Source organism: Bufo gargarizans, chromosome 6, assembly GCF_014858855.1.
Source record: "Bufo gargarizans isolate SCDJY-AF-19 chromosome 6, ASM1485885v1, whole genome shotgun sequence".
Lineage (NCBI taxonomy): Eukaryota > Metazoa > Chordata > Amphibia > Anura > Bufonidae > Bufo > Bufo gargarizans.
In genome coordinates this window covers 236,129,966-236,274,144 of record NC_058085.1, presented here as the reverse complement: position 1 = coordinate 236,274,144, position 144,179 = coordinate 236,129,966, and the positions used below count along the sequence as shown (strand labels likewise).

At 44.0% G+C, this 144,179-nt stretch overlaps 1 protein-coding gene across 1 annotated transcript; it reads right to left on the bottom strand.

Annotated features, from left to right (window-relative positions):
- Positions 1–34,217: 34,217 nt before the first annotated feature.
- Positions 34,218–115,633, bottom strand: LOC122942099 (zinc finger protein 420-like). Its single transcript, XM_044299594.1, has 18 exons — positions 115,355–115,633; positions 115,111–115,257; positions 114,904–114,967; positions 111,884–111,981; positions 111,683–111,785; positions 111,265–111,291; positions 99,718–100,516; positions 56,069–56,096; positions 54,843–54,888; positions 48,021–48,085; positions 47,851–47,920; positions 47,676–47,752; positions 43,436–43,550; positions 38,532–38,614; positions 38,003–38,072; positions 37,496–37,566; positions 37,296–37,419; positions 34,218–36,102 (listed from the first exon to the last, which is right to left on the bottom strand). Exons 2-18 carry the CDS (start codon positions 115,141–115,143, stop codon positions 35,291–35,293), a joined length of 2,685 nt encoding a protein of 894 aa, XP_044155529.1. The 5' UTR covers positions 115,144–115,257; positions 115,355–115,633; the 3' UTR covers positions 34,218–35,290.
- Between the last annotated feature and the right edge of the window lie 28,546 nt (positions 115,634–144,179).

Here is a 144,179-nt window from a genome sequence, read left to right as displayed (position 1 = left end):
TCCACGGACTCTTTAAGTTTCCCAAATTCCTCAGAGGTTAGAGAATCTCTCAGCTGCTGTTCGGTTGCCAAGATCTGTGTCTGGAGTTCCGTCACCGCCGTTTGTATGCGATTGATCGTCAGTAAGATCAGGTCATAAGAGCATTTGTTTATAATCTTCTCAAAGTCTCTGCTATAATCAGGATCATTGGGAAAAAAGGTCGGGCGTAAATTTTTTACGGAGAGGCAGGCGCCCACGCGGCGGCGGAGGAGGCGTGCAGGACGCAAGCACCACAAACCTTACAGCAAGGCCCGGATCGAGCCAAACAATTCAGACCCGTTCGCAGGTAAGAACACATCGTTGGTGATTAACTTGTCTTCTAAAATTCTGAGCCCCACACAAATGTCTGCCCTCCAGAAAGGACTTTCATTCAGTCCATCTACAAATTTTGACTCATTTCAATATGACATTGATATAAATCAATTTTTTCGCAAGTTGCGACTTAACCCCTTAAGGACCAGGCTCATTTTCACCTTAAGGACCAGGCCATTTTTTGCAAATCTGACCAGTGTCACTTTAAGTGCTCATAACTTTAAAACGCTTCGACTTACCCAGGCCGTTCTGAGATTGTTTTTTCGTCACATATTGTACTTCATGACACTGCTAAAATTGGGTCAAAAAAGTTAATTTTTTTGCATAAAAAAATACATTTTTTACCAAAAATTTTGAAAAATTAGCAAATTTCAAAGTTTCAGTTTCTCTACTTCTGTAATACATAGTAATACCCCCAAAAATTGTGATGACTTTACATTCCCCATATGTCTACTTCATGTTTGAATTGTTTTGGGAATGATATTTTATTTTTTGGGGATGTTACAATGCTTAGAAGTTTAGAAGCAAAATTTGAAATTTTTGAGAAATCTTCAAAATCCCACTTTTTATGGACCAGTTCAGGTTTGCAGTCATATTGTGAGGCTTAGATAATAGAAACCTCCCAAAAATGACCCCATTCTAGAAACTACACCCCTCAAGGTATTCAAAACTGTTTTTTCAAACTTTATTAACCCTTTAGGTCTTCCACAAGAGTTGATGGCAGATGGAGAAACAATTTTGAAATTTCTATTTTTTGGAAAATTTTCCAATATAATCAATTTTTTCCAGGAGTAAAACAAGGGTTAACTGCCAAACAACACTCAAAATGGGTTGCCCTGATTCTGTAGTTTGCAGAAACACCCCATATGTGGTCGTAAACTACTGTTTGGCCGAACGGTAGCACATAGAAGGAGGGGAACACCATATGGGTTTTGGAAGGCAGATTTTGCAGGACTGGTTTTGTTTATACCATGTCCCATTTGAAGCCCCCTGTTGCACCCCTAGAATAGAAATTTCAAAAAAGTGACTCCATCTAAGAAAGTACACCCCTCAAGGTATTCAAAACTGGGTTTACAAACTTTGTTAACCCTTTAGGTGTTCCACAAGAGTTAATGGCAGATGGAGAAACAATTTTGAAATTTCTATTTTTTGGAAAATTTTCCAATATAATCAATTTTTTCCAGGAGTAAAACAAGGGTTAACTGCCAAACAACACTCAAAATGGGTTGCCCTGATTCTGTAGTTTGCAGAAACACCCCATATGTGGTCGTAAACTACTGTTTGGCCGAACGGTAGCACATAGAAGGAGGGGAACACCATATGGGTTTTGGAAGGCAGATTTTGCAGGACTGGTTTTGTTTATACCATGTCCCATTTGAAGCCCCCTGTTGCACCCCTAGAATAGAAATTTCAAAAAAGTGACTCCATCTAAGAAAGTACACCCCTCAAGGTATTCAAAACTGGGTTTACAAACTTTGTTAACCCTTTAGGTGTTCCACAAGAGTTAATGGCAGATGGAGAAACAATTTTGAAATTTCTATTTTTTGGAAAATTTTCCAATATAATCAATTTTTTCCAGGAGTAAAACAAGGGTTAACTGCCAAACAACACTCAAAATGGGTTGCCCTGAATCTGTAGTTTGCAGAAACACCCCATATGTGGTCGTAAACTACTGTTTGGCCGAACGGTAGCACATAGAAGGAGGGGAACACCATATGGGTTTTGGAAGGCAGATTTTGCAGGACTGGTTTTGTTTATACCATGTCCCATTTGAAGCCCCCTGTTGCACCCCTAGAATAGAAATTTCAAAAAAGTGACTCCATCTAAGAAAGTACACCCCTCAAGGTATTCAAAACTGGGTTTACAAACTTTGTTAACCCTTTAGGTGTTCCACAAGAGTTAATGGCAGATGGAGAAACAATTTTGAAATTTCTATTTTTTGGAAAATTTTCCAATATAATCAATTTTTTCCAGGAGTAAAACAAGGGTTAACTGCCAAACAACACTCAAAATGGGTTGCCCTGATTCTGTAGTTTGCAAAAACACCCCATATGTGGTCGTAAACTACTGTTTGGCCGAACGGTAGCACATAGAAGGAGGGGAACACCATATGGGTTTTGGAAGGCAGATTTTGCAGGACTGGTTTTGTTTATACCATGTCCCATTTGAAGCCCCCTGTTGCACCCCTAGAATAGAAATTTCAAAAAAGTGACTCCATCTAAGAAAGTACACCCCTCAAGGTATTCAAAACTGGGTTTACAAACTTTGTTAACCCTTTAGGTGTTCCACAAGAGTTAATGGCAGATGGAGAAACAATTTAGAAATTTCTATTTTTTGGAAAATTTTCCAATATAATCAATTTTTTCCAGGAGTAAAACAAGGGTTAACTGCCAAACAACACTCAAAATGGGTTGCCCTGATTCTGTAGTTTGCAAAAACACCCCATATGTGGTCGTAAACTACTGTTTGGCTAAACGGCAGGACATAGAAGAAGGGGAACGCCATACGGTTTTTGGAAGGCAGATTTTGCTGGACTGGTTTATTTACACCATGTACCCTTTCAAGCCCCCTGATGCACCCCTAGAGTAGAAACTCCATAAAAGTGACCCCATCTAGGAAACTACGGGATAAGGTGGTTGTTGTTTTGGGACAATTTTTGGGGTAAATTAGATTTTTGGTTGCTCTATATTACTCTTTTTTGAGGCAATGTAACAAAAAAATGTAATACTAAAATTGTTTCTACATTCGCTATTTAGTTTTGTGGAACACCTAAAGGGTTAACATAGTTTGTAAAGTAATTTTTGAATACCTTGAGGGGTGTAGTTTCTTAGATGGGGTCACTTTTTTGGAGTTTCTAGTCTAGGCTACATCAGGGGGGGCTTCTAATGGGACATGGTGTAAAAAAAAAAAAACTGTCCATCAAAATCTGCCTTCCAGAAACCGTATGGAGTTCCCTTCGTTCTATGCCCTGCCGTGCGGCTATATAGCCATTTACGACCACATATGGGGTGTTTCTGCAAACTACAGAATTGGGGCAATAAATGTTTAGTTTTGTTTGGCTGTTAACCCTTGCTTTATTACCGGCAAAATGGATTTAAATTTAAATTTTGCCCAAAAATAGGTGTTTTGGCACCGTTTTTATTTTATATTTTTAACACCGTTCATCCGAGGCGTTTGGTAAAAAGTTATTTTTATAGCGACGACTTTTACGCACGCGACGATGCCCAATATGTATGGCTCTCAGACTTTGGAGACACTAAGCAGGCATCCTAAAACTGCGGCCCTCCAGATGTTGTAAAACTACAATTCCCACCATGCCCTGATGATGGCTGTAGGTTGTCTGGGCATGCTGGGAGTTATAGTTTTACAACATCTGGAGGGCCGCAGTTTGAGGATGCCTGCACTAAAACTAATATTTTTTGGGGAAAGAAAAATTGTTTTCGTGTCTCCAAAGTCTGAGAGCCATAGTGTTTTATGTTCTCTAGTGAACTGTTGGGGATTATAAAAATTTAGTACTCCATGGAAGTGTGATACTCCCTGAAGCAATCGATAATGCAGAGGCCCGGATGATCGGGGCACGTGTCACATTGAGTTGTGGTGTCCTTCCGTATCCCCCTCTTGTGACACACTCTGCACTTTTTTTGGGTTCGTCCCTTCTTTCCAGTATGGGGGACCACACCTGGAAAGTGTTGGCCAGGGACGATCCGGGCGCCTCCAGTTCCCGAGGTACTCCGGCCTGCTCTTTCCCGGTCCGAAAAGATCAGGTCTTTGAGGACTGCCTCATAGAATTGGAGGAATGTCCCTGTGCTGCCAGCGCTTCGGGATAGTACAAAAGAGTTGTACATGGCAACCTGCACCATGTAGACCGCAACTTTTTTGTACCATGCCCGGGTTTTGCGCATGGCGTTATATGGCGTGAGGACTTGATCAGAGAGATCAACTCCTCCCATATACCGATTGTAGTCGACGATACAATCGGGCTTGAGGACCGTTGCCGCGGTACCTCGCACAGGGACTGGGGTGGTGCTGTTACCGTGGATTGTGGACAGCATAAGGACATCCCTCTTGTCCTTATACCTGACCAGCAACAGGTTTCCACTGGTAAGTGCACGGGTCTCACCCCTGGGGATAGGTACCTGGAGGGGGTAGGCAGGGAGGCCGCGTTGATTTTTCCGCACGGTCCCACAAGCGAACGTGGATCTGGCGGCAAGGGACCTGAACAAGGGAATGCTGGTATAAAAGTTGTCCACGTACAAGTGGTAACCCTTATCCAGCAGTGGGTACATAAGGTCCCACACGAGTTTCCCGGTAACACCCAGAGTGGGGGGACATTCTGGTTGTTGAATCCGGGAATCTCGCCCCTCGTACACACGAAATTTGTAAGTGTACCCTGAGGTACTCTCACAAATTTTGTATAGCTTCACGCCATACCTCGCCCGCTTTGTGGGAATGTATTGGCGGAAACTGAGTCTCCCCTTGAACGCAACGAGAGACTCATCAACCGCGACCTCCCTTCCAGGTACGTAGGCCTGCTGAAATGTGGCCCCAAAGTGATCGATGACCGGCCGTATCTTGTACAGCCGGTCATAGGCAGGATCACCTCGGGGGGGACATGCTGCATTATCGGAATAATGCAGACATTTCCGGATGGCCTCAAACCGGTGACGTGTCATGACCATACTGTACAGTGGGGTCTGGTATAGGACGTCCCCACTCCAGTATTGCCTGACACTGGGTTTTTGGACTAGACCCATATGCAGCACGAGGCCCCAAAATGTCCTCATCTCGGCTGCACTGACCGGCGTCCAGCCACCGGGTCTAGCCAAAACTGAGCCTGGGTTTTGAGCGACGAACTGTTGGGCGTACAGATTCGTCTGCTCCACCATCAAATTCACCAGTGGGTTACTGAAAAAAAAACTAAAAAAGTCTATTTCAGTAAACCCCACTGTGGGAATCTGGATTCCAGGATTGCCAGCGAAATCCGGAATCTCAGGCTCAAAGTCCACTGGGGGACACCAGCTAAGTTCATCGGCAGGGGGCTCCGGTGAACTTATTTGGTGGGCCGGGAAACCAGTACGAACCCCAGGGCGGCTCGTACTAGGGTGGGCCACAGGATCCCTAGCATGTGTAGGCCCCTGGCTCCGCCTGGCGGCGTCTCCGCTGCCTTGGTGGCTCATCGTCATCCGATGATGATGAGGAGGATGCGGATGACAAAAGGAACGTGGGGTCATCCTCATCCTCACTGGGGCTCTCAGAGTCGGAGGCAATCTGGGCATATGCCTCCTCGGCTGAGAACACCCGGCGGGCCATGGGTGTGTGTGTGTGCGTGTGTATGTGCGTGCGTGTAAACCTTTATTCTATGTGCGTGTGTGTGGGGGCACGGGTGTTCACGTACTAAAAAGTCCAGGCAAAAAAAATGTGTTAGGAAAAAAAAAAAAAAAAAAAAGTTCAAACTTGCTGATCTGCGGTTCAACGCTGATCAGCGGTCGGTGGGGTGGTGGGGCGGGCGATGCGCTAACAGTGGACGGACGCTAAAAAGTGCCGGCCAGTCAGCGCACGCAGAAAAAAAAAAATGTGGTGGTGGGGGAAGGGTCTGGTGGTGGGGGGAGGGGGTTGGTGGGTGAGGGGGGGGGCTGGTGGTGGGGGGGGGGGCTGGTGGTGGGGGGGATGCGGGGGGGCAAGTGGCGTGGGGTCTGGGGTCTGAAAGTTGTAAAAAAAAAAAGTTTGGAATAAATGTTTTTTTTTTTTTTTTTTTTTTTTCTAACTTTTCCCTTCTTTCCCTGCCTAACGGTGCCTCTCCCTCACTGACCCTAACCTACCTGGGTGGCGATGGGTGCAGGAGGGTGATGGATGCCGATTTAGGGGGACACAGGAGCTGGTGCTGGACGATGCTGCACGGTCAGGGTGCTGGACAGGAAGAGGAGGGGAGAGAGGAGCGCAGGAAGTTTGAATCTCGCGCCTCTCTCCCCTGCACCAATCAGCACCCTGGACAGCGGCGTTCAGCACCAGGGCCAGCTCCGCCTCTGCAAATCCTCGGACTGCGATTGGTGGTGTAAAATTACGCCACCGATCGCAGTCTTTTTCCGGTTCATCGGGTCACAGGACACCCGAATGGACCGGAAACGCAGAAAACCGCAGGTCTGAATTGACCTGCGGTTTTCTGCGATCGCCGATACGGGGGGGTCCAATGACCCCCCCCTGCGTTGTTACGGGATGCCGGCTGAATGATTTCAGCCGGCGTCCCGTTCCGATTAACCCCTGCGGCGCCGGAATGCAGATTTTAAGTCAGGACGTACCGGTACGTCCTCGGTCCTTAAGGACTCGGGAAATAGGGCGTACCGGTACGTCCTCGGTCCTTAAGGGGTTAAAGCCCATTTTGGTGATCCCGGAAATAGGACTGTAGGTTCGGATGATGGGGAGGGATCATGCGGCTTACGCTTGGCAGATTTAGGTTTGAAGAACGTTAGTAAATATATGCCTCCTAAACTTTACCACCCTATTGAAACCTATGTCCAATTAGTGACTAGAGACATTAATAAATATATGGACGAGATGAAGAGGGGCAATTTACATTTCACACAGAATGTGACATCTGAAGAAAGGGCAGCCATTAACTCTTTGGTGGATGATAAGAACTTAATTTTGAAACCAGCGGACAAAGGGGGCGCTATTGTCCTCATGGATAAAACAAGATATGTTGCAGAGATTAAGCGGCAGCTTGCGGACTCTAACACATATGAACCCTTGAATGGGGATCCGGTTCTCCATATCAAAGAGAAAATCATGAGGACTGTTGACCATTTTGCCAAATTGGGCATTTTTGATAAAAATATGTACACCTTTTTGATCAACCATACACCAATAACACCGGTTTTCTATGTGCTCCCAAAGGTCCACAAAACTTTAATTGACCCCCCTGGACGCCCCATTGTGGCCTCGGTGGGATCTGTCTTATCACCATTGGCTATAGTGCTGGAGAAGATTCTTACACCTTTAATAAAGGATATTCCATCCTTTTTGGCAGATACACAACATTTTCTCAGCACTATAGCACAATTAGGACCTATTCCACCCGAGAGTTTGTTGGTGACCATTGACGTGGTCAGCCTGTATACCTCTATTGAACACAGTGGGGGTATACAGGCTGTACAGTCGTTCTTAGAAAAGAGTAATTACTCTCCTATCGAATGTGATTTTTTTGTACAACTCCTTCATCTCGTCCTGTATGAAAATTATTTTTTGTTTGAAGATACCTATTATCTGCAGAGGCGGGGGACCGCGATGGGGTCGAACGTGGCTCCGCCCTATGCAAATGCATATATGTCAAAATTCGAAGATACATTTGTATACAACACTGAGTGGTATCATAACCACATTTTATTATGGAAAAGATTTATTGACGATGTTTTTTGCATATGGGCGGGGCCACGTGAGACCCTTGACCTCTTCCTTTCACATCTGAACCATGCATGTGCTGGTTTACAATTCACACTTACGTGTGATAGCCAAACTGTGAGTTTCCTAGACACAAGGGTAATTAAGGATCCTAATGGTAATCTCTCTACAGACATATTTAGAAAAGAGACAGACAGGAACAGTATCCTCCACTTTTCCAGTGCTCATCCTCACTCCCTGAAAAGGGCAATCCCTAAGTCCCAGTACCAGAGAGTGGGACGTATTGTCTCAGACCCCTCTATACGGGGTCTCAGGTTTGAGGAAATGACTAGGAGGTTTGAGGAGAGAGGTTATCCCCCATTAACCTTGAAAAAAACTATGAGTGATTTAGACAAACCTAGACCTGACAAAACAGATACCCCGCGAGTGGCCCTGGTCCATAAATACCACCCTTTTAATTATAAATTGGACAATGTTGTGAGGAAGCACTGGTCTCTGTTGGGGAGAGCATACCCCCAGATTGAAGAATTTAAAAATCCCCCGCTTATTTGCAATAAGAAAAACCCGAGCTATAAAGATAAGTTAGTGCGCGCTGATGTGGGGAGCCCCAGAGGCATACTCAAGCAGAGCGTACTAGCTACACAGCGGAAGGGCACGTTCCCCTGTCTGCACTGTTTTCAGTGCTCAAATATAATCAAGGGATCCAATATCTACCACCCACATACTGGACGTATATACCCAGTGAATGGATTTTTCACTTGTGAGTCTACTAATGTAGTGTACTTAATTAAATGTCCCTGTGGGCTTTTATATATTGGTGAGACCATGCAAACTATTAGAGACCGCATTGGGAAGCACAAGTCCACTATTAGGACCAAGAACCTATTGCTTCCGATTCCCTCCCACTTTGAAAAATGTAAACACACTGTTGCTCAATTAAAATTTCAGGTGATAGAACGGGTAGTGAGACCACGAAGGGGAGGTGATGTGAAGAAGCTATTGTTACGCCGAGAGGCCTATTGGATCCATACCCTTGACACCCTATATCCTAGAGGTTTAAATAGGGATTATGAAATTACACATATTTAGGATCCCATGCTAATCAATACACTTTTACTGTCTAATCCGGTGATCTAATATATATTATTATTATTATTTTTAGACATCATCTACTCATTGAAGAATCTCTCAGCTAAGATGGTATCTATATTGTTTTGTATGTAAAAATAACACGTAGTGTTGCCGTTATACATGGTTTTCTTTTGTTGAATACAAAATGTATATTTTTTTGTTACTCTTTGGTTACCTCCTATGTACCACCCCCTTTTGGGGCTGATGTCACGGGGCGGTACCCTATCCCTGGCATTTTGGGTGTATATAAACCTGTGCTGCATGATGGATATTCTGTTGGAAAAAGGCTGCAATATAGCCGAAACGCGTCCTTTGACAAATGTTATTTTGACAAATAAACCTGCATAAGCTCAAGACACGTCTGCTGGGATCCTTTACCTTATCTCATGGGGGGGGAGGCCATAGCCCAACTATGGTTTCCAGGACCAGAGGAGAGGATCCCCCTGAGAATGAGGCCAAACAGCAATAAACACCCAGAATATGGTGCTAGTGCCATCCTCCACTAGAGAAGCAAGGAAACTGACAAGCAGTGCATCTGTTCCACCTACTGACAGAGAAGGGATGTCGATCGTGTTGAGTCCACAGCTTGTCAGCTACCATCCCACCTAAGAAAGACGGAAAATGCATCACTCCGCTGACCGAAGAAGGAAACCAGACACAATGTACCGGGTCCACGGGTAGTATAAGCACTACTGGTTGTGCAACTACTTCACCAATAGAAGGAGGGTCATGCTACCGGATCTACAGTGTGCAATTGTGGTGCAACTAATCCACTTATAGAAGGGGGAAAACCGAAAGGACAGAGGACAACCAGTATTAGTGCAAATACTCCTATTACGGAAGGAGAGGAATGCTAGCGAAAGCATAGGATCCAGTGATAGTGCAACTACTCAGCCATGGAAGGAGGGTAGTGCTACAGGACCTCTGGTATGCCGTGGTGGTGTAAATAGTCCGCCTATGGAAGGAGAACAATGCTACCTGATGTACAGGAGACCATGGAAGGTGCCAATACTCTGCCTAAGAAATGTGCAAACACTCCGTCCTTTAAAAAAAAGGAGGGTAATGCTGCCAGCCGAACGGCACCCACTGGAATTGCAATTACTCCGCCCAAGTGAGGAGGGTAAAGCTACCGGCTGTACCGTGTCAAGAGTTAGTGGCACTATTCCACCTATGGAAAGAGAATAATGGAATGGACTGTACGGTACCCCACGGAAGTGCTATTACCCTGTCTATGGAAGAAAAATGGTACCGGCTATACAATACCCAATGGAAGTGCAAGTACTCCGCCTAAGAAGGAAGTGTAAAACTACCGACTGTACAGTATCAAATGCAAATGCAAATTACTCCGCCTATGAAAGGAGTGTAATGCAACAGGCAGTACAGCATCCAATTTAAGTGCAATTACTCCACCTATAGAAGGAGGGTGACGCTATAAGCTGCACGGTATCCAGTGCAAAAGCAATTACTCTGCCTTATGGCAGGAGGTAATACTAAAGGCAGTACAGCATCCAGTGTAAGTGCAATTACTCCGCATTTTTTATGGAAGGAGGGTAATGCTACAGAATGTACGGTATTCATTGGAAGTGCAGTTACTCCGCCTTTTGTGGAAGGAGGGTAATGCTACAGGCTGGCCGGTATCCAGTGCAAGTGCAATTTTAATTCAAGACAGGAGACTCCATTATGCTAATATCTTTCTCTTTTTACTCCCAGCAAAATAGTTAACAACTTAAACAGAGAAACTTTTTTTTATAAAATATGTAAATGAGCCTCTAGGAGTATCCAATGAATGGACAGCAAAGGTGATATAAGGTTTAGCCCCACATAAAAACATCATTCTTTCTTGCTGCTCCCAGAAAGATATGTATTAAAGTTCTTTTGTCATATAAATATAATTATATTATTTGATATATACTTATTATAAATATTTCTTATATTGATTATTTATTCTTCTATATGGTTGTGGACAATTTATGTTGCCACTTGTTTGGTCATTTTACCAAAACACTATGCTGCATGCAATTATTTTTCATAAAAATTCGGGTACACTTACATATTAACCACTTCAGCCCCGCTAGGTGAAACCCCCTTCATGACCAGAGCACTTTTTACACTTCGGCACTACACTCCTTTCACCGTTTATCGCTCGGTCATGCAACTTACCACCCAAATGAATTTTACCTCCTTTTCTTCTCACTAATGGAGCTTTCATTTGGTGGTATTATATTGCTGCTGACATTTTTACTTTTTTTGTTATTAATCAAAATGTAACGATTTTTTTGCAAAAAAATGACATTTTTCACTTTCAGCTGTAAAATTTTGCAAAAAAAACGACATCCATATATACATTTTTCGCCAAATTTATTGTTCTACATGTCTTTGATAAAAAAAAATGTTTGGGCAAAAAAAAAAATGGTTTGGGTAAAAGTTATAGCATTTACAAACTATGGTACAAAAATGTGAATTTCCGCTTTTTGAAACAGCTCTGACTTTCTGAGCACCTGTCATGATTCCTGAGGTTCTACAATGCCCAAACAGTAGAAAACCCCCACAAATGACCCCATTTCGGAAAGTAGACACCCTAAGGTATTCGCTGATGGGCATAGTGAGTTCATAGAACTTTTTATTTTTTGTCACAAGTTAGCGGAAAATGATGATGATTTTTTATTTTTATTTTTTTCTTACAAAGTCTCATATTCCACTAACTTGCGACAAAAAATAAAAAATTCTAAAAACTTGCCATGCCCCTCACGGAATACCTTGGGGTGTCTTCTTTCCAAAATGGGGTCACTTGTGGGGTAGTTATACTGCCCTGGCAATTTAGGGGCCCAAATGTGTGAGAAGAACTTTGCAATCAAAATGTGTAAAAAATGACCGGTGAAATCCAAAAGGTGCACTTTGGAATATGTGCCCCTTTGCCCACCTTGGCAGCAAAAAAGTGTGACACATCTGGTATCGCCGTACTCAGGAGAAGTTGGGGAATGTGTTTTGGGGTGTCATTTTACATATACCCATGCTCGGTGAGAAAAATATCTTGGTCAAATGCCAACTTTGTATAAAAAAATGGGAAAAGTTGTCTTTTGCCAAGATATTTCTCTCACCCAGCATGGGTATATGTAAAATGACACCCCAAAACACATTCCCCAACTTCTCCTGAGTACGGCGATACCAGATGTGTCACACTTTTTTGCTGCCAAGGTGGGCAAAGGGGCACATATTCCAAAGTGCACCTTTCAGATTTTGCAGGCCATTTTTTACACATTTTGATTGCAAGGTACTTCTCACACATTTGGGCCCCTAAATTGCCAGGGCAGTATAACTACGCCACAAGTGACCCCATTTTGGAAAGAAGACACCCCAAGGTATTCCGTGAGGGGCATGGCGAGTTCCTAGAATTTTTTATTTTTTGTCGCAAGTTAGCGGAAAATGATGAAATTTTTTTATCTCTTTTTTCCTTACAAAGTCTCATATTCCACTAACTTGCGACAAAAAATAAAAAATTCTAGGAACTCGCCGTGCCCCTCACGGAATACCTTGGGGTGTCTTCTTTCCAAAATGGGGTCACTTGTGGCGTAGTTATACTGCCCTGGCAATTTAGGGGCCCAAATGTGTAAGAAGTACCTTGCAATCAAAATCTGTAAAAAATGGCCGGTGAAATCCGAAAGGTGCACTTTGGAATGTGTGCCTCTTTGCCCACCTTGGCTGCAAAAAAGTGTCACACATCTGGTATCGCCGTACTCAGGAGAAGTTGGGCAATGTGTTTTGGGGTGTCATTTTACATATACCCATGCTGGGTGAGAGAAATATCTTGGCAAAAGACAACTTTTCCCATTTTTTTATACAAAGTTGGCATTTGACCAAGATATTTTTCTCACCCAGCATGGGTATATGTAAAATGACACCCCAAAACACATTCCCCAACTTCTCCTGAGTACGGCGATACCACATGTGTGACACTTTTTTGCAGCCTAGATGCGCAAAGGGGCCCAAATTCCTTTTAGGAGGGCATTTTTAGACATTTGGATCCCAGACTTCTTCTCACACTTTCGGGCCCCTAAAAAGCCAGGGCAGTATAAATACCCCACATGTGACCCCACTTTGGAAAGAAGACACCCCAAGGTATTCAATGAAAGGCATGGCGAGTTCCTAGAATTTTTATTTTTTTTGCATAAGTTAGCGGATATTGATTTTTTTTTGTTTTTTTCTCACAAAGTCTCACTTTCCGCTAACTTAGGACAAAAATTTCAATCTTTCATGGACTCAATATGCCCCTCACGGAATACCTTGGGGTGTCTTCTTTCCGAAATGGGGTCACATGTGGGGTATTTATACTGCCCTGGCTTTTTAGGGGCCCTAAAGCGTGAGAAGAAGTCTGGAATATAAATGTCTAAAAATGTTTACGCATTTGGATTCCGTGAGGGGTATGGTGCGTCCATGTGAGATTTTTTTTTTTTTTACACAAGTTAGTGGAATATGAGACTTAGTAAGAAAAAACAAAAACAAACAAAAAATTTCCGCTAACTTGTGCCAAAAAAAATGTCTGAATGGAGCCTTACCATGGGGGGGGGGGGGTGATCAATGACAGGGGGGTGATCAATGACAGGGGGGTGATCACCCATATAGACTCCCTGATCACCCCCCTGTCATTGATCACCCCCCCTGTAAGGCTCCATTCAGACATCCGCATGATTTTTTACGGATCCATGGATACATGGATCGGATCCACAAAACACATGCGGACGTCTGAATGGAGCCTTACAGGGGGGTTATCAATGACAGGGGGTGATCAGGGTAATCAGGGTGATCACCCCCCTGTCACTGATCACCCCCCCTGTAAGGCTCCATTCAGACATCCGCATGATTTTTTACGGATCCATGGATACATGTATCGGATCCACAGAACGCATGCGGACGTCTGAATGGAGCCTTACAGGGGGGTTATCAATGACAGGGGGTGATCAGGGTAATCAGGGTGATCACCCCCCTGTCACTGATCACACCCCCTGTAAGGCTCCATTCAGACATCCGCATGATTTTTTACGGATCCATGGATACATGTATCGGATCCACAAAACGCATGCGGACGTCTGAATGGAGCCTTACAGGGGGGTTATCAATGACAGGGGGTGATCAGGGTAATCAGGGTGATCACCCCCCTGTCACTGATCACCCCCCCTGTAAGGCTCCATTCAGACATCCGCATGATTTTTTACGGATCCATGGATACATGTATCGGATCCACAGAACGCATGCGGACGTCTGAATGGAGCCTTACAGGGGGGTTATCAATGACAGGGGGTGATCAGGGTAATCAGGGTGATCACCCCCCTGTCACTGATCACCCCCCCTGTAAGGCTCCATTCAGACATCCGCATGATTTTTTACGGATCCATGGATACATGTATCGGATCCACAAAACGCATGCGGACGTCTGAATGGAGCCTTACAGGGGGGTTATCAATGACAGGGGGTGATCAGGGTAATCAGGGTGATCACCCCCCTGTCACTGATCACCCCCCCTGTAAGGCTCCATTCAGACATCCGCATGATTTTTTACGGATCCATGGATACATGGATCGGATCCACAAAACGCATGCGGACGTCTGAATGGAGCCTTACAGGGGGGTTATCAATGACAGGGGGGTGATCAGGGAGTGTATATGGGTGATCACCCGCCTGTCATTGATCACCTCCTGTAAGGCTCCATTCAGACGTCCGCATGTGTTTTGCGGATCCGATCCATGTATCCATGGATCCGTAAAAATCATGCGGACGTCTGAATGGAGCCTTACAGGGGAGTGATCAATGACAGGGGGGTGATCAATGACAGGGGGTGATCAGGGAGTGTATATGGGTGATCACCCGCCTGTCATTGATCACCCCCCTGTAAGGCTCCATTCAGACGTCCGTATGCTTTTTGCGGATCCGATCCATGTATCCGTGGATCCGTAAAAATCATACGGACGTCTGAACGGAGCCTGACAGGGGGGTGATCAATGACAGGGGGGTGATCAGGGAGTTTATATGGGGTGATCATGGGTGATCAGGGGTTTATAAGGGGTTAATAAGTGACCGGGGGGGGGGTGTAGTGTAGTGTAGTGTGGTGTTTGGTGCGACTGTACTGACCTACCTGAGTCCTCTGGTGGTCGATCCTAACAAAAGGGACCACCAGAGGACCAGGTAGGAGGTATATTAGACGCTGTTATGAAAACAGCGTCTAATATACCTGTTAGGGGTTAAAAAATTCGGATCTCCAGCCTGCCAGCGAACGATCGCCGCTGGCATGCTGGAGATCCACTCGCTTACCTTCCGTTCCTGTGAGCGCGCGCGCCTGTGTGCGCGCGTTCACAGGAAATCTCGCGTCTCGCGAGATGACGCATATATGCGTGACTGTGTGCCAGCCTGCCACCTCCGGAACGCACATGTGCGTTAGGCGGTCCGGAGGTGGTTAATGTGTTTCTCCTGCTTTCAGTTCCCCCTAATTAGATTTATTGCCTACTTTGCATTTGCACCGCTTTTTTCCTCTATGCTGACTTACCTGTAGTAACACTGTCACGGCTTACTCTCATTTTACCTCAGCACCCGACCCCCAGTGCGCACGTGCGGCTGGTCATCAGCCTGCACGCCCTTTTCTCCTCATTCAAAGATATCTTCTGTTGCTCCGTTCGTCTCAGAAGAAAACTGCCAGCTAATTTAATTCCTTATCCTCTGCTGCCACCTAGTGATAGTTTTCATAATATTCTTTACATATACTGTTCTTCATTACAATTTCTTTATACTGGTGTATATTGTAAAATTTTACTGAAAATCATAAAAATATTCCTGGAACCTCAGGTTCACTTATTGTGGAGGAAGACCTCCTCCAATCCATGGTCAATGAAACAGTATCTAGATCTGTACAATGTGCAGTCGACACAGCCATGTCATCATTGCAAAATATCATTACACATTCTGTGACCATGACTATGACTAATGCGTTACCCCGTCCAACCAATTTTGGTCTACGGAGGAAACCTCTTCCCGCCTTGCGGATGGTTTTAAGAGGGGTAAAACAGCCTTTAAAAGGTGATTTTCTACTTATCCCACTCCTAAAATGCTACAAAAAATACATGATAATTGGGATCAGGAAAAATCTAGAGCTTTTTCAAATAGCACTATAACCACTGCTAAAGCAGTTAATGTTGCGCCCTCTGCCCCTGAGGTTGAGGTCACGAAGCGGACATCTAAGGCTTTAAGAGTTAAGCCGGACTCATTTAACTCTTCCCTTCCTGAATCCTCTAGTAAAGAAGATAATTCTTCTAAGAGTGATATAATATCTCCTTATGTAGACATTTCTGATGAAGAGAAGACAAACCTGGAAGAAGGAAATCTTTCTTCATCTGTTATTTTGGATGGATCAGGGGTACCTTTCTTTGACCCTGGAATCATTAAGCATCCCAGGTCAGGAGAATGGGTACCATTACCCCAGGTGTCTAAATTTGTTTATTCTTGGCTCAAAAAGCCACTTGAAAGATTTGCAAGAAACAAACTACGAGCCGAATGCCCTAGACCCACTCTGCCACATAAAATTTCAGATACGCCTGAAATTAATCCAACCTTGGTTAAATATTTATCAAAATCGGGAAAAAGAATCCCCAAAAAGGAGTAGATTGTTCTTTTAGGACAATCCAAGATAGATTACTAGACATGGTCGGTCCTTTGACAAAACTATTAGGCTCCATTCACACGTCCGCATTTTTTTTCTGCATCCTTTCCGCAAAAATGCGGAAAAGATGCGGACCCATTCATTTCAATGGGGCCGCAAAAGATGCGGACAGCATTCAGTATGCTGTCCGCATCCGCAATTCCGTACCGTTCCGCAATGCGGATCCGTCAAATAAGTACCGCGTGTCCTACTTTTGTCCGCATATTGCGGATGACATGCGGAAAGATGTCAAATGTCATCCGCATGTCATCCGCAATTGTGGATCTGCAGGAAATAGAAAAAGAATCCTGCCCCATGTGACCTTTTCCGCCTTCTTTTTCTGATTTTTGCGGAAACACGGAAGCACGGAAAAGATGCGGATGCACTTTTGAAGAAAAAAAAACGGAACACGGATCCGCAAAAAAAAGGAACGTAAATCTGGAAAGAAAATATACTGACGTGTGAATGTAGCCTTCGATTTGACGGAACAGGCTTCCACTTCAGACAAACCTCTGGATTTATCAGTCCTAAAAGGATGGTCACAAAGGGCAATAAGTCTATTAGGTAATACAAATGAGACCATATGCACTGAAAGAAAGATCTATTCTTATGAGGTTAGACCCACAATTTAATTAAGTTTTACACAATTTTTTTTCTTTCAAAAATGCTATTATTATGTTTTAATGTGTCCATGTTCTGAGAGCTATAGTTTTTAATTTTTTTTCAGCGATTTTCTTATGTAGGGGTTCATTTTTTCCGATATGAGGTGACGGTTTTATTGGTACGATTTTGTGGAACATACGCCTTTTTGATCACTTGGTGTTGCACTTTTCGTGATGTAAGGTGACAAAAATGCTTTTTTTTTTACACTGTTTATTTTTTTACGGTGTTCACCCGAGGGGTTAGGTCATGTGATATTTTTTATAGAGCTGGTTGTTATGGATGCGGCGATACCTAATATGTATACTTTTTTAGTTATTTATAACACAATAATAGTATTTTTTAAACCCCAAACATTTTTTTGTGTCTCCATGTTCTGAGAGCAATATTTTTTATATTTTTATAATTTCTTATATAGGGGCTAATTTTTTGCAGGGTGAGGTGATGGTTTTATTGGTACCATTTTGTGGGACATACGCCTTTTTGATCACTTGGTGTTACACTTTTTGTGATGTAAGGTGACAAAAATGGCTTTTTTTTAAATGGTGTTTATCGGACTGGGTCGATCATATGATATATTTATAGAGCCGACTGTCACAGATGCGGCAATACCAAATATGTCTATTTTATTTTATTTTTTCTATTTCTAACTTTTTATTTATTCCTTGCATGGAATATTATTTATTTTTTTAACACTTTGTATTTTTATTTTACACTTTTCGTCCCCCATAAGGTCATAAAAGACCTCTGGGGGACATTTGCTTCACTTTTTTTTTTTTTCCACTGTTGATTTCTCCTGTAACTGGGGCTGTACAGCCTCAGTGCAGGGCTGATCAAGGTCTCTGAAAGACCTCACAGCTCCTGCACTCTCCCGACCCCGGCAATCACATGAGTGCTCGGTGAGTGCTGTGTATACAGCGATCTAGAAGGCAGGGACACCTGGGCACTGTCACTGCCTTCTATGAGGGTTGCCTTGCTGTCACTGACAGCGGGCAACCCGATCAGCAGCTGCACGATTAGCGTGCAAGCTGCGATGTCTGAATGGACGTTTTAAAACGTGCATTCAGACATAGAGATCCACCTCAAGGACGTTTATATTCAATGGGCGGACAGGAGGTGGTTAACAAGTATGTGGGGCTATTTTTATCACTTGATAAGGCCCAGACTTCTTTAAAATGAGTCTTCCAAGGGCGTGTTTTTGGAAGGGCTGGGAGATGAAAGGGCCGGTTTCCCAGCCGAGGATCCCATGACAGACAATTCTTTAAAGGCCCTTCCCCACAACAACAAGAATATACTACTTACCCATCCACGTCCTACACTACCACTCCGTTCTTCCCTACAAGAGGAAGACCATGGCGTGCGAGAGGAAATAGAGGATTCCCGAGATCAACACCCTCTGTAGGTAAGAAATCTCTTTCCATTTTCTTCCCACATTCCCTTAGGACAGTGATAGGCAAACTGCGGCTCTCCAGCTGTTGCAAAACTACAACTCCCACTATGCCCTGCTGTAGGCAGTCTTTGCATGCTGGGAGTTGTAGTTCTGCAACAGCTGGAGAGTTTGCCCATCACTGCCTTAGGAGGTCAGATAAAACATTTTATCCACGTCTGGGCTATGATTTCAACAGATGCATGGATATCAAACACCGTAAGAGGCTACCAAATAGACTTTGGCTACAACAGATACCGAAGAATAGAGTGTCCTACCAGGATATTTAACTGCGGGGGCAGATCTCCTGGGTACCGCTCAGAAAAATAATAGAGTATGAAAACGAAGGGGAGCAGTAACAATTTAAAACTTAACTTTTACTAGATCAATTCCCCCAAGGTGGGGAGTAAGAGACCCCTTACAAACAAAAATCACAAATAAGACAGACAAGACCCCTACAGAGGGGGTTTATTGGACGGTTTCATGCAACATAGGTGGTGCTGCACACCAAAATAGGTCTCGTCCCCTCCCAAAAAAAAAGCCTATGGAGAGTATCACACAGACCTATAGTGGAGGGACCGAGTGATCCCTATTGTCTGACTCCCTTGAAGTGGTCAAGGGGACAGACGTAATAAAATGGAAAAATCTTACCAATTTATATATGGGCCTCGCTTAGCAACCACGTGTTCGTGGGTCAAGGCAGGAGGAGGTCACATGTGGCAGGTAGGTACTTCATCCGATATTCAAGAAGACGGAGAAGGACGTCAGGGGTGTCCAACTGGTCCGGTATTAGAGTGGTATCAGGAAAGAGACTCACCCTAGTACCTCCCTGCTTGGCCTGACCTGGCCCTAGTGACCTAACACGGGGTCCGTGCCCCGCAAGGGGTGGCCCCGTCCGGAACCTTGCCCTGATGCAAACGCCCTAGGTGACCCTAACGGAGGGTGACTAGGGGCATTGTTCTTTGACTCAAGGCAAGTAGAGATTTAAATATAATTGAGTTGTATATATCTCTTAAGTAATTAAGGATAGTGGAGACTAAGACGCACATATGACTGCACGTGTCCAATGATATGTCCACGTGTCCCGACGCGTTTCCTTAGTGTAACATATCTAAATAACATATCTAAATGTCATGAACTAAGACCCCAAAAATCATCAGGGGACACGGGGCTTAGTGTTATGGCTCCTGTCAGTCAGATAATTGCCACTGTAATGGATATCCCAGTGTAGCAAGGATGTGGGGGGTAAGAGATTAAAGAGTACCCTCCAAAGAAGAGACTGAGGACAAAGTGAGGCATATGGAAAACCTATAGGGACATACAGAGAGAGGCAGAGTAAATACAGTACTCAGACAAAGTGTCCCTGCTGCCCACCTCCTATTGACTTAGAGCATGTACTCACATTGCTGCTGGAGCGGTCTCACAAGTATCCAGGAGCTGCGGCCCACAGGTTCAGTGTGCCGCCCGTCAAATGAGGTGTATGCCTGGCTAGTGCGCTTTGGCGCGCTGTATTTGAGTACGGAAGGGGGAGGGCGCCGGTCCGTGCGCATGTCCCGCATGACGCCAAACCCCCGTGACATAGCCCGATCACGTGACAAGGTCGGACGGGGGTGTGGCGCCACTACACGGCGCATGCGCTAACGGGCAACGCACTATCGGAGCGGACTAAGTGCAGAGGCAGAAGCTGTGACGTGGATGCGTCGCAGTGCCTGCAGGTCCGTCCGATGGGCGCAACTCAGTGGAGGGGGGGGGAGTGGAAAGTTAACAAACCGCCCCATTGAGGTGCGTCCCAGCAGTATGATCTGCCGATGAAGGGGGGTGGAGCTACACTAGGGGAGTACATATTCCAACCCTCGTAGCTGCAACACTTTAATTCCTAAGGTGGGGAAAGATTAACCCCTTATTAAATGGACTAAGTGGGACATTTTGGCGGGTCAAGAAACTGGCCGGCCTAGAAGGGGGAGATAGAGAGAGGGCAAACAGCCTGTAGGTAGGATATTGAGAGGAGTGATGTAGGGCTAATGGGATTAGAGAAGGACTTAATTGGTGACAGTAAGGGTACTATACCAGTGGTTGTATAGACTACATAGGGGATGCTACCGATGGGAGGAGAGTTCAAATATAGCAGCCAAAATGTAGTTGTTCGTTTAGGCCGTGAGGGTGGGACGTATTGAGTTTAAAGATCCACCAGCATTCTCGCTGGAGGATCCGCCTATCCCAATCACCCCCTCTGACTGATTTGTTGACTCTTTCAATTCCCATAAATTTGATGGCTGATGTGCGGCCACCATGTGACGAGAGTACGTGCCTGGCTATCGGTGTGTCCCTTCCATTACGGATGTCCCCCAGATGTTCGCTCATCCGTTTGCGGAGTTCCCTCCGGGTTTTGCCCACATAACGTAAACCGCATTCGCAGCTAAGAAGGTATATCACCCCTACGCTGCGACAGTTGATGAATTGCTTGATCGTGTGGGTTTTATCCGGTGGGTTCCCCGCAAAGGATTTGCCCTTTATCAACCAATTGCAAAATCTACAATGGCCACACTTGTAACAGCCTACAGTGTCACTGTCCAGCCACGTCCTTTGGTTTACCGTGGGACTGAAATGGCTGTGTACTAATCTATCCCTCAGATTAGTGCCTCTCCTAAAGGTAACCGAGGGATGTGGGCTCAGAACTTCAGCTAAATCAGGGTCCATCAAAAGGGTCTCCCAGTTGCGGCCAAGGATCCCTTTTACTTGGGTCGCGGCAGAGTCGAAAGTACCTATTATCCTAATGGTTTTCTTCTTGTCAGAGTTAGACTGTGTGGTGGGGCATAAAAGGGTGGTCCTACTGCGTCCCAATGCCTTCTGATATGCTTGTCTCAAAATCCTATCTGGGTAACCACGTTCGCGGAACCTGGTTCTCATGATGGACGCCTGTTTGAACTCGCTTAGTTCAGAACAGTTGCGTCTGAGGCGAATATACTGTCCGAAGGGAATTCCCCGTTTAAGTGGGACAGGATGGCAACTGTCCCATCTCAAAAGTGAGTTGGTGGCTGTGGGTTTACGGTAAATGGTTGTCCTCATACCGCCCACATCGTTCCTTGAGATTATAATGTCTAGGAAGGGAAGGTCGTCCCTCATGATAGACAAAGTAAATTTCAGTCCGATGGGGTTGGTATTCAGCTCTTGGACAAATTCGTTGAACTGCCCTCTGGTCCCACTCCACAAGATGAATATGTCATCTATGTAGCGAGACCAAAGGGCAACATGTTCTGTGAATTCACTCGGTGTGTCCCCAAAGACCAGTGTCTCCTCCCACCAGCCCAGGAGCAAATTAGCGTACGATGGCGCGCAAGAACTGCCCATCGCCGTGCCCCTGAGCTGGTGGTACATCCGTCCATCAAAAAGAAAGAAGTTCCTAGTGAGGATGAATTGCAGAAGCTCCAGGACGAAATCACTGTGTGCCATATGTTGGCAACCTCTTGCTCTTAAAAAATGCGCGACTGCCCCCAAACCCTTGTCGTGGGGGATTGAGGAATATAGTGCCTCAACGTCAATTGACGCCAAGAGCCACTCAGGTTCAATGCAGATGTGTTCGAGTTTGGTTAACAAGTCCCCAGTGTCCCTTATGTAGGAGAGCAGTGCTTGCACAAAAGGGCTAAGGAGACGGTCGATGTAGATGCCCGCATTTTGTGACAGTCTGCCCACCCCTGACACGATGGGGCGTCCCCTCATAGGTATTGTGTCCTTATGGACTTTTGGAAGACAGTAAAATGTTGCTGTCACTGGATGAGGGGGGTACAAAAATTCAAACTCATCTCCACTAATAAGTCGGGTACTCTTGGCACTGGCGAGTATTGCACATAGTTCTCCCTGGTAGTTCAACGTGGGATTATTCTGCAGGGTTTCGTAGCCTTCTATATCACTCAGAATGGCCAGACACATAGATTTATATAATGTCGTGTCCAAAAGGACAATATTGCCTCCCTTGTCAGATGGCTTTATAACTATGTTCTTGTCACCCTCGAGTGATTTGATGATGTCAATTTCTTCTTTACTACAGTTAAACCGAGTAGCAGTTGATTCCAGAGAGCAGAGTTCGGCTACGGTTTGTTTAATGAAAACATCGATACAGGAGACTTCACCTAGCGGGGGCATTCTTGTGCTCTTCCTCTTGAGGTTTGTGAAGGGACCTCTCCCCTCCACATTGGCGGGCACGGTGTCCAAATTGTATAACAAATGGACATCTTCAAGGATCTCCACCGGGATGCCCAGATCTCGACTCTCCTTGTGGTCCTTGAGTCTGAAGTGCTTATGCCACTTGAGTTTCCGGGCGAACAGGTGGAGATCCTTGACCCACCGAAAGACGTCATACCTGTGTGTGGGAACAAAGGAGAGCCCCTTTCTTAAGAGGCTACTCTCTCTACTAGTCAAGGGGCGGGAGGACAGGTTGATAACCAATTTGTCATCCACTGGTTCTACGAATATTGTAGTGTGGGGTTCTGGTTGCGCAGCGGGTAACGAGTACCTTGTTCTAAAAAAGAGGAGGAGGAGGAAGAGGGTTGTGTGGAAGAGGGTGGTTGAGTAGAGGGGGGACATTGTGGCTGATTGGCAAATTGACCTGTATTATATCTACCACCTCCCCGTTTCCTACCTCTATAACCCCCTCTGCCGCGGCCTCTGTTTCTAGGGTACCTATCCCTGTCGGAATCCGAAACTTCTGTGTCCGTGGACGATAGATCGGTTTTTTGGGATGTGTAAGGGTTCGTGAGAAACAGGTAAACCTTGTTATCCCTAAAGTCCTGGAGGTCCCTAGTAAACTGCTTGTGTTTTCGCTGCTTTAGGTGGTACTGGTAGCGCTCAATGGTGTTTTGCAATTGGCTCTCCTTGATGCTGAAGTCTGTGTCTGAGTGAAATTTCTTAACTATTTCGATACCACATCCGATCACATTTTCCCAGACAGATCAAAATCTGATACAATTAGAAATCAAGGAACTATGTTCCAAAGACGCTTTAATAGAAATACCCGTACAATCTCCGTTTTTTTTTTAGCAATCTCTTCTTAGTGAAAAAGAAGGATGGAGGTCACAGACCTGTAATGAATCTGAAAACCTTAACAATTATGTTGTCTACAGACATTTGAAAATGGAGTTTATCCATTTACTCAGAGACCTACTCTTACAAGAAGATTGGCTCGCAAAAATAGATCTGAAAGGCACCTATCTCACGGTGCCTATGCACCTGATGTCTCAACCTTACCTCTAGTTTCTATGGAAGGGTCACAAATATCAATTCACCAGCCTACCATTCGGACTGTCTTCCGCTCCTTGGTGTTTCACAAAACTCTTAAAACCAGTGGTAGCAATCCTTCAGACAAGAAGTGTACGCCTCATCATTTATTTAGATAATATTCTTATCATGGCTCAATCTCTTTCACTAATTTACCTTCATATCCAGTGGACACTAACTCTTCTGACCAATTTGGGATTTCTAAAAAATCAAAATTAATTCCATCACAATAGGTGGAATTTTTGGGCTTCATGGTAGATACTCAATCTGCTACTCTGAGTCTTCCATCCAGGAAATTGAAGACCATCAGGAAAGAAATCAGATCCGTCCTCAACAAGAATTTAGTATCTCTGAGGACCATAGCACGGATTGTAGGCCCACTCTCAGCCTCAATCCAAGCAATTTTTCCTGCTCCCTTACATTACAGGGCCCTCGAACGTTTAAAAGCACAACATTTAAGGGAAGGATTATGTTACTCGGACGAAGTAATCCTAACCCCAGACACAAGGGAGGAGTTAATTTGGTGGCTACAACATATCAACATATCCAAGACTGGAATGTTCGTGGGCCCCGTCCCCTGTGGGGGCGGCGGCGGCAGGGCACAGGAAGATGAGCGCTTCCATTGTGGAAGCGCTCATCTCCATAGTCATCTGTATCGCCGTCCTCAGGACAGCAATACAGATGGCTGTGCAGCAGGGCAGGGGAGGGAGAGGTGTGTCCCTCCCCTGTTCCTCTGATAGACTGCCGGCAGCCTATCAGAGGCCGGCGCAGGCGGCGTGATGACGTCATCGCGCCGCCTGAGCCGTACAACGCGGGACAGGCCTTCATCGCATCGCTGGCCTTCATCACATCGCTGACATGGAGGTAAGTATAAGTGTTTTTTGTTTTTTTTGTGTTATACTGGTGGCTACTGATATGGGGCCTCTGGCTACTGGCACATTATAGGGGGGGCTCTGGCTACTGGCACATTATAGGGGCGCTCTGACTACTGGCACATTATAGGGGGGGGCTCTGGCTACTGGCATATTATGGGGGGCTCTGGCTACTGGCACATTATAGGGGGGGCTCTGGCTACTGGCACATTATAGGGAGGAGCTCTGGCTACTGGCACATGATATGGGGGGCTCTGGCTACTGGCACATGATATGGGGGGAATCTGGCTCTACTGGCATATGATATGGGGGGGCTCTGGCTACTGGCACATGATATGGGGGGGCTCTGGCTACTGGCACATGATATGGGGGGCCTTTGGCTACTGGCACATGATATGGATGATATGGGGGGCTCTGGCTACTGGCACATAATTGGGGGGCATCTATGGGGGCACTTCTTACTGGCACATTATTGGCGGGCACTATAGGGGCATCTACTGAGGCCACAAAGGGGTATTTTATATGGGGGGCTCTGTAAAGTAGCATTTTATACGGTTACACATTATGGTGGGTACTATGGGGAAGGGGGAGAGGAGTACTATGGGGTCATCTACGGGGGCACTAAGAAGGGGTATTTTATACTTGCAAATTATGGGGGACACTAAGGGCATCTACTGGGGCACTATATATGGGGCATTTTATACTGGTACATTATGGGGGGCACTACCAGGGAGGGGGGGAGAGAAGCACTATGGGGCATTTACTGGGGGCTCTATGTAGGGGTATTTTATACTGGCACATTATCGGGGCACTATTTGGAACATTAGCTCAATGGGGGCATTACAAGGGGGTATTTTTTTGCACTGTCACATTATAAGGAGAATTATTTCTACTGGGGGAGGGGCGCATTATGGTGGGCTTTATTACTCCCCCATGGTATGACCCCCTAGTAGCAGCACAGCCTCGCCCTGCTCTGCTATCCCTCTGCCCCTTATACAAATCCTTATTATGAAATATTTCTCATTAGGATAAAATATAACATCAGTTCCGCCGAGCCTCCGGCCAAGGTGTTGAAGTTGTGTCAGAGATCCCCAAGGGCCAAGCAGTTGTAAGTTTTCATGTGAAATATGTTTGTTATACACCTATAGCATACATTGTGCCACACAATATACAGTTTCTTCTGTATGAACGTCCACAAATTAAATCTCCAGAGTCAATACGGGATGTTAAAGTCAGCAAGTGTCGGGGGGAGGGGGCTTATTGTTTTTCGCCCCAGGGCCCTATTTCACCTAGAACCGGCCCTGCATATCACTCTGAAGGCAGAATACCTTCCGGGCTTATCCAATACCATTGCAGATTGGAATTCCCGATTTCTCACAGATTCCAGCGATTGGAGATTAGATCCCAATATCTTACATCAGATCAATTCACTTTGGGGTCCAATGCACCTGGATCTTTTTGCCTCTCGACTTAATCGTCAACTTCCTTGTTTTTTTCAGTTGGCGTCCCGATCCGGAATCGTTAGGTACCAGCGCTTTATCTCAGATATGGCCCGAGAAGAGGTTATAATCTTTCCCTCCTTTCAATCTCATCCCGAGAACTCTTCTTCTAACCATGTCACAACAATCAACTCTGGTTCTGATAACCCCACTCTGGACAACTCAAACATGGTTTCCCCAGATAGTGGCAATGACTATAGATTACCCACGTATCCTTCCCATTCATTCCTCAATCCTTCTAAATCCAGCAGGACAACAGCCTCAGTTAATTCTATCGAACGATCTATCCCTAATAGCCTTGGTTAATTTCTGGTTGTCAGGAATTGATTTCGAAATTTCACAAATCAGCTAACGACATCCTTTCTGACGCCTGGACTCCAGGCACTGGATCTTCTTAGAGATCAGCCTGGAAGATTTGGTCTAATTGGTGCAGTCAACGGTCATTGGATCCCATGTGTGCACCTTTAAATCAGATTATAAATTTCCTGTCGGATTCTTTCGACGCAGGAAAAGCATATAGAACTATTAACGTTTACCGATCGGCCATTTTCTTTTATCATTCCCCTATCCAAACTCTACCAGTAGGCAAAACACCCTTTAGTTTGCAAACTCATGAAGGGTATTAGATTTCGAAGACCCCCTATGCCCAAATATAATTCTACTTGGGACGTAAATTTGGTTTTGAATTTGTTCCTAAATTGGGAGGATAACGATCTTCTTCCGTTTAAATTGTTGTTATTTAAACTAACCATGTTATTATGCCTTATTTCATTTAAACGAGTATCCGATGTCAGATCTTTGGATAGTTCCTACCACAAGTCTTCCAATTCTCTATGGTATGTCGTACAAAAACTAATATCTCATCAGTTTTCTACCCTGCATTCCCTTTACAAGCAAAACTTTGTGTAGTTAGGTGTTTACAATCTTATGAACTAAAAACTTTACCACTCAGGAATCCATCGTTATCTCAAGTCCTTATTTCTATCAGCAACCCTGGCTAGATGGGTATCTCAAACTAAGTCTATAGCTGGAGTTGATTCCTCAATCTTTGGAGCACACTCCTCTAGAGGAGCTATGTCTACTAAAGTTAGACAAGCTGGAAGATCTCTATCAGGCATCTTAAAAGCAGCTAATTGGTCTTCCGAATCAACTTTTAAAAACTTATTTTAGACCTGAAGCTCATGTTTCCATGGTATTATTTAATAACCAGTAACAGTGTCGTGATATTTAGTTTTACATTCATATCTAGAATTTAGCTTTGAACTTGCATAATGGAGTCTCCTGTCTTGAATTAAAATTTAAGATTTTCCTAGTTTCAACAAAGGAAAATATAGCTTTTATTAAAGACAGGAGACGAACATTATCTCACCCTATTGACCCAACCCGTATTACCAAATTTTTTTTTTCCTTTCAGTTTAATACACCGATTATATTCAAGATGGTGCGATTCTCGGTGGATCATCAAATCCAGATTTAATTTCCAATGACTGTATTTACAATGGACGTTTATCATACCAAATTCCAGTTATCCTTCATCGCATCATCAAGAAAGGACGTTTTTATGTGGGGCTAAACCTTATATAACCTTTGCTGTCTATTCATTGCATAGTCCTAGAGGCTCATTTACATATTTTATAAAAAATGTTTCTCTGTTTAAGTTGTTAACTATTTTGCTGCTGGGAGTAAAAAGAGAAAGATATTAGCATAATGTTAGTCTCCTGTCTTTCATAAAAAGCCAGAATTAGACTTACCGGTAATTCAGTTTCCACGAAATCACCACGACGGCCACTAGGAGATTGACCCCTGACCTCTGTAGGGGCAGGAACAGAGAGAGGGTTTAAATCCCCCCCCCCTCCCACCACCAGCACCAGTGTGTCCAAAATTACAGAGACAGAAAAAAGGTGGTGAGAAAAAATTAATAAATCAAGAGGGTATTACTTCATAACCTCCCAACTAAGGACTAAATTAAGGGTAGGGAAATACACGCAGTCATGGTGATTTTGTGGAAGCTGAATTACTGGTAAGTCTAATTCCGGCTTTCCACCTCAAGACCACGACGGCCACTAGGAGATATAAAAAAAATTATAAACTGGGGGGGGGGGCGACCGCCTGAAGGACTTTATGTCCAAAAGACAAGTCTTAACTAGATAAGTCTAGTCTATAATGTTTAGTAAAGGTGGGGGGGAGGACATAGCTCGGGTAGAGTGGGCTCTTAGATTTGAGGGGCAAGGAAGGCCCTGGATTTCATAACAGAGAGAAATAGAATCTCTAATCCATCATGCTAGAGAAGACCTAGAGGCTTTTAGACCCTTATTCTTACCTGAGAATAAGACAAATAGATTATTGGTTCTACAGAATCCTTTTGTAACCTCAAGATACCGTAGAACCGAGCGTCTTACATCTAGTGAATGGAAACTGAATTCTCTACTGTTAGAGGGATTACTACAAAAGGAAGGCAAAACTATCTCCTGGTTTCGGTGGAAATCGGATACTAATTTTAGGAAGAAACCCAGGATCTAGCCCAAGAATAAGTCTATCATCGGTGATACGGAGATAGGGTTCTTGTATTGATATAGCTTGAATTTCGCCAAGCCTTCTTGCGGACGTGATGGCAACAAGAAAAGCGGTCTTTAGGGATAGGCGTTTGGTGGAACAATATGACAGGGGCTCGAAAGGGGCGAGTGTCAGGCCTGTGAGCACTGTATTGAGGTCCCAGTTGGGGATCCGGGATTTCAGAGAAGGGCGTAGCCGAGAGGCTGCTTTCATAAATCTTCTGATCCAGCGATGGTGGGCTAGGTCTTGATCGAAGAAACAAGCTAGGGCCGAGACTTGTACCTTCAAGGTGGAGAGTCTAAGACCTAGTTCGAGACCTTGCTGGAGGAAGTCTAGGATTTTCTGAAAATTAGGCGGCTCTAAGTTCGGGGCAGGGTTACCGATCCAGGAGCAAAACCTCTTCCAAATCTTCAGCTAGATCGAGAAGGTAACCTTCTTTCTACTTGCTTTCAGGGTAGATATTACCCGATCAGAAAGACCCTGTGATTTCAACCTCTGGACCTCAGAATCCAAGCTGATAATTTGAGGAAACCCGGGTTTGGGTGTAAGATTGGCCCTTGATGAAGCAGGCCCCTCCTGGAAGGGAGAGGCCACGGGTTCTCTACTGATAGGTTCTTTAGGGAAGGATACCAGCTCCTCTTCGGCCAATAAGGGGCTATTAATATTAGAGTTGTATCCTCTTAGTTGAGCTTCTGGATTATCCTGGGAAGTAGAGGCAGGGGTGGAAATGCATAACAGAAGTTCCAGTCCCATTGTATCGTGAGTGCGTCCAGCGCCCAAGGATTGTCCCATGGATTCAAGGAACAGAACGTTGGTACCTTTGTGTTGCTATTAGAGGCGAACAGGTCTACTTGAGGGGTGCCCCATCTTTCTATCAGTATCTGGAACATGTCCTGGTTTAGCGACCCTTCTGTGTGGTCTATTAGCTGCCGACTGAGATAGTCTGCTTCCACGTTTAGTGCTCCTTTCAAGTGAATCGCGGAGATGGATCTTACGTGGGACTCTGCCCAATTGAATATCTTCCCTGCCACGGACATCAGCTTCTCTGATCTCGTCCCTTCTTGGTGAGAGAGGTACGCTACTGTTGTAGTATTGTCGGAAAGGCTCTTTACATGCAGGCCCTCGAGTAGGTCCTCTGCTGCTTTCAGAGCTTTCCAAACTGCTTTCAGCTCTCTGAAGTTGGAAGATTGAGAGCGAGTTGTTGACCGCCAGGAACCCTGAAAGAAAGGACCTCACACTTTCGCTCCCCATCCTTTTTTGCTTGCGTCTGTGAGGACTTGTATGTAAGGAGTCTTCTCCCAGGGAACTCCTAAGGACAGGTTCGTGGCGCTCTTCCACCAGTCTAGGGAGACCTTTACCGCTGGAGGGATCAGCACCTTGTGATCTAAAGAAGTCTGCTGCCTGTTCCAGATTCTGAGAATCCACAACTGGAGAGATCGGAAGTGGGATTGACTCCATGGGACAGACGGAATGCAGGACGAGAGAAGACCCAGAAGGGTCATGGCTTCCCTTATGGGACAAGACCTCCTGTTCTGAAACCGTCTGATTTTTAACTGAAGGTTTCCGACCTTGTCTGGTGGGAGAAAAGTATGTTGAACCCAGGATGACCCCTAGAAACTGGATTGTGCTGGAAGGTAGTAGATTTGATTTCTTCTGGTTCACTAACCCTAGATCCTGAATGAGACCAGAAGGTTAGTAAGTCTGTTTTAAGTTGGTTCTCTGAATTTCCAATCAGGAGGAAATCGTCCAGGTATGGTACGATCACCAGTCCCTTGCGTCTCAGGAAGGCCACCATTTCAACCACCAGTTTCATGAAGACTCTGGGAGCAGATGATATCCCAAAGGAAAGGGACGTAAACTGGAAGTGAAGGGTTACTCCCCTGTGGTCTTGGATGGCGAATCTTAAAAACTTCTGAGAATTTGGATGGATTGGGACGTGGTAGTAAGCATCCCCGTAGATCTACTGTACACATCAGAGCGTCTGTCCCTATTAAGGGTATCAGGGATTTTAGGGATTCCATCCTGAATTTCGGATATACTATGAACTTGTTCAGGGCCTTTAGATTTATAATGGTGCGAAATGAACCTTCTTTCTTTTCTACCAGGAAGAGATTCGAGTAGAACCCCTGTCCTAGCTGTGTTGATGGAACCTGGATTATCACATCCATTTCCAGAAGGCTCTGAATTACCTGCAGAATCTTCTTGCGTACGTTGGAAGAGCTCGGGTTGGTAACAATTAAGCAGTCTGGGGGGGAATGAAGAAAATTCGATCTGGTATCCGAATTTTATGATGTCCCGGACCCAAGGGTTCGAGGTAATGGACTCCCAAGGAGCCAGAAAATTCTTCAATCTCCCCCCGACTTTGGCATCATTGTTTGTCTGAAGATTTGTTTTGAGAGGAGGAAGGGGTACTTCTCCCCCTGCCGCCCTTCGGATAGCTCCATCGTCCCAACTTCCCTTTATCCCTATAGGTCTTATTCTGGCTGCTGGGGGCACGAAAGGGATATTTTCTTTTATAGGGTCTTTCCTCTTATCCGCAGCTTTCTCTAAGATACGGTCCAAAACAGGGCCAAATATATACTCCCCTGAAAACAGGATGGAGCATAACTTCATCTTTGAAGTGTTGTCTCCTGACCAGCATTTCATCCACAGAGGCCGGCGGGCCGCGTTGGAGAGGCCGGCGGGCCGCGTTGGAGAGGCCGGCGTCTTTAGCAGCAAAGGCCGAGGCATCTGCCATGAATGCCGTGGTGGACTTTAGTAAGGGGAGGGACCTTAAAATTTCTTCTCTTGGGGTGTGGTCCCTAATGTGAGACTCCAAATCGTTTAACCACAACCCCATGGACCTTGCCACCGAGGTGGCAGCAATATTAGCTTTTAGGTTAAACATAGCAGCTTCCCAAGATTTTTTTAACAGACTATCCGCCTTCCTATCCATGGGGTCATGTAAGTGGGAGGCGTCCTCAAAGGGCAAGGCAGTCTTTTTATTGACTTTTGCCACTTAAACATACATTTTTGGTGTTTCATTGAAAATTTTGCATTCGTTAGGGTCAAACAATAAACGATTCTTGAAGGACCTGGACAACCCCACGCGTTTCTCTGGATTGGACCACTCATCAAGCACCATATCACGTATGTTTTCGTTGATCGGGAAAACACGTTTTTTTTTAACCCGGAGTCTCCCGAACATCTCGTCCTGCACGGAATGAGCTTTTGGGGCTTCTTCTACCCCCATAGTGGCTCGGACTGCCCTTAGTAGGTCTGGCATTTCGTCCGAGGAAAAACAAAAGCTCCTGTCTGATTCGGGAATCTCTATATCAGAGGAGGCCTCCTCGTCCTCCCAGGGTCTGGAGGATGAAGCATTTTCTGCTATCTCCTCCAAATCTGAGGAAGAAAAAGACGGTTCCCTCTGTCTTTTAGATGGAGGCAGGTCCCTGGGTAAGGAGGAGAACTGGTATAGGGAGGATTTTACTTCCTCGTGTATCATGGATCTTAGCTCCTCAACAAAAGAACCTTGTTCTTCACGAATAACACTAGAGATACAATCTTTGCATAATCTCTTGCGGTAATCATCCGGAAGTCGCTTAAGACAGGACACACACTTAGCCAGCTTCCTGACTTTCTTCTGAGCCTCCTTAGGGACCTGGGGGAAAATAGCCCCAGTCAGCTAGCTAACATACATGAAGATATAGAACATGTAAGCCCCAAGCCAGAGAGGTGGAGGAGAAGGAAAAGGCAGGTAACCTGTTACAGTGCAAAAAGCAGTAACAGGGCAGATAAGTGCTTCCCCACAGGGGAACTTACTGCAGGCGGCACGGAAGGGTCTCCAGGGGAGCGGGGTTTGGTCGACATGTCGGCACACACAACGCTATGTTGTTCGGCACTTCCATGTGCTGTGCCGATATTTTAAAAGGAGACGCGTCCTAAAAGACGTCACTTGCTCCGTCCACCGGAAGTGACGTCTGCCTCATTACCTGAAGCGCTTGGCGCGCACACGGCTATAGCCCGAGGCCCGGCAGAAGATCACGACCGGGGAGCAGGCTCACATATAGTAATGGAGCGAGGCCTCCCTCCATCAACCCTGCCCAGCATTAGTACGAGGACCGCAGGAGGGCAGGGGAAACACCAGGTAAGGTGTTACGGAACGTCCATCATCTTCATCTCCCTGGGCAGGGAGACTTTCTTTGCCCCTGTCCTCTGTAGGGACAGGAAACACCGGGGGTCAGGGGTCAATCTCCTAGTGGCCGTCGTGGTGATAAGGTGGAATCTATATTTTCCTTTGTTGAAACTAGGAAAATCTTCAATTACTCAGCTTTTTGTGGAAGGAGGGTTTGCTACAGGCAGTACAGCATCAAGAGCACGTGCAATTACTCTGCCTTTTGTGTAAGGAGGGCATGCAGCCATGTAACTAATCCGCCTATAGAAAGAGGGCAAGCTACAAGGAAGTGTGGTATCCGGCGGTAGTGCAAAAGGGCAGATCGCATCAAAATCCAATTGTCTGATCCTTACCTCCTCTGACATCTACCATCAGAAATCCAACTGTAGTTGTCAAGAAGAGTCTGGAGGTTCACATACACAATATAAGATCCACTAGTTCTGAAGGTTCGGATGACATTAATGGCCAGCTTAGAAATCACACAATAAAAGAAGCAAGGTCCTTCATCAGCAGTGTTTGGGCAGAGTTATCCTTTGATGAACATGTGCCATTATCCAACCCCTTTATAATGCCATGGATCCAACCATCCAATTTAACTGTCCAAAGACAACATTAGCATACCCATGATACGTGTTGTCCATAATTTATTCACAAACACGCAATGCATGATAGAAATTTAATTTAAAAAAAGCTGAAATAAAGGAATATCCTTAATATAAGACAGCGTCTTGAAGCCTGGGTAGGACTAGGAATTTTTTTTCATTATATTTTTTTTATTACATTTAATCTCAACATAAATGTATGAGTTATTTAGGTATGATAACCTGCTACAAGACACTACCCTACCAGTTTCTCTCATGTATACACACATCCATGTGTACATAAAATAAAAAGATAACCTAGGGTGACTACATCTCAACCACTGGAAGACCAAGTTGTTTTCCTTTTTTTTTTTTTTTTTCTTTATAGTGTTTGCAATGTAAAAATGTAGTGTTCATGATTACCAGGCACATGAAAATTTAACTGTGAAGCCAATATTTTCAGGGTCTGGAGTTGTGGCAGATTGCCACTTTAAGGTACTTTCACACTAGCAGCAGGACGGATCCGACAGGCTGTTCACCCTGTCGGATCCGTCCTGCTGCTATTTCACCGTGCCGCCAGACTGCCGCTCCATCCCCATTGACTATAATAGGGACAGGGACGGAGCTCCGGCGCAGCACGGTAGTACGCGGCGAGAGGCCGCCGGACTAAAAAGTTGGACATGCAGTACTTTTAGTCCAGCGGCCTTTAGCCGTGCACCGCCGGAGCTCCGCCTCCATTATAGTCAATGGGGACGGAGCAGCAGTCCGGTGAAATAGCAGCAGGGGACGGAGCGTCAGTCCGGCGAAAAAGTCGGACATGCAGTACTTTTAGTCCGGCGGCCTTTAGCCGTGCACCACCGGATCTAGTCAATGGGAACGGAGCGGCAGTCCGGCGAAATAGCGTCAGAACGGATGCGACAGGGTGAACAGCCTATCGGACCCGTCCTGCCGCTAGTGTGAAAGTACCCTTAGTTTCTCTCCCAGAAAGGGCCTGTTGCCATTTATATGCCCTGTGGCAAATTAAATTTAATAACAAAAAATTCTAACTTCAGAATATCTCTGATGTAGTTTTCTTTTTACCAATTATTACTCAAAAAAGTCACTATTTGTGTTCTTAAAAAGTAACCCATTGATAGGAATGGAAACTAGTAGAGTTTGGGACACGTGAAGGAAGATATCCTTTCATCAAGCCTGCATTATTCATCAGTCTATTACTAATTGGTAATAAGGTGGGCTTCTGACTTCCTCTCAGTCTTTTTTCTTGAACAAGTGGGGTTGTCACCCTTTAGATATAATTCCAGCCACAACTGATATGCTCAGTGAAGCAAAACCCATAGTCAAAATACACTGTGCCCATGTTCTTGCACAGTACTACCATGAAATCTCATGATAAAGCACCAGAGTTTAGCCTTCTTTACACCAGTAGGAGTTTTCTCTTCTGCTCTTTGTTGCTCTGGAAGAGTAATTCATTTAATGTACTTAATGGCAGTTGCTCTAAACATATTTTTAATTTGCAAAATAGTTATTTGCTAAGGCCCTTCAGTGGTTGTTCTGGCATACTATCCCCTATTGATAAGAATAAGGGGTGAATATTTTCATAACTGTCCATCATACTTGGTTTGTTTGATTGTGGTGGAACTCCTGAAAAGCTAGACAAAACACAAGTGGGGGTTTTGTGTTCCTGGTGGAACTAAATTTTAGTCAGTTAGAATTTGAATTATACTAATTTCATCTTTTCATGGATCCTCATTCGATGTTTATCAAGACTCCCCTTCCGGGTAAAAAACTTTCCGCACTCCATACACAGAAATGGTTTTTCCTCGGTGTGAATCACTTTGTGTTTCGCAAGGTTGGACTGGTTGGCAAAACCTTTGCCACACTCGGGGCATACATATGGCTTCTCTCCTGTGTGGATTATCCGATGTGAAATAAGATTGGAATGGTTGGCAAAGGATTTTCCACATTCTGAACACATGTATGGTTTCTCACCTGTGTGGATTATGAGGTGGGCATTAAGACCAGACTTGCTCGAGAAAAACTTGCCACACTCTGGACAGGAGAATGGTTTTTCCCCCGTATGAATTCTCAAATGCTTCACAAGAGCTGGATTATTGCTAAAACACTTCCCGCAGGCTGGGCAGACAACTGGCTTATCTCCTGTGTGGATTTTCTCATGCATTTTCAAATTAAATTTACTGGAAAACAGTTTCCCACATTCAGTGCAAGAGAATGGTTTTTCCCCAGTATGAACCCTTTGATGACTGATGAGGCTTGGCTTATAGGTAAAACATTTGCCACATTCATTGCAGGAAAATGGCTTCTCCCCTGAATGAGACCTCTGATGCTTGGTGAGGTAAGAATAAAGGCTAAAACTTTTCCCACACTCTGTACATATAAATTGTTTCTCCTCCACAACAGTCGGATCGTAAGCCCCAGGGATCTTGTCACAATCTGGTTTGAGGTTTGCAGCGCTGGACGTTGTGGCCGAGAGATACAGATTTTCACTGTAGTCATAACTGATTTCATAACCTGATGAAAGACAAAATTATCTGGTTTTAATTATGATGGAAAATAAACCTTTAACCATTTTTTGTTTAAAGCATACCCATGGTTTCAGCTGCTGAGCAGCTACATGAGGAACACCACTATGCGAGTTCTCCGTAAGCTAGTGGTTGGAAACAGGCTGCTATGATGTCTCCCATACATCTCTCTGTAGAATCTATTTATTTTGGGGTACATATTTATTCAAGTTTTTTTTTTTTTTTTCAGGGGTCTTGCTTTAAATTTTTGGGTAAAAATGACTTTTTTTGTGGATTAGCCTGATTACAGGAATATCCAATTTATGTACTTTGATTATACAGTACAGACCAAAAATTTGGACTCCTTCTCATTCAAAGAGTTTTCTTTATTTTCATGACTATGAAAATTGTAGATTCACACTGAAGGCATCAAAACTATGAATTAACACATGTGGAATTATATACATAACAAAAAAGTGTGAAACAACTGAAAATATGTCATATTCTAGGTTCTTCAAAGTAGCCACCTTTTGCTTTGATTACTGCTTTGCACACTCTTGGCATTCTCTTGATGAGCTTCAAGAGTATACATTGTATAGCGGCTGTGCTTGGTATCGCGCTCAGCCCCATTCACTTCTATGGGGCTGTGCTACGCCTAGGACATGTGACAGCTGGCCTACGACAGGCTGACAGAAAGCAGCTGATCTGCGGGGGTCTGACCCCCACCGTTCAGATACTTATGACCTATCCAGAATGGACGGATCTGTGTACTTCTGGTGTCACAGATAGAAGAAAACAACCGATTGACCGAAGTGTGGGGTGTTGGACCAGGTTGATCTGATACTGATGACCTATCCTGAAGATAATCCATGAATATAAAAATCCTGGACAGTCCCTTTAAGGGTGGTGTCACAGCTTTTTGTGGCAGTTTTTGATGCAGCTTTGAGTGAAAGTGAGAAGTAGAGCCAGCAGTCCTTCCTTTAGATTTTTTATTCCCTCCCAACCCACTTCTGACTTTAGCTAAAAAAAACTGCACCAAAAAGCTGTGTGTGACACCACACTTAGGGTTATTTAAACCCAGAGTTTTTTGAAAAATGCAACAGAAGTTTTTGATGCAGTCAAAGTCAGAAGTGGAACAAGCAGGAAGGAGAATTATGTGTCCTTCCTTCATATCTCCCATTCCTTTAGAAACCAAAAACAGACCTGTGTTGTAGTCGCCTTCGTTGGCATCTTCCTCTTTAACCCTCTGGTCAGCTGTCAGGTACATCTCTTCCTCGCTGTCGCTTTGGGATGTAGCATCATCTGTCCCAACATCTAAGCAATCTGCCTAGAATTAACAGCCATCATTAAGACGTTTTGTTTGAAGCACTGATATGATGGCCGAAGCATGCATCTACAGCTACCTGGTAGTCTTGCGTGGTACTGTAATCTTCTGAATCATCAGAATCAGGTCTACTTCTGCTACTGGCTCCATCTATATGAAACACAGTACTGAGTACGCAGAATGTAAAGATATTTGCTTATACACATAAAATAACCTCTCACTTCTCAGCACTCCACAAATGCAGCCAATAAAACTAAGAAACTAACCACCAATTGGAAAAAAGTATAGCAAATCTGTGATTTCTCAGATGATCCACCTTGGGCACGATTGTCTTCTTGGCTAAACATCCTCCCATTTATAAATATGTCATTCTAAAGTTATTCTTGTGGAATGATATCACTTAATAACATTTCTGGACTACGACAGGTTTGAGACATTGAGGAATGAGGAAAGACAGCAGCCACATCTTCCCCATGCATGGGCCAATTCTTCATCAAGCCAACATTATTCGGTGCAGCCGAAACAGAGCTAGGGCACAAGGAGGAAACTAAAGAAATGCTTTATGCACGTAGCGGTTATTACTCACCTGGATGGAAAGCGCTGTTTTTCAACTTTGATTGCAGAATATTCTTTTTATAAGAAGCCAGGTTTAGAGCCTTAAAAAGTTGATAAAGTGGGAAAGAAGAAAAAGGACAGACGCAAGGTGAGGGAATTTGCAATTAATTTGTGTAATTTTTCCCATTTTAAGTGTCCATTCACACGTCCATAATGTGGGTCCGCATTAGTTATGCAATTTGCGGACCCATTCACTTTCAATGGGACTGAAACGGATGTGAATCTGCATTTTTGGGATCCGTATCCGCATTTTCGAGATCTGTTTTTTCGGGATCCACAATTCCGTTCCTGAAAAAAATAGAACATGCCCTATTCTTGTCCGCAATTGCGAACCAGAAAAGGCATTTTCTATTCTAGGGTCTGTGATGTGCAGTCCGCAAATCACTTACAGACGTGTGAATGGACCCTAATGGTGACAATTACTATTGAGTAGGCATTTGCCCCAGAACTAGGACAAGTGGAAATGTATGAAAAAAAATCCTATGAAAAGTTTCATCTACCTCATCATCCTGTGGGATACTGCGATTGACCTCTCCAGGATCCTGTGGACATCTCTCTGATGCATTCTTTTTACTGTATCCATCTGTAGGATACACAAAGTGAATGAAAAGACTGAAGGTAAAAGATTGTAAGGCAGAAAAAAAAGACATAAGCCAATTTTCCGTAGTTTAGGGAAAAAATTCCTTGAGAATTAGTCCCTGGATCAACGACCCGTCTCCAGAATTCTAGTAACTATAAGGGTCCATTCAGACGGATCCGCAATACACACGGCCGGCACCCCCATATAACTGCCTATTCTTGTCCACAATTGCGGACAAGAATAAGACATGTTCTATTTTTTTCCGGAAGATCGGGTGCGCTCTCCGGAAATGAGGATGCGGACAACACATAGTGTGCTCTCCGCATCCATTCCGTCCCCATAGAGAATGAATGGGTCTGCACAAATTGCTGAACGGATGCGGACCCATTATACGGACGTGTGAATGGAGCCTAACCTGTAATATTATTACATCCAGGCCCCTCAAACTCTTTTAGTGAATTCACCATCACCACCTCCTCAGGCAGAGAGTTCCATAGTCTCACTGCTCTTACCGTAAAGAATCCTCTTCTATGTTTGTGTACAAACCTTCTTTCCTCTAGATGTAGAGGATGTCCCCGTATTACAGCCATAGTCCTGGGCCTAAATTAGAGTTGTCACAATACCAGGATTTTGAGTTTGATTTTGATACCAATTCTATACGACACCAAAAAAAATACCCAGACATTAACACCATGTTTCCAGGCAACATGGGTTTAATGCGAGTATTTTTTGTTTCATTTTTGGCAAAGTATCGATTAACTATTATTTGAGGAGGTACTTTAGGGGTTACTTACTAATAATGTGAGGCACAGGGAAGTTTAAATTGATAAAACCATATGTCTCATATTAATAGTAACTCCATCAAGTACCTCCTCACATACTGGACAACATGGGGTTAAAATGGGTTATCCGACATCTTTATATTGATAGCCTATCCTCAGGATAAGTTATGTCATCAATATCTGAATGGTGGGGGTCTGACTCCTGGCACCCCTGCTGATCAGTTGTATGAAAAGGCCCTTGCTCTCTGGTGAGCACTGCAGCATCCTCACAGCTCACCAAACACAGCACCTCAATGGGGCAGAGTTGCGCCTAAGCCATGTGACCGTGATGTCACATGGCCTAGGAAGAGGCTGCAGCACTCACCAGAGTATGGCATCTTCAAACAGCCGAGCGACAGGGGTGCCAGAAGTCGTATCCTCTCTGATATGATACTGATGACCTATCCTGAAGGTACAGTAGGTCTTCAATAAAAGAATCTTGGACAACCCCTTTAACATGAGGTACATGATGGAGTTACTATTAATGTGAGGCACACGATTTTACCAATTTGGACCTCCTTGTGCCTGATATTCAAAGTAAATAACCCAATCATGTACCGCACATTAATCCCATGTTACCATTAGGTGAGGAGGTACTTGATTGGGTTATTTACTAAATATGTGAGGCACATGGAGATACTAAAGTAATAACACCATGTGCCTCACATTAATAATAAGTGATACCATCATTTATCTCTTATAATGGCAACATTAGTCACATGTTCCTTTATACTGCTGGTTGGCTGTGGTGCTGATCATTGGAAGGAAGCAAAATCCTCTGTTCCTATGTGCACACTGTTCCCCCACCCTAACGCTGTCCCTGCACCCTAACACTCACCCATCAGCCTACTCTCATTTTCACTAGTGGCTTCATAGTCCCTCCCTGACTTCCCCTTTAGCTTTTCATTGGTGGAAGCCGCCAGCCCCTTCACAGTGCGTAGGGAGGGATGCCCTCCCTTCTTCTCCACTATGTGGCTGCTGATGAGAACATGGCATGAGGCGCGCACGCGCCATGTTCTCTTACAGGAACTGATACTTAGGGCTCTTTCACACTTGCGTTCTTTTCTTCCGGCATAGAGTTCCGTCGTCTAGAGTTCCGGGTTCTATGCCGGAAGAATCCTGATCAGGATTATCCCCATGCATTCTGAATGGAGAGAAATACGTTCAGGATGCATCAGGATGTCTTCAGTTCAGGACCGGAACGTTTTTTGGCCGGATAAAAAACCGCAGCATGCTGCGCTTTTTGCTCCGGCCAAAAATCCTGAACACTTGCCGCAAGGCCGGATCCGGAATTAATGCCCATTGAAAGGTATTGATCCGGATCCAGCCTTAAGCTAAACGTTGCTTTGGCGCATTGCCGGATCCGACGTTTAGCTTTTTCTGAATGGTTACCATGGCTGCCGGGACGCTAAAGTCCTGGCAGCCATGGTAAAGTGTAGTGGGGAGCGGGGGAGCAGTATACTTACCGTCCGTGCTGCTCCCGGGGCGCTTCAGAGTGACGTCAGGGCGCCCCATGCGCATGGATGACGTGATTGCATGGCACGTCATCCATGCGCATGGGGCGCTCTGACGTCATTCTGGAGCGCCCCAGGAGCCGCACAGGCTGTAAGTATACTGCTCCCCCGCTCCCCACTACTACTATGGCAACCAGGACTTTAATAGCGTCCTGGCTGCCATAGTAACACTGAACGCATTTTGAAGACGGATCCGTCTTCAAATGCTTTCAGTTCACTTGCGTTTTTCCGGATCCGGCGTGTAATTCCGGACAACGCAAGTGTGAAAGAGCCCTAAGCTGTGCAATTGTGCAGCTTAGTGTTGAAAAGTGGGTAATATGGCATCGAACCAAACCTGGTATCAAAGTATCAAAAAAGTATGAAGACTTCAATACCCAAGGCAACCCTTGTATAAATAGATGATGAGAGAGATCTCTGTACTGACCCCTGATATATTTATACATGGTTATTAGATCTCCTCTAATTTTGACAATCTTTCAGAGTACTGTAGTCCAGCTAGACCTTGGGTCTACTAAACTGTACTGATGGACTGAATACACTTGTGTCAAATTGGCCTTATGGCTCTTGGAATAGGAAGGGAAAAAGAAAAATTAAAAATCTGGCCTGAACCTCAAGGGGTTAAGGCACATGGGGCCACAAACCTATTCATCAACAGAGTTTTACTGGAAATCTGGAACGCAATAATTGGAGCAAAGAGACAGTCTATTAACTCCTCAAAAGGGGTATTCCAGTTGGTTAACGTTATCCCCTATCCACATAACTATTAAATTGGTGGCGGTCCTACCACTGGGACCCCCACCGATCACAAAAATGGGATCAGCCCTCTGAAAAGAACTGAGCAGAATTCCAGATATAGCGAACAAGATTTTTGGGGTTTTGATATTACGACTAGAGATGAGCGAGTTTCATATATTGAAATTCGTTCACGCTTCGTTTACTGATATAAGCTGAATTGCGTTATGGATTCCGTTACCACGGACCATAACGCAATTCTATGACGGAATGCCTCTAAAGGCATTCCGTTATTCATTTAGTCATAATAGAAGTCTATGGCCTGCATAACGGATCCGTCCTGTTTCCGTTTTGCAGGAGAGGACTCTAAAAGGCATTCCATTATGCATTCCATCATAGAATTGCGTTATAGTCCGTGGTAACGGAATCCATAACGCTATTAACCTTTCACCAGTAAACAAAGCGTGAACGAATTTCATAAGCGGAAATTCGCTCATCTCTAAAAAAAACAAAAAACAATGTGCTTAGTATTTACTGGTACAATTTTTGTGTATGTACGACTTTTTAAACACGGTTATTCCAATTTTTGTGGGGGACAAAATGAAAAAAAAAAAAAAAATGAAAAAAAAATGGTGACTTGTGTTTTTATTTCTTTTTCCGTTAAGACATTGACCACGCATGAAAAATATTTATATAATAAAATATCAATTATTATGTTACGTCTATTTTTATATGTAAAATTCGGAAAGGGGTGATTAGAATTTTTCAGTTTCTTTGTTGTTTGGATTATTTTTTTTTTTTTTACTTTTTACATAATAACTTTTAGCCTGCTTAAGGGGCTAGAACCTGGGATCTTTTGATTGCTTGTCCCATATACCATAATAGAGAACTATTATAGTGTATGGAATTCTGATGCTCTGCCTACTGAGCTGTGTTTTGTGCATGGCTTTGCGGGCAGTCTACCACGACAAGCCTGTGAACATTCAGCAGGCCCCAGACCATCATGGTAACCAATGGGAGCCTCGCTATTTCACTGCAGGGGCTCCAATCAGAAGGCAGAGGGAGCCCCTCCCTCTGCCTGACTCCACAGATCCCGCGATCTCTACCGACTGCGGCATATGAGGGGCTAAATGACTGGGTTGAGCATCATTGCCGATCCAGATGATTGCGCCTGGGTGCATGCTGTATTATACAGCCAGCACCTGCCATGTATGGAACAGGCTTAGTGCAGCAGCCCGCTCCATACATTCCCTCAGCCATTATGATGAACAGGTCTGTCGTTGAGGCTGAAGGGGTTAAATTATAGGTGGAGCCAACTTTGATCCCTCTCCCCAAGGTATACTTATTTGTTACATATATCCAACTTAGGTTGGTCTGACATATATCACTTTTGTCCAGTCAGTTGTTCTATGCTGAAGTCATACAACTGACATATGTGTACATGCACTTTAGTGCACAGTCCGGCATTCATAGCCTGAAAGCGCTGGACAGAAAGATGCTACATAATGTTTTTCTGCCTGGTACTAAAAGACATCTGGCATCAGAACGGATGTGCCAGACACCATGAACAATCTCATACAAAACCATGGGATCAGTCCTGGTCTCAGTTTCTCCTCCAGCATTTCTGAACCACGCCAGAGGGAAAATTAAACAGATTGTCAGATATATGTGAACCCCTCCTTAGTCTGGTGGTGCCAGGATAATTGTGACCTTGAGAACCATGATGGCATCAAGTCTGACAATTCATAGAAACTCACCTGTGCTAATATGCGATGGCCTCTTCTCCTTGCAGAAACGTTCATCACCCATACAATTGCCCTCTTGTTTGACTTCCAGTCTCCTCTCCACTTTCCCAAACCTCAGAATTTCAGACTAAAAGTTGCACAATAAAAAAACTGGTTTATAACACTTCATTTATACTGAGTGAAAAAAACACTAAACACAAACCTAACTAAACATAAGCCTTAACCTTTTATTAATCCCCATCAACATAGCGGTATAATTTGAATTTGCAAGACATGTTTACTGGTGCCATTTTGTCTTACCACAACCACTTGCTGTGGTTAGTATTGACTGCAGTATCTAATGGACCAAATAACCTTGATCAGCGTTATCCCTGATCCCAGAAATCGTAGCAGTGTGTGAATATATGGCGGACACCCACTGATATTGCCGAAAGGCTCAGCCTCGGAACCCACCCCATCACAGTGCCATACGTGTAGAGTTAACTTGCAGCGCTGGAGTCCTAGGTTCAAATCTGGCCAAGGACATCATCTGTATGGAGTGTGCATGTTCTCCCCGTGCTTGTATGGGTCCCCCCCTCACGCCAAAGATAACCCCCCACACACACACACACAATGGTGACAGCGCGTGATAATGTCTGTAAAGCGCTGCGGAATATGTCAGCGCTATATAAGAGAGTAAAATATAATCGAGACTTCCTAAGCAAGTATTTTCTTTCCTTTTAAAGGGACTATCATCATAACATGGTAAGGCGGTCATCTGGCCATGCATTGAAAAGTGCACTTGGCTGGGGGAAGGGTGAGGAACAAAATGTTAAATGGGTTGTCCAAAATTAAGACTTAGTGTGGCACAAGCAGGGGATGATGTAAAATAACAAAATAAGCATTATGTACCTATTGATTCACCCACCACCTCCATTCCAATCCGCCCACTGGTCTAACATCATAATGCCGTGTGACTGCTGCAGCTAATTACTGGCCTCAACAGTGTACCTTGGATTTATTATGTAGAGGAAGTTAACACATTAAACACTGCTCGTTTCCATTGTTATGACCACCCTGCAATCCATAAGTGGTGGTCGTACTTGCACACTATAGGAAAAAGCTCTGGCCTCTCTGGTGGCCAGAATAGTGGGAGTGCACATAGGTTGGTGCTTTTTCCTATAGTGTGCAAGCACGGCCACCGCTGCTGGATTGCAGGGTAGTCGTAACCAAGAAAACGGGCAATGTATAATGTAATGGAAAAATTAAAATCGAGCAAAGGAAGCAATATGGACAATAATACATTAGTAAATGGCTGGTATTAACTTCCTCTACATAATAAATACTATTTGCTGAAGTGAGACAATCCCTTTAAGCCAGAGAGAGGCTGTAGCAGTCACATGTTGTTGCCATGACAATGGGGGCCTACAATGGTGGAGTTGGATCAACAAGTAAAACTTATTTCATTTGCACCATCCCCTGCCTGTGTCCCTAATTTGTTATGATCATAAATAACCTCCCAACAGCTATCACGGCAGATTTTCTGAAAACACTGTCTAAGGCCTCTTTCACACTTGCGTTGTCCGGATCCGGCGTGTACTCCACTTGCCGGAATTACACGCCGGATCCGGAAAAACGCAAGTGTACTGAAAGCATTTGAAGACGGATCCGTCTTCAAAATGCTTTCAGTGTTACTATGGCACCCAGGACGCTATTAAAGTCCTGGTTGCCATAGTAGTAGTGGGGAGCGGGGGAGCGGCATACTTACAGTCCGTGCGGCTCCCGGAGCGCTCCAGAGTGACGTCAGGGCGCCCCATGCGCATGGATGACGTGTCCATGCGATCACGTGATCCATGCGCTTGGGGCGCCCTGACGTCACTCTGGAGCGCCCCGGGAGCCGCACGGATGGTAAGTATGCTGCTCCCCGCTCCCCACTACACTTTACCATGGCTGCCAGGACTTTAGCGTCCCGGCAGCCATGGTAACCATTGAGAAAAAGCTAAACGTCGCATCCGGCAATGCGCCGAAACGACGTTTAGCTTAAGGCCGGATCCGGATCAATGCCTTTCAATGGGCATTCATTCCGGATCCGGCCTTGCGGCAAGTGTTCCGGATTTTTGGCCGGAGCAAAAAGCGCAGCATGCTGCGCTATTTGCTGCGGCCAAAAAACGTTCCGTTCCGGAACGGAAGACATCCTGAAGGACGGACTGTCCATTCAGAATGCATTAGGAAAATCCTGATCAGTATTCTTCCGGCATAGAGCCCTGACGACGGAACTCTATGCCGGAAGACTATAACGCAGGTGTGAAAGAGCCCTTAGGCTCCTTTCACATGAGTGATACAGATTGTGTCATGATCTATTCAGTGTGTGCGTTATTTCCATCTGGATTTTTACCGGATTGCACGCGCGTGAAGAAAAAACCTGAAGAATAATCTACATCTCCTGGCAACCATCAGTGAAAATACCTTCCGTTTTTCACACAAGTCCCAATCTCTTCTATATAGTCAGAGCTGCGCAAAAAAACATACAATATAGAACATGCCATTTTCCTGAACTCAAAGATTATGCGTTCATGTATGTTGAGGAGGTAAGTTCTAGACTTGACAGCGGCGAATCAATGGATGTCGTGTATCTGGACTTCTCCAAAGCATTTGACACTGTACCACATAAAAGGTTAGTATATAAAATGAGAATGCTCGGACTGGAAGAAAACGTCTGTAAGTGGGTAAGTAACTGGCTCAGTGATAGAAAACATAGGGTGGTTATTAACGGTACACACTCAGATTGGGTCACCTTCACTAGTGGGGTACCTCAGGGGTCAGTATTGGGCCCTATTCTCTTCAATATATTTATTAATGATCTTGTAGAAGGCTTGCACCGAAAAATATCAATTTTTGCAGATGACGCTTAACTGTGTAAAGTAATTAACATTGATGAGGACAGTATACTACTACAGAGCGATCTGGATAGATTGGAGGCTTGGGCAGATAAGTGGCAGATAAGGTTTAACACTGATAAATGTAAAGTTATGCACATGGGAAGGAATAATGCAAGTCACCCATACATACTAAATGTAAAACACTGGGTAACACTGACATGGAAAAGGATCTAGGAATGTTAGTGAACAGCAAACTAAGCTGTAGAATCCAGTGTCAGAGGCAGCTGCTGCCAAGGCCAATAAGATAATGGGTGGCATCAAAAGGGGCATAGATGCCCGTGATGAGAACAAAGTCCTACCACTACAAATCGCTGGTCAGACCACACATGGAGTACTGTGTACAGTTCTGGGCTCCTGGGAACAAGGCAGACATAGCAGAGCTGGAGAGGGTTCAGAGGAAGGCAACTAAAGTAATAACTGGAATGGGGCAACTACAGTACCCTGAAAGATCATCAAAATTAGGGTTATTCACTTTAGAAAAAAGACGACTGAGGGGAGATCTAATTAATATGTGCAAATACATCAGGGGTCAGTACAGAGATCTATCCCATCATCTATTTATCCCCAGGACTTTGACTGTGACAAGGGGACATCCTCTGCGTCTGGAGGAAAGAAGGTTTGTACACAAACATAGAAGAGGATTCTTTACAGTAACAGCAGTGAGACTATGGAACTCTTTGCCTGAGGAGGTGGTGATAGTAAGTTCACTAAAAGAGTTCAAGAGGGGCCTGGATGTATTTCTGGAGTGTAATAATATTACAGGCTATAGCTACTAGAGAGGGGTCGTTGATCCAGTGAGTTATTCTGATTAGAGTCGGGAAGGAATTTTTTTATTCCCCTTAAGTGGGGGAAATTGGCCTCTACCTCGCATTTTTTTTTTTTTGCCTTCCTCTGGATCAACTTGCAGGATAACAGGCCGAACTGGATGGACAGATGTCTTTTTTTGGCCTTATATACTATGTTACTCATTGAAATGAAGGGGTTGGGATTCAGTCCGGATGCACTCGCTACAAGCATCGCATCCAGATAGAAAACTCGCTTGTGTAAAAGTCCTTAGGAATCAAAAGAGCTTGTTGAGATGAAATGTCTCTTCCATCTATGCTTTGCATAAACAAATTAAAGGGGCATTCCAGCCCAATGAAAGAAAGTTCCATAGGAAGCAGATGAAAACTAAAAGCACTTCTACTCACCTCACTGATTTGCTTCTCTGGGGAACTCTTTTTTGATTGGGCTGGAATATCCCTTTACTATATGAAATTACAGGACAACATGTCCCAAAGAAGCACACAAACCTGATTTTCCTTTTTAAGTAGAATAAATAGCTAAAACTATACCTTGATAGGTTTTCTCATCCTTGGTGTCTTTTTAGGACAGGGTGGCCTCTCTGGTGTTCTTATCGTACCAGATGCATCTGGAGAAAACACACACAATGACTGAATATACAGAGTTTGTGAGGAGACCGCGAGACAACGATCTTCTTCTGGATCATGTGTACAGCTTATTACTTACTTGGCTTGATCTGCATAGGCTCCTTACACTTCTGAAGACCAATCTCATCCTCATCTGCCATATTTCTACACTACAATGTACAAAAACATAATTTATGTAATGGCAGGTATTAAATATACATAGTGTACACAAATCAGAAAACTGGGTTATAAGTTCTTACTTCCACTTACCTCCTCTGGCGCGTGATTGTTTTTCTGTGGACCTTCAGACACAAGACACTTTTTTCGGGACACATCTGTAGGGAACAGTCGGTGACGTATGAGGATATGTAGATTATAACAGAGCAAATACCAAGTACCTCCCTATTGAGTCTGATCCCTTCAGAAGGTGACCACAGGGACAGATGTCACCAGAAGATAAATATTCAGTGAAAGAGGACCTCTCCTGTCACCAAATACTGCCAGTATAACTAAAAGGGGTTGTCCAGGCTCTGGATATTGATGACCCGTCAGACTGGCAGGGGTCTAACTCCCGGTACTCCGCCAATCAGCTGTTTGAAGGTGCAGCAGTGTTGTATGCCATCTCCCTTGTAGCGGCACTGCAGTGTAATCACAGCTTCCTCTCTGGTACCCCTGAATGGGGCAAACAAGTGTAATTACACTGCACCGCCACTACAAAGTAGGCAGCGTGCAGGTAAACACAAGCACTACGACCCGATCTGATCTTCATGACCTAACTTGAGGACAGGTGATCAATATTTGTAGCCTAGACAAGCCCTTTAATGCCTTTCTGATCCGATACCAGATCATTTTTTCTTTTTTTGGAAAGCGCCACCATTCCTCTGCTCTTCTGCTGCTCTGTCGGTGTTGAATGGCGGGGAAAGGAACTGTTGGCTCCTGTGCCCTGTCATTTACCCTCATAGGCTGAAGGCCGCAAGGCAGTGCTAAGGTGCAGGAAGGTTGCAATAATGACATCACCGCGACCTACTGTGCCGGGTCAGAGGCGGCGCGATGACGTCATCATGCCGCAATAGATGATGTTTCCGACCACCTGTACTGCAGGGAGCCGGGGCAGCAGGCTGGAAGAGGCCTGCATCACAGACAGCCGGATAGAGGTGAGCATTTTGCTTTATATTTATAAAGAGGCACTACTGGGGGCCACTATATATTTAAAAAGAGGCACTACTGGGGGCCACTATATACTAACCGGATTCCCAAAAAGTTGGGACACTATACAAATTGTGAATAAAAACTGAATGCAATGATGTGGAGGTGCCAACTTCTAATATTTTATTCAGAATAGAACATAAATCAAGGAACAAAAGTTTAAACTGAGAAAATGTACCATTTTAAGGGAAAAATATGTTGAATCAGAATTTCATGGTGTCAACAAATCCCCAAAAGTTGGGACAAGGCCATTTTCACCACTGTGTGGCATCTCCCCTTCTTCTTACAACACTCAACAGACGTCTGGGGACCGAGGAGACCAGTTTCTCAAGTTTAGAAATAGGAATGCTCTCCCATTCTTGTCTAATACAGGCCTCTAACTGTTCAATCGTCTTGGGCCTTCTTTGTTGCACCTTCCTCTTTATGATGCGCCAAATGTGCTCTATAGGTGAAAGATCTGGACTGCAGACTGGCCATTTCAGTACCCAGATCCTTCTCCTACGCAGCCATGATGTTGTGATTGATGCAGAATGTGGTCTGGCATTATCTTGTTGAAAAATGCAGGGTCTTCCCTAAGAGATGATGTCTGGATGGGAGCATATGTTGTTCTAGAACCTGAATATATTTTTCTGCATTGATGGTGACTTTCCAGACATGCAAGCTGCCCATGCCACACGCACTCATGCAACCCCATACCATCAGAGATGCAGGCTTCTGAACTGAGCGTTGATAACAACTTGGGTTGTCCTTGTCCTCTTTGGTCCGGATGACATGGCGTCCCAGATTTCCAAAAAGAACTTCGAATCGTGACTCGTCTGACCACAGAACAGTCTTCCATTTTGCCACACTCCATTTTAAATGATCCCTGGCCCAGTGAAAACGCCTGAGCTTGTGGATCTTGCTTAGAAATGGCTTCTTCTTTGCACTGTAGAGTTTCAGCTGGCAACGGCGGATGGCACGGTGGATTGTGTTCACTGACAATGGTTTCTGGAAGTATTCCTGAGCCCATTCTGTGATTTCCTTTACAGTAGCATTCCTGTTTGTGGTGCAGTGTCGTTTAAGGGCCCGGAGATCACGGGCATCCAGTATGGTTTTACGGCCTTGACCCTTACGCACAGAGTCTGTTCCAGATTCTCTGAATCTTCGGATGATGTTATGCACAGTTGATGATAGATGCAAAGTCTTTGCAATTTTTCGCTGGGTAACACCTTTCTGATATTGCTCCACTATCTTTCTGCGCAACATTGTGGGAATTGGTGATCCTCTACCCATCTTGGCTTCTGAGAGACACTGCCACTCTGAGAAGCTCTTTTTATACCCAATCATGTTGCCAATTGACCTAATTAGTGTTAATTGGTCTTCCAGCTCTTCGTTATGCTCAGATTTACTTTTTCCAGCCTCTTATTGCTACTTGTCCCAACTTTTTTGGGATTTGTTGACACCGTGAAAATTTTAATGAACGTATTTTTCCTTTAAAATGATACATTTACTCGGATGAAATGTTTGATCTGTCATCTACGTTCTATTACAAATAAAATATTGACATTTGCCATCTCCACATCATTGCATTCAGTTTTTATTCGCAATTTGTTTAGTGTCCCAACTTTTTTGGAATCCGGTTTGTATTTAAAAAGAGGCACTACTGGGGGCCCACTATATATTTAAAAAGAGGCACTACTGGGGGCCCACTATATATTTAAAAAGAGGCACTACTGGGGGCACATTGTATATTTAAAGAGGCACTACTGGGGGCCACTACTGTGTGTGTGTGTGTATATATATATATATATATATATATATATATATATATATATGTTATAGGACGCCGGTCCGCAAGAAAATAGTTGAGGTTAGTGCTCATTTGGGCCAATGCCTGAAAGTGTTAATTCTTCCTTATGATTTTTGTAATAGGAATAAACATCTCTACCCAGATTAGGGTTGTGCAATTAATTGAATTAATTTTATTAATTATCCTTTTAGTGTCCAGCATTCTTGACTTTTTTTAAATGGACCTTTTTTAGTCCAGAGCAGGCATTGTAGAGTCTGTCCAGCGCCATTAAAGGGGTTTTCCAAGACTTCTATTAATGACCTATCCACTATAAGATAAGTCAGCAGTATCTGATCGCAGTTGCGCCCCGGCCCTCTCGCAGCTTAGGCTACTTTCACACTAGAGTTAATAATTTCCGGTAATGAGATCCGTCATAGGGGGCTCAATACCAGAGAAAAACACTTCCATTTTGTCCCCATTCATTGTCAAAGGGGACAAAACGTAACTGAACGGAACGCTCCAAAATGCATTCTGTTCCGTTCGATTGCGTTCTCGTACCAGAGAGCAAACCGGGGACGGATACGTTTTCTCTGACACAATAGAAAACTGATCCGTCCCCCATTGACTTTCAATGTAGTTCCTGACGGATCCTTCTTGGCTATGTTACAGATAATACAACCGGATCCGTTCATAACGGCTGCAGATGGTTGTGTTATCAGTAACGGAAGCGTTTTTGCTGAACCCTGATGGATCAGGCAAAAACACAAGTGTGAAAGTAGCCTTAGCTTAGGCCACATGACGCCGTGTTCATTGGTCCCACTGAAGTGACTGTAAGGAGCTGAGAGAAGGCTGCAGTGATACTGGTGCCTTCTCAAGCAGCTGATCAGCGGGGTCCCAGACTCTCACTGATCAGATGCTGATGACCTAACCAGGGGACACTCCAAGCCTGACTGGATGCCTATTAGGCCCCCTTTTTTTTTTTATACGACCGTTTGTTTGTTTTTTGTCGTTTACGGGCCGTTTTTCACTAAAAACACAAGCTGTCTGGAAAAAAAAGAAGCCCTCATATAACGCACTTAGAGACGGCCGCCTGCGCCAAATGAGCCGCTGCCGCACCTTATTAACCATTTACAACTTAGTTGCTTCTTCTGTCTTTCTTTGTGGCACTGGTCTAGTCCTCCTCCCACTGCAGCAAAGATGTGCCTGCAATTGGCATGTGGCAGCTGCAGTCAATCACTGACCTCAGCAGTGTAAGGGCTCATTCAAACGACCGTGCCGTGTTTTGTGGTCCGCAAATTGCAAATATGCAAAACATGGATGCCGCCCATGTGCCTTCCGCAATTTGCAGAACAGAACGGACGGCTCAATATAGAAATGCCTATTCTTGTCCGAAACATGGAGAAGAATAGGACATGATCTAAAAAAAAAATCCGGGCAACGGAACGGAGTGCTGTCCGCATCTTTTGCGGCCCCATTGAAATTAATAGGTCCACACCCAAACTGTGGAACCAAACCACAGTCATGTGAATGAGCCCTAACACTGAGGACAGTGATTGGCTGCAGAGGTGTTATTCCATGCACATGCACATTCCCGCTGCATGTTTGCACACCGGAGGACTGGACCAGCACTACAGAGAAAAGAATTGGAGAAAGGTGTGAGCATAACATGTTTTATTGGATGTCACTGCTGCAGCCAATCACTGTCCTCAGTGTTCAACAAGTCTGTACAACCGGGGAAACACAGTCCGTGTGTTGGATGCATGTCCCAGATCTGCAGTGATTTATGATGCAGTCAGTTACTATCTGGCCTCGGTCTCTGGATCAACCTCAGATCACAGCACAGTCTGTCTCACCCACGTGTACAAATATATTTTCTAGATTTCACAAAACTGCCAAGATAAAATTTGGCTAAAAAACCAACAAAAAATAGCTTTTCTAGTTACATACAGTCGGGTCCATAAATATTGGGACATGGACACAATTCTTGGCTCTATACACCACCACAATGGATTTGAAATGAAACAAACAAGATGTGCTTTAACTGTAGACTGTAAGCTTTAGTTTGAGGGAATTTACATCCAAACAGGTGAACGGTGTAGGAAATACAACAGTTTGCATATGTGCCTCCCACTTGTTAAAGGACCAAAAAGGTCAATTACAGCCTTAAGTCTGGAACGCATAGACATCACCAGACGCTGGGTTTCATCCCTGTTGATGCTCTGCCAGGCCTCTACTGCTACTGTCTTCAGTTCTTGCTTGTCCTTGGGGCATTTTCCCTTCACTTTTGTCTTCAGCAAGTGAAATGCATGCTCAATCGGATTCAGGTCAGGTCATTGACTTGGCCATTGCATAACATTCCACTTCTTTCCCTTAAAAAACTCTTTGGTTGCTATTGCAGAATGCTTTGGGTCATTGTCCATCTGCACTGTGAAGCACCGTCCAATGAGTTAGGAAGCATTTGGCTGAATATGAGCAGATAATATTGCCCGAAACACTTCAGAATTCATCCTGCTGCTTTTGTCAGCAGTCACATCATCAATAAATACAAGAGAACCAGTTCAATTGGTAGCCATACATGCCCACGCCATGACACTACCACCACCATGCTTCACTGATGAGGTGGTATGCTTAGGATCATGAGCAGTTCCTTTCCTTCTCCATACTCTTCTTTTCCCATCACTCTGGTACAAGTTGATCTTGGTCACTTGGTCTCATCTGTCCATAGGATGTTGTTCCAGAACTGTGAAGGCTTTTTTAGATGTCGTTTGGCAAACTGTAATCTGGCCTTCCTGTTTTTGAGGCTCACCAATGGTTTACATCTTGTCTTGAACCCTCTGCATTCACTATGGTGAAGTCTTGATTGTTGACTTTGACACACATACACCTACCTCCTGGAGAGTGTTCTTGATCTGGCCAACTGTTGTGAAGGGTGTTTTCTTCACCAGGGAAAGAGTTCTTCGGTCATCAAGAGTTGTTTTCCATGGTTTTCCGAGTCTTTTGGTGTTGCTGAGGTCACCGATGTTTTCCTTCTTTTTAAGAATGTTCCAAACGGTTGTTTTGACCACGCCTAATGTTTTTGCTATCTCTCTGATGGGTATGTTTTGTTTTTTCAGCCTAATGATGGCTTGCGTCACTTGATAGTGACAGCTCTTTGGATCTCATCTTGAGAGTTGACCGCAACAGATTCCAAATGCAAATAGCACACTTGAAATGAACTCTGGACCTTTTATCTGCTCATTGTAATTGGGATAATGAGGGAATAACACACACACCTGGCCATGGAACAGCTGAGAAGCCAATTGTCCCATTACTTTTGGTCCCTCAACAAGTGGGAGGCACATATGCAAACTGTTTTTATTCCTACACCGTTCACCTGATTTGGATGTAAATACCCTCAAATTAAGGCCGAATGCACACGGCCGTGAGCGGTCTGTGGTATGCCGGGCTGGATTCCTGTTCAGAGCAGGAGCGCAAGGCGTCATTGGTTGCTATGATGCCGTGCGCTTCATGCCGCTGCTGTACAGTAATACACCCGTATAGATCATACGAGTGTATTACTGTAGTGCCGCGGCGGCATGAAGCGCACGGTGTCATAGCAACCAATGACGCGGTGCGCTCCTGCTCTGAACAGGAATCCAGCCCGGCATACCAAGGACCGCTCTCGGACGCGTAACACGGCCGTGTGCATTCGGCCTAAAGGTGACAGTCTGCAGTTAAAGCACATCTTGTTTGTTTCATTTCAAATCCATTGTGGTGGTGTATAGAGCCAGAAATGTTAGAATTGTGTCGATGTCCCAATATTTATAGACCTGACTGTAGTTAATACGGTTGAAAAAAGACATAATTCCATCAAGTTCAACCAAGGGATAGGTGGGGATGCGAATCCCAGAAGGAAATGAGACTCAGATTTCTACACATTTTCATAAGCATTAATGTTGTTTACTTTTAAGAACTTATCTAAACCCTTTTTGAAACTGTCCACTGTTCCTGCTGTGACCACGTCCTGAGGAAGTCTATTACACAGCTTCACCGTTCTTACAGTAAAGACGTTTTGATGCTTCTGGAGACTAGCGTGCAGCATTACTGATCTATTACTATGACTAGAAATGTCCTCTTACCCACTGACTCCTGAAGTTCCTCCATCACCATCAGGTCCTGTGATCTCTGTACAAAGCACAAACATAATATGGAGTCACAGTGTTGGAATCATGAGGTTGTACCCACTGTTGCCTCCCTGTACAGCCAGTAGCCGTCACGCAGATTCATAGCAGTGTGTTTGCCACTATCTGCCCTGGCACCCAGTAGTCTGTTTATTACTCTACCTATAACCAGCTACCCCTTCCCTACAGAACTACTTCAATATTCAACCATCCCTGTGCCCACCACTCTCTTCCCCCGTACGCCCAGCACAGTGCCCACCACTTTCTTCCCCTGTACGTCCAGCACAGTGCCCACCACTCTCTTCCCCTGTACGCCCAGCACAGTGCCCACCACTTTCTTCCCCCGTATGCCCAGCACAGTGCCCACCACTCCCTTCCTCGTACACAAAGCACTGTGCCTACCACTCTATATCCCGCACACCCAGCACAGTGCCCACCACTCCCTTCCTCGTACACACAGCAGTGCCCACCACTCTCTACCCCGTACACCCAGCACAATGCCCACTACTCCCTTTCCCGTACGCTCAGCACAGTGGCCACCACTCCCTTCCCCGTACACTCAGCACAGTGCCCACCACTCTCTTCCTATACACGCAGCGCCCACCACTCTCTTGCCATACACGCAGCGCCCACCACTCTCTTGCCATACACACAGCGCCCACCACTCTCTTGCCATACACGCAGCGCCCACCACTCTCTTGCCATACACGCAGCGCCCACCACTCTCTTGCCATACACGCAGCGCCCACCACTCTCTTCCCCGTAAACACAGCACCCACCACTCTCTTCCCCGTACATCCAGCACCCACCACTCTCTTCCCCGTACATCCAGCACCCACCACTCTCTTCCCCGTACATCCAGCACCCACCACTCTCTTCCCCATACATCCAGCACCCACCACTCTCTACCCTGTACACCCAGCACAGTGCCCACTACTCCCTTGCCCGTACACCCAGCACAGTGCCCACTACTCCCTTGCCCGTACACCCAGCACAGTGCCCACAACTCCCTTGCCCGTACACCCAGCACAGTGCCCACTACTCCCTTGCCCGTACACCCAGAACTGTGCCCACTCTCCCACTCCTATACATCCAGCCCTGCGCCTTCTTCTCCGTTGTTCGCCATGCACTGCGCACACTGCTGCTGCCCCCTACTGCTCGGGCAGCACAAGTCTTTTTCTCACCCGTATGCTAACGTCTCCGTTCCCTCGGCTGAGAGGAGTGTCGCCGCCGTTTAGACGTCATCAGTAGCGTTCTGCGAGCGGTGAATCATGGGAGCAGTAGTCCTTCGCTTAGTGCAGGGTTCAGTCCCCGCCCCTAGCCGCTCCGTATCTGACAGCACCAGGTCCTCGCTGAGGGAAGAATAAAGGACGCTAATGAGGCACTGTAGACATAGGGGACACGCAGGCGCAGACTGCCTCCACACTCCTCTACTATATGCGATGTATATTGTCTTTTATTCATTTTTTTACCATTTTCTTCATAATATGAACGCAGTTTTGTTTGGGACATAAACTACAAACACTGGGGGAGATTTATCAAACTGGTGTAAAGTAAGGCTGGCTTAGTTACCCATAGCAACCAATCAGATTTCTCCTTTCATTTTTTGGAGAATGAAAGGTGGAATCTGATTGGTTGCTATGGGCATCTGAGCCAGTTCTACTTTATGCCAGTTTGATAAATCTCGCCCAGTGTTTTTCTTTGCAGTGGAACCGTTTTTTTTTTCTAATTAAATCACATCATGCTTTGGGCATGTAACTAATAAACAACACCCCAAAAACCGCATGTACAGAGCCAGAATTATATGCCTTTTTTTTTTTTTTTTACCATAAAAGCCTACAAAAAGACATAGCGTGGCAACAAACCAGGATAACTTTGGGTGGATACAGTGTTTTCAGTGGCATTCTGTTTTTATTGTTCAAAAACATTATGGCCACAAGATTTGGTCATTAACCCCTTAAGGCAGCCGTACATATTTAATAGATGTTGGGACTTCTCCATATACACGTTCGGCTTGCCTAAACCTGCCAGACACGTCTAGTGGCGGCTTATCTCCTGGGAGAACAAAAGGATAAGGCGAAGAATTCATCTCACCCAATCCTCGTCTTGGTGGGTATTGCCGACAAAAATGTGTATGGTCAGCTTTAAAGGGTGATATGCCCCCAATGTCTGTTAGGTGCAGGTCCCACCTCTTGAACCTGCTCCTATACTTAAAATGGAGCCTGCAAAGTGCTGGAGGGCGCACAACGCATGCGCAGCTGCCCTCCATTAAAGGGGTTGCCTGGGTTCATAGAGGAACCTGGACATATCCCCATCTTCCACCACTCAGCCCCTCTGAAATGAGCATTGGAGCATTTTATGCTCCGATGCACTCCCTTGCCCTGCACTGAATTGCGCAGGTCAAGGGCTTTTTCTGGAGATCCGGTGACTCCATGGGGAAAGCTAGGTGGAGGCTTCTGCCTAGCAGTGAGCTCGGTGACCTCACTGGCATTAATGGCCGGGCTTGAGCACTGCCCTAGTTGTAAAACGGCTAGAGCAGCACTTTTCATTAATTTCAGTGGGACTTCTGAAAATAGCTCAGCGGGCTGCTTGGCTATTTTCAGCAGTCCCATAGAAATGAATGAAGGGCGGCCGCGCATGCGTGGTGCGCCATCCGGTACTTTGTGGGCTCCCTTCTAAGTATCATACATTGGGGTAATATCCTAGCAATATGCCCCTAATGTCCAAGATGGGAATACCGCTTTAAGGACAGAGACAATTTTTGTTTTTGTGTTTCTGTTTTTTCCGTCCCCACTTTCCAAGACCCATAACTTTACTTTTCTGTTCACTCAGCCTTATGAGGTCCAGGAACAAATTTTATAAGTTAATATTATATTTTATAACTTTAGACTTTAATACTGATAACCTATTCCTTGGAGAGGTCATTAGTATCTGTTCGGTGGGGGTCCGACACCCAAGACCCCTCTGATCAGCTGTTTAAGAAGGCAGTGGGGCTTGCAGAAGCGCCACAGTCTTCTCCAGCTTTCCCTAGGTCCAGTGATAATGCGTTCATTGGTCACATGGTCTAGGCGCAGCTCAGCCCCATAGTATAGAATGGGGCTGAACGCGATACCAAGCACAACCGCTATACAATGAACTGCATTGTGCTTAGTGAGCAGGGAGAAGGCCGCAGGGCTCACAGGAGCGCCCGTGCCTTCTCAAACAGCTGATTGGCGGGGGGCTCGGGTGTCGGAGCCCCACTAATCAGATACTGTGATAACTGAGGAGAGGTCATAAGTATTAAAGTCTCAGAAAATCACTCTAATGGCATCATTTAATTCACTGTATCTTGTATTTAAAAATAGGGGGGAAAAATTGTCAGGTCAGGTAAATAAAACCAAAAACACTTTTCCACCATGGCTTTTTGGGTTTTGTTTTTATAGCTTTCACTATGCGCAAAAAGGATGATGAGTTTATTCTGCAGGGCAGTATGATTACAGAGATGCCAATTTTATATACCGTAGTTTTTTCTTTTTACTACTTCAAACAAAAGTAAACTTTGAAAAAAATAAAAATAAAATTGCATTGCCATATTCTGACACCCATAATTTTGAATGTTTTTGTCTACAGAGCTGTGTGTACATTTTTTTGCGGGTGAGCTCTAGTTTTTGTTGGTATTATTTTGGGGTACATACAGCTTTTGATCACTTTTTTGTGATGGCAAAAGGCATATCATTTATTTATTAATATAATATAATTAACTTTTTGAGGAGTTCAAAATAAGGCTACTTTCACATCAGTGTTTTTGCTGGATCCTTCATGGATCAGCAAAAACACTTCCATCAGGATATCCGATTGTATTCAGGCTCGGACTGGCCCACAGGGGTACAGGGGAATCCCCCGGTGGGCCCCTAGTCTCCCACTCCCTATACAAGTGGCACATAACACAGTAGACTTACTGTACTACATACATATATTCAACGTACAGCTCCTCAACCAGCCTATGTTCATATAAGAAACTTAAAAACCTTGTTAGATTATTTATTATATTTGAATGTATCTGTATTGTGGGCCCCCAAAATAAATTTTTACTGGTGGGCCCCAAGTACCCCAGTCCAACGCTGATTGTATTATCTCTAAAATAGCCATGACGGATCCGTCATGAACACCATTGTAGGTCAATGGGGGACGGATCCATTTTCTTTTGTACCTGAGAAAACGGATCCATCACCATTGACTTACATTGTGATCGATCTTGCTCCGCATCTCAGGACGCACTCATAGCGCTGCTTGCAGCACTTTTGTGTGCGTTATGGAAATTCAATGAAACGGAACGTTGACAATGAATGAAGGGAAAACGCTGGTGTGAAAGTAGCCTACATTGCTATTTCGCCATATTTTTGCTGTTTGCAGTTCAGGAAAAAAAGCAAGTTGATCTTATTGTATGGGTATATAATTGAGTTCAATTTAAAGCCTCATTTACACGTTAGTGTTTAGTCAGTGATTTCAGCTGGTTATTACGGACGTCGCAATATCTAATATGTCTACTTTTATTTATTTAACTTTAACACAATAAAAGCATTTTTTAAACAAAAAAATATCATGTCTTAGTGTCTCCATAGTCTGAGAGACATATTTATTTATTTTTTTGGCTATTGTCTTATGTAGGGGCTCATTATTTTTTTTTCACGAGATGAGATGACGGTTTGATTGGTACTGCCGGTCTGAGGAAGCGCAATCTCTGCGCGAAACGGCCGTCACCGCTGGTGCACATCGTGGCCATCCCGCTCCCCCGCCTGCACAGCATGCAAGTTGAACTGCAATAAAGCTACTCAGAGCAGACCTGTGGTGAGTGCTGCGTCTTTATCTATATTCCTCGATTTGATCCTCCTGACATACGCTGAGCACCGCTGTTCCCGGTCACTGCAAGCAACCGCAGCACCTTTGGATTCCTGACGTAAGATAAGGGGCGCCCAGGTGAGAAGCGTAGTGCCGCTGATACTCCTCTTCCCCTCTCACTTACCATTTGGTTTGATTGGTACTATTTGGAGGTACTATTTGATCACTTGGTATTTAATTTTTTGTGATGTAAGTTGATAAAAATTATTGTTTTAGCACAGTTTTTATAATTTTTATTTTTGTACAGCATTCAGGTGACTGGATCATGTGATATTTTTATTGAGCCGGTAGTTATAGACGCGGCAATATCCAATACATCTGTTTTATTTATGGGAAAGGGGGCTTTTTTTTATTTACTTGAAACTTAATTTTATTTATTATGAAAAACATTTTTTTGTAACTTTTTTATTTTTTTTGTCCCACTCTGGGACTTCAACTTCTGGGGGTCTGATCCCTTCTGCAATGCATTACATGTCAGCTTTTATGCTGACAACCTGCCTGTGAGACCCAGTCTAAGGGGCTGGATCTCACAGGCTTCTGTAGAAGGCAAGCCCCGATGCCTATGGAAGACATCCTTATTTCACCTGTCATCACAGTTTCACCTTTTTAACCCTTCCCATAGCTTTCTAGCAGCATTACAGTTGATAAACACGTTACCTTTATAAGCAATCGTGGACAAAAATCATCGTAGTAGGATATGCAAATGAGGGCTCGCAAGTGCCCAGGGGCGGCGTCAACCTCGTAGGTGCCCAGGCAGCACTGCCTTATCGTCGCTTCCCCCGCCCAGTCTTTCCCTCTGCCCGCCCATCTTCTTCTTCTCTCGCCAAGATCCCGTGCCTGCGCGCTGAGTCCGTCGGCCGGCTAATGGACAAAGTCTTTAGAAGCAAATTTTTCGAAAGTTTTCAAAAACACAATTTTTAGGGACCAGTTCAGGTCTGAAGTCACTTTGTGAGGCTTACATAATAGAAACCACCCAAAAATGACCCCATTCTAGAAACTACACCCCTCAAGGTATTCAAAACTGATTTTACAAACCTCATTAACCCTTTAGGTGTTCCACAAGAGTTAATGGCAATGGAGATAAAATGTCAGAATTTAGATTTTTGGGCAAATTTTCCATTTTAACCAATTTTTTCCAGTAACAAAGCAAGGATTAACAGCCAAACAAAATGCTATATTTATTGCCCCAATTCTCTAGTTTGCATAAAGACCCCATATGTGGCCGTAAACTACTGTTTATTTACTGGTTTATTTACACCATGTCCCATTTGAAGCTCCCCTGATGCACCCCTAGAGTAGAAACTCCATAAAAGTGACCCCATCTAAGAACCTACACCCCTCAAGGTATTCAAAACTGATTTTACAAACTGTGTTAACCCTTTAGGTGTTGCACAAGAGTTATTGGCAAATGGGGATAAAATTAGAGAATTTCAATTTTTGGGTAAATTTTCCATTTTAATCCATTTTCTTCCAGTAACAAAGCAAGGGATAACAGCCAAACAAAATACTATATTTATTGCCCCGATTCTGTAGTTTGCATAAACACCCCATATGTGGCTGTAAACTACTGTCCGGGCACACAGTAGGGCGTAGAGGGAAAGGTGCGCTGTGTGGTTTTTGGAAGGCAGATTTTGCTGGACTGGTTTATTTACACCATGTCCCATTTGAAGCACCCCTGATGCACCCCTAGAGTAGAAACTCCATAAAAGTGACCCCATCTAAGAATTACACCCCTCAAGGTATTCAAAACTGATTTTACAAACTTTGTTAACCCTTTAGGTGTTGCCCAAGAGTTATTGGCAAATGGAGATGGAAAATGTGCCCAAAAATTAAAATTCTCAAATTTAATTTTAATCATTTTTTTCCAGGCACAAAGCAAGTGTTAACAGCCAAACAAAATGCTATATTTATTGCCCTGAATCTGTAGTTTGCAGAAACACCCCATATGTGACGGTAAACTACTGTACAGGCACACAGTAGGGCATAGAGGGAAAGGTGCTGCCGTATGGTTTTTGGAAGGCAGATTTTGCTGGACTGGTTTATTTACACCATGTCCCATTTGAAGCCCCCCTGATGCACCCCTAGAGTAGAAACTCCATAAAAGTGACCCCATTTTGGAAACTACGGGATAAGGTGGCAGGTTTGTTGGGACTATTTTTAGGGTACATATGATTTTTGGTTTATCTATATTACATTTTTGTGAGGCAAGGTTACCAGAAATAGAAATTCTGAAATTTCATCTCCATTTGCCAATAACTCTTGAGGAACACCTAAAGGGTTAACAAAGTTTGTAAAATCTGTTTTGAATACCTTGAGGGGTGTAGTTTCTTAGATGGGGTCCTTTTATGGAGTTTTTACTCTAGGGGTGCTAGTATAAAAGTTATCCACGTACAGGTGGTAACCTTTATCTAGCAGTGGGTGCATAAGGTCCCACACAAGTTTCCTGCTAACACCCAGAGTGGGGGGACATTCTGGGGGTTGAATACGGGAATCTCAAACTTGTAAGTGTATCTCACAAAGTTTGTACAGCTTCATGCCATACCTTGCCCACTTAGAGGGAACATACTGGCGGAAAATGATTCTCCCCTTGAACGCAATGAGAGACTCAACCGCGACCTCCCTTCCAGGTACATAGGCCTGTACAAATTTGGCCCCAAAGTGATCGATGACCGGCCTGATTTTGTACAGGCGGTCATAGGCAGGATCACCTTGGGGTGGACATGCTGCATTATCTGAATAATGCAGGCATTTCCGGATGGCCTCAAACCGGGAGCGTGTCATGGCCGTTCTGTAAAGTGGGGTCTGATAGAGGACGTCCGCACTCCAGTAATGCCTGACACTAGGTTTCTTCACTAGGCCCATGTGCAGCACGAGGCCCCAAAACTTCCTCATCTCGGCTGCACTGACCGGGGTCCAGCCACCGGGCCTAGCCAAAAAGGAGCCTGGGTGTTGAGCAACGAACTGTTGGGCGCACAGGTTCGTCTGCTCCACCATCAGATTTACAAAGTGGTCACTGAAAAAAAAGACTAAAATAGTCATATTTAATGAAGCCCACTGTGGAAATCTGGATTCCTGGTTGGCCTACAAAATCAGGAATCACTGGCTCAAATCGCTCTGGGGTACACCAGACAAGTTCACCGGCAGAGGGCTCCAGTGGATTTAACTGGTGGGTCGGAAAACTAGTACGAGCCCCAGAGCTGCTCGTACTAGGGTGGGCCACAGGGTCCCTTATCATGGTGGTCCCCTTGCTCCGCTTGGCGGCGTCTCCGTCGCCTTGGGGGCTCATCATCATCGCTAGATGACCAGGAGGACGCGGATGACATCAGGAAAGTGGGGTCATCCTCACTGGGACTCTCGGACTCGGAGGCAAGCTGGGCGTATGCCTCCTCGGCCGAGAACATCCGGCGGGCCATAGGGGAGTGTGTGTCTGCGTGTGTGTGTGCGTGTGTGTAAATCTTTATTCAGAGTGTGTGGGGGCACAGGTGTTCGCAAACTCACCCTAAACCTAACAGACTAAAAAAAAAAATAATTTGAAAAAAAAATTGAAAAAAAATTAAAATCGCTGATCAACCGGGAGGTAAGCTGCAGCACCCCTGGGGGGTCTAGGGTCACACAGCTGTGCTGTGGACCCCAGACACCCAATTTAGGGTGATGCAACAAAAATTAGTTGTTGTTTTTTTCCACACTAACTTTCCCTGAATATCCCTGCCTAATTCAACCTTTCCCTAAATACCTGGGGGGTGCTGGGGCACAGATTGGGGTGCTGGCTGGAGATCGGTGCAGATCTGGATCCACGTGCAGCAGCGCTCCTCTCTCCTCGGCTCCTGGACACAAAAGGAGGAGGAGAGGAGCGCTGCTCTAATTTGAACCTCCCGCCCACCTACCAATCAGAGCCGATCCTGAGAGGTAGGGTCACCATCACCACTCAGGATCGCAGTATAGTGATTGGTGGTGTATTATCACACCACCGATCACCATCCTGTTCTGGGTTATCAGGTCCCCAGAGACCCGAATAACCCGGAAACGCAGCAAACCGCAGGTCTGAATTGACCTGCGGTTTGCTGCGATCGCCGACATGGGGGGATCACAGGACCCCCCGGCGCATTTAGCCATGGTGCTTGCTTAATGATTTGAGCAGGCACCGGGTTCTGATCACCGCCCGCCGGGCGGCGGTGATCGGAACTATACATGACGTACCGGTACATCATGTGTCCTTAAGTACCATGACAACATGCCGTACCGGTACGTCATGTGTCCTGAAGAGGGAAGTGAGGTGGGCAAAAATTGCAATTGTATCAGTGTTTTTTTATTTTTTATGGTATATATGATACATTTATTCTGCAGGTTGATATAATTATGGCGATACCAAATTTAAATAGTTGTTTTCATTTTTTACTATTTTTGTGTGATAACATCATTTTTTTTTATAAAACATTTGTTATATTCTGCATCACCATATACTAACATCCATAACATTTTTATTTTTCAGCCAATGTAGATGTCTGAGGGCTTGCCTTTTGCAGGACAGACTGTACTTTTTATTAGTACCTTTTTGCCTACATAAGACTTTTTGATCGCTTGGTGTTATATTTTTTGGAAGGCAAGGTGACCAAAAAATCTGTGCAGGCATAGTTTTTTGGGGGGATTGCGTTCAACTGATGGGGTAGATCATGTGATAATTTTTAAAGAGCTGGTTGTTACGGATACGGCGATACCAAATACTCAATTTTATTTTTATTTTTTCAGTTCTACACAATAAGAGGCTTTTGAAAAAAAATCATGTTTTTGTGTGCCCATTTTCTGTGAGCCCTGTTTGTTTTTATTTTTCTGGCTTATTTTTTGCAGGATGAGGTGACGTTTTCATTGGTACCATTTTGGAGTACGTATTAATTTGATTATTTGATATTATGTTTTTTGTGAGGTATACTTTTTTTTTTTTTTGGGCATTCATCTGATGGGGTAGATCATAATATTCTTATAGAGCTGGTTGTTACAAACGCAACAATACCAAATATGTCTATTTAATTTTTTTTTCTATTTCTTATTTTTTTATTACTTGAATAGAGGAAAGGGGCATACTTTTTTTATAATATACAGTGGATATAAAAAGTCTACACACCCCTAATAAAATGTCAGGTTTCTGTGATGCAAAAAAATGATACAAAGATAAATAATTTCAGAACTTTTTCCACCTTTAATGTGACCTATAAACTGTACAACTCAATTGAAAAACAAACTGAAATATTTTAGGTAGAGGGAAGAAAAAATATAAAAATAAGATAATATGGTTGCATAAGTGTTCACACCCGTAAACTAATACTTTGTTGAAGCACCTTTTGATTTTATTACAGCACTCAGTATTTTGGGGAATGAGTCTATCAGCATGGCACCTTTTGACTTGGCAAGATTTGCCCACTCTTCTTTGCAAAAAGACTCCAAATCTGTCAGATTGCGAGGGCATCTCCTGTACACAGTATTTGGAACTGTTCATAATTCCCTCTAGCTTAACTAAGGCCAGCTGAAGAAAAACAGCCCCAAAGCTTGATGCTGCTACCACCATGCTTCACTGTGGGTATGGTGTTCTTCTGGTGATGTGCAGTGTTGTTTTTGCGTCAAACATATCTTTTGGAATTATGGCCAAAAAGTTCAACCTTGGTTTCATCAGACCAAAACACCTTTTCCCACATGCTTTTGGAGACTTCAGATGTGTTTTTGCTCAGATGTTTTTCTTCGTAAGAAAAGGCTTTCATCTTGCCACTCTACCCCATAGCCCAGACATATGAAGAATACGGGAGATTGTTGTCACATGTACCAAACAGCCAATACTTGCCAGATATTCCTGCAGCTCCTTTAATGTTGCTGTAGGCCTCTTGGTAGCCTCCAAGACCAGTTTTCTTCACGTCTTTTCATCAATTTTGGAGGGACGTCCAGTTCTTGATAATGTCACTGTTGTACCATATGTTCTCCACTTGATGATGACTGTCTTCACTGTGTTCAATGGTAAATCTAATGCCTTGGAAATTCTTTCTTACCCTTCTCCTGACTGATACCTTTTAACAATGAGATCCATCTGATGCTTTGGAAGCTCTTTGTGGACAATGGCTTTTGCTGTGGGATGCGACTAAGAAAATTTCAGGAAAGACCAACTAGAGCAGCTGAACTTTATTTGGGGTTAATCAGAGGCACTTTAAATGATGGCAGGAGTATGCGGACTCCTATTTAACTTGATTTTTGATTGTGATTGCTTAATTCAGAACACAGCTACATCCCCAGTTATAAGAGGGTGTGCACACTTATGCAACCACATTATTTTAGTGTTTTTTTTTTTTTCTTCCCTCCACCTAAAAGATTTAAGTTGGTTTTTCAATTGAGTGGTACAGTTTATAGGTCACATTAAAGGTAGAAAAAGTTCTGAAATGATTTATCTTTGTATCATTTTTTTTACAGCACAGAAACCTGACATTTGAATAGGGGTGTGTGTTTTTATATCCACTGTATATATTTTTTGTATTTAAAGAGGACCTTGCACCACTCCTGACATGCCTATTTTAATAGATTCATGCATTCCCTATGTAATAACAATTTTGGAGCATCTACTCTTATGTCCGTATGTTGTGCTACTCCTGTATTATTCCTGCTAGAAGTTGCAGTAAGGGTACAGAGGCAGGGCCGGTGCTACCATAAGGCAGACCAAGCGGCCGCCTTAGGGCGCACCCTGGGGGAGGGCGGAAAAATGTGACATGGAGGGGGAGAAATGTGACATGGGGGTCTGATGGCTGACATTGGGGGCTGATGGCTGGGGGATGATGTCTGACATGGAGTTCTGATCTGAGGTCTGATTAACATTGGGGGTCTGATTGGGGCTGTGAGCTGAGGTCTGATTAACATTGGGGGTCTGATTGCTGATCTGACCTGAGGTGTAATGGAAAATATTTTTTTCTTATTATCCTCCTCTAAAACCTAGGTGTGTCTTAGAGGGCAAAAAATATGGTACTTAAAAACCAGCCATTGTCTGAAGCCGAGAGAAGATACCTGGACCACAGAGAGGAGAAGCGTGGGGGGGGCGCCAAAATGTAGCTTCGCTTGTGTTGGCAAAAATCCTTGCACCGGCCCTGTACAGAGGGGTGGTACCTGCACAGACTCACTCTATCCAGTCAGAGCTGCCATTGTCAGACTGTGCAGGTACACCCCCCCAACTTGTTACCTCCCCTCTGTACACTTACTGCAGACAGTTAACAATTAATTCATAACTTCTAGTAGAAATAATAAAGGAATTGCACAACATACGCTTGTGAGAATCTTTGAGATTTGGGTGTAGCACGTTAGGAGGGGGGCCCTTATGTCTGTAGAGTGTGTCTGGTGACTGATTCTAGACCTCTATATTTCCTCCACGGGTCCCAAGAAGCTGCAAACTGTTTTGGAGTATGGAGTTTCCAGTGGGCTCAAAATGATATATAATGTGAAATTGTTGGAGCCTCAGCTTGTTTTCAAAAACTGGCCACTAGGATTCAGGCCGCACCCAGAAGTGTTTGGCACAAATGTCTGATATTGGTGAGAATTTGAACCTCAGTTGTAAGACCGAGTAGGCACAATCTAGGGGGATACTGAAATATCTGTGTTGCTTATGGGAGAGAGCTGTGCACACATCAAAGTCCAGAATTCTTTAATCTTGGGGCAGTGGCACCAAATGTGAATATAGGAGCCTCTCTCTCCCCTGCACCTCCAGCAAAAAGGGTCACTGTCAGGAAAAAGGGCGTTAATTTTTATTGGCGTGTAATGCCATCTCATAACCACCTTATAATAGTTTTCCTGTAGCTTTACACATCTATAAATTTTCGGGGATGAGGACAGAAGTTGGTTTATTTCCCTATCTGAAAAGGTAACCCCGAGATCTCTCTCCCAGGTATAACCCAGTATTCATTTTGTTTTATCTTAGGCAGTAGTAAAGAATAAAGGGTCGAGATCTTTTTGGTAGGTTCTCTCTGTTGTAGGGCTAATTTTTCAAACAGGCAGTGCTCATCATGGGTGGCTAGGATGGAGGTGAACGGTTTAAGGTAGTTAATGAGATGCTGTATATGGAAGAGAGAGAGACCCTTCACCTGGGGGCAGGCCTTGAGCTCATACCAAGTGGCCCTGAAGACAAAGGTCCAGTATTGGAATTTGCATGTTGATGGCCTCTGGAGGGAGAGTATCTCTGAAAGCTTGTGGAATCTAAAAGGGCGTCCACAACCTGTACTAGCGCCAAAGGGCCAGAAGACAAAGTTTGCCGCATTCCACCTTCGTGCCAGTGGCGTAAGGTATTTTTGGTAAGTGAATTGTATATGCTGCTGTTTGTGAGTAAAGAATGCTGCTTCCTAACTAATGCTGACCTAAGGAGTAAGGGGTTCATGGCATTTTTGGCCTGGATATCCAGTCTTTCACCTGAAGCCCTCAGCCAGTCCAGACATCTAGTCCCTTGAATCGCCTTATAGTATGTTTTGAAATCTGGGAGGCCCATCCCCCCCTGCACCAAAAACTTGTGAGCGAGTCTTGGTCTGAGTTTTTTTCCACAAAAAGGAAGAAACAGTAGTTCTCAGTTTTTGGAAGAATACCTTGGGAATAGGGATAGGAAGGACTTGCATGGTATACAGTATTTTTGGGAGGACAACAGTTTTCAGGAGGGCTCTGCGCCCAAACCAGGAGACATAAGGGATGTCCCATGATTCTAGGCAGTGTCCAATCTGCTTAGGGAGTTCTTGGTAATTAGCCTTATATAAGGCAGGGGTTATATTAACACCAAAGAATCTTATTGAGTGATGTCCATATAAATGGGGTTGAGTGTTGATGTATAATAGCTGCGGGGTTAGGCAAAGTGACATTTAAGACCTGGGGTTTACTAAAGTTTATTTTGAAGTTAGACATGCGTCCAAAGTGGTCAAATATAGATGTTACTGCAGGAAATGCATCTGTCAGATTTGTAATAAATATAAGAACATCATCAAAAGATGAGAGAGATTTTCAGACCACGTTAAGGGCAGTTCAATAATAAGTAAGGTCCCAGGTATCATTTCAAGGATCCTCCGACGCTGGCTGTAGCCTCCTCAGCGTCATCCGAAGGGTTGTGGCCTTTAAGCGTCGTTGTTTGGCAGATGTCACCGGTGTCCAAGGAGCGATCACCGGGAGTGATGGTAGGGAGGCTATATTTTGTGCAAAGTACCAGTCGGTGATGTCCAGAGAGTCTATCTCCAGGGCCTCACATACCTACTGCAAATCGGCAAAGGCGCAAACTACCAGCTTGCGACCATGTGAGTTAATCAATAAGCTGAAGGGATAAAGCCATTGATATGTGATTTTCCTGCTTCTAAGGATGTCCAACAATGGTCTAGGATAATTTATTTTGCGGAGCGTCATGGCAGATAACTCCTGGTATATAATAACTGTGGAGCCTTCGTACAAAATAGGAATTGCTGACAGAGAGTCTGCTAAGATTTCTCTTTTGTTTGGTAGTGAACCATTCTGCAAATGGGCCTTGTGCGGCTTCAGAGTAGGGCGAAGCGCTCTGTGGGCACGATCCATCTCCAGTTTACCTGGTTCGTGGCCTAGTAGGTCGGTAAAAATGGAGGTTAAGGCGGGGATCAGCATGTCTGGAGTCACAAACTCGGGTAAACCTTTTAATCTTAGATTGTTCCTTCTAGGGTTGTTGCGGGTATTGAAATATCGATACCCAAATCGATACTTTTGTCCCTGTATCGGTTCGGTACCGGTATTTGCCTTTCATCGATACTAGGCTGCGCTACTGCGCAGTCCAGTATCAGAGAGCTTGGCGAGCGCCATGTTCCCTCAGCAGCACAGGGTAAAAGGAGTCACTCTCTCCCTCCCCCTGTGCACCAGACATTTAACCCCTCAGATGCCGTGTTCAACTGCTACCATAACATCTGAGTGGTCTTACCCAGGAGTGCTGTGTTCCCAGGGCCTAAACGACTTACCAGAGATCGAGGCAGCCTTGGGTCTTCCTCCTGAAGGCTCCAAAGCCTGCCGCAGCGATGTTCCTATGGGGGCTCTTGTTTTAATTGGTATATTTTGGGGAATATACGACTTTTTCATTTTTTGGGAGGGGAGATGAAAAAAAAAAAAGCTATTCTGTCTGCGGGTTTTATGCTTATTTTATATGTAGTTCACCATGTGGTATAAATTACATGTTAATTTAATTTTTTGGTTTATCCGATTATTGTGATACCAAATTTCTACATTTCTTTTTGTTTAACCAATAGACCTGTATTGTACATTTACAGTGCTGGGGGCAGTGTCTAAAACCCTTCCTCCTCAAAAGGGCACAAATGAACTGAAATTAAAATTCTGTCCCAAAAGTAAATGTATACGTTGGCGAGACTAGGGCCAAATTTAATCTTTTTCTAGGGCTTCCACTATTAAGGATAGTATAGTCAAAAGTGGTTGCAGATCCAATGGCGGTTTGAACCCCTGATGGTAAATTCACATGTGATTTCTGTAGAGGTTGCAGAAACTGCCGTTCAAAAAATAATCAATTAAAGACAGATCAAGTGGTTTCCAATAGCAATAAGTTGGAGGAAATCATAGTTGTGAGAATATGGGGGTGTTCTACATGCTTGAGTGCCGTTGTGGCCTCCAGTATGTGGGATGCACGATGCGGAAATTAAAAACCTGCATTAATGATCACATCTACAATATTATTGTGGGGCTTGAGACACATAGGGGGGGGGGAATTTATCATCTTTCTTACACCAGAAAAGTGTCTTTAAAAAGTCACAAGCTGTGTGTTTGTGACTTTTTAAATGCAACTTTTTTTGGGAGGGGAATTTGCAAGTGCCTCTTTTTACACCACCCTCGCCACTTTTCCAAAAGGGGGTGTGCCAAGGGCAGTAAAGGGGCATGACCAACAGCAGAGACAAATTTATCTTTATTTACGCCAGTTTTCTGGTGAAGATGAAGCCAGAAATCTTCAGCAGCTCTGAGCTGTTGTAGATTGCTGTTTAGGAGCACAGACTGCTGCAGGATGCACCTAAATGATGATGAGGCCTGCACCTAGTCATAATTTAGGCACATCCTCCAGCAGTGCAGGGGATATCAAGACCAGAGCAGAAAGCACTGGTCATGATAATTCTCCCTCATAGTGTCTCCGTGAATTTAAAAAAAACATCATGGGAGCTCTCCGGCAGGATTGGAGTTTTAGGGATTGGAAGTCGTATTGGAATCTGATATTGATGTCAGATTGTGCACTATGTGAACTGTATTTCCTACAGGTGGCGGTAACATAGTTTATAAGGCTGAAAAAAGACATCTTAAAAATTATAAAATGTATTATGAATGTTGTTTTATATAAGGTGTTTTATAACTTTATTGTTTAAATAAAAATAAATAAAAAAAACTGCTGTCCTTCCAGTTCAGCCTGTTATCCTGCAAGTTGATGCAGAGGAAGGCAAAACAAAAAACCCTTGTGAGGTAGAAGCCAGTTTTCCCCACTTAAAGGGAGCCTGTCACCGGGATTTTGTGTACAGAGCTGAGGACATGGGTTGTTAGATGGCCGCTAGCACATCCACAATACCCAGTGCCCATAGCTCTGTATGCTTTTATTGTGTGAAAAAAAACGATTTGATAGATATGCAAATTAACCTGAGATAAGTCCAGCACCGCCCCGCAGCCTCAGAATCTCCTCCTTGCTCCCCGACGTCAGAAGCTAGAGCGCCGTAATCTTGCGATGCGCGAGCTAGCGCATGCGTAGTTTGTTCCCAGAGGCTGATGCCAGCAAAGGGAAGGAACACTATGACAACACTGCGCATGCGCTAGCTCGCGCATCGCGAGATAACGGCGCTCTAGCTTTCTGATGTCAAGGAGCAAGGAGGAGATTCGGAGGATGTGGGGATGTGCTGGGCTCCTTCACGCTGGACTCATCTCAGGGACAGGACTCATCTCAGGTTAATTTGCATATGTATCCCGGTGACAGGTTTCCTTTAAGGGGAAATCCTTCCCGACTCCAATCAGAATAACTCCCTGGATCAACGACTCCACTCTAGTAACTATAACCTGTAATATTATTACACTCCAGAAATACATTCAGGTCCCTCTTGAACTCTTTTAGCGAGTTCTAGTTCTAATTACCGCAATGGAGAAATCTCACAGTTCATTCACAAACTCCACTTTTATCTGATTGGGTGAACAAGTTAAATGTTTGTGGATAATTCCTTGTGAATGCTGTGAAAGAGATATGTGGATTTAGATTAATTATATCTGTTTTTTCATAGATGGTAGTTAGATTTTGTATGTATATTTTTTTATTTGCTGACTTTTTTTTTTTTTTGAAAAGTGTGTAGTTTGGTGATTATTGAGTAAAATATAACTAATGGAGCTCACAGAAATGATGTCCATGCCCTGGAAGCAGCGTTAGTGAAACTTGAGTTGGGCTTTTATACACATGTTCCTTATGTTTGTAAGTAACATAAATCACATTGCTGTTTTACTGAACCCTGCAGTGCTTCCCTATTCTAGCTGGTCTTTTCTGATTTAGGGTTTTCTTTTAAGCAAGGAGTATCATACCATCTGCTGCAGTTCAGACCTGACTGTGAAGAAGAACGCTGTGTATTCTAGGACTACATGGAAATTTCTGCAAGTGAGGTGTATCTCTATCTACATTGTGTGTTTTACACCTGTATATTAAATTTTTGTGACTTTGAGACTTGACCTCTCTCATTTGGATTCTATAGCGCTTGATTTAAATAGACTGCACTTGGGTTATTTCTATAAAAAGTTATGGCTTTTGGAATTCAGGGAGTAAAAAAAATATATATAACAAAATTGATTCCAATGTGAAGAGTTAAAGGGGTATTCTCAACACGCCGTTTCATACTTACCTGCTCCCGACGCGCTGTCCACTTTCTGGTTTCAGCACTCGGCAGGGGGTAGGCTCCATCTTGATTGAAGTCTTCTCCCAGCCGGCCCACGCGCTGGACTAAACGCACACGCCGAGGCCGCGCATGCGCCCTGGTGACTTCTTCCTGGCCAGTATACTATACTGGCCAGGAAGAAATCACCATAGCGCATGCACGGCCTCAGCGTGCGCTTTCGGGAATGCGCATGGCCGGCCGGGAGAAGAGAAGTCGCCTGCGCACGCGCGGCCACCGCGATTCCTGAAAAGAGCGGTGGCCGTAACCAGGGCAGACGGAAGACAACAGTCTGGTAAATATATGTTTATTTTCTTCTAAGGGGTGGGAATTTGTTAATTAAATATATTTAGAAAAATGATAACTGTTAAATCATTAACAGTGATCATTAAGATGAGAATACCCCTTAAATTCTCTTTCCAGTCTCTATTCAATATGATTATACTGATATTATGCTTTTATAAGTTGATATTTATACCACACTGCTCATATGAAGTATACAGGTGCATCTCAATAAATTAGAATATCATTGAAAAGTAATTTATTTCAGTAATTCAATTGAAAAAGTGATACTCATGTATTATATAAATTCATTATACACAGAGTGATCTATCTAAAGCGTTTCTTTAATGTTGATATTTATGGCTTACAGAGAATGAAAACCCGAAAGTCAGTATCTCAGAAAATTAGAATATTGTGAAAAAGTTCAATATTGTAGACTCATTGGAGGAGATATATCAAGACTGGCAAATCCAGAAGCCTCTTAACAACTCAGGCGCATCCCCGTCCTGCCGTGTGACAGAAACTGGTCTACGCTAGCTCCAGCTGGCGTACACCTCAGCTAAAACTTCCACCGCTTTGACAAAAGTTATAATAAATGTTTGGCGGCATGAAGCCACACTCCTTTCATCTGCACTTCTGAAAAGTGCCGAGACCCTTAAAAAGTCACATATTATGGTGCACACAGAATGTGCTACTTTTTTATGCCACGATTGTGGCGTAAAGGCATTGATAAATGTCCCTTATGGTGTCACTTTCTATTCAGCTAATAAACACAAAACACATGCAAGGGTTTCCTAAGCATTTAAATGGTCCCTCATCAGTGTTCCCTCTAAGCCTTGGCAGCTGCTCAGCGGGGTCGGCTCAGAGCTGGGCACAGCGCCATCAAAGGTGGGCGATAGGAAAACCTAAGATAATTGTCATTTCAAAGAGCATACAAACCTCTGCGCCATCCCATACAATACAGTATAACCCCTGCACCATCCCGTACAATATATAGTATAGTCCTCTCTGTGATCACTGGACATTGGTCTCCATATAAAAACCATAGAGGGAAAAAAAATCTTTGATCCAGAGAACTTACATAGAAATACTAATAACCAAGAGGCTAAACAAAACCCAGTTTCTGACCCTTATGTGTCACGGAAGGTGTACAGGAAACAAGACCATGCAAAATGAATATATGACTCACTGGATCCAAAACTAAGGAACAAAAGGGAGACCCCTGCATCAGACCTGGCTCTCTCCCTGTCTGCTCAGCCTATGCGAAAATCCCAATGGTGGATGATCGCATATCCTCGTACCTCGACTATATGACACCTGAACACCCTACAATAGTGAGGGGACACGACCACCGGCTCCCTACACTAGACACGGAGGGAGTCAGGGTCACCTGGGATCCAGCAAACAGAAAATCACAAATAAATGTACAGCACTTATCTTGTAGAAGGCTGGAAGATAGGATCAGCATGCACACACACTCCAGGAAGTTGTATAAGCCGCACACTAATGCATTATGGGGAGGAATTTAAAGGGTTGCAAATTAGTCCAACTACATGACAGCTGAGAGTGGCTAACGAGATGAGGAACTGAAATTCAAAACAAAGAAAACTCAAGGAGGCGGTTCTGAAAGGCTTCTGTCAGAGCTTCTCAGCTGTCTGGTTGTGACATTATGTTAAAACATAACTTTCATTTGATTTAAAAATAATTTTAAAAAGCTGCTGTTTCTCTAGATGACCTTATGTTGATAGTAGTGGTAATAGAGTCTCAAGGGTCTATAAAAGCATTTTTTACAAATCATTGAGACTCTATTAACACTACTATCAACATAAGGTCATCTAGAGAAACAGTAGGTTTTTCTTTTTTTTCTTTCTCTTTAGGTGTTGAAATAGAACGTTAATTAGATTGCTCTAACACCTAAACACCTAAAGTGGAAAAAAAGAAAGACTGTGCTGGGCTGGCGGCGCTGCTGTTGCTGTGGGCTGTGGCAGGGCCGGTGTGAAAAGGGGAGAAAAATACGTTATAAAAAAGTCTGATAAATACCAGTGTGAAGGAAGGACTGTTAAAAGGGGTTAATAACTACTGAAGACCCTTCACAGTAGTTATTAACCCCTTTAAGCAGTCCCCCAGTCACAGTATTTATTAACCACTTCAGCAGTCCTCCAATCACAGTATTTATTAACCACTTCAGCAGTCCCTCATTCACAGTATTTATTAACAACTTCAGCAGTCCCCCATTCACAGTATTTATTAACAACCTCAGCAGTCCCCCATTCACAGTATTTATTAACCACTTCAGCAGTCCCCCATTCACAGTATTTATTAACCCCTTCAGCAGTCCCCCCTTCACTGAAGAGGGGACTAGTGAAAGGGGTTAATAAATACTGTGAATGGGGGACTGATGAAGTGGTTAATAAATACTGTGACTGGGGGACTGCTGAAAGGGGTTAATAACTACTGTGAAGGGCCTTCAGTAGTTATTAACCCCTTTTAACAGTCCTTCATTCACACTGGTATTTATCAGATTTTTTATAACTTTTTTTTCTCCCCTTTTCACCCCCGGCCCTGCCACAGCCCACAGCAACAGCAGCGCCGCCAGCCCAGCACAGTCTTTCAATTTCTTTCAGACCAGACACGGCTGAGACGTAAAGCTGCCTAGGCTACCACTTAATCCAAAACCACTACCTCAGCGAACTCTGTGCCCACGCTCCTCAAAGTTCCCTTCCTTCTCCCGCAAATCTTGCAGCGCCAATAAGTGCGCGAACAGTGCTGCGGTCTGTGTGTGACGTCTGTGCGGTGCAGAAGGAACACAGTGACGACTGACGTTATGTAGGCGGCGCCCTGCTGTGCTGAGCCGCACAAGACTACGAGGAGGACGTCGGCGCAGTCACGCACATGAGTCTGACGAGTGACGACAAGTGCTGGCATTTTGCCAGCAGCGTTAGCGAACTAGGCTGAGTGAGCGGGCATTATAAAATTGTGAGCGGGGCCACAATAATTGCTGCGCGGCCGCCCACCCGCGCAGCTTAGAGGGAACACTGTCCCTCATGGTTCAGTAGGCTACACAATCATGGGGAAGACTGTCTTCTGGACAACTGTCAAGTCAGCAGTCATTGACATCCTCCACAAGGAGGGTAAGCCACAAAAGGTCATTGCTAAAGAAGTTGGCCATTCACAGAGTGCTGTATCCAAGCATATTAATGGAAAGTTGAGTGGAAGGAAAAGGTGTGGTAGAAAAAGGTGCACATTGCACAAGCAACAGGGATAACTGCAGCCTTGAAAGGATTCTCAAAAAATGATTATTACATTCACCGGTAATTGGATTTTCCAGACCCCACGATAGCACCACAGAGAGAGGATCCGCCCTCAGGAACAGGAAACCTCAGTGGTTTGCAGAGCGTGAGAGTGACTCCCACCTAGGTTAGTTCATCTAATTATGTATACTTTTTTTTTTTTTGTGCAACTTAGAGAACCATGAAACACCAGGAAGGGAATAAGGAAGGGTGCTGTTGTAGGGTCTGGAAAATCCGATTAGCGGTGAGTGTAATCATCATTTTTCCCTTCCCCCATGACAGCACCACAGAGAGAGATTACAGAGAATAATACCCCTTCCTGACGGCGGGGCCACCACTTGCAGAACTGTCTTCCCAAACAGAAGATCAGAGGCAGAATTTAATTGGAGCCAATAGTGACGGTAGAAGGAGAAGACCAAATGGCAGCCTTATAGATTTGCTCAATAGAAACATTAGCTCTTTCAGCCCAAAGGTAGAGACTGCGCAAGTAGAATGTGGTTTCAGAGAAAGAGGAGAACTTGCAGAAGAGGTGTAAGCCAGAGAAATAACTGTCCTAATCCATCTGGCTAGTGAACTCTTTCAGGCCACCTTACCCTTATTAATACCATAAAAAAGAACAAATAACGCAGAGGACTTTTACCAGTCCTTGGTTACCTCTAGGTAATGTAAAAGGCATCTCCTAACATCCAGGCAGTGGAAAACTTTTTCCTCCTGGTTCTTGGGTTTAACAAAAAAGGTTGGAAGGATTATCTCCTGGAGTCTGTTACTTTTGGAAGGAACCTTGGGTAAAAAAGGAACGATCTGGTCTAAGAATCACCCTATCATCCAGGATAGACATAAAAGGAGGATTGATAGAGAGAGCCTGAATTTCGCTGACCCTTCTCACAGAGGTTAAAGCTACCAAAAGGACTAACTTAAAAAGGTAAGGAGCTTCACTGAACAATACGCCAATGGCTCAAAGGGAGGCCTAGTTAAAGCATTTAAAACTAGATTTAGATCCCACGGGGAGAACCTGGGCGCCTTAACCAGAGTAATTCTGTCTACTGCCTTAAAGAACCTTACCACCCAGGGATCAATGGCAAAATTTCCCCCCCCAGAGGGCTGACAGGGACGAAACTTGAACTTTGAGAGTGTCCTTCGCTAACTCCCGAGACAACCCCCTCTGGAGAAACTCCAGGATCTGAATGACCAAAGTCTCAGAGGGCAAAGAACCTGCCTTGATCCCTGAAAATTCTAAGAATGTTTTCCAAACCCTAGCATAGATAGAAACTATCACAGCTTTCCTACTTTTTAGTAAGGTAGACACTGACTAGAGCTTCCGAAAAACCCCTGTCTAATCAGTAATGACCTTCCAAATTCCAGGCTGTAACGTGTAGGCCCCTGACATTTGTTTGACAAACTAGGCCCTGCATCAGAAGGTCCGGAAGAATCCAGGGGTCTGTTACTGACATGGACCTCAGGAGAGAGAATCATGCCCTTCTCGGCCAGAAGGGGGCTATTATAATTATTCTTGCACCTTCGTCTCTGATTTTGTTTAGAACTAGAGGAATAAGCTGGAAGGGAGGAAAAGCGAAGGGGAAACTCCATTTCTGAAGAAGGGCATCCACCCCATCTGGGCATTCTCTCGAGTTGAGAGAGGAAAACCTCTCCACCTTTCTATTTATTCTGGTGGCAAAAAGATCGATGGATGGGGCTCCCCACAGCCTGACTATCTCTGAAAAACAAAAGGGTTCAGAGACTCCAAGGAATCACTTGATTTAGATTTGTGCTGTCTTCCCACCAGGACAGATATTCTAACGTTTTCTTTGAGATTACCATCTTTGGGTCCAAAGATCCTCCATTCTTCTTTAGCACTAGAATCTCTGCCTGTAGCTGCCGAGCATGAAACTGGGCCAATTCTACCGCTGGAATACAGGAGGTCAGTGACCCCAGGACTGACATTGCTTTCCGGATAGTCAGGCTCTGAGATGATTTCAGCATCTGCAACTTTGTATGGACACGAGATATCTTCTCTTTGGTTAGAAAAACTCTATGGACTACTGAATTCAAGAGAAGACCCAAAAGCACCTGATGAGTTTTCGGCACAATTCGTTATTTTTTTTAGATTTATCATCCAGCCTAAATCCTCCAAAATTTCCGTCACCCTTTGCACCGCCATCATACAGCCCCGCTGGGAGCTTGCTATAATTAGAAAGTCATCCAAATAGGGCAGGAATAAAATGTTCTTCTTTCCTTATAAATGAGGCCAGTTCTGCGATCACCTTGATAAATATTCTGGGGGCCATAGAGAGGTCAAACAGAAGTGCCTGAAATTGAAGAATACCTCCTTCGACAGATACTGCCACTCTGAGGAACTGCTGATGCAAAGGGTGTATAGTGACGTGATAATACACGTCTTTAAGATCTAAGACTGCCATAAAACATTTGGGATACAGTAGATGAATGGCTGATTTTACTGTCTTAATCTTGAATTTTCTTAAATGGAATTTGTTTAGTTGCTTTACATTTATAATCGTGTGAAAAGAGTTGTCTGGTTTCTTCACCAGAAACAGAGAAAAACAGAACCTCTTTTTCTGCTATGCCACTGGAACTGGAGTTAGCACCTGCTTCTCAAACATGTCTAAGACTTCTACCTCCATAGCAGACAAACCTAGAGACGACCTTCGAGTCTGTAACCACGAATGTTTGAGGGAATTCAGCACGAAAATATAACTTTAAACCTTCTTCTATGAGACCCAGACCCATTTTCCTGCCACCTTTTCCCATACAGGAAGAAAGAACTTCAGTCTTCCTCCCACAGCATCCCTGGCGTCATTGCGGAGGCTTTTTTTAGGTTGGGAAGAGGAACCTCCAAACAGGAAGCCTTTACCCCCAAAACCCCTAGATCTAAATCTCAGGGTTTTTTTTTCGCTATATTGACCTCTTCCCTGAAAACTGGACAAGGAACTAAAAGGATGTCTGGATCTGGAAAAGGAGGTTGAAGAATAACCTGGAGAAAACCCAGGAAATTTCCTTTTCCTATCCGCAGCTTTCTCTAAAAGGGAATCTAAATCAGTCCCAAATAAAAATTCTCCCTGACAAGGAATACTGCACAATCTTTGTTTTGAAGACAAATAATGTCCTTTCCATTTTTTCAACCAGAGTGCTCTGCGAGCAGAATTGGAAAGGGAGGATGCCTGTGCCACCAGTTTGACTGAATCAACAGAAGCATCCGCAATGAAAATCAGCCGATTCTAATCGCTACAACCAGATAATCATGGATCTGGCCATAACTGTGGTCGCAATATTTGGTCTAAATGCAGAAGCCGCTGCCTCCCAGGTGTTTGACAGGAATCCACTTTTTTATCTAATTTTTCATCTAATGGGTCCTTTAGGAACCCCATATCTTCGAATGGTAGGGACGACCTTTTAGAGATCTTAAATATAGAAATATAGCCACGTCAATCTTTGGTGCTTTATCCAAGGAATAAGAGGGTTCTTCCTTTTAAAACTTTTGGGAATAAATTCCTTTTTATCTGGTTAACGGGACAACCACCGGCTCCTAGAGTCCTGCAATCCCATACTCTGGGCGATAGACCCCAGCAGGTATACTACCACCTAGTCCTTCAGAACATCTGGGACTTCCAGACCAGCGGTACGGACCTGTAAAATAAACTGTAGGTCTCCCACTCCAGTGACAGGAAACCACTGAGGTGGGAGACAGGCTCCACCTTTTTAATCTGCAGGTTCCCTGTACCTGGGGGCCGATCCTCTCTGTGGTGCTGTCGTGGGGGGGGAGGGAAAAAAGGCCATTCAAGAATTTGGGGGGAGATTCACAAGGAGTGAACTGTGGCTGCAATAAGTGCTTCAAGAGCCACCCTACACAGACGTATCCAGAACATGGGCTTCAACTGTCGCATTCCTTGTGTCAAGCCACTCATGATCCAGAGACATCAGAAGCATCTTTCCTGGGCTAAGGAGAAAAAGGACTAGACTGTTGCTCAGTGGTCCTGTTTCCAGATTAAAGAAAATTCTGTATTTCATTTGGAAATCAAGGTCCCAGAGTCTGAAGGAAGAGTGGAGAGGTGCACAGTCCAAGTTGCTTGAGGTCCAGTGTGAAGTGTCCAGTCCATCAAGGTTTGGGGAGCTACAGTACAGACCAAAAGTTTGGACACACCTTCTCACCTTCAAAGAGTTTTCTTTATTTTCATGACTATGAAAATTGTACATTCACACTGAAGGCATCAAAACTATGAATTAAATATGTGGAATTATATACATAACAAAAAAGTGTGAAACAACTGAAAATGTAATATTCTAGGTTCTTCAAAGTAGCCACCTTTTGCTTTGATTACTGCTTTGCACACTCTTGGCATTCTCTTGATGAGTGTCACCACCAGACATCTGAGAAGCTCTGACAGACGTCTAGAACCTCCTCCTTGAGGTTCCTTTGTTTTGCTTTCATTTTCTCATCTTGTTAGCCTCTCTCAGCTGTCATGTAGTTGCACTGATTGCATCCCTTTAAATCCTTTTCCCATAGTGTCGGGTATATAAAGCAAATGCTTTATATAAATATAAAGAGTTCAATCGAGAACCTGATTATTTTGTGCAATCAGTAAAACAGGGTACAAGCGTCTATGCAAAAATATAAATGGTTTATTATGCAATAGGTTAAAATACAAACAAAAATTAATCAACATAAATTTCAATGATATACAATGATATGCAGTACCCAGAATTCACCACTATATGATACCAACAAAACACTACTCAACCAACACAAGAATATTATGCAATACAGCTTTAAATCTGTGAGAGATATACAATCAATGGATTATGCGGAAAACTCAATCAAGAAGATGACAGATACGAGCCCTTGCTCCGCCCAAAAATGATGACCAATCTTTCAGATAATGGTAGTATTGCACCAAAACTTATAAATTATTGGCTTGATATCAAACTAGGGAATATAAAGATTCCTAACAAAGAGTTTCTCCAATATTGTCTCCTTTATTCAGTTATATGCATCTTAACTGAAATCAGAGAAAATACTGATGTAGCAACTAACGTTACACGTCCGCAAGTGAGCGGGTATCTGGCTAAGTGTCAAGCCAATTAATTTAGAGCAATACTACATAAAAACAAAATATACATTACCCAAGGGTCAAGTGATGTGCAGAGTCTTGGGGCAGCCAGCTCTCAAGAGTTTTTATCGATAATCCAAATGATTCTCCAGAGATCTATAATCCAAATGTTTGTTTCTTTTTCTTTTTTTTCTCCTCCTTCTGGTAACTGGTTTCTTAACCCAAAACTTATCAGATGAACACGCCCTCCGAGTTTGGAACTTACCAATCATTGTTGGAGGGGTGTGTGCATTGATAAGGAGCATGGCGTCATAATACTACCCAGAATGCAATTTTGCTACTGATGTAGTATTAACCGCTTATATCTAGATGGCACTGTTGTATAAGCAATAAGCATCATACCATTAAGGGTTAACTCATACATGCCTAATATTTTCACTACTTCACACCTCTGACATCTGGGGCCTTGTCTCAGGGCTGAGGGACAAACTTTGATACATGAATATATACTTTGAGGAACATCTAGACCATTCTCACACTTTGGAATTCATGTTCAGATAGGAAAAACAATAAAGCCTCAGAATCTGCAGGTGCGGTGTATCTTCTAACTTTCTAAATGTATAATATATTGTAACAATAACACCAGTTTTGAACAGTACAGTAATCTTCTCATGGACTTACTTCGGCCTACATGAAAATCCATACAAAACAGTGAATATATAAATCAACATTGCTCTTAAAGGCAATGAATACCCATTATAACTAAAATAAGTACATATAACTGTTTAAACTTATGAAAAAGCACAACAATAGTGCATCACTTTGTGGTTTATACAACTTCCTGGAGGGTGTGCATGCTGTTCCTACTTCTGAGTCTTCTACAAGATAAGTTTATCTTGTGTCTTTCTGTTTGCTGGATCCCAGGCAGGGCCGGTGCAAGGATTTTTGTCAACACAAGCGAAGCTACATTTTGCCCCCCCCCCCCCCACATCTCATATGGCTCTGGTCCCGTCTGCAGCAGCTGGCCTCTGTGTGGTCCTGGAATCTTCTCTCTGCTTCAGACAATCGCTGGTTTGAGGACCGTATTTTTCGCCCTCTAAGACGCTCCTAGGTTTTAGAGGAGGATAATAAGAAAAAAATATTTTCCATTACACCTCAGGTCAGACCAGCAATCAGACCCCCAATGTTAATCAGACCTCAACTAACAGCCCCAATCAGACCTCCAATGTTAATTAGACCTCAGATTAGACCCCCATGTCAGACATAAACCCGAATCCATCAGCTCCCCATGTAAGCCGTCATGCCCCCATGTAAGCCGTCATGCCCCCATGTAAGCCGCCATGCCCCCATGTAAACCGTCATGCCCCCATGTAAGCCGTCATGCCCCCCATGTAAGCCGTCATGCCCCCCATGTAAGCCGTCATGCCCCCCATGTCAGCCATCAGCCCCCCATGTCAGCCATCAGCCCCCCGTGTCACATTTCTCCCCCTCCATGTCAAATCACCCCCCTTTGTCACATCAGCCCCCCCATGTCACATTTCTCCCCCTCCATGTCAAATCACCCCCCTTTGTCACATCAGCCCCCCATGTCACATTTCTCCCCCTCCATGTCACATTTTTCCGCCCTCCCCCAGGGTGCGCCCTAAGGCAGCCGCTTGGTCTGCCTTATGGTAGCACCGGCCCTGATCCCAGGTGACCCTGACTCCCTCCGTATCTAGAGTAGGGAGCCGGTGGTCGTGTCCCCTCACTATTATAGGGTGTTCAGGTGTTATACAGTCGAGGTACGAGGAAATGCGATCATCTACTATTGGGATTTTCGCATAGGCTGAGCAGTCAGGGAGAGAGCCAGGTCTGATGCAGGGGTCTCCCTTTTTTGTTCCTTAGTTTTGGATCCAGTCAGTCGTATATTCATTTTGTGTTTTCTAGTTTCCTGCACACATTCCGTGACATTATAAACCGCCAAAACCGTCTCAAGCATGGATCCGGTTTCACTTTTGACTGAACACATGCAGGGTCTTTCATTGGAGGTAGCATATCTCCGTAAGACTCTTTCTCAGTTTCAAGTGACCGGTTCAGCTTGCGTTCATGGAGCTTGTTCTGAGCCTAAGATCTCGCTCCCGGATACGTTCTCCGGGGCTAGTGAGAATTTTGTGCGTTTTAGAGAGGCTTGCAAACTCCATTTTCGCCTACTTTCCCATTCCTCTGGTGATGAGGAACGGAGGGTGGGGATCAGCATATCGCTGCTCAGGGATAACGCTCAGTCCTGGGCCTTTTCGCTGCCGGTGGGGGCACGGCCCCTCCGTTCAGTGGATGAATTCTTTTTAGCCCTGGGTCAGATATATGATGAGTCTAGACTACGTCTTTTATGTCAGGGTAAACAATCCGCAGAGATATACTGTTCAGAATTTCGGAGATGGGCAGCTGATACTGGTTGGAATGATGCTGCACTACAAAGTCAATTTTGCCATGGTCTTTCAGAGAGATTAAAAGATGCATTTGCCTTTCATGAGAGGCCTACCTCCTTGGACTCTGCCATGTCTCGGGCCGTTCGTATTGACAGGCGTCATACTCAATCCCAGGACAGTGCGGTGGTCTCATTCTGTGCACAGGGGTCTCAGTCGCTGTCAACCCGTTCTGAGCAGGAGCCCATGCAGCTGGGTTTGATTGCCTCTAACAATAGAAGATTCAGCCCTCATGGGAAGGTTTGTTTCTGTTGTGGAGGTATAAATCATTTGGCAAATGTTTGTCCGTCTAGGAGATTCAGGCAGTTTTTTGAGAGTAATAAAGAAACAAAAAGGAAAAAATCCTTTAAAAATGTTCCATCTGTTACCATTGGCAAGGTTGATGCGGAAATTGAAGGTTTTCTGTTTGCTTGTAGTTCACGTTTTGTCCTACCTGCCAGGGTGGCGCTAGAGAGCAAGAACATTAATTGTGAGATTTTTGTAGATAGTGGAGCAGCTGTCAATCTCATTGATAATCAATTTGCTATAACTCATGGTTTCCAGGTATGCACTTTGGGAAAGGATATACCTGTTTTTGCTATTGATTCCGCTCCACTTTCTCAGAAATCATTAAAGGGCATAGTTCACAATATCCGTTTGATTGTGAGCGATGCTCATGTTGAGGATGTGTCATGTTTCGTCCTTAGCGAATTGCCTACTCCTCTAGTGTTGGGGCTACCCTGGCTCACTAAACATAACCCCACCATTGATTGGCAAGCGAGGCAAATAAATGGTTGGAGTGACTTTGCCTCACGACATCTGTTTCTGAGGTTTCTACTAAGACTGTACCATCTTTTCTCTCTGAATTTTCGGATATCTTCTCTGAGAGTGTAGTTCAGGACTTGCCCCCGCACAGGGAGTACGATTGCCCTATTAATCTCATCCCAGGCGCCAAGCTGCCCAAATCTCGTTTATACAATCTCTCCCAACCTGAAAGGGTCGCTATGCGTGCTTATAGCTCTGAGAGTCTGAGAAAGGGACACATATGACCCTCGAAGTCACCTGTTGCCGCAGTTTTTTTCTTTGTTAAGAAAAATGATGGTTTTTCAAGACCATGTCTGGATTTCAGGGAGCTGAACAGTATCACAATTTGTGACCCTTATCCGCTTCCTTTGATCCCGGACCTGTTTAACCAGATTGTTGGGGCTAAAGTTTTTTCCAAGTTGGATCTAAGAGGGGCATACAACCTGGTCAGGGTCAGAGAAGGAGACGAATGGAAGACGGCCTTCAATACCCCTGAGGGCCATTTTGAGAATTTGGTTATGCCTTTTGGTTTGATGAATGCTCCAGCCGTCTTTCAGCATTTTGTGAACAGCATTTTTTATCATTTAATGGGGAAATTTGTATTAGTGTATCTGGATGACATTTAGATTTTTTTCTCCTGATTTCAAAACTCATAGGGAACACTTACGTCAGGTCTTGCTCATCCTGCGGGAGAATAAATTGTACGCTAAACTGGAGAAATGTGTGTTTGCGGTTCCAGAAATTCAATTTCTGGGGTTTCTTCTCTCCGCTTCTGGTTTTCGCATGGACCCCGAGAAGGTCCGCGTTGTGCTTGAGTGGGAGCTTCCTGAGAATCAGAAGGCGCTGATGCGTTTTCTGGGCTTTGGCAATTATTACAGGAAGTTTATTTTGAATTATTCCTCTGTTAAACCACTCACTGATATGACTAGAAAGGAGGTAGATTTTTCCTCCTGGTCGGTAGAGGCGCGTAAGGCCTTTTCTAATATCAAGGAGAGTTTTGCTTCCGCTCCCATCTTGGTACAACCTGATATTTCTCTACCCTTCATAGTTGAGGTTGATGCTTCTGAGGTGGGTGTGGGTGCGGTCTTGTCTCAGGGTCCCTCTCCTGCCAAATGGCGACCGTGTGCCTTTTTCTCGAAGAAACTCTCCTCCGCAGAGAGAAATTACGATGTGGGAGATAGGGAGTTGTTGACCATCAAATTGGCTTTTAAGAAATGGCGCCATTGGCTAGAGGGAGCCAGACACCCTATTACCGTGTTTACTGACCATAAGAATCTGGCCTACTTGGAGTCAGCCAAGCGTCTGAACCCGAGACAGGCCAGATGGTCTTTGTTCTTTTCCAGATTTAATTTTGTTGTCACGTTCCGCCCTGGGGTTAAGAATGTGAAGGCGGATGCCCTGTCACGTTGTTTTCCGGGAGGTGGGAATTTTGAAGACCCGGGTCCCATTTTGGCTGAAGGTGTGGTGGTCTCTGCTCTTTATCCTGAATTAGAGGCAGAGGTTCAGGTAGCCCAGTCAGAGGTTCCTAATCTTTGTCCTCCTGGGAGGTTGTTTGTGCCTCTCGCTTTAAGACACAAGATTTTTAAGGAACACCACAATACTGTCCTTGCTTGGCACCCGGGGGCAAAAGCCACAGTAGATCTCATCGCTCAGAGATTCTGGTGGCCAGCGCTTCTTAAGTCGGTTGAGGGTTTTGTGGCAGCCTGCGAGACCTGCGCTCGTGCCAGAGTCCCTCATTCACGGCCATCAGGTCCTCTCCTTCCCTTACCCATTCCTTCCCATCCTTGGACACATCTGTCCATGGACTTCATTACAGACCTGCCTCGTTCCTCGGGGAAGACTGTGATTCTGGTGGTGGTGGACCGTTTTAGCAAAATGGTGCATTTCATCCCTTTTCCTGGCTTGCCCAATGCTAAGACGCTGGCGCAGGCATTTATTGATCACATTGTCAAATTGCATGGTATTCCTTCAGACATAGTCTCTGATAGGGGCACGCAGTTTGTTTCCAGATTCTGGAAGGCTTTCTGTTCTCGCTTGGGGGTTCGGTTGTCATTCTCTTCTGCTTTCCACCCGCAGTCGAATGGCCAGACAGAGCGCGTCAATCAGAATCTGGAGGCATATCTGCACTGTTTTGTGGCGGAGAATCAGGAGGATTGGTGTTCTTTTTTGTCTCTTGCTGAGTTTGCTTTAAATAACCGTCGTCAGGAGTCCTCTGATAAGTCACGATTTTTTGGTGCATATGGGTTTCATCCGCAGTTTGGGACATTCTCGGGAGAGGGGTCTTCTGGTTTACCTTATGAGGACAGATTCTCCTCGTCTTTGTCTTCTATTTGGCAAAAGATTCAGGATAATCTAAAGAGCATGAGTGAGAGATATAAGCGTGTGGCGGATAAGAGACGTGTGCCTGGTCCGGACCTGAATGTTGGTGATCTGGTGTGGTTGTCTACTAAGAATATTAAATTGAAGGTTCCCTCCTGGAAGTTGGGTCCTAAGTTTATTGGGCCTTACAAAATCTTGTCCGTCATCAATCCTGTTGCCTACCGTCTTGATCTTCCTCAGACTTGGAAGATCCATAATGTTTTTCATAAGTCCTTATTAAAACCTTATGTCCAACCCATTGTACCCTCGTCTTTGCCTCCTCCTCCGATTGTGGTTGATGGTAATCTTGAATTTCAGGTCTCTAGGATTGTGGATTCTCGTGTTGTCCGCGGTTCTCTCCAATACCTCGTTCATTGGGAGGGTTATAGTCCTGAGGAGAGGATGTGGGTCCCAGTGACGGACATTGAGGCCACTCGTCTCATCAGGGCTTTCCATAGGTCCCATCCTGAGAAGGTGGGCTCTGAGTGTCCGGAGTCCACTCGTAGAAGGAGGGGTACTGTCACCACCAGACATCTGAGAAGCTCTGACAGACGTCTACAACCTCCTCCTTGAGGTTCCTTTGTTTTGCTTTCATTTTCTCATCTCGTTAGCCTCTCTCAGCTGTCACTGATTGCATCCCTTTAAATCCTTTTCCCATAGTGCATCACTTTGCGGTTTATACAACTTCCTGGAGTGTGTGCATGCTGTTCCTACTTCTGAGTCTTCTACAAGATAAGTTTTGTTAATTTATTTGTGTCTTTCTGTTTGCTGGATCCCAGGTGACCCTGACTCCCTCCGTAACTAGAGTGGGGAGCCGGTGGTCGTGTCCCCTCACTATTATAGGGTGTTCAGGTGTTATACAGTCGAGGTACGAGGATTTGCGATCATCTACCATTGGGATTTTCGCATAGGCTGAGCGGTCAGGGAGAGAGCCAGGTCTGATGCAGAGCTCTCCCTTTTTTGTTCCTTAGTTTTGGATCCAGTCAGTCGTATATTCATTTTGTGTTTTCTAGTTTCCTGCACACCTTCCGTGACAATGAGCTTCAAGAGGTAGTCACCTGAAATGGTCTTCCAACAGTCTTGCAGGAGTTCCCAGAGATGCTTAGCACTTGTTGGCCCTTTTGCCTTCACTCTGCGGTCCAGCTCACCCCAAACCATCTCAATTGGGTTCAGGTCCGGTGACTGTGGAGGCCAGGTCATCTGGCGCAGCACCCCATCACTCTCCTTTATGGTCAAATAGCCCTTACACGGCCTGGAGGTGTGTTTGGGGTCATTGTCCTGTTGAAAAAAAAATGATGGTCCAACTAAACGCAAACCGGATGGAATAGCATGCCGCTGCAAGATGCTGTGGTAGCCATGTTGGTTTAGTATGCCTTCAATTTTGAATAAATCCCCAACAGTGTCACCAGCAAAGCACCCCCCACACCATCACACCTCCTCCTCCATGCTTCACGGTGGGAACCAGGCATGTAAAGTCCATCCGTTCACCTTTTCTGCGTCGCACAGAAGACACGGTGGTTGGAACCAAAGATCTCAAATTTTGACTCATCAGACCAAAGCACAGATTTCCACTGGTCTAATGTCCATTCCTTGTGTTCTTTAGCCCAAACAAGTCTCTTCTGCTTGTTGCCTGTCCTTAGCAGTGGTTTCCTAGCAGATATTCTACTATGAAGACCTGATTCACAGTCTCCTCTTAACAGTTGTTCTAGATATGTGTCTGCTGCTAGAACTCTGTGTGGCATTGACCTGGTCTCTAATCTGAGCTGCTGTTAACCTACGATTTCTGAGGCTGGTGACTCAGATGAACTTATCCTCCGCAGCAGAGGTAACTCTTGGTCTTCCTTTCCTGGGGCTGTCCGCATGTGAGCCAGTTTCTTTGTAGCGCTTGATGGTTTTTGTGACTGCACTTAGGGACACTTTCAAAGTTTTCCCAATTTTTCGGACTGGCTGACCTTAATTTCTTAAAGTAATGATGGCCACTCGTTTTTCTTTACTTAGCTGCTTTTTTCTTGCCATAATACAAATTGTAACAGTCTATTCAATAGGACTATCAGCTGTGTATCCACCTGACTTCTCCACAATGCAACTGATGGTCCCAACCCCATTTATAAGGCAAGAAATCCCACTTATTAAACCTGACAGTGCACACCTGTGAAGTTAAAACCATTTCAGGTGACTACCTCTTGAAGCTCATCAAGAGAATGCCAAGAGTGTGCAAAGCCGTAATCAAAGCAAAAGGTGGTTACTTTGATGAACCTAGAATATTACATATTTTCAGTTGTTTCACACTTTTTTGTTATGTATATAATTCCACATGTGTTAATTCATAGTTTTGATGCCTTCAGTGTGAATGTACAAATTTCATAGTCATGAAAATAAAGAAAACTCTTCGAATGAGAAGGTGTGTCCAAACTTTTGGTCTGTACTGTATGTCATCTGCTGGTGTTGATCTACTATGTTACATCAAGCCCAAAGTCAGTGCAGCCATCTACCTGGGAATTGTAAAGCACTGAATGCTTCATTCTCCAGCCCAAAAAAATAATCCTAAAAAAAAAAAAAAAAAAAATTTACATTGTGAAGTGTGTTGTGATCAATAAAAACTATAAGTTAAAGAGCAACGCAATCAGGTTCTAAACGTAATTTTTACATGGGCCAATATTCAAGAATGAAAGTTTAGAATGTAGTTTAGAATGTAGACATGCTGCCAATAACCCTACAAACAAGCATTTGTCAGATGTCGTCAGCACATAGTCCTGTGTATGTCAAAAAAGATAAACACCAATGTAAAACCGGTCCAAAATGGTTTGCCTTATTATAGTGAATGGATCAGAAATGTGGTGTGAAAGGAGCTTAACCCTTTCATGACCAAGGGTCATTGATGCCCCAGTGTCCAGGTCAAAATTTACAAATCTGACATGCGTCACTTTATGTCGTAATAGCTTTGGAACACTTTTACTTATCCATGCCATTCTGAGATTGTTTTATCGTGACACATTGTACTTCATGATAGTCATATATTTGAGTCACCTTTATTTATGAGAAAATCCCAAATTTACCAAAAATTTGAAAAAATTCACAATTTTCCAAATTTCAATTTCTCTGCTTCTAAAACAGAAAGTCATATACCTAATAAAATATTTATTACTTAACATTCCCCATATGTCTACTTTATGTTGGCATCATTTTGGAAATGTCATTTTATTTTTTTAGGACGTTAGAAGGCTTAGAAGTTTAGAAGCAATTCTTACAATTTTTAAGAAAATTTCCAAAACCCACTTTTTAAGGACCAGTTCAGGTCTGAAGTCACTTTGTGGGGCTTACATAGTGGAACCCCCATAAATGACCCCATTGTAGAAACTACACCCCTCAAGTTACTCAAAACTGATTTTACAAACTTTGTTAACCCTTTAGGCGTTCCACAAGAATTAAAGGAAAATGGAGATGAAATTTCTAAATTTCAAATTTTTGGCAGATTTTCCATTTTTATAAAAAAAAAATCTTTAACACATTGAGGGTTGACAGCCAAACAAAACTCAATATTTATTACCCTGATTCCGCGGTTTACATAAACACCCCACATGTGGTCGTAAACTGCTGTACGGACACACGGCAGGGTGCAGAAGGAAAGGAATGCCATACGGTTTTTGGAAGGCAGATTGTGCTGGATTGGTTTTCTGAACGCCATGTTTTTTATTTTTCTGCCGATCGTCTTGTGCAGGGGCTCGTTTTTTGCAGAAAGTGTTGAGGTTTTTATTGGTACCATTTTTGGGTACATAGGATTTTTTGATCATTCATTATTACACTTTATGGGGCAAGGTGACCCAAAAATGTGCTGTTTTGGAACAGTTTTTTTCATTTATTTATTTTTACAGCGTTCATCTGAGGAGTTAGGTCATGTGATAGTTTTATAGAGAAGATCGTTACGGACGTGGCAATACCTAATATGTATACTTTTTATTTATTTAAGTTTTACACAATAATAGCATTTCTGAAACCAAAAAAATGATGTTTTAGTGTCTCTATAGTCTGAGAACCATAGCTTTTTTATTTTTTGGGCGATTGTCTTAACCGCCTCCGGACCGCCTAACACAGATGTGCGGTCCGGAGGCGGCAACCCTGCGCACAGCGACGCATATATGCGTCATCTCGCGAGACGCAAGATTTCCTGTGAAGGCGCGCTCACAGGAAAAGAAGGTAAGCAAGTGGATCTCCAGCCTGCCAGCGGCGATCGCTCGCTGGCAGGCTGGAGATCAGATTTTTTTAACCCCTAACAGGTATATTAGACGCTGTTTTGATAACAGCGTCTAATATACCTGCTACCTGGTCCTCTGGTGGTCCCTTTTGTTAGGATCAACCACCAGAGGACACAGGCAGCTCAGTACAGTCGCACCAAACACCACACTACACTACACCCCCCCCGTCACTTATTAACCCCTTATGAACCCCTGATCACCCATGATCACCCCATATAAACTCCCTGATCACCCCCCTGTCAGGTTCCGTTCAGACGTCCGTATGATTTTTACAGATCCACGGATACATGGATCGGATCCGCAAAACACATACGGACGTCTGAATGGAGCCTTACAGGGGGGTGATCAATGACAGGGGGGTGACCACCCATATACACTCCCTGATCACCCCCTGTCATTGATCACCCCCCTGTAAGGCTCCATTCAGACGTCCGCATGTGTTTTGCGGATCCGATCCATGTATCCATGGATCCGTAAAAATCATTCGGACGTCTGAATGGAGCCTTACAGGGGGGTGATCAATGACAGGGGGGTGATCACCCATATACACTCCCTGATCACCCCCTGTCATTGATCACCCCCCTGTAAGGCTCCATTCAGACGTCCGCATGTGTTTTGCGGATCCGATCCATGTATCCATGGATCCGTAAAAATCATACGGACGTCTGAATGGAGCCTTACCAGGGGGGTGATCAATGACAGGGGGGTGATCACCCATATACACTCCCTGATCACCCCCTGTCATTGATCACCCCCCCTGTAAGGCTCCATTCAGACATTTTTTTGGCCCAAGTTAGCGGAAATATATATATTTTTTTGTTTGTTTTTTCTTACTAAGTCTCATATTCCACTAACTTGTGTCAAAAAATAAAATCTCACCTGAACTCACCATATCCCTCACGGAATCCAAATGCGTAACATTTTTAGACATTTATATTCCAGACTTCTTCTCACGCTTTAGGGCCCCTAAAAAGCCAGGGCAGTATAAATACCCCACATGTGACCCCATTTCGGAAAGAAGACACCCCAAGGTATTCCGTGAGGGGCATATTGAGTCCATGAAAGATTGAAATTTTGTCCTAAATTAGCGGAAAGTGAGACTTTGTGAGGAAAAAAAATAAAAAATAATCAATTTCCGCTAACTTATGCAAAAAAAATAAAAAAATTCTATGAACTCGCCAGGCCCCTCATTGAATACCTTGGGGTGTCTTCTTTCCAAAGTGGGGTCACATGTGGGGTATTTATACTGCCCTGGCTTTTTAGGGGCCCGAAAGTGTGAGAAGAAGTCTGGGATCCAAATGTCTAAAAATGCCCTCCTAAAAGGAATTTGGGCTCCTTTGCGCATCTAGGCTGCAAAAAAGTGTCACACATCTGGTATCGCCGTACTCAGGAGAAGTTGGGGAATGTGTTTTGGGGTGTCATTTTACATATACCCATGCTTGGTGAGAAAAATATCTTGGTCAAATGCCAACTTTGTATAAAAAAAATGGGAAAAGTTGTCTTTTGCCAAGATATTTCTCTCACCCAGCATGGGTATATATAAAATGACACCCCAAAACACATTCCCCAACTTCTCCTGAGTACGGCGATACCAGATGTGTGACACTTTTTTGCAGCCAAGGTGGGCAAAGGGGCACACATTACAAAGAGCACCTTTCGGATTTCGCAGGCCATTTTTTACACATTTTGATTGCAAGGTACTTCTCACACATTTGGGACCCTAAATTGCCAGGGCAGTATAACTACGCCACAAGTGACCCCATTTTGGAAAGAAGACACCCCAAGGTATTCCGTGAGGGGTACGGCGAGTTCCTAGAATTTTTTATTTTTTGTCACGGAATACCTTGGGGTGTCTTCTTTCCAAAATGGGGTCACTTGTGGCGTAGTTATACTGCCCTGGCAATTTAGGGTCCCAAATGTGTGAGAAGTACCTTGCAATCAAAATGTGTAAAAAATGGCCTGCGAAATCCGAAAGGTGCACTTTGGAATATGTGCCCCTTTGCCCACCTTGGCTGCAAAAAAGTGTCACACATCTGGTATCGCCGTACTCAGGAGAAGTTGGGGAATGTGTTTTGGGGTGTCATTTTATATATACCCATGCTGGGTGAGAGAAATATCTTGGCAAAAGACAACTTTTCCCATTTTTTTTATACAAAGTTGGCATTTGACCAAGATATTTTTCTCACCAAGCATGGGTATATGTAAAATGACACCCCAAAACACATTCCCCAACTTCTCCTCAGTACGGCGATACCAGATGTGTGACACTTTTTTGCAGCCAAGGTGGGCAAAGGGGCACATATTCCAAAGTGCACCTTTCGGATTTCGCAGGCCATTTTTTGCACATTTTGATTGCAAAGTTCTTCTCACACATTTGGGCCCCTAAATTGCCAGGGCAGTATAACTACCCCACAAGTGACGCCATTTTGGAAAGAAGAAACCCCAAGGTATTCCGTGAGGGGCATGGCGAGTTCCTAGAATTTTTTATTTTTTGTCGCAAGTTAGTGGAATATGAGACTTTGTAAGGAAAAAAATTTTTTTAAATTAAAATCATCATTTTCCGCTAACTTGTGACAAAAAATAAAAAGTTCTATGAACTCACTATGCCCATCAGCGAAAACCTTAGGGTGTCTACTTTCCGAAATGGGGTCATTTGTGGGGGTTTTCTACTGTCTGGGCATTGTAGAACCTCAGGAAACATGACAGGTGCTCAGAAAGTCAGAGCTGCTTTAAAAAGCGGAAATTCAAATTTTTGTACCATAGTTTGTAAACGCTATAACTTTTACCCAAACCATTTTTTTTTTTGCCCAAACATTTTTTTTTTTTATCAAAGACATGTGGAACAATAAATTTTGCGAAAAATTTATATATGGATGTCGTTTTTTTTGCAAAATTTTACAGCTGAAAGGGAAAAATGTCATTTTTTTGCAAAAAAATCGTTAAATTTCGATTAATAACAAAAAAAGTAAAAATGTCAGCAGCAATACAATACCACCAAATGAAAGCTCTATTAGTGAGAAGAAAAGGAGGTAAAATTCATTTGGGTGGCAAGTTGCATGACCGAGCGATAAACGGTGAAAGTAGTGTAGTGCAGAAGTGTAAAAAGTGGCCTGGTCATGAAGGGGGTTTTAGCTAGCGGGGTTGAAGTGGTTAAATAGGGTATCATTTTTTGTGGGACGAGGTGACGGTTTGATTGGTACTATTTTGGGGGTCATACGCCTTTTTGATCGCTTGCTGTTGCACTTTTTGTGATGTAAGGTGACAAATATAGCTTTCTTTACACAGATTACAGTTTTTATTTTATTTTTTATGGTGTTTATCGGACGGGGTCTATCATGTGATTTCTTTATAGAGACGGTCGTTACGGACGCGGTGATACCTAATATGTGTAGTTTTTTTTATAGGAAAAGGCAATTGTATTTTTTTTATTTTACATTTTTATTTATTTTAACTTTTTTTTTTTTTTTTTTCTCAAGTCCCTCTTGGATCATGAAGATCCAGTGGGGCTGATGGCTGTACTATAAGAGCAAGAGCATTGCAAAGTGTAATACATTCAGATGCCCTGTAGGTGGCAACAGCGGACACTTTTGCAAAGCGTCCGGTTGCCAGGGCAACCATCGGGGCTGCCATCGCAGCGCAGCAGCCCCGATGGTGGAGAGAGGGAGCCCCCTCCCTCTATTAACCCCATGGATGCCACGGCATCTATGGGGTTACATAACTTACAGAAGAGTGTCAGCATAGAGCTGACACTCTGATGATGGCGGCGGCTCAGGAATGGAGCCGCCGCCATCAAACACAGCAGGGTGGGCGAGACTGGGGGCAGGGGGGGGGGGGGAGGAGGGTGTCACGCCAGCAGGGGGCAAACTCAAGGAGGGGGCAGCACTGGGAAAGATGGGGAACAGATGGAGGGGCACAGATCGGGGGGCTGCGGGAGCCTGAAACCGGCATTTTAACACTGCCACGATCCGATTGGTTAGTCTGCACAGACTAACCAATCGGATCGATTGCCGGAAAGGAACCACTCCGATTGGTCCCTTGCCGGCATTACTGCACTGTTTGCTGTCCGTGATAGCATACAGGGCAGGGGCAGAAGCTTTAATCCAAGCATCCTTTGCAGCGCTTGGATTAAAGACCTGCCAGAACGTGTATATATACGTGGTAGCTGCACGGGGTATGTGCAGCTATCACGTATATATACAGATTGCGGTCGGGAAGGGGTTAAAGAGGTTGTCAATGCCAGATTAGCATGGGTCCAGCTCTTGACGCCCCTGCCAATCATCTGTTTGAAGCGTTAGCAGTGCTCATGCAAGTACTGATTCCTCTTCAAAATTACCTGTGTGTCATCTCCTTTGTAGATTGTAATTTACAAATGCTTGTCCCATTTACATGTAATTACACTGTGCCACCTCTATAAAGGAAATGACATGCAGGTAAGTATGAAGAGGAAGACAGCTGATCAGCAGGGGGGCCAGGAGTCAAACACTGATGACTTATCCAGAGAATAGGTGATCAATATTAAACCACTGCAAAACCACTTCAACCTCTTAACAGTCACTTTAAAATTGGAAAAACCCTCCCAAAAGTCACTTTTTTTTTTATTGTAGTTTTTTTGTGTGTGTCTGCAGTAAATCTTGTTGGCGTACAACTCAGGGGACACTTGCATTTTGAGCCCCTTAGTGACAATTACTTTTAGCCTTAAAGGGAATCTGTCACCTCCATATGGCCATATACAGTGCTTACATGGCTCTGTAGCACACCTATACAGGATTGTAACGGTACCTTTGTCTTTAGACTTGCACCAGCAGAAAAAACTGAGTTTAATTCATATGCAAATGAGCACTCGCAGTGTGTAAGTGCCCAGGCTGCTCTGCCTTCTTTTCACTTTACTCCTCCCCAGTCTCTGCCTTTGCCCGCCCTCCAAGTCTCTTGCCTCATCGATAGGTCCGGACTTGAGGGCGGGCAACGGCAGACACTGGGGAGGAGTAAAGTGAAAAGAAGGCAGAGCAGCCTGGGCACCTACACACTGAACGCCGCCCCTGGACACTTGTGAGTGCTCATTTGCATATGAATTAAACTCAGTTTTTGCTGCTGGTGCAAGTCTAAAGACAAAGACAAAGGTACTGTTACAATCCTGTATAGGTGTGCTACAGAGCCATGTAAGCACTGTATATGGCCATATGGAGGTGACAGATTCTCTTTAAGGACCAATAATATTTCCACCCTATGTGTTCTAGCAGTCATAACTTTTTAATCTTTTCTTTTACATTTTTTGTATTAAATAATTATTTTATTTTTAGGGGGAAACAAACTTTTATTATGTGGGTCAGTAGAATGATAATGCCACATTTCTATATACTTTTTACTATTTTTCCTTTCCTCCTGCAGGCTGTCAGCTGCTCCCTCTCCTCTTGCAGACTGACAGGGAGAGGGGTCGGGTACTTTATCTGCTCATATCTCTAGTTTAGTTCCATCTAGAGCAGGGATGTCAAACTCGTGGCCCTCCAGCTGTTGCAAAACTACAACTCCCATCATGCCTGGGCATACTACAGCTATCAGGGAATGATGGGAGTTGTAGTTTTGCAACATCTGGAGGGCCATGAGTTTGACATCCATGATCTAGAGATATGTGCTTCGTATTGTATTGACGTTCAATACATTTTCGTTGGGGCGGGGGGGGGGGGGGGGGGGGGTTGCGCTTGCGCAGTAAGACAGCCTTGGGCGCTGTGAGCTCTCTGCGCAGATGAAACCCCCATACATTGCGGTTTGAAACCAGGCTAGGATCACGTGTCCAATGTACGGCACATGATCACAGAAGTGCTCACAATGAAATTAGACCGAGGAGCACAGTGCACTCCCCATAAGGGAAACAGATCATCATAAGTCAGTTCTTGCAAGTCTGGGCACGGACTTAAAAAAAAAAAAATACAACCCCTTTGAACACTTCGTTTTTCAAATGAATGTGTTGGAAGCAGGAAAAATGGGCAAGCTCAAGGATCTGAGGAGCTTTGACAAGAGCCAGATTCTGACGACTAGACAATAGGAGGTTGTACAGAGATTAGCAATGACCACAGTGCACAAATTGTTCAGGAATGGGTTAGAGGTGTTGAAGTCAGTCCGTTTCATGGAGGTCCTACCTTGCAACTTACAGGACTCAAAGCATCTACTGCAAAGTCTTTAAGCAAGATATAATATGACAACTTCAGGAGTCTTGTCGGGTCAGATCTCTTAAGGCAGCATGGGGGGGGGGGGGAGAACCTACACAATATTAGGCAAGTGGTTTTAAAATTCTGGCTGATCGCTGAATGTTTATTGAGAGAAAACGAAGGGAAGTATGAAAAGCTTTAAGAATAAACCAAACTTATTTTTATTTTAATTTAATTTTCTCTTTTCATGATGCAATGGCTTAAAAAACAGTTCATGTTTACAAGGACACTGTGGATCATTTTCATTATTTAGATTTCTCAGACGTCATCAGTCCACTCCAACAGTTTACTGGAACCTCCCATTCAATATTAATAAATGATAAGTATACTGCATACAACACATACCATGAAATATTGAATAATTTCATATAGGTTTCCTATATACAATACAAATACAAATCTGCCTGGCGGCATGTCTTAGTGAATCATGAATTTAATGATAGATAAAAGAAAAGGTATGTGAACCCTTTAGAATGATATAGATTTCTGCACAAATTGGTCATAAAATGTGATCTGATCTTCATCTAAGTCACAACAATAGACAATCACAGTCTGCTTAAACTAATAACACACAAAGAATTAAATGTTACCATGTTTTTATTGAACACACCATGTAAACATTCACAGTGCAGGTGGAAAAAGTATAGAAACCCCTAGACTAATGACATCTCCAAGATCCAATTGGAGTGATGTGTCAGCCAACTGGAGTCCAATCAATGAGATGAGATTGGAAGTGTTGGTTACAGCTGCCCTATTTAAAAACAAACAAACACACACACCACACGAGGTCTGGGTTTGCTTTTCACAAGAAGCATTGCCTGATATGAATGATGCCTCACACAAGAGAGCTCTCAGAAGACCTACGATTAAGAGTTGTTGACTTGCATGAAGCTAGAAAGGGTTATAAAAGTATCTCCAAAAGCCTTTCTGTTCATCAGTTCACGGTAAGACAAATGGTCTATAAATAGAGAAAGTTCAGCACTGCTGCTACTCTCCCTAGGAGTGGCCATCCTGTAAAGATGACTGCAAGAGCACAGCGCAGACTGCTCAATGAGGTGAAGAAGAATCCTAGAGTGTCAGCTAAAGACTTACTAAAGTCTCTGGCATATGCGAACATCCTTGTTAGCGAATCTACTATATGTAAAACACTAAACAAGAATGGATTTCATGGGAGGATACCACAGAGGAAGCTACTGCTGTCCAAAAAAAAAAAAAAACATTGCTGCATGTTTACATTTTGCACAAAAGCACCTGGATGTTCCACAGCCGTACTGGCAAAATATTCTTTGGACAGATGAAACCAAAGTTGAGTTGTTTGGAAGAAACACACAACACTATGTGTGGAGGAAGAGGCACAGTACACCAACATCAAAACCTCATCCCAACTGTGAAGTATGGTGGTGGGGGCATCATGGTTTAAGGGCTGCTTTGCTGCGTCAGGGCCTGGACGGATTGCCATCATCAAAGGAAAAATTAATTCCCAAGTTTATCAAGACATTGTGCAGGAGAACTTAAGTTAAGGCCATCTGTCCACCAGCTGAAGTTCAACAGAAGATGGGTGTTGCAACAGGACAACGACCCAAAGCATAGAAGTAAATCAACAACAGAATGGCTTAAACAGAAGAAAATACGCCTTCTGGAGTGGCCCAGTCAGAGTCCTGACCTCTACCCGATTGAGATGCTGTGGCATGACCTCAAGAAAGCGATTCACACCAGACATCCCAAGAATATTGCTGAACTGAAACAGTTCTGTAAAGAGTAATGGTCAAGAATTACTCCTGACCATTGTGCACGTCTGATCTGCAACTACAGGAAACGTTTGGTTGAAGTTATTGCTGCCAAAGGAGGTTCAACCAGTTATTAAATCCAAGGGTTCACATACTTTTTCTACCTGCACTGTGAATGTTTAGATGGTGTATGTTCAATAAAAACATGGTAACATTTAATTCTGTGTGTGTTATTAGTTTAAGGAGACTGTGATTGTCTATTGTTGGGACTTAGATGAAGATCAGATCACATTTTATGACCATTTTGTGTATAAATCCCATATGATTCCAAAGGGTTCACATACTTTGTCTTGCAACTGTATATGCTGCAATTTCTTTACTTAAATTAATAAGGCAGTCTAAAACGCAGTCACCCTTTAAAAACAATGGCTAAAATTAATATTTTCTAACCTACATGGATGCAGTCCCATAGCAGATACATATAGTCTAAAAATGTCCCATTTCAATACAAATATATACATATATATATATATATTTCTTAGTCATTTTTGTTTTCTCCTAAATCAATGCTGATTGTTACATTTTCACTTAAAGCACATTTTGAACCCATAAGTGATGGTGCAGAACAAAAATATTCCCTTCAAAATTCTAATTTTTTTTTGTGTATTCTTTCGTAATGTTTTGAAAGGCCATCTTTTCTGGAGAAAACATTGCCACATTCTATACACACAAATGGCTTGTCATCAGTGTGCGTTAACTTGTGTTTTGCAAGATTGGATTGGTTGGCAAAACCCCGCCCGCACACCGGGCATACATACGGTTTTTGTCCTGTGTGTATTATTCGATGTGATATAAGGTTGGACTGGTTGGCAAAGGCTTTCCCACATTCCCCACAGACATACGGCCTTTCTCCCGTGTGGAGAACCAGGTGTGCATTGAGACATGACCGACTGGAAAAGACTTTACCACATTCTGTACAAGTGAACGGCTTCTCCCCCGTGTGTATCCTCAGATGTTTAACAAGGGCTGGATTATTGCTAAAACATCTTCCGCAGGCTGGACATTCCACCGGCTTCTCCCCCGTGTGAACCTTCTCATGTGCTTTGAGGTTGAACTTACTGACAAAGAGTTTTCCACATTCAGTACAAGAAAAAGGCTTTTCCCCTGTGTGAACCCTTTGATGAGTAACAAGACTTGGTTTGTAAGCAAAACATTTACCACACAGGGTGCAGGAATATGGTTTCTCTCCCGAATGAGACCTCTGATGTTTGGTGAGATAAGAATAGAGGCTGAACCCTTTCCCACACTCTGTACAGATAAATTGTTTAGCTGTGGCTGTAGATTGTCCGTATTCATCCGTTTCCCAGTTCTTCTCCCTGGGCTTTGCTGGTGGACGGTACACTTTTTGGGTGACAGCTTCTTTGTCATCAGGTAAGATACCTTAAGAGAAAAATTGAAATGATTTTTCTTTATATGGTGTGTTTGTAAAGGTCTCCATCTGACCTGGCACATGGATACAAAGCCCCGTGGAAGTTGTCCAATTATTGTAAGAAATCTAGAAACAGACATGTTGTGTTGAAAGTTATAGAAAATTCTTATCTAGAGATCCTATATCAGGGCAAATACACAATTTTACTGAATGTCTGCAGTCCACATGCTCATTAACTCTTTAAGACCCAGGTTTTTTTTTTTTTTTTTCACTCCCCACCTTTCCTTGGCCATAACTTTTTTTTTTTTTTTTTTTTTTTTTAAGGTCACCTAGCTGCAGGTTTGTTTTTTGCAGGACAAATTGCACTTTCTAATGGCACCATTTAATATTGCATATAATCTAGTGGGGAGTTAAAGAAATTCCAAATGGGGTGAAACCGGAAACAAACAAAAATTCCAGAACAGCTTTATGGGTTTTGTTGTTAGGAAGTTCTCTATGCTGTAAAGCTGACCTGTTGCTTTCATTCTACGGGTCAGTACTATTACAGCAATACCACATATGTATAGTTTGTCCTGTGTTTTAATAAAAATAAAAAAAATATTGAAAACAAATAGCTTAAAGGGGTTCTGCACTTTCAATTAACTGATGATCTATCCTCTGGATAGATCATCAGCTTCTGATCGGTCGGGGTCCGACACCCGGGACCCCCGCCGATCAGCTGTTTGAGAAGGCAGCGGCGCTCCGGCAGCGCCGCGGCCTTCTCACTGTTTACCGCCGGGCTGCCCGCCCACTGACGTCACGACTTGTATCAAGTAGAGTGGGCTCGGCTAAGCTCCATTCAAGTGAACAGAGCTTAGCCGCGCCCACTCTAGTTGATACAAGTCGTGACGTCAGTGGGCGGGCAGCCCGGATGTAAACAGTGAGAAGGCCGCGGCGCTGCTGCCTTCTCAAACAGCTGATCGGCGGGGGTCCCGGGTGTCGGACCCCGACCGATCAGAAGCTGATGATCTATCCAGAGGATAGATCATCAGTTAATTGAAAGTGCAGAACCCCTTTAAAGGGAACCTGTCACCGTGATTTTGTGTATAGAGCTGAGGACATGGGTTGCTAGATCGCCGCTAGCACATCCGTAATACCCAGTCCCCATAGCTCTGTGTGCTTTTATTGTGTATAAAAAACTGATTTGATACATATGCAAATTACCCTGAGATGAGTCCTGTCCCTGACTCATCTCTAGGACAGGACTCATCTCAGGTTAATTTGCTTATGTATCAAATCGGTTTTTATACACAATAAAAGCACACACAGTTATGGGGACTGGGTATTGCGGATGTGCTGGTGGCCATCTAACAACCCATGTCCTCAGATCTATGCACAAAATCCCCGTGACAGGTTCCCTTTAAGTATTTAAAAAACTAACATAGATAGTACTACATACTGTGGGGTGCAGCAGTCACATGCGAGTAGTCATGAATACTAGGATGCAAAGATGTTCTGACCGCACTATAAAGGTGACAGGGACATGAAGCTAAACATACCTCATTTGATGCTCATGCAGGTTGCATGCCAGAGAAATTAAAGTATTAATGCATAAACCATAATATTGGATATAATCATAAAGGTCATGCAAAGTCAAATATGAAGCATACAAAGCATGAACCAATAAAACTTAAAGGGGTTGTCAGTAAAAAAAATAAAATAAATATATATATATATATATATATATATATATATATATATATAGCGCACTGTAAATCTGATGGGCAGCAATATATAACTAAGCTAAGCAAGTTTTAGGCAAAAAATAAAATAAAATAGTGCCTTGCAAAAGCATTCACCCCCCCCCCCCCCCCCTGACTTTTCTTTGTATGTTAGTGCCTCACCAGCTGGAATTAACATGGATTGTTTGAGGATTTGCATCATTTAATTTCCAGAACATGCCCACAAATCTGATGTTTTTTTTTTTCATTGTGAAGCAAACAACCAATAGGACAAAATAACAGAAAAAGTCAATGTGCATAACTATTCACCCCCCTAAAGTCAATACTTTGTAGAGCCACCTTTTGCGGCAATCACAGCTCCAAGTCGCTTTGGATAAGTCTCTATGAGCTTGCCACATCTTACCACTGGGATTTTTGCCCCTTCCTCCTTGCAAAACTGCTCCAGCTCCTTCAAGTTGGATGGTTTGCGCTTTGAAAAGATTTTCTATTGGATTGAGATCTGGGCTTTGACTAGGCCATTCCAACACATTTACATGTTTCCACTCAAACCACTCAAGTGTTGCTTTAGAAGTGTGTTTGGGGTCATTGTCCTGCTGGAAGGTGAACCCAAGTCCTAGCCTCAAATCATGCACGCACAGTTGCAAGAAAATGTATGTGAACCCTTTGGAATGATATGGATTTCTGCAGAAATTGGTCATAAAATGTGATCTGATCTTCATCCAAGTCACAACAATAGACAATTACAGTCTGCTTAAACTAATAACAGAAATAATTAAATGTTACCATGTTTTTCTTTGTCAAAATTCTTTTTATTGATTTACATGCATCAAAAGTGGTCAAATATGGAAAAAATTCAATGACATGAGATACACACATAATCATAATAAGATTGGGGTAACAATTGAGCAGGACTAAAAAAGGTATGTTACCATGTTTTTATTGAACACACCATGTAAACATTCACAGTGCAGGTGGAAAAAGTATGTGAACCCTTGGATTTAATAACTGGTTGAACCTCCTTTGACAGCAATAACTTCAACCAAACGTTTCCTGTAGTTGCAGATCAGACGTGCACAACGGTCAGGAGTAGTTCTTGACCATTCCTCTTTACAGAAATGTTTCAGTTCGGCAATATTCTTGGGATGTCTGGTGTGAATCGCTTTATTGAGGTCATGCCACAGCATCTCAATCGGGTTGAGGTCAGGACTCTGACTGGGCCACTCCAGAAGGCGTATTTTCTTCTGTTTAAGCCATTCTGTTGTTGATTTACTTCTATGCTTTGGGTCGTTGTCCTGTTGCAACACCCATCTTCTTTTGAGCTTCAGCTGGTGGACAGATGGCCTTAAGTTCTCCTGCAAAATGTCTTCATAAACATGGGAATAAAATTTTTCTTCGATGATAGCAATCCGTCCAGGCCTTGGCACAGCAAAGCAGCCAAAAACCATGATGCCCCCACCCCCATACTTCACAGTTGGGATGAGGTTTTGATGTTGGTGTGCTGTGCCTCTTTTTCTCCACACAGTGTTGTGTGTTTCTTTCAAACAACTCAACTTTGGTTTCATCTGTCCACAGAATATTGCCAGTACTGCTGTGGAACATCCAGGTGCTCTTGTGCAAACTGTAAGCGTGCAGCAATGTTTTTTTTTGGACAGCAGTGGCTTCCTCTGTGGTAACCTCCCATGAAATCCATTCTTGTTTAGTGTTTTACGTATCGTAGATACGCTAACAGGGATGTTAGCATATGCCAGAGACTTTTGTAAGTCTTTAGCTGACACTCTAGGATTCTTCTTCATCTCATTGAGCAGTCTGCGCTGTGCTCTTGCAGTCATCTTTACAGGACGGCCACTCCTAGGGAGAGTAGCAGCAGTGCGGCGCTTTCTCCATTTATAGACAATTTGTCTTACCGTGGACTGATGAACAGCAAGGCTTTTGGAGATACTTTTATAACCCTTTCCAGCTTTATGCAAGTCAACAATTCTTAATCGTAGGTCTTCTGAGAGCTCTTTTGTGCGAGGGATCATTCACATCAGGCAATGCTTCTTGTGAAAAGCAAATCCAGAACAGGTGTGTGTTTTTTATAGGGCAGGGCAGCTGTAACCAACACCTCCAATCTCATCTCATTGATTGGACTCCAGTTGGCTTACACCTCACTCCAATTAGCTCTTGGAAATGTCATTAGTCTAGGGCAGGCATGTCCAAACTGCGGCCCTCCAGCTGTTCCAAAACTACAACTCCCAGCATGCCTGGATAGCTTACAGCTATCCAGGCATGCTGGGAGTTGTAGTTTTGCAAAAGCTGGAGGGCCTTCAGTTTGGACATGCCTGGTCTAGGGGTTCACATACTTTTTCCACCTACACTGTGAATTTTTACATGGTGTGTTCAATAAAAACATGGTAACATTTAATTCTTTGTGTGTTATTAGTTTAAGCAGACTGTGATAGTCTATTGTTGTGACTTAGATGAAGATCAGATCACATTTTCTGACCAATTTGTGCAGAAATCCATATCATTCCAAAGGGTTCACATACTTTTTCTTGCAACTGTACATAGCGTTTCTTTGATGGCCGGAAAGTTCAATTTTAGTCTCATCAGACAAGAGTACCTTCCTCCATACATTTTGGGAGTCTCCAACATGCCTTTTCGCAAACTCACAACGTGCCATTTTGTTTTTAGCTGAAATTAATGGCTTTCTTCTGGCCACTCTGCCATAAAGCCTAACTCTTTGGAGCGTACGGTTTATTGTCGTCCTATGTAAAGATACTCCAGTCTCTGCTGTGGAACTCTGCAGCACCTCCAAGGTTACCTTAGGTCTCTGTGCTGCCTTCTCTTATTAATGCCCTCCTTGCCTATTAATGCCCTCCTTGCCAGGTCCGTGAGTTTTGGTGGGGGCAGTCTTTTGGCAGGTTTGCTGTTGTGCCATGTTCTTTTCATTTGGTTATTATAGATTTGATGGTGCTCCTGGGAATCATCAAAGATTTGGATATTTTTTTATAACCTAACTTGTACTTCTCAACAACATTGTCCCTTACTTGTTTGGAGAGTTCCTTGGTCTTCATGGCAGTGTTTGGTTACTGATTCCTCTTGCTTACATGTTGCAGCCTCTGGGGCCTTTAAAAAAAAGGTGTGATCATGTGACACCTAGATTGCACACAGGTGGACATCATTTCACAAATTATGACTTCTGAAGGTAATTGGTTGTACCACAGCTTTTTATAGGCTTCCTAACAAAGGGGGTGAGAATACATACGCACATGACAATTTTCTGTTTTCTATTTTTAAACAAGAGTTTTATTTATATAATTTTTCTCATTTCACTTCACCAACTTAGACTATTGTGTTCTGATCCATCACATAAAATTCAGATTAACAAAACATTGAACTTAAGGCTGTAATGTAACAAAATCCGAAAAATGTCAAAGGGGGTGAATACTTTTGCAAGGCACTGCATATATTTTCTAATTTCCCTGGTTCTCTTCTGGCCCTTTGTTTACCTGCAATAACAATCTATGCCTCTCCCCCTGTTCTGCAAAGGAAGTGAATACAAGTGCTGCCCTGAGTGACATGTCTGCCTGCTGGGAGACTCAGCAGCATGTTGTATTTGTAGGACTACAAGTCCCAGCTGTACAATGACACTGCTGAGACACACAAGATCTTTCCCCTACCTGTTCTTGTGCAATGCTCTGCAGAACTCCTCTGTCAGCTCCTGTGCCCAGCAATTGTCTCCTCACTACCTGCAGCTACTCAGTAAAGCCTTCAGCCCGAGTCTGTGCAGCTGAAGGGGTTAATGTTTTTCCTCAAGAATCCAGGGGAGAGAGAAATAAGAAGCAGTGCAGAGGGCATGGCCAGCACAGTGACATCTTGTGTACAGACAAATATCTGCTCTCTCAGGCTTGTGCACGAAACATCAGAGCACGGAGAAAGGCTGACATCACAGGTCATGTGACCCTCAGTGAAAGCAGCAACTGGAGATAAAGTAAGTGAATTGTAAAGTCCTTTCATTTGCCTAGTTAGAAACATACAAAGAACAAAAAAAATAACTCAGACAACCCCTTTAACTGTTAGTATACATCAGGTTATAAAAAGCACCCAAAAAGGAGCTATATAATATATAAGAAAACCCAAGAATAGCACTGCTAAGAAACCAGATATACAATATAGAGCAAGGGGAATATCAAATAAACCATGGCAGGGTAATGTGGAATCTCTCCCCAAGACGTCCCCTTGATGGCAGGAACGGGAACAGGGGGCACCTATGCCTGAAAATGCCCTAGAAAAATATAAAGTCATACCAACGCGTTTTCCCCCCAAAAAACTCATAAATGGTTCATCAGGGGATTAATAGAAGGCAAAATAAACATGCAGATAATGTGGTCATGGTGGTGAAGAAATAACACAGACACCCAAAAAAATGATTAAATCCCTTCTTAAAGGGGTTGTCAAAGTTATATTTATTGATGACCTATCCTCAGGATAGGTCATCAATATCAGATCGGCGGGGGTCCGACACCCGGCTACCCCTCCGATCAGCTGTTTGAAGAGAAGGCGTGCGCAGTGTCAGCGCTGCCTCCTCTTCACTGTTTACCTTCTAGCCGTTGCATCTGCAGTGGTGAGCAGGTGTAATTACACCCAAGCTTTCCTATTGAAATGAATGGGACGACTTGGATGTAATTACACCTGCTCACCACTGCAGATGCAACGGCTAGAAGGTAAACCGTGAAGAGGAGGCGGCGCTGACACCGCGCGCACGCCTTCTCTACAAACAGCTGATCGGAGGGGGTGCCGGGTGTCGGACCCCCTCAGATCTGATATTGATGACCTATCCTGAGGATAGGTCATCAATAAATATAACTTGGACAACCCCTTTAAAGCATAGCTTAGATTAGATAAATGCGCAGGACTACAGATGTAACTAAATAAGGTCCAAGGGACCACTCACGTGCGCCAGTCAATGCGGCGAAAGGGCGTCTCCTGTGAGCAAGATAACAGGAGACCCCATTTCCCTGCATTGACTGGGGCGCGCGAGTGGTCCCTTGGACCGTATCTAGTTACATCTGTAGTCCTGAGCATTTATCTAATCTAAGCTTCAAGCCTTATGGAAGCGCTCACTAGTATGCATCGGGTGCCGGTAGCAGGTGAAAAGCGCAGCAAGCACTTCCGATACTCACCCACCCTGGTAGTCTTTGATGGGGCCCCTGTTGCACTGTCCTGACCCCGTACAGCGTCAGGACGTAGCGCGCGCACTATGACCTAACGCTGCACGATGTCAGGTGACAGTGCAGTGCGGGCCAGAGAACACAGGAAAGCGGGACACCAGACCCGGAGATGAAGAGGAGCCACAATAACAATCGAGAGGTGAGGAGGAGTTTTATTTTATTCATCTGAGGTTTGATAGGGGTTAAATAAAGTCTGATATGAGGTCTAATGGGGATTAATAAAGTCAGTGAGGGGGGGGGGGGGGAATTAGCATTTGGCACTAGTATATTATAAATTGACTACCAACTAAGGGCTTTATTCATTTATAATTTACCACACATTTATAATATTACTATTGCCAAATGCAAATTTCCACCACCTCAGTGACTACCAACTAATATATAAATAAAAAAAATTATGGCTGCACACACATAAGCAGTAAAGCTGAGAAATGGGAATCATTCTAAATTCAAGTGGTACTATACCTACTATTTGGATTTGTCAAGGTGGCTTCCGCGGACTGTTCCCTATCACTAATATACCGCCTCTCTTGGACTTATCCAAGTCCACATCATCAGGATGTGCACCCATGACTATGATTATGAATAAGAATATGCCAGTCTAAATTTTCTTGTAATATTTATCTGAGGGTGGCACTTCTTTTAGACTGAGCACACGCCTATCTGCCTGGGGTTTCTGGGCAAAGTACAAATGTAGCTGTATATTAGTGATAGGGACCCTACCGCGGAAGCCACCTTGACGCCTGGTGGATGGGCCCGACAAAAGTTTGATCAAAATGTGCGCCAAGAGCTTCCATTGATCCAAATAGTAGGTATAGTACCACTTGAATTTAGAATGATCCCCATTTCTCAGCTTTACTGCTTATATGTGTATGCAGCCATTATTTTTTTATTTATTATGTTTGCCTTATGGATGTGCACCCATGACTATGAATAAGAATATGCCAGTCTAAATGTTCTTGTAATACCAACTAAATATATATATATTATATATATATATATATATATATATATATATATATATATATATATATATATATATATATATATATAAAAATTATTGGCTATTGGCCTGAAAGTTCACCGATTATTGGTATCTGCTCTGGAAAAAAAAAAATCAATATCGGACAGCACACGTCCCCATTCATTTTGTCCATGGGTCAGTGTTTTTAGCACGGATGCATGCTCTATTTTGTCCGTGTTCATGGATCCATCATGCCCATCATAGTCTATGGGTCAGTGAAAACCACAGATGCCATCCGTGTTTCACAGATCATTAAGAAGAGATGCTTTGAAAATTATTTTTCAGCTGTGCAGTGTCAGTGAAACATGAACAGTAAAAAACTTACACACGGACCCTTCACTGACTACCTGCTCACGGATTTGAGCACTGACACGTGAATGAGGATTTAAGAAGGGATTTTATCATTTTTTGTGGGTGTCTTATTGCTTCACCACCATAACCACATTATCTGCATGTTTATTTTGCTCTCCATTAATCCCCTGATGAACCATTTGTGAATTTTTGGGGTGAAATGCGTCGGGATTATACTTAGAGTGTTAGTATGATTTTATATATTTGCTAGGGCAAATAGGGGCATTTTCAGGCATAGGTACAGGGACAGAGGGCACCTACCACCAAGGTGTTTCTCTTGGCTGAGTCAGCAATAGGGACGTCTCAGGGAGAGATTTCACGTTACCCTGCCATGGTTTATTTGATATTTTCCTTGCTTTATATTGTATATCTGATATTTTAGCAGCACTATTTCTGGGTTTTCTTATAAAAAGCACCCAAAAGGAGCTAATATAATAAATAAGATGATGTATATTAAAAGTTAAGTTTTATTGGTTCATGCTTTCTATGAATCATGAAGTTTTAATGCACCATAATTTTGTATTGCTGTCCCCAGCAATTATATAATGCTGTCAGCAGTTTTCAGGGGTCAGAACTGCTGACTGACTCCCTTGAAGCATGAGTTCATCAGAATATCTGAGGTGGGGGTTTACTTGCATAGTAGTAATGCTATCATATTGAAATGCCACAATATTTAAAGTATAACTGTCGTATTTTATTTTTTGGGAGTATTGGATTGTGGTGATTAATATCACCTTGGTGGCCCTATTTCAACTTTTCACTGTGTATTCAATTACCCCTTAATGCCACATTTTTGTTCCCTGTACTGCCTACTTTTACCTGTGCTTAAAGGGAGTCTGTCACCTCCATATGGCCATATACAGTGCTCACATGGCTCTGTAGCACATCTATACAGGATTGTAACGGTACCTTTGTCTCTGTCTTTAGACTTGCACCAGCAGGAAAAACTAAGTTTAATTCATATGCAAATGAGCACTCGCAAGTGCCCAGGGGCGGAGTTCAGTGTAGGTGCCCAGGCTGCTCTGCCTTCTTTTCACTTTATTCCTCACCAGTCTCTGCCTTTGAGACAAGAGACTTGGAGGGCGGGCAAAGGCAGAGACTGGTGAGGAGTAAAGTGAAAAGAAGGCAGAGCAGCCTGGGCACCCACACACTGAACGCCGCCCCTGGACACTTGTGAGTGCTCATTTGCATACAAATTAAACTTAGTTTTTCCTGCTGGTGCAAGTCTAAAGAAAAGAACAAAAGGTACCGTTACAATCCTGTATAGGTGTGCTACAGAGCCATGTAAAGCACTGTATATGGCCATATGGAGGTGACAGACTCCCTTTAAAATCAGGTTGCTAGGCAGGGTCCGTCTATGTGTTGAAGGACGGAGGACGCAGAAGCAGGCAGCGTGCAAGGTCAGATTACTGACAGACAGGGACTGTAAGTAAATGATTAAAGCCAGGTCCTCTCCAGCAGCTGATAACAGTGCCTGGGCTGTGTGCACTTCTCCCTGTCCCTGTGCTTGGCAGACGCTCCCTCACTCAGCAGACTTGGAGAAGTAGAGTTGGAGCAGCGCAGAGCAGGGAAGGGAGATCTGCCATCTGCTCAGTGTATAAATGAAAGCAACATGTGGTAAGAGGACCTCTTTGTGCTGCAGGAGATTAACCCTTTAGGGGGGCTATTGTTACTGGCTAGTGAGGGCAGGCGGGATTAGCCTCAGGGTGAGGGCAGTGGCGGCCATCTTAACTGAATAGTGAAATTGCAGTTTTATGCAGACTGGTTGCTAAGGGCTGAATCTTATTAAAGATGGGGTAAGTCAGTCTAATAGTAACTGATTCTGGAATATCATGTTATTAGTAACTACATATATGAAAATTGAAATTGGGGTCTAAGTGTGACAGTTATCCTTTAAGTACATTTCAGTTTCTATATTCATACTTAAAAACCATCCTTCTGAACCATTTTAAGTTATTTTGTAGACACTGTGGGGAGATTTATCAAACTGGTGTAAAGTAGAACTGCCCATAGAAACCAGATTCCACTTTTAATTTTTCACAGCTCCTTTGGAACATGAAAGGGGGAATCTGATTGGTTGCTATGGACAACCAAGTCCGTTCTACTTTACACTAGTTTGATAAATCTCCCCCTGCACGCCCATTTGCTACTGTATGGCACTGTGTTGCTGCAGTAATATGGAGAGAATAGTGTTAATCATTTGTTACGAGTGAGTCATAATCTTCATACCATACAGTCTTTCAACAAAAGGCGAGTAACTGTAAGTAAAGCTGTAATGGCAGCAACTCCCAGCCCAACTACGGTTCTATGATGCTGTTAGTTCAGGTCATCAGACCACTGGCCCGGGATTTTCCGCCTGTAATACAGGCGCAAAAATGGAGCCTAATTATGTGCGTCTCAAACTAGATTTCCTTCAGGAGACAGAAACAATATTACAAAACATCACTTACCAGTTTGGTATCCCAGCCAATTATTTCCTGCAGTGAAAGACAAACAGACAAAAAAAACTTATGTTTTACAGGGCAGGATGGGGGTGGTAGTAGCTACAATCCATGAAGTGCTGGTTATAGTCACATTTCTGAAGTAGATTGCACACATGATTTTTTTTGTTTTTGCATACGGTATATTGGGTATGCTCACAAGGCCCACATGTCAACACGTATTCTATGCCAAATCTACATGAAGAAATGAAATGTCTCCATTGAATGGAGCTGATCCAATCATGACACACTGCAAATGTGCTGTAGAAATGAGAGGACCAGCCTCAGATTTCTGCGGCAGATACCAGCATGTACTTTAGGTCACATGAATATTCCCTAACATCACCCAATAAACGTTATTGAAGTGCATAAAATGGTCTCTACTCACCTGTGTTGCCATTGATGGGTATTTCGTCAAGTTCCTCCTCCTTCACTTGCTTCTTAATGAAGATGAGCTCCGTCTGTGTTGACACGTCACCCCGACATGCTGCCTACAGGTCACAAAACACGTCACATACTCAACACTTTCCAGCCTAACAATACAGATCTGATGCCCTGAAGCCAATCCATAAACCTCACTGTGTTCTACCTGCTCATCACTGCAGGAGTCCTCTTCTTTAATGGTTGAAGACTGAGGGCTAGGCGACGTTGGAGAGGTCTCTGGTGTATTCGACCTGCAGGATTCATCTGTGATGAATATGCAATGAAAAAGTCACTTTATTAACGTCTTCAAGGCTGCATTTGCCACTTATTTAAGAGTCCTAACTCATTTCCATCTATCCCTAGATAACACTCAGGAACAGAGTACTTCACCTCGGGATAACTATAAAACAGGGATCAGCAACCTCCGCAACTCCAGCGGTTCTGAAACTACAACCCCCAGAATCCTCCTTTCACTTGTATGGAAGTTACAAGTACAGCTGAGTAAGTGTGTATGCTGGGAGTTGTAGTTTGACTGCATCTGCACTGCCAAAAGGTTGCTGATCCCTGCTATAGAAGCACCTACAATAAGAGTGATAACAAAAAACCTGCTGCAAATACCTCTTCTATGGGGTGGAAAACGTCTCGTGCTCCTATCACTTATACAAGAAAATCCATGTATGTCACTACAGCTGGGCATGTCTGCTCTCTACTGTATCTTTGGGAAGGATCGACTGAACAAGGCAAGCAGAGATGAGAAATGACACAAACTGACTTCTGCCATATTTTCTGACCCATCTTTGCTGTCAGACCAGAGCTCATTTCAGAACATTACACCATGTATTCCATGATGCCTGCAAAATTGGAGATAAAGTAAAGTAACAGGACTAACACACCATTTTGGTGTTCGAACCACTATGGCAGGCATGTCCAAACTGTGGCCCTCCAGCTGTTGCAAAACTACAACTCCCAGCATGCCTGGATAGCTTACAGCTATTAGGGCATGCTGGGAGTTGTAGTTTTGCAACAGCTGTAGGGCCGCAGTTTGGACATGCCTGCACTATGGGGAGCTCCGGCAACATGTTTAGTAGAGAAAGAATGAGGACGCAGGTAGACAGGAGACATGGGGGAGCTGGTAGGGCAGATGTAGGCACTGTCCTACCAAAATGCGTCTCTACCTACCAGTCTGTCTGCAGTATTCAGCCCATCGCCTAACCGACACAAAAGGCACATTTTGTGATGGAGATCAGGAAACGGTGGACCCTGGCGCTGTTTTTTTCACTAGTTCTAACACCATCCACAAACATTTAGGCCTGTATCATCAATATCCTCCATAGACTTGTTAAGAACTGGAAGTTGTGTGGACAACCTTGGATTGAAGGGGCTGGCCAGTTTCTATTACTGGCTGTACGTGTGCAGGTAACATTACATAGTAATAATTAGAGATGAGCGAACTTCTGTTTTAAGTTCGGCGTCTAAAGTTCGGGGGCGGGTTAGCGGAGAATCCCGATCTGGAACCGGATATGGATTCCGACTTCCGTTGTGGTCCGTGGTAGCGGAATCAATAATGGCCGATTATTGATTCCGCTACCACGGACCACAACGGAAGTCGGAATCCATATCCGGTTCCAGATCGGGATTCTCCGCTAACCCGCCCCCGAACTTTAGACGCCGAACTTAAAACAGAAGTTCGCTCATCTCTAGTAATAATCATTAATAAACTATTGGCACTGAGGTTTAATAGGAATATTTCATGTTTATATGCAGATCCTCTGACCTGTGCTGGGAACATGGCATCTGATAGAGGGTTCCATCCGTACGCCTCCATTCATTTGCACTGGGTATGAATGGGGAAACTAGCGCATGCACAGTCTGTCCCCAGTGTAAATGAATGGAGGCCACTGATGGACAGAAACCGCCATCAGTGGCCAATTTCGGAGTGAAATAGAAGAAACCGCAGCACTCTCCTGTCTTCAATTCAGTGGAATTTATTTCACCAGCAAAAAATAAAATAAAAATTGCGACGTTTCGACCGTAAAGGTCTTTCTCAAGCAACAGAGAACAGAGTTGATTGAGAAAGACCTTTACGGTCGAAACGTCGCTTTTTTTAATTTATTTTTTGCTGGTGAAATAAATTCCACTGAATTGAAGACAGGAGAGTGCTGCGGTTTCTTCTATAGGACGCATCCAAGGGGGAACTTCTGACTGGCTCCCAACACGGCTGGCACCACCACAAGATAAGACTTTTTCGTTGTGCTGCTATACGCATTTTTTCCTACAATTTCGGAGTGAAGCTTCGGCAAGCAGGTCAGAGGAACGGCGTGTAAAAATGAACTACGGTATTCACATTAAACCATCAGACGGCAGTGCTGATCGTTTAATAACGGTTATTACTAGCTGCATATATGTGACGTTACCAGCACATGTGCAGCCAGTAATAGATAGAGGTCTATGGCTGTCAGCCACAAAGCGATGAGTATTGTATGGCTACCCAAAAGGTGCCTACAGGCAGCTCTGCCCTACAGACATAATGGGGGAGATATATGAAACTGGTGTAAAGGGAAACTAGCTTAGTTGCTCATAGCAACCAATCAGATTAAACCTTTCATTTTCAAGAGGAGCACTAAAAAAATCTAAGGTGGAATCTAATTGTTTGATATGCTCAACTAAGCCAGTTCCCCTTTACACCAGTTTTGATAACACTCGCCTAAAGGCTTTTCCTCATGTACAACTGCCCTTGAGGTTCACATACCGCGGTGAAACAGAATCTCTGCAGCCTTCAATGTTAGTGTCCCGGACAAATCGAGAACAGCAGCTTTCCAAGCTTTGTACCAGACACTAGCGCTAAAATCTTCCGGCGGGCCGGTCATCGTACTCTGCATCGCCAGATACTGCCTTTTCCCCTTCGGGACCTGGCGGAGATCCGAACTGTTTTCGACATGAGTGTTGGGTTTCAGAAGGACAAAAAATGCTGCTTGCAAATCCAGGCACTAATGGTGGAAACAGGCCGGATCCCCTCTGGGCCCTATTCCAGTCAATGGTGTCTGAGGTGCTCCAGCCCCTTATGCCGGATACAATAAACTCCAGCAGGCTGCTCCTAGTCGGGACAGCCTGCCAGAAGATTTTAGCGGTTCAGTTCCCCGACTGGACCACTATTTACCGTACAAAGTAAAGCAGAAACTGGCTCACCTCCAGATTTTGGGTGGTCCTCCATCTTGACGACTAATGGCAAATGGGGAGTTCTGTCAGAAGCCTATAGACAGAAATGGAGAGAAGTCTATCATCAACGATTACAGGTTATGTGATGGTGGATTTGGTCACAGAGATTATACAAGTTGAAGTAAAACCTGCTAAATGGCAGAGAGGGGGCTAAAAAAAGAGAAATGTTCTACTTACCAGTTCAAAGCACCTCCGCTCCAGTGCCACCATGATGCACTCGTATACCCCACATGACTGCTGAGGCCAGTGACTGGCTGCACTGGTCACGCGTGTATACAGTGCCCGGCTACCAGGCTGTAGCAGCAGTGCTGGAGCTGATGGGGTCTAAACCAGTAAATAGAACCAATTATTCAACCCCTCCCTGTACTTTCTAACTGACAACCCTGCACTACACCCTCAGGGCGATCAGATACACACTCACCACCACTGCAACTCCAAGTTGTGCAAAAGCTGCAGCAGATGAAGGACTGTCTCAACTTAGCATGACTTTCACATTACAATACTGACTGCACTCCTGTGAGGTGGTCATGTGACCACCAAGAGTGGCGATAACCAGCCACAACTGAGACGTGGATTTCCTGTCCCACCATACACAGCAGAGCATATACAGAGATGATGCACCCCCCACCTACTGGCACCCAGTGTGCCCGAAACCTGGGCTCTGCTTCTCCCACAGCAGCCAGCTATGCGTCAGGTAGAAGATCCGGATGTGAGGGGGCGTGGCCTCCACGACGTCATTTCCTATAGCCAGCGCAGACTCTGGGTAATGTAGTTCTGGAGGCCTGTCGGGTCCGGCCACTAGGGGCGTGCAGCTAGATGCCTGTATAACTGTGTGTACACGGTTATATATTATGTCACTTAGCTTCAGTGCTGCACCATGTGAGTAATGACTATTCCAGTGTACAGGGCTTTACCGCCAAAGTCATCACCTGTTCTACATTTCATTCTGTCCTACCCATTGGCAGCATGTAAGGAACAGGCGGCATCCCTCTAAGGGGCTGTTCACACATTGGGCATGGCCAACCACACCGAAATCCTGCCAGCAGCTGCATGGTTTCTGCCTCCTATTCATCTCAATGAGAGAGCGGTGGCCTAAGGTTAGGTCTACACGACGACATTTGTCGCGCGACAAAAAGTCGCACGACAGATAGGGCGCAACAGTTGTCGCACAACAATTTTTGTAATGGCAGTATGTGGTGTCGCACTGCAACATGCGACATGTTGCGGCTGCGACGCGACAGTCGCAGAAAAATCCATCTTGAATGGATTTTCTGCGACTGTCGCAGTCGCAGCATGTCGCATGTTGCAGTGCGACACATTAGACTGCCATTATAAAAATTGTCATGCGACATTGGTGCAACAAGATGTCGCGCGACAAATGTCGTCGTGTAGACCTAGCCTAAAGCCACATCCCCTCTCTGCAAGTCCGCAGCTTTAGGCTAGGTCTACATGACGACATTTGTTGCGCGACATTTTGTTGCACCAATGTCGCGCGACAATTTTTATAATGGCAGTCTATGGTGTCGCACTGCAACATGCGACATGCTGCGACGCGACAGTCGCAGAAAATCCATTAAAGATGTCGTTGTGTAGACCTAGCCTTAGGGTAAATGCACGTGTTTAGGATTTACGTGTGGACAATCTGCACTGAAATCCACAGGGAAATCTGTGTGGACAATCCGCATCAATTCATGCAGATTTGAATGGGGATTTTCCCCTCCCCATTGAAGTGAATGAAGAAAATCCGCTCAGGAAAAAATAATATAAATTGACAAGCGTATTTTATAATCCACACCGCAGGTCAAAATTTGCATAGAAAAAAAAAACACATTGTGTACATAAGAATTTAAAATTCTCATAGAATACAATGTACATGAGCTACAGCGCAGATTTTTGCCTTAAGCCGCCAGTTCTCAACGCTTTCTCACATTGAAATGAATGGGAGGCAGAAACCACGTGGCCACCACCAAAATTTCAGGATGGTTGTCCGCACATTTCCACAGCAATGGACAGTGTGAACATACCCTAAGGCCCATGCACACGACCGTTTGGGTCCGCATCCAAGCCGCTGTCCGCACAGTTCCACGGCAATGGACAGTGTGAACATACCCTAACCCTAAGTTCACACCTGAGCGTTTTACAGCGCATTCAAACGCGCTGTAAAACGCTCAACACATGAAAACCAATGCTTCCCTATGGGAATGGTTCTCACCTGGGCGTTTTACAGCGCGTTTTAAGGCCCATGCACACGACCGTTTGGGTCCGCATCCGAGCCGCTGTTTTGGCGGCTCGGATGCAGACCCATTCACTTCAATGGGGCCGCAAAAGATGCGGACAGCACTCCATGGGCTGTCCGCATCCGTGGCTCTCTTCCGCGGCCCCGCTAAAAAAATATAACATGTCCTATTCTTGTCCGCGCTTTGCCACGCTTTTCCAGCCATTCATCAGCGCAGAGCGCACTATGAACAGCACAGGCAGCGCATTGAATGTAGGCCGGCTCATTTTCACCTTAAGGACCAGGCCATTTTTTGCAAATCTGACCAGTGTCACTTTATGTGTGTATAACTTTAAAACGCTTTTACTTATCCAGGCCATTCTGAGAGAGTTTTTTCGTCACATATTGTACTTCATGACACCGGTAAAATGGAGTCAAAAAATTTCTTTTTTATTTATACAAAAATACCAAATTTGCCAAAAGAGTTGGAAAAAGTAGCAAATTTCCAAGTTTCACTTTCTCTACTTCTATAATACATAGTAATACCTCCAAAATAGTTATTACTTTACATTCCCCATATGTCTACTTCATGTTTGGATCATTTTGGGAATGCTATTTTATTTTTTGGTGACGTTACAAGACTTAGAAGTTTAGAAGCAAATCTTGACATTTTTCAGAAACTTTCCAAAATCCACTTTTTAAGGACCAGTTCAGGTCTGAAGTCACTTTGTGAGGCTTACATAATAGAAACCACCCAAAAATGATCCCATTCTAGAAACTACACCCCAGACACTACCAGACACTAGCGCTAAAATCTTCCGGCGGGCCGGTCATCGTACTCTGCATCGCCAGATACTGCCTTTTCCCCTTTGGGACCTGGCGGAGATCCGAACTGTTTTCGACATGAGTGTTGGGTTTCAGAAGGACAAAAAATGCTGCTTGCAAATCCAGGCACTAATGGTGGAAACAGGCCGGATCCCCTCTGGGCCCTATTCCAGTCAATGGTGTCTGAGGTGCTCCAGCCCCTTATGCCGGATACAATAAACTCCAGCAGGCTGCTCCTAGTCGGGACAGCCTGCCAGAAGATTTTAGCGGTTCAGTTCCCCGACTGGACCACTATTTACCGTACAAAGTAAAGCAGAAACTGGCTCACCTCCAGACCTGAAACCACCCAAAAATGATCCCATTCTAGAAACTACACCCCTCAAGGTATGCAAAACTTATTTTACAAACTTTGTTAACCCTTTAGATGTTCCACAAGAGTTAATGGCAAATGGAGATAAAATTTCAAAATTTAGATTTTTTGTCAAATTTTCCATTTTAATCCATTTTTTTATCAATTTTTTCCAGTAACAAAGCAAGGGTTAACAGCCAAACAAAACTCAATATTTATGGCCCTGGTTCTCTAGTTTGCAGAAACACCCCATATGTGGTCGTAAACTGCTGTACTGGCACACGGCACATGGCAGGGCACAGAAGGAAGGGAACGCAGATTTTGCTGGACTGGTTTGTTTACACCATGTCCCATTTGAAGCCCCCCTGATGCACCCCTACAGTAGAAACTCCAAAAAAGTGACCCCATTTTGGAAACTACGGGATAAGGTGGCAGTTTTGTTGGTACTATTTTAGGGTAAATATGATTTTTGGTTGCTCTATATTACACGTTTTTTGAGGCAAGGTAACAAAAAGTTGAAATTCTGAAATTTCATCTCATTTGCCAATAACTCTTGTGGAACACCTAAAGAGTTAACAAAGTTTGTAAAATCAGTTTTAAATACCTTGAGGGGTGTCGTTTCTTAGATGGAGTCACTTTTTTTGAGTTTCTACCCTAGGGGTACATCAGGGGGGCTTCAAATGGGACATGGTGTCAAAAAACTAGTCCAGCAAAGTCTGCCTTCCAAAAACCATATGGCGTTCCCTTCCTTCTGTGCCCTGCCGTTTGGCCATACAGAAGTTTACAACCACATATGGGGTGTTTCTGCAAACTACAGAATTGGGGCAATAAATATTGAGTTTTGTTTGGCTGTTAACCCTTGCTTTGTTACTGGAAAAATGGATTAAAATGGAAAACTTGCAAAAGAAATAGCTGTTTTTGGACCGTTTTTATTTTTGTTATTTACATCGTTGATCTGACAGGTTAGATTGTGTGCTATTTCTATAGAGCAGGTTGTTACGGACGTGACAATACCAAATATGACTGATATACGAAAGGGGGTTTTTGTTTCAGTTTTACATAATAAAGTATTTTATTTTTTATTTTTTTTAGTCTCCACATTCTGAAAACCATATTTTTTATTTTATTTTTTATGTAGGGGCTAATTTTTTGCAGGATGAGATGGCGGTTTGATTGGTACTATTTTGGGTGGCATATAACTTTTTGATCACTTGCTATTACACTTTTTGTGATGTGAGGTGACACAAATGGCTTTTTTGACACTGTTTTTATTTTTAATTTTTTACGTTATTTACCTGAGAGGTTAGGTCATGTGATATTTTTATAGAGCAGGTTCTTACGGACGCAGCGATACCTAATATGTATAGTTTTTTTAATTTATTTTACTTTAACACAATAACAGCATTTTAGAAAAAAAAAAAATGTTTTAGTGTCTCCATAGTCTGAGAGCCATATTTTTTTTAACTTTTTGGGCGATTGTCTCATGTAGGGGCAAATTTTTTGCGGGATACCATTTTGGCGTGTATACGACTTTTTTGATCACTTTTATTACCTTTTTTGTGAAGTAAGGTGGGAAAAATTTCAATTTGATCATAGTTTTTTTTTTTATGGCGTTCACTGTGCGGGAAAAGTAACATGACCGTTTCATAGATCAGGTCATTATGGATGCAGTGATATCAAACTTGTGTAGTGCATTAACAATTTTTTTATTTTTTATTAGTGATAAATGTGTTATGTTATTCTTTCACATTTTTATATATTTTTTTGACCTAGACCCATTTGGTTCTTGAAGATCCAGTGGGTCTGATGTCTGTGTAATACAATACAGTACACTATATAGTGTACTGTACTGTATTTTCACTTTACGCTTAGTCTGATCAGACTTCTGCCTTTAGTAGAAGTCTGATCAGACTTATCCTTACCATGGGAAACCAGAAGCCTGTGAAGGCATCCGGTTGCCATAATAACCATCACCCACTGCCACAACAGAGCAGCGGATGGGCAGGGAGGGGGGCCCCCTCCCTCTGTGATCCCGTCAAGAATCGGGGGCTGAAACGACACAGCAGCCCTCGATGAAAGAGAGAGGGAGCTCCCTCCCTGTTAACCCCTTCCATACAGCGGTCCCTACGGACCACGGCATGGAAGGGGTTAAACGGCTGAAATCACAGCACAGATGTTTGCCGTTTCAAGCAGAGTGTCAGCAATGTGCCAACACGGCAAATTAACTGATCACCACCGCGCGGCAGGGGGTGATGCCCACCGGCACCGCCAGCACCGCCCACACCAAACAAGATCTGTCATTTTAAAGTTTCTGATTCCCGTGGTCACGGAGCACGGGGATCAGAAACTTCCGAAAGCGCTGCAAACCACAGGTCTGAAATGACCTGCGGTTTGCAGCGATCGCCGATACGGGGGGGCATTGTCACAGAGTGCCTGCTGAATGATTTCAGCATCACCCCCCGCCGTGTGGCGGTGACCGGAAATAAGTACCGGGACATCAGGGCGTACCTGTATGCTCTATGTCCTCAAGAGATTAAATAATAAAGTACATGGAAGATATACCATATTGGACTGTAGTATTCAGGTTAAATTGCTGTGTTTGCACTTTGCGATAAATAAGTGGGTTTTGTGTTGTAGTTTGGGCACTCGGTCTCCAAAAGGTTCGCCATCACTGGTGTAGGGACTGCCGCCCAGTTGTAGGGGTCACTGCTTAAGGGTAACTGTGCAAGAAGTTAGGGATCGTGGATCCGGAAAGCTTTAGGGCTGCACTATCCCTGTTTGTGTGTGGCAGTAGTCTCCTTATCCTGACAGGGGCACTATGGGGGGCCATTATCTTAAAAAAAAAAACACTGAAATTCATCTGGTTTTAATGACTGTTAAAATCTGATTCAAAACAACCATTAAAAACGGATAAACGACCAGAAAATGGATGCCATTAAAAACTGACTGTGACCATTTTTAAAGAGCCTCTGTCAGCTTACACAACCCTATTAAACCAGGCATAGTGTCTGGTAGGGTTGATTATGCTGATTAAAACAATACCGTAGTTATCTTTGTATGTAGCAGCATTCTTGAAATATCAGCATATATTCAGGGACATGGAGGGGCCTCTTTCACTGCACCGTGTACGTTTGACATATTTAATAAAGAACATGCAAGATTTTATCTCCTTCGTGCTGGAAATCTGTTTATCTGAAGATCTGACACTTTGATACAATGTAAATGTACAGCTTGTATAAATAAGCTTGCAAAATAACTAATCACACAGCTATTGATGTCTAAACCGCTGGCAACAAAAGTGAGTACACCCCTAAGTGCAAATGACCAAATTGTGCCCAATTAGCCATTTTCTCTCCCCGGTGTCATGTGACTCGTTAGTATTACAAGGTCTCAGGTGTGAATGGGGAGCAGGTGTGTTAAATTTGGTGTTATCGTTCTTACACACTCTCATGCTGGACACTGGAAGTTCAACATGGCACCTCAACTCTCTGAGGATCTGAATAAAAAATAATTGTTGCTCTACACCTTGCGGGATAACAGGCTGAACTGGATGGACAAATGTCTTTTTTCGGCCTTATGTACTATGTTACTATGTTATTTACTATGTTACATAAAGATGGCCTAGACTATAAGAAGATTGCTAACACCCTGAAACTGAGCTGCAGCACGGTGGCCAAGACCATACAGCGGTTTAACAAGACAGGTTCCACTCAGAAGAGGCCATGGTTGACCAAAGAGGTTGAGTGCACCTGCTGCCAGCATTACTGCAGATGTTAAAGGGGGGGGGGGGGGGGTGGAAGGGTACAGCCTGTCAGTGCTTAGACCATACACTAGATCTAATTGGTCTGCGTAGCTATAGTGCCAGAAGGAAGTCTTTTCTAAAGATGATCCACAAGAAAGCCCACAAACAGTTTGCTGAAGACAAGCAGACTAAGGACATGGATTACCGTAACCATGTCCTGTGGTCTGATGAGACCAAGATAAACTTATTTGGTTCAGATGGTCTCCCCAAACACACCTCCTGGACGATCCGCTGCCTTGCTAAAGAGTGCTGGACTGGCCAAGCATATCTCCAGACCTTAACCCTATTGAGCATCTGTGGGGGTATCCTTAAATGGAAGGTGGAGTAGTGCAAGGTTTCTAACATCCACCAGCTCTGTGATGTCGTCATGGAGGAGTGGAAGAGGATTCCAGTGGCAACCTGTGAAGCTCTAGTGAACTCTATGCCCTAGAAAGTTAAGGCAGTGCTGGAAAATAATGATGGGCACACAAAATATAGACATTTTGGGCACAATTTGGCAATTTTTATTTGGGGGGCACCCGGCCTTAACTCCCAATGCTGCAGGGGGTCACATAGTATTATATTGATTTATGATGCTATGTAACCCTTAGGCCCCTTTCACACGGGCGAGAATTATGCGCGGGTGCAATCCATGAGGTGAACGCATTGCACCCGCACTGAATCCGGACCCATTCACTTCAATGGGGCTGTGCACATGAGCGGTGATTTTCACGCATCACTTGTGCGCTGTGTGAAAATCGCAGCAAGCTCTATATTGTGCGTTTTTCACGCAATGCAGGCCCCATAGAAGTGAATGGGGCTGCGTGAAAATCGCAAGCATTCACAAGCAAGTGCGGATGCGGTGCGATTTTCACGCATGGTTGCTAGGTGACGATTGGGATGGGGACCCAATCTTTATTTTTTTCCCTTATAACATGGTTATAAGGTAAAATAATAGCATTCTTAATACAGAATGCCAAGTAAATTAGGGATGGAGGGGTAAAAAAAAAATTTGACTCACCTCATCCACTTGTTCGCATAGCCCGGCTTGTCTTCTTTCTTCTTCTTTGAGGACCTGGGAGAAAAGGACCTTTGGTGACGTCACTGCGCTCATCACATGGTCCATCATTCAGTGAAGAAGTACAGGTTTGGGTCTGGCTACCACATTCAGTTTTTTCTCACGCGCGTGCAAAACGCATTGCACTCGTGCGGAAAAAACGGAAGAATGCAACGCAATCGCATACAATACTCACCCCACACGCAGGCAAAATCGCACGATTTTTCCATGACGCACTTGCATCCTATCCGGCCCTCACACGCGACGCCCGGGTGAAAGAGGCCTTACAGTTCTGGAATGTACTGGATAACACTGGCATAATGTTGCCAGTGTTATCCAGTACATTCCAGAACTGTAAGGTTTATATAGCATTATAAATCAATATAATGCTATGGGAGGTCAGGCCGGGTGCTACGATGCGGATTCGCTGCGGGAGTAACGCTCGTCTGCAAGGGCTCTTAGGGTACTTTCACACTAGCGTTTTTCTTTTTCGGTGTTGCGTTCTGTCAGAGTATCCTAATGCATTCTGAATGGAGAGCATTCCGTTCAGTGTGCTTCAGGATGCATTAGTTCAGTCCCTGTTACATTTTTGGGCCAGAGAAAATACCGCAGCAAGCTGCAGTTTTCTCTACGGCCAAAAATCCTGAACACTGGCCGGAATGCCGGCATTAATTTCCATTGAAATGTATTAGTGCTGGATCTGGCATTAAGTGTTCCGGATTAGTGATAGATCAGTTTTTCTGGATGACACCGGAGAGACAGATCCGTAATTTCAATCCGTTTGCGTCCGGATTGCTGGATCTGGCTGGCAGTTCCGGCGACGAAACTGCCTGCTGGAATCCTCTGCCGCAAGTGTGAAAGCTGTACACTGACTACATTGTATCAAAGTGTCATATCTTCAGTATTGTCCCATGAAAGGATATAATAAAATATTTACAAAAATGTGAGGGGTGTACTCACTTTTGTGAGATACTGTATGTAGGAATGTAGATAAATGCATTTTGTTATGTGGGCGTTTGGGGCTGTGTTGGGCCCCTAGAGATTTCGGGTCTGGGACTGCCGACTCAAACATTCCTATCATGATCCGTCATTGCCAGGCACTGCCACCACATAGAGTACAGAGCTATGATGTTGCTGTGCCAGGTTATGGCCACAGCAGCTCCCGCAAACAGCTGATCTGCAGGGGTTCTAGGATAGGTCACTGTTATGAATTGTCCTATGTCCTGTAGCTGTGTGTAAATCATGATATAAGTTATATTGTATAAATTGTATTGTATGAGTCACATTTTAATTATATAAATACAGACCCCATTGCATATTTCTGTACATACACCAACATTCAGCCAGCCCTTATTCTAGAGGCGTGCAGATGATATGTCCCAGACACGTGCCTAAAATGTTAAAACTCCTCTCCCACTTTGTCTTATTCTAGAGGCATTGAGGCCGTGATCAAGGTCCGGGACGGACTGAAAAGTTGGCCTTGCCGTTTCTATTGTAATTGGATGGATCAATAAAAGTTCAAGTTTAAAGCGAACGTTGCTCCAGTTCTGGTTAAGGCCCACGGTACATGAGGTGACCAACAAATTGGCTTTATATATGCATCATGATAGCACTTATGCCCTGCAACATAAGGTTACCAAATGGCCCCTTTTTAAAAAAAACTGAAGAAGTTTATAATAGCGTCTCATGATAGGGAAGCTATTACCTTATTGTGACACCGTTTAAATATACGGAATGGTGCCTAAAGGCTAATATAGGGGGAAGTTTGGTTGCTTTAAGGGTGTGTTGATTTTCTTGGATACACATGAATGGCGCTCTATTAGGCTAAATTCACAGTCTGTGGAACACGGTCCTTGAGATACCGGACTGGCATCCTGCTTAGTGCAGTAGCGCACGTGTTCCTCAGTGTCTTCCAAGATACATATCCATACAACAAACACGTCCGCAACTGTTTTGTTGTGGATCCGCAAAACACGGACACCGGCACTATAATAGAAATGCCTTTTCTTGTCTGTGTCTGCGGACAAGACTAGGACATGTTCTATCTTTTTTGTGGGGCTGCGGAACGAAAGTGCAGATGCGGACAGCACACAGTGTGCTGTCTGCATCTTTTGCTGCCCCATTGAAAATGAATAGGTCTGCATCCGTTCTGCAAAATTGCAGAACGGATGCGGACCCATTTTGCAGACGTGTGAATGGACCCTTACATTGGAAATTCAGGGGCAGAAACAGTTGGACAAACAATCTGATATTGGGTTTGATGCTAGGGTCCACCCACAACCTGAATGAACATAGTGAAGCTTTGGAAATGTACTGCTATTACATCTTTTTGTTCTTAGGCTACATGCACACGACCGTTGTGTGTTTTGCGGTCCGCAAATTGCGGATCCGCAAAACACGGATGGCGTCCGTGTGTGTTCCACAATTTGCGGAACGGCACAGACAGCCATTGATATAACTGCCTATTCTTGTCCGTTTTGCAGACAAGAATAGGACATGTTATATTTTTTATGCGGACCACGGAACAGAGCAACGGATGCGGACAGCACACGGAGTGCTGTCCGCATCTTTTGCGGCCCCATTGAAGTGAATGGGTCCGCATCCAAGCCGCAAAAACTGCGGACTGCTCGGATGCGGACCAAAACAACGGTTGTGTGCATGTAGCCTCAGTCAGGTCATTTGTATTCTGTCTCCAGACATTATATAGAGGTCCAGTCAGTTACTTAAAGGGGTTATCCCATCTTGGACATTTGGGGACCAGCACCTATCCTTACAACGGAGCCTGCTAAGTGGTGAAAGATGCACCGTGCATGCGCAGCCACCCTACATGAATTTCTATGGGACTACTGAAAATAGTCGAGCGACTGATTGCAGGTATCATTGATGAGTTTCTGGCTGTTCCTCTTATGTTTTCTGCTGTAGATGGTACCATTCTTTCATTAAAATCTAAGGGGTTTTCCTGGTAGTTTTATACTGATGACCTATCCTCTGGATAGTCCAAATGCAATCAACGGCAGCATTTCCTTCAAGGATTTTAAAATCTTTGAAGGACATGCTGCTGTCGATTGCATTGGATTATCTAAGGAGTGACTGTAAAGCATCCATGGTTGCTGACTGGCTGAGGCATTTCTTAGGAAGTCTAGGTGGTACGTTTGTGCTGCTTTCAAGTTGTTTTTTCTATCCTCTGGATAGGTCATCAGTATCTGATCGGTGGGTGACACCCAGGACTCCCGCCTAACAGCTGTTTGAAAAGGCACTGGCACTTGCAGCAGCGCTGTGGCCTTCTCTCAGCTTACCAAGTACAAACCGGATTCCAAAAAAGTTGGGACACTAAACAAATTGTGAATAAAAACTGAATGCAATGATGTGGAGATGGCAAATGTCAATATTTTATTTGTAATAGAACGTAGATGACAGATCAAACGTTTAATCCGAGTAAATGTATAATTTTAAAGGAAAAATACGTTGATTCAAATTTTCACGGTGTCAAGAAATCCCCAAAAAGTTGGGACAAGTAGCAATGAGAGGCTGGAAAAAGTAAATTTGAGCATAACGAAGAGCTGGAAGACCAATTAACACTAACTAGGTCAATTGGCAACATGATTGGGTATAAAAAGAGCTTCTCAGAGTGGCAGTGTCTCTCAGAAGCCAAGATGGGTAGAGGATCACCAATTCCCACAATGTTGCGCAGAAAGATAGTGGAGCAATATCAGAAAGGTGTTACCCAGCGAAAAATTGCCAAGACTTTGCATCTATAATCATCAACTGTGCATAACATCATCCGAAGATTCAGAGAATCTGGAACACTCTCTGTGCATAAGGGTCAAGGCCGTAAAACCATACTGGATGCCCGTGATCTCCGGGCCCTTAAACGACACTGCACCACAAACAGGAATGCTACTGTAAAGGAAATCACAGAATGGGCTCAGGAATACTTCCAGAAACCATTGTCAGTGAACACAATCCACCGTGCCATCCGCCGTTGCCAGCTGAAACTCTACAGTGCAAAGAAGAAGCCATTTCTAAGCAAGATCCACAAGCTCAGGCGTTTTCACTGGGCCAGGGATCATTTAAAATGGAGTGTGGCAAAATGGAAGACTGTTCTGTGGTCAGACGAGTCACGATTCAAAGTTCTTTTTGGAAATCTGGGACGCCATGTCATCCGGACCAAAGCGGACAAGGACAACCCAAGTTGTTATCAACGCTCAGTTCAGAAGCCTGCATCTCTGATGGTATGGGGTTGCATGAGTGCATGTGGCATGGGCAGCTTGCATGTCTGGAAAGGCACCATCAATGCAGAAAAATATATTCAGGTTCTAGAACAACATATGCTCCCATCCAGACGTCATCTCTTAGGGAAGACCCTGCATTTTTCAACAAGATAATGCCAGACCACATTCTGCATCAATCACAACATCATGGCTGCGTAGGAGAAGGATCCGGGTACTGAAATGGCCAGTCTGCAGTCCAGATCTTTCACCTATAGAGAACATTTGGCGCATCATAAAGAGGAAGGTGCAAGAAAGAAGGCCCAAGACGATTGAACAGTTAGAGGCCTGTATTAGACAAGAATGGGAGAGCATTCCTATTTCTAAACTTGAGAAACTGGTCTCCTCGGTCCCCAGACGTCTGTTGAGTGTTGTAAGAAGAAGGGGAGATGCCACACAGTGGTGAAAATGGCCTTGTCCCAACTTTTGGGGGATTTGTTGACACCATGAAATTCTGATTCAACATATTTTTCCCTTAAAATGGTACATTTTCTCAGTTTAAAATTTTGTTCCGTGATTTATGTTCTATTCTGAATAAAATATTAGAAGTTGGCACCTCCACATCATTGCATTCAGTTTTTATTCACGATTTGTATAGTGTCCCAACTTTTTGGGAATCCGGTTTGTACAGCACTGTGCATTGTATAGCGGCTGTGCTTGGTATCGCAGCTCTGTCCCATTCACTTCCATAGGGCTGAGCTGTGCCTAGGCCATGTGACAGATTAACTTGACGTCACATGGCCTAGGATAAGTTGTGAGAAGGCCCCGGCACTACTGCAAACCCCAGTGCCTTCTCAAACAGCTGATCGGCAGGGTCCCGGGTGTCGGACCCCCATCAATAAGATACTGTATAGGTATCTGAAAACCCTTTTATACATTTTATGAAACCTTTAAAAAATTGTACTGCTTATGGACAAATGGTCATTTTAGATAATGCAACCCCTGTCATACCTATAACTATTCACAGTATCCCAGGTGTGGACCAACAAGTGATCTTGGTGAAATAATACTGTCTGCACTGGACTGCACGGTATGTTGATTCTATGTTAAGGAACGTCAACAAATATATTCAATACAACAAAATATATTAAACAATGCAATAATTCAAATTTTTCAGCAATATAGCCTGGCTGTATTTACTGCAGCAATGAGCTCGGACAAGATAAGACTAGTTAAAGACTCACCACTCAGCACCTTAACAAGATAATTGCAGAATCCGGCTCCCAGGCAAGTGGCAACAGATTTGCTTAGTAGGCTGCTTTTACAGCTATGTATCTGCTGGGAACAGGGAGAGGGAGGAACTTCCAAGACTGGTGCAAAAACCTCTTCAGCTTTTTACATTGGGACCAAGTTGAATCTGCCAAGATCCATAAACTACTCAGAAGTGGGAAGCAGTCTTCCTTTATGGACTAGTGCTATGAGTAACCCAAAAAGAACTGCACCAGGTGGAACATAGAGTAATGTCAACCATGGATTGACACAGACATGCACATTGTGCTCTCACCTCTTATTATAGTGAGAAGTCACAAGCCCCATACCAGCGTGTATCAGACAATGTTGGCACTAGCAGCTGCATGCGTCTAGATACTGTCACAGGATGCTTCTGGGCGTGGTACCAAACGATACAAACATCTGCTAAATGACTAATTAAAAAGCCAAACACAAGTGCTCGCCAGCTGAGGTCCAAAGGTTCTTTATTTCATTCCATACATAATGGTTATTGGGGTCTAGCCCCTTCTGAATATTCTCATATCAGCATAAGGGCTCATGTACAAAGCCGTAAGTGTTTTGTGGTCCGCAAATCATAGATACGCGAGACACGGATCTCGGCTGAGTGCATGCCACATATCCTATCTTTTTCGCAGGGCTGCGGAACAGATGTGCGGAGGCGGACAGCAAATGGTGTGCTGTCCACATCTTTGCTATCGTATTTAAATTAATATTGTAAATAAAACATGTGATGCAACAGCACTCTGCAAACCAAACAAAGTACATAATGCTATACTTATAAATTAGAGATGCTTGGCAAATACATTTTATACTAAATCATTTGAGCCCGTCTGCCGCACGTCAAGGCGATCTCTGTAAGACGGGTTCCTAACACTAAATTCTACCTGTTATGTGCCATGACGGTTTCCATACAATTCAGGGAGTGTAGGTTCCACATGCATGCTGGGCCTACTTTGATTTCTGTCATCTTTGGTGCCAAAGTGGCCTCCATTATATCCAAGGAATGCAGGTACCAACATGCATGCCGAGCCCACTCCACACCTCTCCTGGTGCCAAATGGCCACCAAAGAATGCAATGAGAGTCCACACTATACCTCTCCTGGTGCCAAATGGCTTCCAGTGAGTGAGGGGGAGCAGGCCAAGCTATATACTCACACTAATTAAAATCAGCCTATGGGGCAGACGAGCTAGAGGAGTGCACGACTGAGGTGTCAGCCTTACCTCCAGTACAAAATTCTTTGCTATTTAAATTAATAGGTCCGCATCCAATCTGCAAAAATGCGGATTGGATACGGACCTAAAATCCGGCCGTATGCATGAGCCCTTAGGGACTACAGTACAATATATCCTTTTGGGGGGGAAGTAGATGTGTCGGGAGGATTTCACAGCACATGAATAGTGCATGTAAAATACATTTCAAATTAGATTGAATATATATTGTGAGAATTCACAGATTAAGGCCATTCACACGTCCGCAAATGGGTCCGCATCCGTTCCGCAATTTTGCGGAACGGGTGCGGACCCATTCATTTTCTATGGGGACAGAATGGATGCGGACAGCACACAGTGTGCTGTCCGCATCCGCATTTGCGGAGCGTGGCCCCGACACTAGAAGGGAGGTGGACCTCAATAACAGCCTCATTAGGGCAAACTTAGGGAGTCCACAGCGTCCCAGAGCACCTTGAGCCTTGCTATACTCCCAGGGACACCGTCTAGAACTGACGCATGTGCCCTCAATTGCTGGTTCATTTGCAAAGTGTTACCACGTTCATAAGAACGCAGTGTAGGGGAGAGCCAGGCTGCCGATGAGGTCTGGTTCCCAACATATGCAGTGTCAGGAGCCTGTCGATACAGTCTAAGGATCTAACTGAAGTGTATACATTATATATGAGATATGGCAGACTTATGAATTGCTATTATGTGTGACATATGTAAATAAATGTAAATTGCTGGTTCATCGTACAATTAATAAATAAGTACATACAAATGAACAGAATATATACTGTATAAGCTCTTATGAGTTCTACAAGTTAGGCGGGGTTAACATCACTGTTTAGTTTTCTGTTTGTCTGATCCGTCAGAAGAAGAGAAAAATAAGCAAAGTAATGGATTCAGGTTTTTTTTAACCTCCATTATGCTCAGTTGCACATTTTGCATCCATTTTAGCCATTTCCGTCTGAGACACGTTTTTTTAGACGGAAAAAAAAGTTGTACACAAAGTATTTTTTTACATGTAAAATAACGGATCTCAGACGGAAATGGCTAAAACGGATACAAAATGTGCATAACTGAGCATAACGGATGCTTAAAATACAGGATCCATCTTTTTGTTTATTTTTATGTTATTCTGATGGATCAGAAGAACGGAAAACGAAACGGTGATGTGAACCCGAAGCAGGGGAAGCGGCTGCTTTGGGGCCAATGATTTTATTGTCCAGGCCCCTCAAAAGTATTATTCAATAAAATTACAAACAGTGACACTGTAGGAAACGAATGGAGTGGCTGCCGAGCCACGTCTTAGACAGCAATCTTGACTGGCCACAGGAGTCAGGGTTGCACTGAAGGAGGGGGTTGGGCCCCTTCAAAAATTGCTGCTACTACATTCAAATACATGAATGAGCACAAACATGCACTAGTGCATACATCTGAGTTGCGCATGATCACAAAGAAGAATATATAATACAATGGGCCAGATTTCCTAATCCTAAGGCCCCTTGCAGACAAGCGTGTCCGGATTATGTCCAGATGCGTTGTGGATGCGTTCAGTGAAAACTGCACGATTTCGCAAACAAAGCCATTCAGTTTTGTTTGTGATCGCGTTCAGTTGTTATCGTGCGGGTGAAATGCGATTTACTGCGTTTTGCACACGCGTGATAAAAAACTGCATGTTTACAAACAACATTTCAGCGTTGCGTGAAAATCGCTGAATTTAGAACATGCTGCGATTTTCACGCAACGCAAAAGTGATGCGTGAAAACTACCGCTCATGTACACAGGCCCATTTAAATGAAGAGGTCCGGATTCCATGTGGGTGCAATGCGTTCGCATCACGCATTGCACCCGCACGGAATTCTCGCTTGTGTGAAAGGGGCCTAAAGCCCGGCTGTATAGACCTGCTCCTGATTTATCACAGGCTGAGGTTGGATGATAAATCTGGTGCAGGGATAGACACTTGTCTCTGACTCTATACCAAATATTGGTTGACTTACCTTGAGATTTTTACCCCAGAATTGTAGCACAATTTTGGTGCAAAATGTCGTATCAGTGGCCCTGCCCCACACAGACGAGGGCCCTCAGTCATGAGGAATGCTCTCTGCAACATCTGGACCATGCCAGCGGCCGTTTGATGCCCCTGCCTTTCCTGAAGCTTCATTGTTCCAGTGAAGGAAAAAGCACCCCAGACCATTATGGCGCCCCCTCCACTGTGGCATGTAGAAAACATCTCAGGTGGGATCTGCTTGTCATGCCAGTAATGTTGGAAACCATCAGGACCATCAAGGTTAAATTTTTTCTCATCAAAGAATAAAACTTTCTTCCACCTTTGAATGTCCCATGTTTGGTGCTCTCTTGCAGTCCAAACGAGCAGTAGGAGACGTGGTCTTTGAAGAAGTTTTTTGTATTTGGAGCCCTTCAGTCTCAGATGCCTATGTCCAGCATGTTAGAAAAAAGTGTAGAAACCCTAGATGCACCAAATTGCACCACCTTTTAGACAAATTTATGACACAGACACATTAGTAAATATGGACCGATGAATGCAATAGGCCAGACAAATATGAATATGAAGTGAGTATAAATGGTAACCTGTAAACGGTACTGAAAGAATGGCAAAAAAAAAAAAGAATATAAACGTATATGTACATAGGATGGAAAATGTATGGAATAAAATAGAATACAAAGGTCCAACAGTTCTCGATCTCAGTCACATACTGTATATTCTCTAAGGTCTCCTTTAACTCACTGTAGTCATCTGAAAAATCCAATACATCTCTTGTTTTTTCAGTATTTTGCATCAATTGGTTACTGTAGGTGGAACGTGTTCTGTCCGGGTGGCTATCAGTTCAAAAATACTGCAGTTATGGCCTCATGCACACGACTGCTTTTCTGGTCCGCATCCGAGCTGCAGTTTTTGCGGCTCGGGTGCGGACCCATTCACTTCAATGGGACCGCAAAAGATGCGAACAACACTCCGTGTGCTGTCCGCATCCTTTGCTCCGTTACGTAGCTTCGCAAAAAAAATAGAACAGTTCTGTTCCGCAAATGTTTTGAGGATCCGCAATTTGCGGACCGCAAAAAACAGAACAGTCATGTGCATGAGACCTTAGATGAATTTCCACATTTTCCAATTTTCCATACCTGTTTTATAACATTGAACTGATGTTTATTGACCTGTTCCCTGAGACTCATTATTGTCCGGCTACATTCACACCTGCGTTAGGTGCGGATCCGTCTGGCATCTGCACAGATGGATCCGCACCTATAATGCAAATGCTTGTATCCGTTCAGAACGGATCCGTTTGCATTTTTTTTATTCATGATAATGCAAACGGATCCGTTTTGACTTACACTGAAAGTCAATGGGAGGCGGATCCATTTTTTTTTAATTGCACCATATTGTGTCAGTGAAAACGGATCTGTCCCCATTGACTTACATTGTAAGTCAGGACGGATCCGTTTGGCTCCGGATCGTCAGGCGGACATCAAAACGCTGCAAGCAGCGTTTTGGTGTCCACCTCCAGAGTGGAATGGAGGCTGATCGGAGGCAAACTGATGCATTCTGAACGGATCCTTATCCATTCAGAATGCGTTGGGGCTAAACTGATCCGTTTTGGTCTGTTTGTGAGAGCCCTGAAACAGATCTCACAAGCAGACCCAGAAACGCCAATCTGAAAGTAGCCTTAGCCTTAATCTGCATATGCATACCGACAAGTATAGAAGAAATAAATTCTTGTGAGTTGTTTGGCTGGTAAAGTCTTAGATTATTTTGCCAATGGAGTCACAGTATTTACATTTACGGTGGTTGCACTTTAAACTGTCCTTCAATTCTGGAAAGAGATTTTTGTACATACAGTCCTGATCAAAAGTTTAAGACCACTTGAAAAATGGCAAAAATTATATTTAGCATGGCTGGAGCTTAACAAGGTTCCAAGTAGAGCTTCAACATGCAACAAGAAGAAATGGGAGTGAGACAAAACATTTTTTGAGCATTAAATTTAATGAAAACAACGAATAAACTAAAACAGGCTGTTTTTCAACTGATCAAAAGTTTAGGACCACACCTCCCCCAAAAAACTAACCCCCCCCAAAACAGAAATCCAACTTCCAAACATGAACTCAGTAATGAGTAGCTCCACCGTTATTGTTTAGCACTTCAAAAATTTGTTTCGGCATGCTTGATGCAAGCGTTTCCAAGTGGTGAAGACGGCCGCAAGAAGGCCATCTACTGTCTGGAACTGTTGTCCATTTTTGTAAACTTCCCTTGCCATCCATCCCCAAAGGTTCTCAATTGGATTTAGATCAGGGGAACACGCAGGATGGGACAAAAGAGTGATGTTATTCTCCTGGAAGAAGTCCTTGTCCTGCGGGCATTGTGTTCTGTAGCGTTGTCCTGTTGAAAAACCCAGTCGTTACCACACAGACGAGGGCCCTCAGTCATGAGGAATGCTCTCTGCAACATCTGGACCATGCCAGCGGCCGTTTGATGCCCCTGCCTTTCCTGAAGCTTCATTGTTCCAGTGAAGGAAAAAGCACCCCAGACCATTATGGCGCCCCCTCCACTGTGGCATGTAGAAAACATCTCAGGTGGGATCTGCTTGTCATGCCAGTAATGTTGGAAACCATCAGGACCATCAAGGTTAAATTTTTTCTCATCAAAGAATAAAACTTTCTTCCACCTTTGAATGTCCCATGTTTGGTGCTCTCTTGCAGTCCAAACGAGCAGTAGGAGACGTGGTCTTTGAAGAAGTTTTTTGTATTTGGAGCCCTTCAGTCTCAGATGCCGTCTGATGGTTATGGGGCTGCAGTCAGCACCAGTAAGGGCCTTAATTTGGGTTGGGGATCGTCCAGTGTCTTGACGGACAGCCAATTGGATCCTTCGGCTCAGTGCTGATGACATTTTTTTCGATCTTCCACTTGACTTTTTTGTTCCATAACCCTCAGGATCATTTAAAAAATTCCAAATTAATGTCTTACTGTGTCCCACCTCAGCAGTGATGGCGCGCTGTGAGAGACCCTGCTTATGCAGTTCAACAACCCGGACCACGTTCAAAAAGGGAGAGTTTTTTTGCCTTTGCCATCACAACATGTGACTACCTGACAGAAAATGACAATGAATCCACATCTTTGCCCAGATTTGGCCTTTTAAAGGCATGTGGTCCTAAAATTTGGATCAGCTGAAAAACAGTTGCTGTTTCAGTTTAATCGTTATTTTCAATTAATTGAATGCTCAAAAAATATTAATTTCTTCTTGTTGCATGTGGAAGCTCTACTTGGAACCTTGTTAAGATCCAGCCATGCTAAATATGATTTTTTGCCCAAGTGGTCGTAAACTTTTGATCAGGAATGTATTAGGTCCCTGTGAGTGTGTTTCATGTAAGTTTACTGGATGCTAGAAAGTTCTTAACCATTTCCGCTTGTCGGTAAGTAACATACAGGTAGTCTGGGAGAGATTTTCTTAAAAATTAATTGTTTGAAAGAAATGGGCAATGTGACTGTAGTTGGCTTCCTTCTTGTCTGTACCTTTCAGTTGTCAGCAGTCTTTCTGAGTTCATTTGTTTGCCTTTCGAAAGGTAAAGGATGTTTTTCTTTACACATTCTCTCAGAAGGATGTTTTTCTTTAAACCGTTGGCATATGATTTTCATGTGAGAGAGAAAATCTGTGTCTATGGTACAGGTACACCTTAGTCTCTGGACCTGGCCATAAAGTATACTATATTCCACTTTTTGCAATGGCATTTCCTATAATCAAGAATGCCAGTCTACTTGTTAAAATGTCAGTTCATACCACTGCTGCCCTGTGTGTGAATTGGGACTAGTATTAAGTGTATATCTGTGTGCCGGTGCTGGCTGTGTTGTGCTGATTGCTCTGCTATATATTCTCTGATGTGTGTCCGCCCATTGCCTGATCAACAGGTTCTATAAGCTTCTGCTAGACCTTGCAAAAGAGCTATAATACATTTGTCTGTTGTCCATTTCTGTACCAACCTCTGCCTGTTCACTGTTCTAACCCTATCCCATAACCTCTCTACTGGATTATGGATTTGCATGAACTCTGCCTGCCCTGACCTCTGCCTGTTTTCTTATTACTAGTATTGCCTGCCACCTTTGTGCTTCTCCCTGGTGTCTCTGATCCCGGTGGGTCAGCAGTGTTAACACTAATAAAAAATAAATAAATAAAAGTTCTTGTAACGATATTATGATTTTCGGGCTGCAGAAGTAAATCTATATGTTGCAGTTCCCTCTCTCCACTGAACTTGATATCCCACTCACTCCTGTTCAGCTATGATGTAAAGTCATCAAGGCTTAATTTTAACCTATTCCACATAAACACCAGGTGTCACCGACGGTTCTGTGAGAAGATCTGGCAGACGTTTTTTCTCTACCTCTTGTATGATGTTCTTTGTTTTGGTTTCACTTTCTCATCTCCTTTCCTTCTACCAGGTGTCACTTATTTCGACTAATCGTCTTCCTTTATAATACTTCCCATACTGCCTCACTTTGCGGTTTATACTACTTCCTGGATGAGGTGTTCACTGCTGGAGGTTTCTTCTGCTCTTTGTACAGATAAGTCTTTTACTTTATTGTGTTTCCTTGCTGGCTTGATTCTAGGTGACCCTGACTCCGTCCGTATTAAGTGCAGGGAGCCGGTGGTCGTGTCCCCTCACTATTATAGGGTTTTCAGGTGTCACACAGAATTATGTACGCGGGCATGCAATTGTCTACCATACAGACCCTTGCATGTGCATAGCAGTCAGGGAGAGCTCTTAGGGTTTTATAGGGCTCACCTATAAGCTCCTTAGTTTGGGATTAAGCCAGTCGCTCATTTATTTATATGTTCCAGCTATCTGCTAACTTCACCCGTGACATTATAAACCGCCATAACCGTCTTAAGCATGGATCCGGTTTCAGCTTTCATTGACCGCATGCAAGGTCTTTTGCTGGAGGTAGCAGATCTCCATAAAACTGTGTCTCAGCTTCAGGTGACCGGTTCTGCTGACGTTCATGGAGTTCGTTCCGAACCTAAGATCTCGCTCCCGGATACGTTCTCCGGGGGTAGTGAGAATTTTGTTCGCTTTAGAGAAGCTTGCAAACTCCATTTTCTCCTACTTCCCCATTCCTCTGGTGATGAGGAGCAGAGGGTGGGGATCATCATCTCGCTGCTCAGGGATAACGCTCAGTCTTGGGCCTTTTTGCTGCCGGTGGGGGCACGGCCCCTCCAATCGGTGGATCAATTTTTTGTAGCCCTGGGGCAGATATATGATGACCCGGATCGTATTGCTCTGGCTGTATCTAAACTGCGTCTTTTATGCCAGGGTAAACAGTCCGCAGAGATATATTGTTCTGAATTTCGGAGATGGGCAGCTGATACTGGTTGGAATGATGCTGCACTCCGAAGTCAATTTTGCCATGGTCTTTCGGAAAGATTGAAAGATGCATTCGCTTTTCATGAGAGACCAGTGTCGTTAGAGTCAGCCATGTCTCTAGCTGTTCGTATTGACAGGCGTCTTAGAGAGAAAGAGGAGACTACTCTTTCATGTCATATTTAGCCCAAGGAAAGTGGAGTCTCATTCAGTGCGCAGGGGTCTCAGTCTGTCTCAATCCCCTCTGAGGAGGAGGCCATGCAGCTGGGTTTGCTTGCCTCTGATAGTAGAGGATTCAGCTCTCAGAGGAGGGTTTGTTTCTGTTGTGGGTGTATAAATCATTTGGCTAAGGTTTGCCCCTCTAGGAGATTTATGGCGTTTTCTGAGGGTAATAAAAAAAAAAAAAAAAACTCTAAAAACTTTCCATTTGCTACTATTGGCAAGGTTTGCCGTTTGCTTGTAGTTCCCGTTTTCTCCTACCTGCCAGGGTGATGCTAGACAGCAAGAACATTGTGAGATTTTTGTTGATAGTAGAGCAGCTGTCAATCTCATTGATAATCAATTTGCAACAACGCATGGTTTCCAGGTATGCACTTTGGAAAAGGATATACCTGTTTTTGCTATCGATTCCGCTCCACTTTCTCAAAGATCGTTAAAGGGCATAGTTTACAATATCCGTTTGACTGTGGGTGACGCTCATGTTGAGGATATGTCATGTTTCGTCTTAAGAGGATTACCTACTCCTCTAGTGTTGGGGCTACCCTGGCTCACTAAACATAACCCCACCATTGATTGGCAAGCAAGGCAAATAAATGGTTGGAGTGACTTTTGCAGAGAAAATTGCCTCACGGCGTCTGTTTCAGAGGTTTCTACCAAGACTGTGCCATCTTTTCTCTCAGAATTTTCGGATGTGTTTTCCGAGAGTGGTGTCCAGGAGTTGCCCCCTCACCGGGAGTATGACTGCCCTATTATTCTCATCCCAGGTGTATATCATGACTATACAATCTCTCCCTACGGCCTCATGCACACGACTGTTGTTGTGTTCCGTTCTGCAAAATGGGGTTCCGTGATCCGTTTCCATTTTTGTTTCCGTGTGTCTTCCTTTATTTTTGGAGGATCTCCAGACATGAAGGAAAGTAAAAAAAAAAATGTAAGTCAAGTTTGCTATGCAAATGATAGGAAAAAAAAGGGTTACAATCTTGTGTGCCTCCACGTTTTTTCACGTCCCATTGACTTGAATGGGTCCGCAAACTGTTTTCTGTGAAAAAATAGGACTGGAACCACGGATCACGGACGCCGATGACAAACGGTGCATTAGCCGAGTTTTCAACGGACCCATTGAAAGTCAATAGGTCCGCAGAAACTCACGAAAAACGGAACAACGGACACGGAATAAAACAACGGTCATGTGCATTAGGCCTACCTGAAAGAGTCGCTATGCGTACTTATATCTCTGAGAGCCTGAGAAAGGGACACATCCAACCCTCGAAGTCACCCATTGCCGCTGTTTGTTTTTTTGTTAAGAAAAAATATGCTTTTTAAAGACCTTGTCTGGATTTCAGGGAGCTGAACCATATCACGATTCGTGACCCATATACGCTTCCTCTAATCCCAGACCTGTTTAACCAGATTGTTGGGGCTAAAGTTTTTTCTAAGTTGGATTTAAGAGGGGCATACAACCTAGTCAGGGAAGAGGACGAATGGAAGACGGCATTCAATACCCCTTAGGGTCATTTCGAGAATTTGGGTATGCCCTTTGGTTTGATGAATGCTCCGGCCATCTTCCAACATTTTGTGAACAGCATTTTTATCATTTAATGGGGAAATTTGTACTGGTGTATCTAGATGACATATTGAATTTTTTCTCCTGATTTCAAGACTCATCGGGACCACCGATGAGATGTCAAGTCTTGCTGATTCTGCGGGAGAATAAATTATACGCTAAACTGGAAAAATGTGTGTTTGCGGTTCCAGAGATTAAATTTCTTGGTTTTCTTCTCTCCGCTTCTGGTTTTCGGATGGACCCTGAGAAGGTCCGCGCTGTGCTTGATTGGCAGCTTCCTGAGAATCAGAAGGCGCTGATGCGGTTTTTGGGTTTTGCCAATTATTACAGAAAGTTCATTTTGAATTATTCCTCTGTTGTTAAGCCACTCACTGATATGACTAAAAAGGGGGTGGATTTTTCCTCGTGGTCGGTAGATGCTTTAAAGGGACACTGACAGCCCCAATTAGCATATTTAGGTATATATACGTGAGTACAGGTCTTATAAAGTCTATTAAAATGATCTAAGTATTCCCCCTGTCCACCTTATAAGTACCAAAATATAAAGTTATATAACCTGCTTGTCCGGTCACCTATCTGCCCAAGGGGCGGCGTTTTTTATCACAAAATGTGCCCAGCCAGCCGCTCCTAACTGCCGTTCTGAAGCCCCGCCCAGCTCATCAATATTCACTTAGCTGGGCGGTGGCTACAACTCTCCGGACTCAAGTGCTGCAGCCTCTGCTTTATGCGCATGTGCCGGGCACTTGAGTCGGGAGAGTTGTAGCCGCCGCCCAGCTAAGTGAATATTGATGAGCTGGGCGGGGCTTCAGAACGGCAGTTAGGAGCTGCTGGCGGGCGCATTTTGTGATGAAACGCCGCCCCTTGGGCAGATTGGTGACCGGACAAGCAGGTTATATAACTTTATATTTTGGTACTTATAAGGTGGACAGGGGGGATACTTAGATCATTTTAATAGACTTTATAAGACCTGTACTCACGTATATATACCTAAATATGCTAATTGGGGCTGTCAGTGTCCCTTTAAGCCTTTTCTAGTATTAAAGAGAGTTTTGCTTCCGCTCCCATTTTGGTACAACCTGATGTCTCTCTACCTTTTATTATTGAGGTGGATGCTTCTGAGGTGGGTGTGGGTGCGGTCTTATCTCAGGGTCCCTCTCCTGCCAAATGGCGACCGTGTGCCTTTTTCTCAAGGAAACTATGCTCTGCAGAGAGAAATTATGATGTGGGAGATAGGGAGTTGTTGCCCATCAAATTAGCTTTTGAGGAATGGCGCCATTGGTTAGAGGGAGCCAGACACCCTATTACCGTGTTTACATAAGAATCAATAAGACCATAAGAATCTGGCCTACTTGGAATCGGCCAGGCGTCTGAACCCGAGACAGGCCAGGTCTTTGTTATTTTCTAGGTTTAATTTTGTTGTTACGTTCCGCCCTGGGGTAAAAAATGAGAAGGCGGATGACTTGTCACGTTGTTTTCCGGGAGGGGGAACTTTGAAGACCCGGGTCCCATTTTGGCTGAAGGGGTGGTCGTCTCTGCTCTTTATCCTGATTTGGAGGCAGAGGTTTAGGCAGCCCAGGCAGAGGCTCCTGATCTTTGTCACCCGGGGAGTAGAGCCACAGTGGATCTCATTGCTCAGAGATTCTGGTGGCCGGCTCTTCGTAAGACGGTTGAGGGTTTTGTGGCAGCCTGCGAGACCTGCGCTTGTGCCAAGGTCCCTGATTTGCGGCCATCGGGTTCTCTCCTCCCGTTTCCCATTCCTTCCTGTCCTTGGACGCATCTGTCCATGGACTTCATTACGGACCTGCCTCGTTCCTCGGGGAAGAATGTGATTCTGGTGGTGGTGGACCATTTTAGCAAAATGGCACATTTCATTCCCTTTCCTGGGTTACTCAATGCTAAGACACTGGCGCAAGCGTTTGTTGATCATATTGTTACATTGCATGGCATTCCTTCAGACATCGTTTCTGATAGGGGCACGCAATTTGTTTCCAGATTCTGGAAGGCCTTCTGTTCTCGCTTGGGGGTTCGGTTGTCGTTCTCTTCTGCTTTTCATCCGCAGTCGAATGGTCAGACCGAACGCGTCAATCAGAATCTGGAGACATATCTGCGCTGTTTTGTGGCGGAGAATCAGGAGGATTGGTGTTCTTTTTTGTCCCTTGCTGAGTTTGCTTTAAATAACCGTCGTCAGGAGTCCTCTGATAAGTCACCATTTTTTTGGTGCATATGGGTTTCATCCGCAGTTTGGGACATTCTCTGGATAGGGGTCTTCTGGTTTACCTGATAAGGAGAGATTTTCCTCGTCTTTGTCATTTATTTGGCAAAAGATTCAGGGTAATCTGAAGAGGATGAGTGAGAGATATAAGCGTGTGGCGGATAAGAGACGTGTGCCTGGTCCGGACCTGAATGTTGGTGATCTGGTGTGGTTGTCTACAAAGAATATCAAAGTGAAGGTTCCCTCCTGGAAGTTGGGTCCTAAGTTTATTGGGCCTCACAAGATCTTATCCCTCATCAATCCCGTTGCCTTCCGTCTTGATCTTCCTCAGACTTGGAAGATCCATAATGTTTTTCACAAGTCCCTATTAAAACCTCTTTGCCGCCTCCTCCAATTATTGTTGATGGTAATCTTGAATTTCAGGTCTCTAGGATTGTGGATTCTCACATTATCCGCAGGTTCTCTTCAGTACCTCGTTCATTGGGAGGGTTATGGTCCTGAGGAGAGGATGTGGGTCCCAGTGGCGGACATTAAGGCCACTCTTCTCATCAGGGCTTTCCATAGGTCTCATCCTGAAAAGGTGGGCTCTGAGTGTCCGGAGTCCACCCGTAGAGGGAGGGGTACTGTCAACGCCAGTTCTGTGGGAAGATCTGGCAGACGTTTTTCTCTACCTCTTGTATGATGTTCTTTGTTTTGGTTTCACTTTCTCATCTGCTTTCCTTCTGCCAGGTGTCACTTATTTAGACTAATCGTCTTCCTTTATAATCTCTCCCATACTGCCTCACTTTGCGGTTTATACTACTTCCTGGGGCGAGGTGTTCACTGCTGGAGGCTGCTTCTGCTGTTTGTACAGATAAGACTTTTACTTTATTGGGTTTCCTTGCTGGCTTGATTCTAGGTGACCCTGACTCCGTCCATATTGAGTGCAGGGAGCCGGTGGCCGTGTCCCCTCACTATTATAGGGTTTTCAGGTGTCACACAGTATTAGGTACGTGGGCATGCAATTGTCTACCATACAGACCCTTGCATGTGAATGGCTCCCTCAACCTCACTGCAGGGGAGCCATCTGAGCCCCAGGAGCACAGCGTTCCTGGCATTTCACTGCTCAGATACTGTGGTGGAAATTGATCACTGCATCTGAGGGGTTAAACGCCCATGAACATCGTTATTGCTAATCAAGGACATTGCCTCCCGCAGAAAATCGCTAACGAGCATTCAAAACACTCGTTAGCAAAATAAATTATCTAAAACAGCATCTCCTGCTGGAAAACTACTAGTCAGTATGGGGACAAGTAATGGCATTAGTGATCACTCCTTCCCATACTGTGGAGGAGATTACTGCATGTAAATGCACCGGTCTCCTCCACCAGCTCGCAGACGATTGTCGGGAAGGATTGACTCCTTCCCGACAATCTGCTGCTGTATCATTCCATGTAAAATAGCCTTAAGTGCTCATCTCTCTTTGGTGGACAAATTGTCTTATTGGTGTGCTTTGAAAAGAACTGTGCAGCTCTCATTCAACAGCTACACATTTACCTCTAGGATTGCATGGAGTAGTTCCTGCTCACTATGTACAATTGATAAGTAGCCTAGGAATGCTACTGCTACAGGGTCTCACATATGGGATTAATTTAAGGTTGATAAAGCAATTAGACAAGTTATTTGTCATGAAAGGGCAGGGAACAGTGCAGCTATGAGCCCTACCTGTACCATTGTCCCTACCTACTTGCACGATCTGTCCTTAGTGACGGTCCACAACTGGATGACAATACATTCCCTAAAGTGCAGAGGCCTAAACCAAAAATGGGAACAAAGTAGAAAGACAGAAAGAGGAGAAAAACAGACAGGCAAACCATAATTGGATCCAAATCCAAAATTAGATAGAAATGCACAGTAAGGTGAAACCAGGGGATAATGTGAAAGATAAAGTCAGCATGCAAAGGTCACAACAAGCAGAGTCAAATACCAGGAGGTCACATCACTGATAAGAGGTAAAATCACTGATTAGTCCAGGGCCTGATGATCTTCCACTGCTCTATTATAAGCAATTTCAGGAGGCCCTTCTGCCTAATTTAACTGAGGTCTGTAATCTCCTACTACAGGGGGAGACCCTTCCTCGACAGACCCAGGAATCATACGTTACCCTTATACACAAAGAAGGCAAGGATCCACAGTCTTGTGGTATCTACAGGGCTATTTCACTACTAGAACTTAGACCTGAAGAATTGGGGCAAAAATATTGGCAGTCCGATTGGGCTTGGTTTTGTCCTCCCTTGTGGGTTGTGAACAATCAGGGTGTTGTAAGGGGTAGAGAGGACAGGGATAATTCCCATCAAATATTGAATTTGCTACATATGGCTCACAACGGGAAGATTCCACTTCTTCTAGGTATCGATTCCTTATGCAGGCGATCTTTAAACATAGAAATATAGAATGTGTCAGCAGATAAGAACCATTTGGCCCATCTAGTCTGCCCAATATACTGAATACTATGAATAGCCCTTGGCCCTATCTTATACGAAGGATGGCCTTATGCCTATCCCATGCATGCTTAAACTCCTTTACTGTATTTGCAGCTACCACTTCTGCAGAAAGGCTATTCCATGCATCCACTACTCTTTAAAGGAAGTCTGTCACCTCATTTGAGCATATTAGACTGATCAAATAGCGTTATATGTGCCACCGAGAACTTAAAAACGGTACCTTTGTTGTATCTAATGGAGTTTTCTTTCAGCCAAAAATAAACTTTTAAGATTATGTAAATGCGCCCTCTCAAGTGCCCAGGGCGGCGTCTCAATCGTCCGAGCCCCAGGCAGCACCTCCTCAACGGCTCATAACCCCGTTTACTCTCCTCCTCTCTCCTTTTCCACTGCGCCCGCTACAAATTTGACCGCGCTGTGACTTATTTGTATTCATTTTAGACAGCTGACTCAGAACCTCTTCCTCTGTA

What these genes read in the sequence shown, in the direction of transcription:
- LOC122942099 (XM_044299594.1), bottom strand. Translation starts at nt 115,143, where the DNA reads ATGGTGGCACTGGAGCGGAGGTGCTTTGAACTG. An exon ending in GGAACTTCAGGAGTCAGTGG is followed by an intron (nt 48,086 to 54,842) that starts GTAAGAGGACAT and finishes TGTTCCCTACAG; the next exon opens with ATGTGTCCCGAAAAAAGTGT. An exon ending in GGATGAGAAAACCTATCAAG is followed by an intron (nt 43,551 to 47,675) that starts GTATAGTTTTAG and finishes TGCAACTTTTAG; the next exon opens with TCTGAAATTCTGAGGTTTGG.